Here is a 118577-nt window from a genome sequence, read left to right on the forward strand (position 1 = left end):
AGGCAGCGTGGTAAGGGGGCAGGGAGTGTTGGATAGAGGGCAGGGGAGTGGCGGTCAGAGGGTGGGGAATGGGGGTTTAATGGGGGCAGGGGTCCCGGGGGGGGGCAGTCAGAAAGGACAGAGGGGGTTGGATGCGGCGGTGGGGGGCAGTCAGGGGCAGGGGTTCCAGAGGCAGTCAGGGAGAAGGGGTGGTTGGATGGGGCAGGGGTCACCAGGGGGCAATCAGGAATGAGAGGAGGGGTTGGATGGGGCGGCGGGGGGTGTGTGTGGCGCAGTCAAGGGCAGGGGGTCCGGAGGTGGTCAGGAAGGGGTGGATGGGGCAGAGGTCCCGGGGGGGTGGGGGGGGCAGATAAGGGGCAGGGCCGGGCCACAGCCTCCCCTAACCGGTCCTCCATACAATTTCGGAAACCTGATGTGGCCCTTGGGCCAAAAAGTTTGCCCGCCCCTGCACTAGAGAGACAGATTTTCCAGTTTCTTTAAATTCTGCAAGGCAAATGCCAGTAAGAAAGATCCAACAAAAAAAAATAAAAAAAAATAGAGGATTCAAGAACAGCAATAAAACGTAACAGGATTATGTGCTGGGATGGGGAGTCTTCCCTGAAGTACAACATTAAAAAAACAAATTCTTCGGGGGGGGAGGGGGGAACCCCCATCAGCAGCTGCACTGGCCTAGGTATGACACTGTAGTGCAGCAGGATTCAGCAAGCCAGGAGTTGAGCACATAGTTGAGTGTGAGAGATAGATCTGCATTGGTGAATACAGTAAGCACAAACAACGAGAAGTCCAAATTCAGTGTCTGATTCTGCAGTGACCTTGCACATAGGACTCCTATGGAAGTCAATGGGAGTGATGCACTTGAGTAGCTGCAGAACAGCATCCGTAAAGATGATCTGCAAAGGAAAGATCCTTGTGCCTTTTTTGACTTTGTCTGAGTTGTACCTACACGCCTGAAAGGGTTTTGTTAAAAAAAGCTCCCCTTCTAGTGTCTGACCTTAGAAATTCTAGTTTTCTCTACCCTATTGCAATTGGAGAACTAATCAAATTAACACATCACAAGAGACAAAACACTGAAAGAAGAGTAAGTGTGAGTCAAGATTTATAGTCAGTTTAAAAACTCAGTGTTTGTTAACACCAATGCCTAATTAATTGATGCTTGAAAAGAATGGGAGGATATTAACAATTCAAATTCCCACCCCTTCTACTAAGATGAGAGGTCACAATATTCATCAGAGACCTCCCAATAGTCCTCCAGTAAAACCAAGGAAGACCAGGCTTGATATCCATGATGTAAAGATTTAAAAAAAGCAAGCAGAGAAGTTTTTTTCTAGGATTTTTTCAGACTTTTAAGTATACCATGAGCAAACAAAAAAGGCACAAAGCAAATTTTTAAAAAATCAATTGCAGGTCACCATTAATCCAAGGTAGCTGAGAGAGTACTGCCAGGAAAATAAAAGATCACTCACTTTAAAGCTAACTAGGGGGCATTTCAAGACCTGTACAAAACAGGTTAAAATGGCACACACTGTAGTCCTTTCAAAAGCTCTCTCCATATGAGAAGATACAATTACAAAAAATATATAAAGCAACTTAAAAATTCAAGAGTGAAAAGTTTTGTTTTCCTCTTTAGCAATGGAATTTGTACTAGTAACCACCAAGGTCAATTAATAGTCACATGTGATAGCTTTACATAAAGTGATTTGCATTTGCAGTTTTCCAGCATAGTATATTGTCCTATAAATCTTAAAACTCTTTACAGCATCTGCACTGAAGGCCAACAGAGTTTTTTTAAATCATTTAGATGGCTACCTTGATAAAAAGCAGTTGGCTGCATCTGTACAGTTACTTAATGCTCCACATTATGCAGTCTGTGTTTACTGTTTCATCCATTTTATTAATATTGAGAGATGATGGCCCAGATTCCCAGGTATGGCCAAGAGGAACTAAAGGCATAAGTCAGGAGATGGTGTGCAAAGGTGTCTTTAAAGCTCTGCTTTTGCACTGCTCCAACTCTGGTGCTGAACACTGCGTTATGGCTGCTGTAACATATGCCAGCCTGAAACAGTCACAGGGTCCTGAAAAGTAGCCCAGGCTAGAAGCGCAAGTACATAGCCCAGCCACATACCCCTCTCTGTAGACACTCCCTGCTACATCAGCTCTACAATACTGAAGACCATGGCACATTGGGGTGTTTCTCCCTGGAGCAGTTCAGCCAGCTTGATGACCTTATTACACCAGCCCTGCAGCACAAAGCAGCAGCACCACACCCAACAACTTGGCACAGTCGGTTCATGATTTTCATATTCAGCTTACTTCTTGAAATGTTATTTTCTACCAAATTTGCCCAGCTGGGGCCTTTATCATAATCAACATGAGTATTAAACAGGGTACATCTTTGTCTCAAGTAAAAAAGCCTGGCAGAGTACATGTTTCCATGCAAAAGCAGACAGACATTAACAGGTATGAATCAAGGTACACAAAAAAAAAAAAAAAAAAAAAAAAATCAAGACCCAAGTCCATTGACATGCGGGAGTTGCAGGAATCCCATCTGGGTTAGCCTCACTCGCCTGTCCCACTCAGTGCTCTCTCACTTTGCGGCAGGATTCTTGGGAGGCTGCAGTTTGTATGTGCTGAAGTAGTTTACCACTTGCTGAGGCACTTCTGCCAGGACACACTGAGCCAGAGCTTCTTTGGGAGCCTTATTAAAAAAAGAACATCAAACTTCAGTCTTAACCATTGGTCAGAGGAGACCTTAAAAGTTTAGGTGCCATCTGTTAATTTGTCCAAACAGAATCTACAGCATTTCTCTCAGGAATTTGCTACAGTGCCCTTGGAAAAAAGCTTCCCTGCCCACCTTTACCTTTCCACTCCTACTACTAAGCAGAATGCTGCAAAGCAGCTGAATGCCTCCCTCCTCTGCAGTGGAGGCTGCCTCTGTGTGGCATATGCAGTTTACAAAGTATTTTGGGATCCACCAGGATAAAATACTCTGAGGAAATTTTTAGCCATGTCAATAAAATCTCTGCTATGCAAGGTTAAAGTGACAGAAGTTAAGCACCTGAGATTGGTTAAGTGAGTTTTCATCCACATCCTATTATCCCAACCCTCATCTGCAGTAAATGCATTGCTTGTTCTACATGCAATTCCTTCGAAGTATAGTTAGTTTGTATTTCAAGATCAAACCTGTGATATTAGAAAAAGGAAAGTTTGTGTAACTGAAAAACAGATTTAAGCACATCAATTCTATACCTGAGTAATCATGACGGCACTGCACTAACTGGCAAATTAATCTACAACTTTCTTCTTCTAGTCTCAGTCTGATATACACAGGGTTGGCTTTTTGAGTCCTTATTTCCCGTTCCAGTCGGTCTTCAAGCAGTTCCTTGGAAACTCTACAGCTAATCAAATACTTTCAAATAACATCCAGCCATCTAGTTTGGGTCTTCTAAATGCTTCTCTCACTCTCTACTTCCAAGTTTAACGCACCATTTCCTAGATATTCTTCCAATCTTCTTTTCACATGCCCAAACCATCTAAGCCTGGATTCCTTCAGCTTTTGTATAACTGGTACCACCTTCTCATTTCCCATAATTTGCTCATTCTGAATATGGTCCAACCTTGTAATTCCATACATCTGAACATTTTCATTTCCATTCAAGACATTCTCCTGTCTCTCTCAGTGCCCAGCATTCACAGCCATACAAAAGAGTAGGGCTAATTACTGTCTTGTAGATCTTGCTTTTCAAGTTAATAGGCATCCTCTTATGGCAGGCCACTCCACTTACTTTTCATTTAGTCCACGCCTTTCCTGTTCTGTTTATAAGTTAGTCATGGAGTTTACCATTATTCTGTACTATCTCGCCTAAGTAGTTGAACTTCTATACCTTTGGTATTGGCTGGTCCTCAAGACTTACGTTTCAGGAAGGTGACGAGACTATCATCGAATCTACAGACCATATACTGTTTTATTTCTGCTCATTTTCATGTAATTTCTTTCAAGTATAGTAACTCCTCGCATAAAGTCGTCCCAGTTAAAGTTGTTTCATTGCTGATCAATTAGGGAACATGCTTGTTTAAAGTTGCACAATGCTCCCTAATGTCCTTTGGCAGCTGCCTGCTTTGCCCACTGCTTGCAGGATTCTCTGGAAGAGCAACCCCTCCTTGTGGGGATTAGAACCGGGGGGCTGGCAGTCCTCCCCACCCCCACCCCCCGACAATCAGCTCCCTAAATTCCCTGTAAGGTATGTGGCTCGCCAGCTGCAGTTTAGCTGTGCCTCCCCCCACTGCCCTGCCCTCTGCCTCGGAGCTGCTCCCGGGAACTTCCTGTGTACAATATTAAACTGTTTGTTTAAAACTTACACTTTATATGTATATTGTGTCTTTTGTGTGGTGAAAAAAGTTTTCCTGGAACCTAACCCGCCCCATTTACATTAATTCTTGTGGAGAAATTGGATTCGCTTATCATCATTTCACATAAAGTCGCATTTTTCAGGAACGTAACTACAACATTAAGTGAGGAGTTACTGTATGCATCACTCTAAATCTTTGTCCGCTTCATTTTTGCTCTGCCCTAGGAGCATTACATGACCTGCACAAAGCACACATTACTCTTTGGATGCTTTCTAAAGTGCATTGTGAACAAAAGGCCTTGGTGAACTTTGACTTATTAAAAATTGTTCCGTTTCTTCGACTGGCCTTCTGACTGCGGTAACAGCACCCTTGTACGTGTCCTAGAGGAGTCTGATATGGTCTTCACGTATCTGTTTCATTCTCATACACCACTAGATGACTTCTTTCGGAAGGTGATCATAAGCCTTCTCAAGATCAATGAACACTACGTAAAGGGTTTCTCCTCTTTTCTCTGCATTAAGATTGCGCGTGGAAAAATATAAAGACAGCAAGGTTAACTTGCCTGGCATGAATCCAAACTAATGCTCACTGACTTTTATTTCTCTTCAGTCTCTTATGAATAACAGTCTCCCAGACCTTCATGGCATGGCTCATAAGTTTAACGCTGCAGTTACCAGAGTCTTGTATGTCTCCTTTTTCCTTACATGTTGGTACCAATGTCCTTTCTCCAGACATAGCTGAGTCCTCATAATGAAATTAAACAATTGTATCAATATATTCATGCCTACCTGCCCCAGGTACTTCCATATTTCTCCTGGTATGCCATCGGGACTGAGAGCTCTCTTATTTTTTATGTTGCTCAGTGATTCTACAACTTCTTCTTGGACTGGTACCACCAGAACCCGGTTTGGTTTTTATCATATGGCATGGTTCTCTTGGATGCTCTTCAATCATAAGCCTTTAACAATAATTATGCTACCATTCCGTAATCTGGTCTCATTGGTTAATGTATTTCCACTTTCATCTTCAATTACTTTGATCTCACCAATGTCTTCAGTTCTCTTATCACTGCTCTTTTCCAGTCTATATATTTCTCTCTCATCCTTCTTCATTTCAAGACAGGCATATAACCCTTCCAGGGCTTTAGCCTTAGCAGCTACCACCTCATTTTTGCTTTTTAGCTTTTTTATACTCCTGAAAATCCTCCTGTTAGAGTGTTCCTTGCCAAAGTTTAACACACTTTTTAGTCTCCAACTAAGGATGGCACTTTAAGTAATCTTTGCAGATTACTCCCTTCCCCCACATCAAAATGCCTGAACAAATAGTGGCAATCAAGCAAAACTGGTGCATTATTTTAATATGAGCTTTTTACCATGAGGGGCCAGGGAGATAGAACAGAGCATAAAATGTACAAAAACAAGAATGAGGAAGAGAGCACCTTGGAATCTAAGCTGTTTTATCTGTCAGTTTTACTTTCCCCAAATTATTTATTTGTATACATCTTTGCCAGGGCATGAAATTTAAGAAGACTATATGACCCAACGTCAACAGTATTTATATGCTAGATTCCATCTGCTGGGTTGTACACTAAATAGAGCTTCCCCACCATTTTGTTTGCCTCTCTGTAAAGAGGGTTTTATTTGCTTTAATAAAACTACCTCAGCAAGGGCACCTATATATCAGAAGATGACTCCCTCACCTTCACACACAAAGATTTATTTATCAAATGATACAATGCATGCACACAGAGCTTAATTCTAATCTTAATCCAGATTTACAGCCAGGCAACTACACTGACTAAAATGGAAATAATCTTAGGTGAAGTCAAAATCATGCTCATTTTCTCCTCCGACAGGACACCAGCATTGGTTTGATTATGCTGAACTGCATATCAGTTCTGAAGTAGATATATAAATGACATGTCCTGAAAAGACTGGTGAAAAAAAGAGAGAGATTGATTGATTCCTAAACCAGGAACAGGTCACCTTTTTTTATAGAAATGATTTACTGGGAGTTCCACAGATGAGCTGGTAGGCTTTCATCTCTTCTTAGCCCCTGATATGAAAGCCATACCTCACCGCTAACAGAGAGTGTTTTCAAGAGGCTTTAGACCTCATTCCAGGGCCATTCCATGTATAAACCCCACAGGGGAAGTAGGGCCACTAGTATTTACATGCTATGAAATCTAGTGTACTTCTCTGGTATGTATTCAGTAAGGAATGATACTTACATTTTGGAACTGCCTAAATGGCACAAACTGGACAATGTCTCTGATAGCTGGCTCTCCAGTTGGGGACCTGAGACTTCCATTGTCACCATCAAGAAACTCCATGGCACTGAAATCAGCTCCTCCAACGCCAACAATGATAATGGACATGGGAAGCTTCGCGGCATTAACTATGGCGGATCTGGTTGCATCAAGGTCTGTTATCACACCATCCGTTATGATGAGGAGCACAAAATATTGCTGTCAAACCAATATGTACTTTGTTACAATTGGGAACAGCAGAAGAGGTAATATTGCATACATGCATGCTTTACAGGTTTACAGGGCATAGAATGGTAACTTTTCAATATGAGAGGCTTATTCTTTGCAATCAAGCATCTACATTTGATTCAGGTCTCTTCTGCCTGGTCCAAAAAAACCCAACCCTAACTTTCCCTCCCCAAGAAGCAAAACACATATTCACTGCAAAGCCTACAAGGCCCTTATGTCCAACTGGCAGCAATCTAAAGCAGCCAAGTTGAAAAGCTATCCTCAGATCTCAAGTACAATGTCACTCAAACATAGGACACAGATTTTGTTGGGTTTTGGGCAGGAGCTGAAAGCAAGTTTAACTGAATATTTTCCTTTATGATCTATTTGAAGTAATGTCTTTGAAAAATGTAAATATAAAACCTTGCTCAACACAGCCACGGAAGCCCCAGCACATAAGCCAGAGTGCCAAGAAAAAAAAAAAAAAGGAAGAAACCCTCCTGTATGTACTGTAGTAAGGAGTTTGCAAAACACTGACCAAAACAGAGAGTCTTTGTCCTGAGTGCTGAAAAAACAGACAGTATGCCTGATTTTTTAGGGCAACAAATGCTATAACAGCAATGGAAGGGGTTTTTCTTGTCACTACTTGAGAGGCAGTAGCTAAATTGACAGAATTCCTCTGTAGCTGCATCTATAATTGGGGATGAGGGTGACTTAACTACGTTGCACAGGATGTAAAATTTTTCACAACCTCGAGTAATGCAGCTGGGTCAACCTAGGTTTAGGTGTAGACCAGACCTTAATATCATACCACCACAGCCAGGTAGCGGTTGAAAGGAGTTCTTCTAACATAAGTGTCTAATATGAACAGTTTATCTAGCACCAGTTCTACACTTCAAGGAAGTTTCAGATTTCTAAAGAAAAAAAACTACACTAGATACTGGGTTGGATTATTAGAAAACAGGTGGATTCTTTTTTAAATACATATACTCCCTCTGTTGCTTCAAATTCCTACGTAAAATTTCCTTTACTATACCTGCATGCCAGCTGTTTTCTAGGATTAACTGGCAGAATCTGCAATCTGCTTTTGATGTTTTACGTAAATTAGCTAAATTTCAAATGGGAGCCAATAGCCTACAGTACATATCTATAACAAATAAACCAGGTCTTGACTTCAAATCTCCGTTTAGCTGTTCAGTGACAAACACAGATATTTGTAATAAGCAAAATTAGTGTTCTTCAGTAGAAAAACCCTGAGTACTGAGTTCCAGTAGAGGTTTACAAGTTTGTCAGCTCAAATTCACAAGTATGGAGGCTATTAGCAGGGAAAGGCTTTCAGAACGTGTTGCAGGTACAAACGTAGCAAGGATACCCAATTCTCTCTTTGTCCCCAGATATCTAATATTGAGTCAGTTATGAAACAGTTGTGAGCTGAAGAATATTCTTGGTAACAGCATGCAAAGTAGTAACAGCCTCTTCACTGTGCTTTTAAATCTGTATTTACTATTGCTACCATCAATAGTTTATAAAACCTGGATTAGGTCCGGTTTCTGTATTATGTTGTTTGACGAACCTTAAATGGAAGGATCACATCTCCATTGTTACAAGTAAACTCCATTCAAGTTTCAGTCTCTTTTTCAGAGTCACCATCTCACCACCCCGCTTGCTCTGGGCAGGAATTCAGTTCCAAGGACAAACCACCACAACTAAACTGAGACCTGCATATTTTGCTAAACTTCCATTTTCTCACTTTCATCTGGTTTCTTTTAGGAACTTCAGGAAGCCTGGACTTAAACTATAATTAATTTTCTGATTGTTTTTACCAAGCCATGCTCTCCAATAGCTCCCCCTTGGCTTCCTCCATATCTCTTCTCTACTTTGTCTCTTTGCTCTTTTTCTCCCTCTTCACACAACTACTTGTTCCCCACCACTTTGTCCTTCCTCCTCTATAGCTCCCTCCAGCTCTACTTTCTCCACATCTGCCATGATGTCTACAAAACCCAGCCTGCTGATCATGACTGGACAGTTGATAAGCTGTGCTCATTCCTCTTCCGCCATCTCTTTTCCTAATCCTTCTAACCTCAATTAAAAACAAAACACAAACCAAACATTTCTACAATACGTGTAACTAACGAAGCTGGGCCAATTCTTCACCATGCTCTTTTGCCTATATGTTGTATCCACATCCTCAAATATTCCGTTTGTTTGTCTCATTAGATTGGAAGCACTTCAGAGCAGAGACAGTGTCTTTTCTAAGACAGAAAAATGCCCAACACAATGGGGCCTATTACTATTACAAGAGGTCCAATTTATAGGGTTGCCAACCCTCCCAGGACTCTCCTGGAATCTCCAGGAATTAAAGATTAAACTTTAATTAAATATTATGTCATGTGACGAAACCTCCAGGAATATATCTAACCAGAATTGGCAACTCTATGTCCAAAGTAAAGTGTCATGGTTAGTCATATATCATTTGCATATTAATACTGACAGTTCTTTTCCAGTTTCCAGCTAACTCATAGCAGTGCTGCTGTCTGAGCTCTGAGAACAAAGTGGAAAAGTTTAGAGCAGTGGTTCTTAAGCAGGGATATGCCTACACCTGGGTATGCAGAGGTCTTCAAGGGGGTCATCAACTCATCTAGATATTTGCTTAGTTTTACAACAGGCTACATAAAAAGCACTAGCGAAGTCAGTACAAACTAAAATTTCATACAGACAATGACTTGTTTATACTGGTCTATATGCTATATACTGAAATGCAAGTACAATATTTATATTCCAATTAATTTATTTTAGAATTCTATGGTTTAAAAAAAATGAGAAAGCAAGCAACTTTTCAGTAATGTGCTCTGACACATTTGTATTTTTAGGTCTGATTTTGTAAGCAAGTAGTTTTTAAGTGAGGTGAAATTGGGGGGTAAGCAAGACATATCAGAGTCCTGAAAGGGGTACAGTAGTCTGGAAAGGTTGAGAGCCACTGGTTTAGAAGGTTCCACAGAGTTCCTTCTGTGTGTTACTTGCTGCTTTGGACTGCAGGTCATAACAAGGGACAAAGAGATAAGCGTGTTGCTGTTTGCAACAGCCAAACCACAGCCAGCCAGTTTTAGTCTTACATGACTCTTGTGCAATCCTGTCTTGGTCACGTTAAGTAACGTGTGTCTCAGTTTACCCTCTAAGAAATGAGGATTACGCTTGCCACTCAACTTGAGGCTAAATGCTGCCCTAAAATGTGTGTGTATTCCAGGGCAGAACTAGATCCTGAATGTTTGTAAAGTGCTCTGAATGTTTTGGATGAAAAGTGCTACAAAATGCCAAGTACTTTTTTTTAAATTGACATTCCTATCAGAAAATAAGCTTCATCTGGATGAAAGATTCTTGTTATGTACAATCTGTGAGGAAGCTCTGGCATCCATAAAGCCTAATGGTAACAAATGCAACTTCACAGGATAAGTGGATAACAAATAAGGTTGGTACGCTTCCAAGCACACAGAGGGGAAATGAATAGCGTATAGCATCGAAAAAAAGAAGAAAGAAGGAGGGGAACATCTACACTAAGATAAAGTACTTACTGATGCTGTCTGTTGCTGTGCAGCTGCACCAGCTAATCTAGCCACATGGTTTATTATTGGAGAAAAATTGGTTGGCCCATATAATTTTACTTGAGGAAGGCAGACCCGGTATGCATCAATAACGCCTTGGATTCCTTAAGAAAACAAATGGTTAAGTCTTAATATTTCATGTTAATGTTGCATTGCTGTTCTGAGGCACTCAACTGTCCTGACACCTCCATAGGTGCCAGACATCTAGAGTAGTACAAAGTTATTTAAAATTAAGATAATGACAAAGGAAGTTGTATGCTTTAGGTGAACAGAGGCCTTTTATCAGGCCATAGCCTTCCACAAGAGCTAATCTTGACTTTATGTCAAGGTTAAAAAGGTTGTCTAGGTGGCCAAATATCACTCTCCTGAAATCTGGCTACCTAGTTTATAACAGGTCTGCTCAGTTTAGAACACATGTCCTTGTTAGCAGTCCAAGCAGAGAGGAAAAGACTAAATGGTCAGAGAATGAACCACCTTCTCACTCCCAGGGCCAGTGAGGTTCCCTCCACACCAGCAATGAGGTACCTTGGCATGGCACTCTGGAAGAAGCCTACACTGCTGCTACCCCAAGGTAGATGTGCTGTGAAAGTTCAAAAAAGAAAAAGAACCAAAGGCTCCTTCACACAGGTAAGGATTTATAGCAGGAAATTCTAGCCTGGTTACTGATTGAAGTTCCTTGTCTATTTAACAAAATCAGCCTGCTTAATCAGAAGCCTCACAAATGCTCTGATTAGCAAAGAGCATCTCCTTCCTTCCCATCTCTTCTAGTATTTTGAAGTCCATATTCTGAATAGGTCACACATTTTTTCTAATCAGAGACTTTTCTATACAAAGTAACATCTACTGCCACAACCTTTACTGTTGTTGTATTAATGGTGCCAGATTAAACACAGTACCATGAGGCAGTTAAGTGGTACCTAGTAGAAACAAGACTTTCCAGATATTTGATTCTTTAAGACTCTTGTGATAGTTTCTAAGACTTACCAGTGCAAAATGGATTTGATGGGTTAAAGTTTAACGGAAACTCATGAGATACCTGTCAATACACGAAAGATGTTCAGGTTTTAGACATGCACATGTCCTTGAGTAAGTTGTTTTAGATTGCCTACGTAGCAAATTTACACATTTGGTTACCTGAAAGGAAGGAGGAATCTGTGCACCAAATCCAAAGGCTGGAAACATTTTATCTCTGAAAATGCAATTTAAGAGAAAATGAAGTAGTTGTTTCCCTTTAGACTGTTCACAATGCAAAACAATTTAGCTAATCCTAGTCATAATCATAAAGCTGTTTATTAGAAATCAACAGGAAATTTCCCCTGTGTAAAGGCCAAATCGGGTAGGCAGGGAGAATTTCTTTCTGTCCAAGTCAGCAGGGCACCTAGGGAATTAACATTTAAAATTTTTGCTATGAAAATGTGTTAGGTTGCAAATGCTCTGCTGGTTTTTGTTTAGCATTTGTCATGAGATAATTTGAGCCATGAAAACCGTAGCAGCTATTTATTACCATGCAGACCATGGAGTTTGGAGATATTACTCCTGGGGGAATTCTGCGCCACTGCACATATGGAGAATTCTTGTCCCCCCACAGATTTCTTTGCTTCCCTGCAGAAAAACGACTTTCTGACAGGGAAGCAAAGGAAAGCCATAAGAGCAGTCACACCACTGTCCCCCGCAGTGTGTTTTGGGTGCCAGGGAAGCGGTCAGAGAGGTAAATCACTGTGGGGAGGGGGCAGGACTGGGAAAGCCCCGACTGGCTGGGCTGCTAGTCCCGGTTGGGCTGGGGACGATGGGACTTCCCCTTCCCCTGCACTGCATCCACCCACCCACCCCACTGACCCCCAAACAGCTGCACCTGGATCCCCACCCCAGTGAGCCCCACTCCTCCAGCATCTGGACCCCCCCACTGACCCCACACACCCAGACCCCCCTACCGAGCTCTATCCCCCACACATCCAGACCCCCCCGCTGAGCCCCACCTGGACCCCCCTGCAGAGTCCCATTATCGCTGCACCCATAACCTCCCCAACAAGCCCCTGTGCATCCAGATCCCTCCCACACCCGGATCCCCCACTGAGCCATCCACCCCCAGATTGCTCCCACAGAATTCTCTCAGCCCACACTAGGATCACCCACACTAAGCCCCTCCACACTTGGATCCTGCTGGGCTGAGCCTGCCTGCCCACAACTGGTGCATCTGGCATGGCAGAGCAGGGTCCTGGGGTGTTTCTGGGGCAGGCCCAGTCCTTGCACGGTGTCAGGGCTGGGTTGCAGAATTTTAAAATATTGTGTGCAGAATTTATTTTTTTGGCGCAGAATGCCCCCAAGGGTAAAATACTGACTAAGGAACGGATTGTACTGAGGTTTGTGAATTCTGGGCCCTCTCAAAGGAATATCACCCTAGATCAACAAGGATATACTATTGAACACATCTCCAAGTCCCAGGCCCCCCCCCCCATCATTCAAATTCCTTCTATTATTAATAAATACTGACTTTCCATGATGCCCACAAACTGTACTCATGAAAATCCTCCACGTCACGTTAGAAAAGAGATTCAAAATTAAAAACAAACCATAAACCCCTATGCTTGTTCTCTGGTTCTCCCAATGGGACCTCTCAACTGCATCCCAGACTGTAAGCTCCATGGAGAACAGACTGTCTTCATATCCATGTCCTGTATCCTGAACACATTGTTCGTATTTAAGCAGATATAATCTCTGTGCTGCCACCCTCTGGCTCTGCCAAGGAATGTCAGATAGCTAAACTGACAGATTTGCACCTCCATCCATTTTGAGAAAATGTCACTTGGGTACGACCATTTGTAGTATGCTTGGACCACCTTATGCAGAGTCAAGTGGAATGTAGTTACACACAAGCCAAAATAGACTGTACCCTTTCTCCCCAGCCTCTCCCAGCAAAGGGCGAGAGCTCATTCAAAGAGGAGAGGATAAAATGGAAGGGAAAATGTGAAAAGATTTTTATGCATGTTCTTGTACTTTCAGTACATTCAGCTCTACAGCTTTTATTATGAGCTGTTTATGGACGTCTGCAATACTTACATGCCCCGGTTCTACAACATGCATTTGAAAATGAGATAAGTTAAAACTTACGCATCATAGTCCTGAATGACCATTCCTACAGACCAAATGGCTGTCAGGTATTCGTTAACCCCATTAGGGCTGATATAATGTAGAGAGTCTGGTGAGCGAGGGTCCCCATTGGAGCCTGTAAAATCTATCCCCACCTGTCAAATGTAGCATTTGTATCCGTTAGCAGTGATGGGAACCCGGGTTCCCAATTGCAGGCAAAATTAAACTGACAAAAACAGGAAGAACTATCTACATCACATACTGGTACATGTAATCATCTGTCAGCTGCCATATTTACACCATTTTATTGAACATTAGAACCTTGTTTAAGGAATGTACCCTACTCAAACATCATGAAGCTGTGGTTCACCATGGAGACTGGCTGGCTTTCTGTCTATCAGCTGCTGGCTCATATAGGTCTTAAACAAAAGCATTCACAATATTCTCCATGGTTGTGAAATGAGTCTATAGTCTCAGCCTGCTTCCAAGTGGAAGCTACTCAAAGAATACCACAACAGTTAAAAATTAACAGATACCCTTGCTGATAGACCAGCCAGAGACACTGATCTACTCCGGGTGAGGACTGAGGTACACTGCCAGAGTGGAGAAAACTTACATTGCTACTGCCTGTGTTGTACCAGTTTTGTGAATTAAACCATTTCAGGGTCTGATCCCATGCTAAGGTCTATGCATGTTGCTCAGGCTGTGCATAAGGGCCTTGAAGCCATCCTATATAGGCAGTTGAGGATTATTCTGGCATGGGGAAATCCTTGCCAGGTGTAAACCTACCATAACAAGCTCTACATGACCACCCCCAGGTGTAATGGATGTGTTAGGAGTGAACAGAACGACAGACATTCCCAGATTGCTTGACAGCCGTTAAGCTGATCTGAACTACACTTGTGATAAGATGGTGTAAGACAAACCCAAGCAACAGGGAACTGTAAACTCCTTTGGTCTCTGCCCATACAGTTATATCCAGCTCTGACTGGGCACATCTGAAGATTCAGAACTCATGTCTGATGCTAGCAGTCTATCATATTCCAGAACTTTCCAGGTAACAGTTGACAAAACAGGCCAGAGGGCCTCTGGAAATATGGGCTTATGCTTCATCTGCTACAAAAACAAACATGAGATTAAGAGAATCCATAACACATTACAGCTTACTCTGAAAAAGAAAGCAATTTTGTACACATAATTTACTTACAGTGAAATTCAGCTGACATCCTCCCATGATGTAATCAAGGAACGTGCATTCCACTATAATCTAAAAGGAAACACACTGGTTTCAGCAAAACCCAAAAGACGGAGGCAATTTCTTAATTTCCTTAAGGCCAAGTTTTGCTTCCCGTACTGATGTAAAACAGTACCTTTACTCCATAAGTAGTGCCTCTAGATTTCACTGGGAGTACACAACGAATAAGGTACTATGCACTGTGTGTGCCAGTATTGGGCCCCTTATAATTATATTTAAACAGGATCTGGGTACATGGAGAAAATTCATATCAGATAACTATTTCCTACATTAGCCAGTGTTCAGCTAGTAAGGAAATTGACACTATGGTACCTATTAATTAATTGCTAGGAAGTTTAGTGCTTTTTTGTGTTTAAGACAATGCAAATCACCACTTTCCTTGTCATTCCACGATACATGCAAATAGAATTTCAGAAGGCTGGTTTATTATTTAGGACCTGAACACCCCCACTTCCCCCTCAAGAGGATATTAGATGAGGAATTCTTTACTTTAAGTGGTAAGATCATCCTACTGAGAATAAGGTTATGGGGGTTTGATATTTAGACATCTATTTCTAAACCAAAAGACCTTGTATGAAACAGTAACTTTCACTTGCTTGCAATCTCCTGTATAGAAGACTAAGTCATAAACTCTCTATAGAAAATGCAGGAGTAATATTAATTGTATTCTGATTCTATGTGAAGAAACAATGTTTTACTTTGTCACGGTAATGCTTCTACAACATTCAAAGCATTCTGTATCTATACTATCATCTTCTAGACTCAAATCTTTCTGCAGTTTTCATATATTTTACTGTTACTTACACTTGGGGTAGTTGAGGCATGTTAAATCAGAGATGTTGTACCTGGACATTTGTAAATAAAGAAAAATCAATTGAGTTAAAAAATAAAATCCTTGAGTACCGACCTCACAGTGTTTCACACTCACGACACCAGAATTTTTGTAGCTTTTCTTCTTTTGTCTCTTCTTCTCATTGATGCATTCAAATTCAGCCTAAGGGAATGGAAACAACAAGACTACAATCAGTACAATTTATGCAATACATTTAAGTAGTACCTATCCAGAGCTTTAAGCACCTTTGCTTTACATTGCTTTTGTTTTACAGCCAGTGACTGCACTTTCAAACCCATCCTCCTCAGAACAAGAAAAGAAAAACCCTACAGGCCAGACACAAGTATTTGTACCTTCCCTCTTTGTACCTTCCCTCCCTAAAAGCTTCAGAAGAGAAAGGCTTTGTGCAGCTCTTGGGGATCATCATAGGTAGGGAGTGAATTCCAAAGTTCTGGATCATCTTCAGGTACTAGGCTGGATTAAGCCATAGCCCCAAGTAAAGCACATTGCAGCTATTTTGAAGGCGAGAGAGTCATAAGACATGGTAGCAAGATCTGCATCTGAGAAGAATGGTTGCATCCTCCCTGCCAAACAAATTAAAAAGCCACCCAGTTTTCTTCTGCTATAGGGTTGCTCAAAAGCAGCTGTGGATTCAACAGTAACCCAAGACTGCAAGCTCCAGTAACAAATGGCAGGAGCAGACGCCCTCCTATAAAGTGGCTCACTGATGCGTCCGTCTTCCCAACATCACTTCCATTTTATGGAAATTGGATTTCTGCCAGCTAGTCCTCATCCTTTACTTGTCCCTAGAAAACACCGAGTCAGGTACTCAACAGCACTGGTCATAAGTGTGTGTTTCTGCCATATGTTCTAAGCGTTCAAACGGATTTCTTAAGTGGTTTGGGACTCCATTTTTCCTAAGCCACAGGACAATTTTTTCATTCAACCAGTGAGGTTAAATCCAACAATTCATTGAGTAAAAACAAGCTTAGCAAAAAGAAGCCTCTTGTACATTCTCAAGTAAGTCAGGAAACACTTGAGCTCCAAATCCTTCAAAGTGCTAAGCGCCTTTAGCTTCTACAGTGAGAAAATGGGGGGCTCAGTACCATTCAGGATCAGGCACGTACCAAGGGCTTGCCTGAAAAACATTCCTCCCACTGGAATCAGTGGAGATATGTTGAGGGTAACAATCTGCAAACAGTTTCTGTAATGCAACAAGACATTAAATACAGTATTACAATATTTTATTCTATTAGATTCTTTCCTGTTTGTTGTTGGTTTACAGCATGGATAGAACATAATGGTAAGACATAATTAGAACTGAAACAAATTGTGGTACTTTATCACAGAGGCTAATCTAAACAGCCAGGTAGTTTCCTGATTAAATTTTCCATATTTAACTCTGTCTTAAAATTAAAAAGAAGCCTTCTATGAAAATGTATTAACTCCAACCACCATGTGGATTTTTGTTAAATCTTATAATTTTCATTAGCATGTCCTCCCCCCACAATCCCAATCAAGTAGGCTCTAGCCAGAGAATTCTCTCAGCCTTTTCTTATTTTGTGGAACACAGTCTTCATCTTATTTAACACCAGATTCTTTTCAGTTACACTGGTGTTAAGATCAAGTAAACAAAGTGACTTCATTGAAGTCATTCCAGGATTAACATGGGCGCAACTAAGATGAGAATTGGGGTCTTACTAAATTCTACCTTACAGGGCCTATCACCCAGCTTTATTCACACAGGAAATGCTTCATGTCAGGCATGGTCCTAGTGGAGCCAATAAGTAAAGTTTTGCAGGATTGGGTCCCAGTTCTTTTTAAGCAAGAGATTTCTTGAGCTCTATATTTCCTCTGTGTTGTCTTGTAGCTTTAATTTTCAGCCAGTCTCATTCTGACACACAGATGGCTTTCTTTGACTGGATACAGCCAATGTGTGGTCAAGAAAATACACGTAAGGAAGAGCCTTCTTGAAGCATTTTCAAAAGAAGCATACGCAGATTACATCTTAACATCACACTTTTTTTTTTTTTTTTTTAAAGCAGAAGATCCCAGCCCAGGTTATCAGAGGAAAGATTAGGATGCAGCATTTTGATTCGCATCAAATCGATCAGACAGCGTGCTTCAGTGGCGCAAAGGGAGCTCACTATCTCACAGGATTAGGGTCTTACAGGGTGTGTGCGTGCATGCTTTTTTTTTTTTTTTTTTTTAAACCACACAGAAGTATGCTTCAGTTTTTTTCAGTTTTGGCCCTAATGCAATAATTGGTTCAGTAAAATGGTACCATATTTTATTTAAATAATTAACTTATGAAACAGAAAAATCTTCATATGCTATAGTAAAGGAGTGGACTAAACTGTTTCATCCTTGCCCTTCAGGTGTTTGTGTAGTTTAATTACTATAGCAAGATGCACACTACTTTGCTTGTGGGGAAAAGCTGAATAAATGCCAGCCTACTTTCAAGAATCTAGCAATATGAGAAAAAGCACTAGAAATCTCTAGAAGCAGATTACATATGAGCAGTCACTTGCTGAAATTATTTACCAGTGCTGTAAAAGGAAGTGTTAGATTTCCTGAAACTGAGCAGAGGACAGTCTTCAGAAACAATCATTGAGGGAGCAACATAGCAGGAGCAAGTGAGTAGAAAATATAAACACATTTAAAAAGTTAAATATTTATAATTAGTAGGTTTGAAGAATTCAGTTTACATACAATACTTTAGGACGCTTTTAGGTTCCAAACCTGTATGCAGTGTACCTGATCACTGAACTATTTTTCAAGTTATGTGCAATTAAGGAAAAATATGGTAGAATATTGCTTGAGACACAAGTGTCAGGGTTCCCTCCCCACGCTGAACTCTAGGGTACAGACGTGGGGACCTGCATGAGAGACCCCCTAAGCTTATTTCTACTAGCTTAGGTTAAAAACTCCAAGGCACAAATTCTCCCTTGTACCTTGGACTGGGTAACGCTGCCACAACCAAGTGATTTAGACAAACTCAGGAAAAGGACCACTTGGAGTTCCTACTCCCCGCTAATACCCCCGCAAACCCCACATCCCCTTTCCTGAGGAGGCTTGAGAATAAACAAGATGAGCACAGACCAACCTTGGGTTTTTTTAGGACACTAAAAAAAAAAAATCCGATCAGATTCTAAAAGAAACAGAACTTTATTATAAAGAAAAAAGGTAAAAGCAGCACCTCTGTAAAATCAGAATGGAAGATAATCTTACAGGACAATCAGATTCAAAAACACAGAGGATTTCCCTCTGGACCAAACTTTAGAATTACAAAAAGAAAACCACGAATACACCTTCCTATCAGCACAGAGAAAATCACAAGCCAAAACAAAAATAAGCTAACACATTCCCTTGCTAGTACTTACTAATTCTAAAGGAGTTGGATTGCTTGCTTCCTTGATCTGTGTCCGGCAAGCACCCAGAACAGACCGACCAAAACCTCCCCCCCGGCACCAGATTTGAAAGTATCTTATTCCCTTATTGGTCCTTTTGGTCAGGTGCCAGCCAGGTTGCCTGAGCTTCTTTATCCTTTACAGGTAAAAGGATTTTGTGCCTCTGGCCAGGAGGGATTTTATAGTACTGTATACAAGAAGGTTGTTACCCTTCCCTTTATATTTATGACACAAGTCAATAAAAATAAAGAGATTCTAAGCTAAGGCTGCTGAGTGGCCTTTAATGAAATTTATGAGGATGCAATCTACCATGTTACAAGGTTTACAGCACTGTTAACGTTTCATAGCAAAATATATGGGACAGTGTGGTTTCTGAGTTTTTTTTTTAAGAAAGGAAATAAAGACCCAAACAAATGAAAATGCTAGGTTGATTTCTGTGCACTAGTAGCTAAAATCTTAAAGTCTTCGTTCAGATTTATTCAATTACTTACTCAAGTGAGCAAGAACCAAACCTGAAAATTAAGGATAAAGTAAAATCTGACACAATAAGTTCAGGCTTTGGCCTTTTAACAGCAGTGAAATTTATAGTGTATTCTGCATCTTGACGATTATGGATTGGTGAAATTAATTTGGCCCAACAACTTGGATTTTCAGACACAAGCCGTTACAAAAAACGAACAAAATATTAAAGCCTGTAAAAGTAGATTTATAATGGAAATGCCAACTGAATGTGAACTGAATTGGTGCTACAAGCACTGCCATAAGGCAGTTAAATATTGACAATCAAAGATACTTTGTAGTCTTTGCTCAAAATGAATAAAGCAATTTCACAAAAATGCTCAAGAAACCTAGAGGCTTTGGACTTACCGGTGATGATCGAGAAGCTTCCTTCAGTTTTGACATCGTGGTTAGAAAACTCCCTATGAGATCATGAGACCCATCATTGTCATAATCATAACACTCTACCTAAAATGAAGCATTATCCAGGATTAGCGAGAGCCAACACTCTATCAAAGTGATGTTGCAATGACACTTCTATAACAAAGAAAAAAAGGCAGGTTTTTTTGATACAGTTAGGATTTCAAGTGTGGCAGAAGTTTGCCCTCTGCCATAGACTTAAATTCATGGGGAATATATACAAGTGTCTGAAGGCTAGGCTTTACCAACTGCAGAAAGAAAAGGGAGTCTTACCTACTACTGAACCAGATCCTCCAAGCTGCTGAGCATCCTCATCTTCACGGAAGTCAATGAGCATCAAATGTTCAGCATTTTACAGGATCAGGTCCAATATGGTTGGTTAGGGCGAATGCTACTATTTTATTCTGATCATTTTTATGAAAAGTCACTCCGTGGTGCCTAGTCTGTGCGCCCTTCTGCCGTTATAGACTGGAAGCCTGATTTTCAGAGATACTGACATTCAACTCCTATTGATTTCAGTGGGAGATATGGATGATCAGTACTTCAAGTCAGGCTCCGGGTGGTTAGCAGGAGAGCAAAAGCAAGTGGACTGCATTACTGATCCAGAGAGGGGCTCAGAGACAGAGTTCAGTACCTTTCACCGCTGATAATAGAAGCGAGACTTGAGAGTTCTCTCAAGACCAGCAGTCTTAATTATCTGTAAATTTATAACTTCCTCAGAGATAGTATGTTGGCTAAAATCCCTCTTTGCCTGTATTTACAGCCCAATGGTAAGACTTTACTGATCAAATCAATCCACCTTTAACCTTAATGCCTTTCCTTTCTCACTTACTCTTCCTTTCTTCGGTTATTTTTGCTGTTTAACAGGGTTGGTTGGCAGACTGTCAGTTTATTTAGCCCAGCTCTATTTTTCCATTGTTGTTTTAACTTTTGTGAAGAATCTGCTCACATACATATAAAAAGTAATAAAATGAAAAGGCTATGACTGTTCTCCAGAATGTCTTAATTATAATTCTGAATTAAGTTTGTATATTTAAACTGACATTGCACAAACCACCTTTGTCTATTTAAGAATGATTTTTTGCTCTGAGTATAGGTAAGATGACTTATTAAAATAACAGCTTCCTAGTTCCAAAATTTCCATTGAAGCACTTTTCCATTATTCAGGATAAATATACAGACCCTGGACAAAAATTTTCCTAAACAGATTCAATCTAAGCCATGCTGCTGTTCTCCATGCTTTTCTTTCCTACTCCCCATTAAGACAAAGTATTATACTGTACACTAGCACATTAATAAAGTTATGTTTTCTTTAACGTTTCATTTATGACTGAACAAAAAAAAAAAACCCACTACCTTAATAAAATCTTGGGCTTCTGAGAGAAAACTGCCTGCATAACACATTTCATATTTCTACATTACTGCCTTTTAGATTGAAAGCTCTATAGTGCAGAGACTGTGCTTTCTTCTGTTGGCATAGCTCCTAGATACATTTTGGCTACCACTGTAATATAATACATAATACATGCACATGCATTGAACACCAATTCATACTTCATACAGGCAACAACAGTATCACAGATGGAGAAACAGATTTCAGCACAGGCAGATGTGATGCAGATTATTTAGGCTCTCTTATGTTGAGCCAATCAGATGTTCACCTAACCAAGCAATTGGTGGAATTCTTAATACCAAATATATTTTTTTCATTCAACAGTAATAATAGCTTGTTCCAAGGTTATCATAAGTGTCTTTTTTATTTAAAGACAGAATACATTTCTGGGAGTTTGATATATTAAATACATCTAGCCCAATGTTTCTTTTGAGATCAAAAGGTTGACTGCTCATGCAACAATCTTGGTGGCTCCCTGTAGCAACATAAACATTATCTTTGTTCCCCTCTGCTCTCCTCAGAGCTGATGGATTCAGGCATGCTAGCTCCAAATGAGAGAGACTCACATTTCTGGTACAGAACGATATTACTGACTCACTGCAACACACACACAACTTAGAAATAAATTAATGAGATAGTGTAGCAAGTTGATTTGTGCATTACTGCTGAATACACAAACTGAGCGACTCAGTGTGTGAAGAGGCATTCATACTGAGGAAAGCTAAAAAAGTCATTTTACTTACTATAATAAGATAGCCTGTTATGCATGCCACTGTGTGTATAAAAGCGTTAAAGCATTGTTTAATTCTTCTTCAAAACATTACCACAATTTTACTGTCTCATCTGAAAGTAATTTTAAATCCATAAACTACAATTTCAAAATAAAATGCAGCAGAGATTAGAATCTATCCGGCTTTATTTGTGTAAATCTGGAGCCATGGAAACCCAGTTACTCTGGATATATACCCATGTAACTGAGTTCAGAAACTCCACAGCAGGTTTTATTATACACCTACACAGTGTATTCTATTGGGTGAGAAGATTACATTTTGGATCATCCTGAGCCGAAAACAACCCTATCTTAAAGGATTTATTTGGTCAAGGAACTACAGTTTTAGTGGGGCTATTTAATGGAAATGAAAAATTCATCTATGACATGTGAAGAAGAGCTCTCACTAGCTCTTTCCCTTTTTTCCCCCCAGGTTGTCAGATTCTGGGCTTACTTATAAAGGTAATCATTACTCTGCTTTATAACTGTTTTATTCTGTGCAGGTTTATACCCATAGTAGCTACATATGTTCCAGTTGTGCATTAAGCAATGAAACTAATGTTTGTCGCATGTGATTTATTCTCTCTTGCATCCTCTCCCCAGGATGGAAATAAGTGCTATGGTAAGTGCTATGGTATATCTTGTTTTGATAGGATTTTGTCTAAATGTACACACTGCTCTGACAGATTGGGGAATATGTCTATCAATTTATGAATTCCATTTTGATTTTGTGAATGCCATACTATACTTCAACTGCCACTTTGAATGTAATCTTAGGGCATGTCTACCCAGGGACACTCAGGAAAGTTAAACTGAATTAAATGAAGGTGTGAAAAATTTAAATTTAAAAATTTTCCTTCACACTAAGGCCACCTTACTTCCAAATGAGACTATCCATTTAAGGGTTTAACGTGATTTAACCAGTGCCGTAGAAACTGAGGATCGATGAATTGGTTTACCACCCTGGATTTGGCAGCTTCAGTTGAAGCTGAAATCAGCAAGATGAAATTCAACAAAGAGAAGTTTAAAGTATTATGCTTAGGAGGGAAAAAATCATATGCACAAATACAAAATGGGGAAAAACTGGCTAAGTGGTTCTAGAACTGAAAAGGATCTGGGGGTAATGTAGAGGATCACAAATTCAATATGAGTCAACAATGTGAGGCTGTGATGAAAAAGGCAAATGTCATTCAGAGATACATTAGCAGGAGTGCCATATGTAGACCTGGGAGGTAACTGATACAGTACTAGTGAGGGCTCAGCTACAGTACTGTGCCCAGTTTTGATCATTGCACTTTAAGTAAGATGTGAAAGAGAGTCCAGAGGACAGCAACAAAAAGAGAAAGATATTTAGAAAACATGACCCATCAGGAAAGGCTGAAAGAACTGAGCATGTTTACTCTAAAAAAAGGGAGAGAATTAAAAGGGGGACATGATGAGTCTTCAAATATGTAAAAGGGTGCTGCAAAGAGAATGGTGATCAATTGTTCTTTATGTTCACTGAGGGTAGGACAAGAACTCTTTGGGTTACTTTGAAGCAAGGGAGATTTAAATTAGATATTTGGAAAAACTTTCTAATTATATGGGTAGTTAAGTTATGGAATAGGTTACCTAGGGAAGTCATAAAATCCTCATCACTGGAGGTTTTTAAGAACTAGTTAGACAAAACAGCTGACAGGCACGGTCTAGGTATACTTAATTCTTCCTCAGCATGGTGACTGGGGGAAATCGACTAGATGATCTCTTGAGGTTCCTTCTGGCATTACATTTTTATGATTCTTTGATAGAAAGCTTCTCTTGCTTTGTAATTCAACCAGCATGATTGCTTCTGTAACTTGGAATTTTTGTTTTGCAGGAAATTTTGACACTTACATCTGTTTTTGTTCCAAACTGGAACAAAAAAAACAAAAAAAAACAAAAAAAACATTTTGAAATTTCCCATGCATTGGAAGTTTGAAAAATTTCGGTTTCTGAATTTATTTTTTCATTTTTACATTATTTCACGACATGCCAATGGTATTACTGCATAATATACTCTATTTCATGACAGATCAGTAGTAATGTAAAAACAAATAAAAATGAAAAAAAAAAAAACAAAGTTAAATTCAAAATATAGTTTCAAATTTTCCAAAATAGATTTTTTGTTTCAAAATATTCTCCCTGCAAGAATTCATGCTGAAATAAAAACTTCTGAAGCATTTCAATTTCTACATAAAAACAATTTCCATCAGAAAAAAAAGCATGTAACAGAAAATTTCTGGTTTCAGAGTAACAGCCGTGTTAGTCTGTATTCACAAAAAGAAAAGGAGTACTTGTGGCACCTTAGAGACTAACCAATTTATTTGAGCATAAGCTTTCGTGAGCTACACGATGAATGAATCCGATGAAGTGAGCTGTAGCTCACGAAAGCTTATGCTCAAATAAATTGGTTAGTCTCTAAGGTGCCACAAGTACTCCTTTTCTTTTTGAGAAAATTTCTGACCAGCTTTAAGCCTGAGCATAGGCTTGAAGAAAATTGTTGTGTTTCACCTTCTGTCTTTCGGCCTTAGCTTTTCCATCACTAGTTCTCAAGTTTCCGCCTGTCATTTGATGCAGGGTGTCAAAAAACCAAGAACTTTTGGGTGATGACGACTAAGGGGGTGTTTGGGGGTCAGGGTGTCAATGGTTGCAGATAATGTTCAGTAAGGATTCACTAGACTGACTCCTTGTCCTGTGAGTGGAGCCCACCTTATCCTCCCAGGCTTCTTGAACCATCCTTCTCTACAGAGGAAAAAGGACTGAACCATCACAGATTCAGTTAGGACAAGAAGGCAGGCAACCCTGCATTCATCTTGTCTCCGAACATCAAATCCAAAAGTGGTGCTTAAGATAAGGCATGTTCATTTGAATTCACTCATCTGACAACAGAACCCAGAGCTGAAGCTAACAGATTATGATGCTCCTTTATGGACCAATGACTAAAGGCAGCGAAGGACGTCAATGGCAGCAGAGATCCATTTTCTTGAAATATGCTGCCCGTGTTGTCACAATGTCTCTGCTTTGGGAGCTAGTGGAGTGAGGAAGGGAGATACTACTGAACAGTTAGTAGTGAAATAATTACATTTGTAAAATGTCCTCCTGACTAGAGGATTCCAAATTAAAATATTTCAAATACTAGCTCTATACACAAATCAGTTAATGTTAAAAACAGCTTGGCATCAGAAGGTTTTGTCTGGGTAGATCCAGCGATTCAATGCTAATGCTTTGCTACTGTGCTTTATTCATGGGAATCCCCATGAACATTCATTCTACTCCTCAGGCTAGCAGGAACTGGGACTATTGTGTAGGTAATATCTAAGCAATGGAGAAAAGAACGAAGCAACTGGTCAGCAAAGTCCAGTTGAGCAGGCTGAGAAGAGGACCTGATGGCTGTGACACACATCCAGGAAAGAAAGGGAATTAAACAAGTGTGAAAGACGTATAAGGCGACAGACAGTCATATGCAGGGGAGCAAGAAAGAGTAACAGCCAAAAGGATTCTAACTGACTGTAAATGTGCAAGTAGACAGCCCATACTTTTAACAAGTCTGAGAACTGATGCTGTGTTAACACTAATTCAAAGGAAAAATTGGAGAGAAATACACATTTACGCTAGGTTAATCGGCTTCCCTAACTCTGGAAGTCAATTTGACAAAATTTTTAGGAGATACTGTAACACAAACTATCAGGTCATCATTATCATCATCCCTGTTTTCTGTTACTTATAATAAAAACCTGTATTTTGAATTTAACTTAAAACTAAGAGGATAAACAAGTTAAATGAATATTCATTATATTTGCCAACTGTTCTCTAGATACATTAAGGACAAATGCAATGCATCATTTAAATATTACCTTGATTGTTTTATCCATATCACTGTAACACAGAGAATTGAGAGGTATTTTAAAGGGCTTCCAGACAGGATTCAAGTTGTTTTTTATAACCTGCCAAAAAGATTTGATAAAATAGCATTGTTAGCAAGGCAAGATGGAGAGGGACTATCAGTTTTGCCCTGTTTTTATTCCATAACTATAACAAATATGGAAAGTGTTGACCTGTGAGGCAGTCACAAAAAACATGTACACATGACAAGGATATAACAAGACCCGGATCATCGTAACAGGAGAAAATTTTGTTTTAACACCAACGCCTTGGAGGAAGTTGGATGCTGCTGCTCACTGCTAGGTCAATATTTTCCAAAAGGGAAATTTAATCTATCATGCCATTTAAATCCCAAACTGGAGAGGATGTAACATTCCAGTACCTCTGTACTGGAAGATCCAAAGCATAGGCAGCATTTTGCTATGTACCCCCCCATCTTACCAGTAGAAGCAAGACAATGGGGTAAAATCATCATTTCCAGAAGTTACATTTCACTCCACCAAATGTGTATACTGAAACACCATTTCCAGAAGTATTTCCTCCAGAGATTCAAGGGTTAAGGGAAGGGGGCGGGGCAGAAGAGATGTGCAAGTCAGCAAAGGCCACTTTATAACCTCCTCATGTCTATCAAGCAAAAAGAATCTTAGTGCTGTAAGGGACTGTGCCTTCCTCTAAATTTGTTCATTATTTAAATACTGATTGGGGCTTCAGGCTCTCCTATAAGTATTTAGTAATAAGTTATACACTTATTTTAAGTAGTAAATATCAGACCTAGCTGAAGTTGTCATTCTCCGATATTAATAGTAATATTATAATAGCATCTAGGTGTTCCTACCAAAACTAGACCATTATGCTAGCCATTACATACATCTAAACAATCGCTGCCCACAGGGTTTACAATCTAAACGGACAAGAGTAAGAAAAAGCAGTATTATCCACATTTGAGTGCCAGAGACATTTAATGACTTTCAAGTCACACAGAAAAAAGTTTAACAGGAGATCTGAGTTTTCCCATCTCTGAGACCCAGTTTGGCGCCTTAACCACAAGATCAACTCTCCTGCTCTAAAGGTGCTGTACCTTTAGTGCTATGTTATACATTTAAAATCAGATTAACTCAATAAAACTCTAGTTTCTTGTGAACAACCTCCCCTACCTCAGTTCTGTGAACCATTACCCAGTTCCCTTCCGAGGTCTGCTTGTGGAACTCCAAGTAAGGGTCTGACTTTCCAAAAATATCCTGAGTTTAAAAAATAGGTAGTTATCACATGGCATGAATGTTATCAAACACTAATTAATATACATAGTCCGATAAATGGAAGATAAACAAGAGACTCTTTCCTAAAAACTATTAAACATCTTTCTGATGAAGAATACAAATCACTTTTCAGGTATCATTCTCATTATTGCTTTTTAAAACAGGATAGTTTACATTAGCAAGCCAAAGAATTATACAGCTATGAGTAGATTAGAAATATTCTTTAAGTGTAAGGTGAGATTCTGTGCTCTGTAAACACTGCCAGACAGTTCCATCTCAGGGCAATGGGACCACTAGGTGTATGAAGGGCAGGACCCGAATTCAAAGCTGCCTAATTAGAGCATTATAAAAATGTAAAATAGAAGCATTTCTTCCCTACACACTTATTTTTAACATCTATTTTAGAATTTCATAGAGCAATTAAAGCATTTAGAGATTCTAATGCCAGCCCTGAAGTTGTTTCTTTATTATAATGGATTTGCCCACTCTAACATATACTTTGTCTGAAAGTGAACTTTCTACAGTTATTTATTTTAGTAAATAAAATTAAAATGCAAAAGCATTCACACTAATGAAAAGATACAAAGCTGGGATTAATTTATATGGACAGAGTTAAGTCTTGTTCAAAGAATATTTTGGGCAATATACCTGTCTCATTTTAGAATTAGGTCAAGATTCATTCTAAAAACTTCAATGTAATTCACAAAATGTTCTGTTTCTATAGTTTTCTTCTACTGTAAGCAGTATCTTAGTAGACTTAATTTCTTCAGCAAAGAATCCCAGAATAAATCAAGCCCTGTCATTATTTATTTATAAGAGCATCATTATTTTAATGCTTTGTTATTATAAATACAACTGTTAAGTACCTTATTGTCTAGTTTCCTTGCTTCTATTTCGAACAAGACCACTCTGTTATCCTTTACTTCTTCTGCTGTAATCTAGGTAGATAAAAGAAGGACGAACATTTACTCTGTGTTCAGATACTATATACTTCACTAATATTATTCACAACATACCTAGAAAGGGTAGATGTGAAATATTTTATTTAAATATAGAAGTACTTGAAGATCCTTGGATGAAAAGGTAGGACACAACTCTGAAGTGTTTTAAAAACATCAGGCAAGCCATACAACTCCTATGTTAGTAGGTAAATAGTCTCATTTTACAAATGAATAACCCAAGATACGGATGTTAAGATTCACATTTTCAACAGTGGCCACTAACTTTGGATGGCCCAAGTTGAGACATACAGGTCCTGATTTTCAGAAGCAAGCACCCATAATGCAGCTGAAGTCAACAGATGCTGAGAGCGTTCAATACCTCTGAAAATGGGCACCAGAAGTTGAAACCCCAAAAAAGGGACCACTTTGAAGATTTTGGATTATTTATTTGCCAAATGCCACAGACCCAGTGCCAGAACCAGGTATAGAACCTACGAGTTCCAACACCAAATGTCCCTGCTCAATGAGATAAAAGAGCTTGCTGAACTAACTGTACAGAGGCACATTTTCAGAGCTTCTCTCACATCCACTAGATGGCGAGATCTGTCTTTATGCAGTTCAAGTTCAAGCTTCTAAACGGTTTTCATATTTAAAAAAAAAAAAAAACCACTGTGGTGCACCACACTTGGAAACCTGCTAAACTGTGGTTATAGCTAGAAGGCAGTCAGCATTCTAAAAGGAATTTTACTGCCGTTCTGTCATTTTCAAAGGCAAAAAAGGGATGCTCGGTGAGGTCTTTAACTCTATAGGCAGATCACAGACTGAAGTCAAAGTTTGTCTGTTGGTCTCAACTTTATAACTAGCAAATAATAGTCTGTGGGAGGTATCATCCTCAGACGCAGCGTACTCTGTTCCATTATGTACTTGACCAATTCTGATATAGGAAGAACATGCGGCTAGTAACAATAATGCCATTTGTATCCAGTCCTCTGAACAGCAATATCACCACAAACTTATGGACATCTTTGAACAAAGTATTATAATAGCAGCTAGAAATCGTACATGGATCTTGGGTTGAAAAAAAAATCTCTTATACATGGGAGGTGACCCCTGCAAGTTTGCCAAAGGTCATGCTTTTTGGCTACAAAGTCACTTTCATACACAATTTGGAAAGTCACCAATTTTAGCTGAATAAAGTAGACCAGATTTCTACATTTCACTGTATAGAGTAGAGGTGGTGCAAACTAGGGCACTAACATTGTAGCCTGAAGAAAGTGTACAGGACATATGAAGATAAGATCCTTGTGCCTCTGAATAATGTTTAATTTCCTGGTTGGCAGTATCCCACAATACTTAATTAACAGACTCAGCCTGTTAATTGCTGATCTCAATGGAGCATTTCCATTAGAATTGCATTGCCAAATCTGTCCATCCATTTTGCTAACATCCATCACCACTGTGAAGAATTTGAGAGATCTGTATTAATTTTATGATTCATCTTTCTTTCTCCCAGTGAGTTTGCTGGTTATTTTGATGCTGGCTAAAAGGTAAAGCTAAATCAGCCTTAGTTAGCTCTGGTCTACTCTACAAACTTATGTTGGTATCAACTTCTTCGCTCAGGGGTGTGAATTTTCCATATCCCTGAACAACATAGTTATATTGACCTATCTTCCCATTGTAGACAGTGCTATAATGACAAGAAGGCTTCTCCTGTGAGCATAGCTACTGCCTCTCAGGGAGGTGGAGTACCTATGCGGGAGCTCTCCAATCAACATGGGTAACGTCTTCCCTAAGTGCTACAGCGGTTCAGGGTGCAGCTGCGCTGCTGCAGCACTGTAAGTGCAGACAAGCCCTTAGCTTTGGTCTGCAGGAACCCAGACAATGGCTGTAGACAGCACCAAATGCTGACGCTCAGATGGACAATACACTGAATCCATTGCTGGAAGTCTGCCTCTGTCCCACCTGGGAAGAAGTATAAGCCCAACTGACCAGGTTGTGTTGCTCCAGGACAAACACAGGGACTTTGAAAAGATAAAAGACTACCTGTGAACCTGGGGGGCGGGGCAGGGATGGACAGAGGGAACCACAATAACTGAAGAATCAGACAGAGGGGTAAAGGTTGCACTCCCCAATGCTGGGGGTGGGGGGAGGGATTACTCGGACGGGGGCTACCTAAATTACAAGGAAAGGTTAACGTTTAGGTAAGATCTATATGCATATTATCTTCTGTTTGATTTTTTTTCCCCTCTCCCTTTGTTGTGTCCCTATAAATAAATCACACTGTCTTCAACAAGCTGTTCTGTCACTTCCTGGAAACAAGTTGAAGCAGGAGCCAAAATCCAAGTGGACCTGCCAAGGATACAGTTGATGAACATGGGTGCTGTGATCTGGGAACCCAGCCTAAAAGTGGTGAGAGATATAGGAAAGAAGTACAGGCACAGACCCGTCACTTGCATTAGGGTGCCCACAGAGAGACCGAGTAAGGGAATCAAAGATACAACTTGCCATAAGCCATGACAACCAAGTGATCCAGGAAACTACAGACCTGTTAGTTTGACCTCAATGAATGCAAGATCTTAGAACAAATTTTGAAAGAGAAAGTAGTTAAGGACATAGGGGTAAACAATAATTGGGATAAAAATAAAACATGGTTTTACAAAACGTAGATTGTGCCAGACTAACCAGATTTAAATTTATTTATTTATTTATTTGGAGATGGTAACTCACTTTCTAGACAAAGGAAATGCAGTAGATCTAATCTACCTGGATTTTTAGTAAGGCATTTGATACAGTTCCACCTGGGTAATTAAATTGGAGAAGATGGGGATTAATATGAGAATCGAAATGTGGGTAAGGACTTTGTTAAAGGCGAGACTACAATGGGTCATACTGAAAAGCGAAATGTCAGGCTGGAAGGAGAACTAGTGAAGTTCCTTGGGGATCTGTCTTGTGATCAGTCTAATTTACATTTTCATTAATGACCTTGGCACAAAAAAGCAGTAATGAGATAATAAAATTACGATGTTGGGAGGTATTTACTCATATGGAGGAGGACCAGAATATCAAATATGGGATTAATAGAAATGGGATGAAGTTTAATAGTGCAAAGTGAAAGGTTTTGTTGTTAGTGCTTAAGTGCATGAAATTTTTACTATAAATTGCGGACATATCAGTTGGAAGCAACAGAGAAGGAGAATGACCTGGGTATATTGGTCAATTACAGAATGACTATGAGCCACCAATGTGATATGGCAGGGAAAAAGCTAATGCAACCCTAGGATGCATTAGCCAAGGTATTTTTAGTAGAGACAGGAAAGTGTTATCACCATTCTGAAAGGCACTGGTGAAATCTCAACTGGAATACGGTGTGAAATTTTGATCTTCCATGTTAAAGATTTATTCAAACTGGAACAGGTGCAAAGAAGGGCTATTAGGATGATCAAAGGAATGGAGAACCTACCTTACAAAAGGACCGTGGCTTGTTTAGCTTAATGAAGGCTGAGGGGAGATGACTGCTTTCTATAACTATATCAGACGGATAAACACCAGGGAAGGAGAGAAGTTATTTAAGTTAAGGGCCAAAGCTGGCACTAGAACAAATGGATATAAGCTGGCCATCAATAAGGTTAGGCTTGAAATTAGACGAAGGTTTCTAACCACCAGAGGAGTGAAGTTCTGGAACAGCCTTCCAAGGGGAGTAGTGAGGGCAAAAACCTTGTTTCAAGACTAAAGCTTAATAAGTTTACAGAGAGGATGGTATAATGAGACTGCCTACAATGGCACATAGCACATCTGCGACTGCTATTAGCAAATATCCCCAATGGCTGGAGATGGGACACTAGACAGGGAGGACTGAGTCACTACAGAAAATTCTTTCTAGGTGTCTGGCTTGTGGGCTCACCCATATGCTCAAGATTTAATAGATCACCATATTTGGTGTCAAGAAGAAATTTTCCCCTTGGGCAATTAGAGCTCCTGGGAGGGGTTTGCCTTCCTTTGCAGCATGGTGGGTAACTTGCTGGTTTGAACTACTGTAAATGGTAGATTCTCTGTAACTTGAAGTCTTTAAATCAAGATTTGAGAATTTCAGTAACTCAGCCAGAGGTTAGGGGTCTATTACAGGAGTGGGTGGGTGAGGTTCTGTGGCCTGTGAAGTGCAGGTGGTCAGACTAAATGATCATGAGATTCCCTTCGGGCCTTAGAGTCCATATTAACTGAATATCTCTAGCCACCCTAGTACTGGTTAGAAGCCCCTATTGATGCTGCAAAACTGACCCCAAAATAAAGATCATTAATGGGTTCTCCATCCAGTCAGCTCCCACATCAAGAAATACCCTTCAATGCCAGCATGGTTGTTGCTTATACTCTTATTGGTTGCCAAATCTACAGTTCTACCACTCACTGCTTGACAACCCAATAATTGTATATATGTTAGTGTTTGCTCATTACCAGCTAAAGCAGTAATGAAACTTCAAAGTAGCCCTAAAGATTGGTAACTTTAAATATATCTATTACTACAGAAAAAAAAGTAAAGACCAGGCATTTTAACGCTTGTGTCTCAATTCCATTACCTAGTTACCCTTTTGATGTAACCCCTTGCTGTTCTCTGCCGAAAAGATTATATATTGCTCAGGACACAGACCGCCTTAATTATTTGTAAAGCTCTAGACACGCCTACAGTGGTTACTACTAAATATTAGCCATTTATCTAGTTACCACACTGGTATCATGACACTACATTAGACTTCTATCCTAATTCTGTTTATGTAGGATGCAGCTTGAGATGAAAGTAAAATCATTTGCAAAGAAAATAAAAACTAGTAAGAGTCCACATTTGCTCAGGACCTGAGGGTAAGTAACTGAAAGAAGCAATTTGATTTTTGAGGTTTAAATAAATAAATAATAAATAAAAAGTGTTCACCACTTGAGTTTATTTGAGCCTCTGAAGACTCTTTGATTTTGATAAGTTAGGTCAACACAGAAGTACTGTTTTGTAAATTGACAGCTGCAAACAAACAGCTGTGAAAGAAATATTCCTGTTACTATGATGTGACAGAACACATTTAACTCAGTAAGAGAAACAACTTGTGGGCTATATGCTAGAAGGAAAAAGCCAAGTATCATCCTACCGTAATGCTTCCTTTCCCGGCAGGTTTCCCATTTTTAAACATTAATGGTCTTGTTAGTGTCTTGCAGGAGACTATCTGTCAAAACAAAAGTTAAATTATAATAAATCTTGACAATTAACAGTTTTTCACATTGAAAGAAACAAGTGGTGTTGCATGTTCCATTTTAGGAAACTATTCTACCATGAGAACTCCAGCATTACTTTTATTTCTTATAGCCTTCAATATGTGTGGATAATATTTAAAGATATGAAGCTATATGCAACTTTGACTACATGACAGAAGTAAAAACAAGGTAAGAACAACAAGAAATCCTTTACACACCAATAATTTTAACAGTAGAATAAGGACTTTTCCTGAATAGCTGCTGAAGATGGCTTGTATCTGACATGATACATACATACGTACATTAATATATATCAGGGAGGATGCCTGAAATTGTGAGACTAGACTATCCCTTAATTCTTGACACATTGCATTTGGATTTATACATATGGCAAATAATTTAAGCAATCAGATTGCTGAAAAAGTACATTTTTGTTTTATAGTAGTCTATGTTTTATTTTGTTATTTTACCTACATTCAGAATTTCACGCTTAGCTTCTACTTCTAGCCTCTTTTTTTTTGGGGGGGGGGGGGGGAAGTATCTTTTAAAAAGAATGTGAGGAGACAAGAGAGAGAAACTTATTTCAAAAAGATTCCTTTCATAATTTTATCTCAAATGCAGAACAAACTGCATTGAGTAACAACATTAACAGGAAGACAAGGTCTTTTAGGAAGACAATTTACTTTTCTTTGTATCTCGCTGAAGCAAACAGTAATGACAGCAACAAGAACCTTCATAAATAAACTTTCAGAACTGTGCTGTTAGTTTCCCCATCTTGGAATCTCTAAACTTTCCTTCTAGAAGAGGCTCAAGTAGAAAAGCCAGCAACTTTGAATTCCATAGTTTCACTTTCCCATTAGATGCCAGTTATCTAGGCAAATTAGCAAGTGCAGAGAAGGAGTTCTTGCTGTAGGTAGATAAGATACTTGAATTTTTCTAAAAAATACCTGAAATTATTGTCCTGAAATACCTGAAATTAGCCCAGATGCACTGGAACCTGATGCCTCATTAAAAAACCCTCCAAATTAGCAATTCATATAATTCACTGATGTTTGCAATGTTTTGCAATCATGCCACATGATCTTGTTTTTGATCTTGCAGAAAGGAAGAGTATCATGCTGCTGTTACAATGCTTTAAGGTACTGATTAATAGCTACTATAGGATTTTCTATGGAGCCTGACTTAATAGCTCAAGTGTCATGTCATGACAACAGTAGTTTGGAATCTGCAAGCATTTGGGTATTCTGTATGGCAGTGACTAACTATCATTTCTCATTTATTCCTAGTCCACCTGTTCTCTAAACAGCAATCTGCTTAATTACAGCCAGGGATATGCCAACCTCTTCATGGGCCGCCTTGAAAAAGAATTTCTGGACAAACACAAGCATGAAACCAGTGAGATACCTGAGATACATAGATGATATTTTCATCCCCTGGACAGACACCTAAACTACCTCATAGATTTTCACTACAACTTCAGCAACTACCACCAACACATAAAAGTCTTTCTAAAACACACCCACACCAGCAACAACTTCCTGGACACCAAGATCAATTTCGACAATGGACTCCTACAGACAACAATGTACAAGAAACCCACGGATCACCACACCTACCTTCAGAGGTCCAGTAAGCACCCCAAGCACACCAAGAAATCTGTTATCTACAGCCAGGGACTTAGATACCACAGAATATGCTGACAGGAGAAAGTCTGGGATAAACACACTTAAAACTGCCTTCACCAAACAAGGACACTCCAAATCAGAGAATTAGATCACTTTATGGAATGGGCCACCCAAATAACCCAATAGAACCGGCTTCAATACAGAAATAAAACCTCCTTTGACCACACACACCTAGTTGTCACCTATCACCCCACATAGGTACCAATATGTGATTATCTGATGATAACCCAACACATACTTGATGGGAACCACATTCTGAAAGAAATATTTTCTGAACCCCTACTTCTGGCCTTCAAACAATCCCCCCACCTCTCCAAGTTCATCAGAAGCAAACTCCCCACATACCAGGACACACCAACTAAAAGTGGCACCAGACCCTGCAAGAACAACAGATGCAAAACCTGTAGACATATCTCCACTGCTAGCATTATCGAAACTGTGTGTTGTAGGGGGTGTTAAGATCCATGGATCCTTCACATGCGTATCACAACATGAGGTGTACACTTCTTCCAATGCACTAAATGCCCAAACAACAACAATGTGGGTGAAAACAGACAATCACTATGGTCTTGAATGAACTCACACAGAAAAAATGATAAGACAAAAGTACCTTATCACCGTCAGGTGAACACTTTTCACAAAGCGATCACTCTATATCTGACTTCTCAGTCGTTATTCTCAAGGGAAGTCTGAACAAAACCTTTTACAGTTGGGCCTGGGAGCTTAATTTCATAATTTTGCTAAATACTAAAAATCATGGACTGAATAGAGATACTGGATTTATGACTTCTTAGAACAATCTATAACCCAGTTAAACCTTGCCCCTCAGCCTCTTTTCCCTCTATGACTAGAGAAGTGTTAACAGGTCACCTGAATGATCCCTTGAAATGTGTATTTACTACTCATGCTAAACAATCTGTACCATCTTGTATTTAGCTGTGACTCTGAGTACATTTCCCAGACCTAAAGAAGATCTCAAAAGCTTGTCTCTCTCACCAACAGAAGTTGGTCCAATAAAAGATCTCACCCTCTTGTGATAGAGATAATATTCTCTCTCTCATATTCTACTTCGACTAGCATACATTAGACAAAACCTCAAGACGAGTGCTCACAGAATGATCTTATGTGCTGAACTGAAACAAAAACAAACTCACAGAGACTCTTACTCCTGGTCTACACAAGGAAATTAGTGAAAAATCCACACACTTGAGCAACGCAGTTAAACTGACCTAACTCCCGGTGTAAACAGTGCTAAGTTGATGGAGAATTCTACTGTTGACTTAACTACTACCTCTCAGGGAGGTGGATTACCTACTCCAATGGGAGAACTCTTCCAGTCCACATAAGTAAGTAGCTGCAACATTTTAAGTGTAGACAAATTAGCAGAGACTCTTATTCTTCACTTAAGAGTGCTATTCCCCTCATGAGCATGGTTATAGGTCAATGCATATAAAAGAGGCATAGCTTAAAGTAAGCTTACTATTACACAGTTTTAGTAGAAATCAAAGTGGGTAATAAAATTGACACACTACACCCCATATTCTTCATAGAAATATTATATGATTATAGCATAACTATGATGTTTTGTCCAAGATCAGACATGTAAGATATCATTAGAAAGGTTATGATTTTCTGAATGTGATTATCCTATTTGTATGCCTGTATCATTTTTGTATACAAAGTTAGGAATACAGACTGTACAACTGTAGTACAAAAGTGTTTGCACCTGGGGAATGCCCACCAGATAGAATGCAATTAGTCTGGCTGGCTAGCTGGGGACAAGTCAATGGACCATTAGGGAGAACAATGGGTCTTTAAAGATGCTAATCTCTGGGATGCTACAAACGGCCTTTGACTCATGGCTGCTTTGACACTGAAGGGTCATGTGATTATGAAACCTGGCTCTGGACTCCATGATAGAATACCAATATTTTCCACTGATGGGGGGGAGGAACCACACAGGAAAACAAAGGATTCCTGCCATATGTAAAACCTATTTCAGGCAGGGGAGGGATGTAATCAAGGTTTGTTATTCACTGAATCCCTGCCCAGGATGACAGCTGGAAACATCTAAGAAACAAGGACAAAGGCAGGGGGGAAGGGGAGGGGGCAAGAGGAGGACTAGCCCAGGCTGGAAAAGGTGTCTGGCCTGTGAAAGAAATACCTAGAGTTTAAACTGCAAGCAAGAGCAGTTTACCTTCAGGAACCTCTGCAATCTGCCTAAAACAACATTTAGGGTGAGAAATTACTACTTGTAACGACAGGTTTCAGAGTAGCAGCTGTGTTAGTCTGTATCCGCAAAAAGAAAAGGAGTACTTGTGGCACCTTAGAGACTAACAAATTTATTTGAGCATAAGCTTTCGTGAGCTACAGCATCCGAATGCATCCAATGAAGTGAGCTGTAGCTCACGAAAGCTTATGCTCAAATAAATTTGTTAGTCTCTAAGCTGCCACAAGTACTCCTTTTCTTTTTACTTGTGATGAGTTTCTTTGGTGTATTAAGCTTAGTTTGCATGTTTGTTTTATTTGCTCAATACCATCTGCTTTGATCTGTTTGCTAACCCTTATCACTTAAAATCTATCTTTTGCAGTTAATAAACATGGTTTTTGTTTTCTCTAAAATCAGTTTGTGGAATTCATACATGAGGGGGCAAAAAGCTGTGCATATCTTCCTCCACACTGAGGAAGGGAGCAAATTTCATGAGCTTACACTGTACAGTTCTCTGTGCAGTGCAAGACTATACAATTTTGGGTTTATACTCCAGAGGGGGTGTGAACTTAGTGCTGGGTCATTCCTTAGCTGAAGCCTTCCCATGCAGTGCTGATTTCAGTATCTGTGTCTTTCTGCAGCTGGGTGTGTGCTGGAGGAGGCTTGCAGGCGGGGCTCAGCAGGACAGTATAAGGGAGCCCAGGCTGGTGAAAGAGGTGGGCTCAGTGGTACTGCAGTACATCAGGTGACACCCTGGGAGGCCAGGAGTAACCAGTCACAAACATATTCCCTGTAGTACATGCTCAGGCACTGTTTGAACTCACTTGTCCCAGAGTGCATTCAAATTCTCCCAGGAAGTCATCATCACTTAGATCAATGGTTTTGTTGTCAATGTCATAAATCCCAAATTTAAACTTCTGAACCAGTTCAAAGTAGTAATCAATTAGGAACCTCTTGGCGAACTTTGGGTTCAAGGAATTCTTAACCCTTTCTGTGCGATCAACCTGCAAATAGAAAAGTCACATTACCAAGATGTTCATCAACTGGCTCATACAACTATGCTGGTGGCCAAATCAATTCACATCTCATGCTGGGCTTCCAAGAGCCCTGCTAGGTACAAGTATAATAATATGCACTTCTGAACACCTTTCATCCTAGTACAAAGTACTTTACAAACTAAATTTTACAAAATCCAGGTGTGGTAGACATGGCATGTTTAAGGATCAGTTCTCCCACCAGTGAAATGCAGTCACTTCTGGACATTTCATAAATAAAATGTAACATTTTGTCCAAAGTGAAGGCTGGGAGAGATGAACTCAGAAATATTTGAAAAACCTAGCAGTCCTGATGAAATCACCACACTGGACAAGAACAAAACAATGAGAGAACAGGAAGACATCAAATCATTAGAAAGGGCAACACTGGCAGTTTTGGGGGCAAGCACACACTATTCCATTAGAAGACAGAGCAGTTGCTGCTTCTGTGTTAGCTCCTCCAGTACACCAGAAGGCCTGCTGCCTGCCCGTCTATTCTCTGCAGAGAGCAGGGCCCCCCCAGGAAATTACACTTAAACTATGGGTACACCACAGAGCTTATAACGGTGCAGCTGCACTGCTAGTGCAGACACTCTATGCCAACAGGAGAGAGCTCTCCCATAAACTTAATTACTCCAGCCCCTGCAAGCAGCGGTAGCTGTGCTGGTGGGAGAAGCTCTTCTGCTGACATAGCGCTGTCCACACCGGTGCTTAGGTAGGTTTAACTTCTGTCGCTCAGGGGGTGGCTTATTCACACCTGAGAGACATAATTTATACCGACTTAAGATGTAGTGTAGCCATAGCCTCAGATATTCTAAGAGCCTAGATAAAATAAAATTACCACGCGCACGGTGCAGCTCCGTAGCAGGTTACATGTCCGTGATTGATACACACACACTCTCTGGCCTGAAGTATCTAGTAGAGTTGGTAAATCATAAGAACTATTGAAAGTAACTCAAGTACCTCACTATTTTCATTGTTAGAAATACTCAGCCAGACTGTACTTTAAGAATATTCTAGGAAAAAAGTGTCATACTCTACCTCATACCACTGTTGCCCACTTGTATTATGGAGAAGTACACACAGCGGGTCCGACTTTGAACCAACATCTTTATCCAGGAGATTGTTGCAGGAGATGGTCAGCTCCACCTTTGTTACACATTGTGCCGCCATCTGCTAATCTGGAAATAAGTAGAAGAACTAAATATTAAAAAAAATATAGACTCCAAAAATAAACAGATGCAACCTAAAAGCATCAGGAAGTAGGCATAGTATGAGCCTCTCAAGAGCAAGATTTGGAGCTCTAAGTGCTACCTGGACAAGTCACACTGGCACATATCTGTATATTGTAACAAACTTCTAGCTTCATTTAAATAAAAAAAACTTCATTCCAATCATTAACACACAAAAATTTGTATACAAGATGAAAGATTCAGGCTTCTCAAACCATCTGGGTACCAAAGTAAGAAACTGGAAATAGCACTAGAAAACCATATCAATTAAATAAGGTACTTCTGGCACACCTTTCACCCCGAGTTCTTAAAGCACTTAATAAACATTAAGTGATTAACCTGCAAAACACCCATATGAAGGTCTTCACTGTCACATAATACAAAAACTAATTAAAATTCAATGAAAAGGAAAACTGGCAAATTCAGAGCCGAAATTAATTCCCACACACAATGCATATGTAGTATGCACCTCACTGCAACAGGATACTGAAGCCAAGAACTTAGCAGGATTTTAAAAAGGAATTGGACATTTATATAAAATCCTGGGCTAAAGCCAACCTCTAATTACTAGGGTTAGGAGGAGGAAAACTTTAGCTGGGAGCATATTATCCCGTAAGTGCCTACTGTAAACTTTCTTGGACATCCTCTGAAGCATCCCGAGTCTTTCCTTGAACCCAAAGGAGGCCCACTAGCAAGAAGTGCTGCACAAGCAGTCCATCACCATCTGGTTCCTGGACTGCAGTTCCAGCTCTTACTCTACGACAGTTATAATGTTTTATTTTTAGTTTAATATTAAAGTATAGCTTAACTTTGGTAATACATTTGTTACAAAGTGCAAGCTGGTCTCCATATTAGAAGAGAAGATTGAAGGTCTGGAGCAACAGATAACGACCCTGAGTTGCATACGAGAAACTGAGGATTTCCTGGACAAAAGTCAGGATATGCTTCTATGGGCACAAAGCTCTAAAGATTTAGAGCAGGTTGCACAGCGGAGCCAAGAGGCCAGTGAAGAAGATTGGCAACATGTGACCTCCAGAAGAAGAAGGGGGAACGTCCGGGCTTCAGCAACACGGACACAGGTAACTAACCGCTTTCATGTTCTCTCCACAGGTACTAATGCGGAGAGTGGACCAGATGATACGTCTGAAGGAAGGGAGCAGAAGGAGACTCCGCTGGTTGGAAGGCATGAGATGCACTGTCCTGAGATGGGGGGTTCCATGACCACCACTCCCAAGAGAAGGAGGCGGGTGGTGGTGGTCGGGGACTCTCTCCTCCAGGGGACTGAGTCATCTATCTGCCGCCCTGACCAGGAAAACCGAGAAGTCTGCTGCTTGCCAGGGGCTAAGATTCGCGATGTGACGGAGAGACTGCTGAGACTCATCAAGCCCTCGGATCGCTACCCCTTCCTGCTTCTCCACGTGGGCACCAATGATACTGCCAAGAATGACCTTGAGCGGATCACTGCGGACTACGTGGCTCTGGGAAGAAGGATAAAGGAGATTGAGGCGCAAGTGGTGTTCTCGTCCATCCTCCCCGTGGAAGGAAAAGGCCAGGGGAGGGACCGTCGAATCGTGGAAGTCAACGAATGGCTACACAGGTGGTGTCGGAGAGAAGGCTTTGGATTCTTTGACCATGGGATGGTGTTCCATGAAGGAGGAGTGCTGGGCAGAGACGGGCTCCATCTTACGAAGAGAGGGAAGAGCATCTTTGCGAGCAGGCTGGCTAACCTAGTAAGGAGGGCTTTAAACTAGGTTCACCAGGGGAAGGAGACCAAAGCCCTGAGGTAAGTGGGAAAACGGGATACCGGGAGGAAGCACAGGCAGGAACGTCTGTGAGGGGAGGGCTCCTGCCTCATACTGAGAATGAGGGGCGATCAGCAGGTTATCTCAAGTGCTTATATACGAATGCACAAAGCCTTGGAAACAAGCAGGGAGAACTGGAGGTCCTGGTGATGTCAGGGAATTATGACGTGATTGGAATAACAGAGACTTGGTGGGATAACTCACATGACTGGAGTACTGTCATGGATGGTTATAAACTGTTCAGGAAGGACAGGCAGGGCAGAAAAGGTGGGGGAGTAGCACTGTATGTAAGGGAGCAGTATGACTGCTCAGAGCTCCGGTACGAAACTGCAGAAAAACCTGAGTGTCTATGGATTAAGTTTAGAACTGTGAGCAACAAGAATGATGTAGTGGTGGGAGTCTGCTATAGACCACTGGACCAGGGGGATGAGGTGGATGAGGCTTTCTTCCGGCAACTCGCAGAAGCTACTAGATCGCACGCCCTGGTTCTCATGGGTGACTTTAATTTTCCTGATATTTGCTGGGAGAGCAATACAGCGGTGCATAGACAATCCAGGAAGTTTTTGGAAAGCGTAGGGGACAATTTCCTGGTGCAAGTGCTAGACGAGCCAACTAGGGGGGGAGCTTTTCTTGACCTGCTGCTCACAAACAGGGAAGAATTAGTGGGGGAAGCAAAAGTGGATGGGAATCTGGGAGGCAGTGACCATGAGATGGTCAAGTTCAGGATCCTGACACAGGGAAGAAAGGTAAGCAGCAGGATACGGACCCTGGACTTCAGGAAAGCAGACTTCGACTCCCTCAGGGAGCGGATGGGTAGGATCCCCTGGGGGACTAACATGAAGGGGAAAGGAGTCCAGGAGAGCTGGCTGTATTTCAAGGAATCCCTGTTGAGGTTACAGGGACAAACCATCCCGATGAGTCGAAAGAATAGTAAATATGGCAGGCGACCAGCTTCGCTTAATGGTGAAATCCTAGCGGATCTTAAACATAAAAAAGAAGCTTACAAGAAGTGGAAGGTTGGACATATGACCAGGGAAGAGTATAAAAATATTGCTCGGGCATGTAGGAATGAAATCAGGAGGGCCAAATCGCACCCGGAGCTGCAGCTAGCAAGAGATGTCAAGAGTAACAAGAAGGGTTTCTTCAGGTATGTTGGCAACAAGAAGAAAGCCAAGGAAAGTGTGGGCCCCTTACTGAATGAGGGAGGCAACCTAGTGACAGAGGATGTGGAAAAAGCTAATGTGCTCAATGCTTTTTTTGCCTCTGTCTTCACTAACAAGGACAGCTCCCAGACTGCTGCGCTGGGCATCGCAACATGGGGAGTAGATGGCCAGCCCTCTGTGGAGAAAGAGGTGGTTAGGGACTATTTAGAAAAGCTGGACGTGCACAAGTCCATGGGGCCGGACGAGTTGCATCTGAGAGTGCTAAAGGAATTGGCGGATGTGATTGCAGAGCCATTGGCCATTATCTTTGAAAACTCGTGGCGAACGGGGGAAGTCCCAGATGACTGGAAAAAGGCTAATGTAGTGCCAATCTTTAAAAAAGGGAAGAAGGAGGATCCTGGGAACTACAGGCCAGTCAGCCTCACCTCAGTCCCCGGATAAATCATGGAGCAGGTCCTCAAGGAATCAATCCTGAAGCACTTACACGAAAGGAAAGTGATCAGGAACAGTCAGCATGGATTCACCAAGGGAAGGTCATGCCTGGCTAATCTAAATCGCCTTCTATGACGAGATTACTGATTCTGTGGATGAAGGGAAAGCAGTGGATGTATTGTTTCTTGACTTTAGCAAAGCTTTTGACACGGTCTCCCACAGTATTCTTGTCAGCAAGTTAAAGAAGTATGGGCTGGATGAATGCACTATAAGGTGGGTAGAAAGTTGGCTAGATTGTCGGGCTCAACGGGTAGTGATCAATGGCTCCATGTCTAGTTGGCAGCCGGTGTCAAGTGGAGTGCCCCAGGGGTCGGTCCTGGGGCCGGTTTTGTTCAATATCTTCATAAATGATCTGGAGGATGGTGTGGATTGCACTCTCAGCAAATTTGCGGATGATACTAAACTGGGAGGAGTGGTAGATACGCTGGAGGGCAGAGATAGGATACAGAGGGACCTAGACAAATTGGAGGATTGGGTCAAAAAAAACCTGATGAGGTTCAATACGGATAAGTGCAGGGTCCTGCACTTAGGATGGAAGAACCCAATGCACAGCTACAGACTAGGGACCGAATGGCTAGGCAGCAGTTCTGCGGAAAAGGACCTAGGGGTTACAGTGGACGAGAAGCTGGATATGAGTCAGCAGTGTGCCCTTGTGCCAAGAAGGCCAATGGCATTTTGGGATGTATAAGTAGGGGCATAGCGAGCAGATCGAGGGACGTGATCGTTCCCCTCTATTCGACATTGGTGAGGCCTCATCTGGAGTACTGTGTCCAGTTTTGGGCCCCACACTACAAGGATGTGGATAAATTGGAGAGAGTCCAGCGAAGGGCAACAAAAATGATTAGGGGTCTGGAACACACGAGTTATGAGGAGAGGCTGAGGGAACTGGGATTGTTTAGTCCGCAGAAGAGAAGAATGAGGGGGGATTTGATAGCTGCTTTCAACTACCTGAGAGGTGGTTCCAGAGAGGATGGTTCTAGACTATTCTCAGTGGTAGAAGAGGACAGGACAAGGAGTAATGGTCTCAAGTTGCAGTGGGGGAGGTTTAGGTTGGATATTAGGAAAAACTTTTTCACTAGGAGGGTGGTGAAACACTGGAATGCGTTACCTAGGGAGGTGGTAGAATCTCCTTCCTTAGAAGTTTAAGGTCAGGCTTGACAAAGCCCTGGCTGGGATGATTTGATTGGGGATTGGTCCTGCTTTGAGCAGGGGGTTGGACTAGATGACCTCCTGAGGTCCCTTCCAACCCTGATATTCTATGATTCTATACAGCCCTGGCTGAATCCCCACTTGAACAGTCACAAGTCTGCTGATTTGGGCTCCAAATTTTGGATCCCATGTGCTTCCAAACCAACTGAATGTGAGCAGTGTCCAGTGTTTCTAGTTCTGCCCTCTCAAGCATTCCCATCTGGAACAACTCCTTGGAAAATTGGACCCTGCAGTCAACCTACCCTCAGCTGTCTGCTTAACCCACCAAATTCCTTCAGAAGCCTACGCACACTCTTCCCTGAACTCCACTCTCATGGGTACTCCAGTTTATACCACCTAACAGTTAAAGTAAGGAAAAATGCAGGCTTTGCAAAGGAACTTCTTAAAAAGTCATATGTGTACATACACGTGCGCGCACACACAGAGAAAGCTGAAGAGTTACAGATCTATAGAAAAAATGCAAACACCTAAATGCAATTCCCTCCCTCAGAGTCCTCACCGCTACCAAGACAGTTGGCTGCGTTTTGGTCAGTGTCCTTTAGGGAGAAGGCAAGGCTCTTCTGTGCCCCAGTTCCTTCAGCTGAGTCTTCTCCTGAGGTCCCTTCCAGTCCTATCATTCTGTGGTCATCTAGTCCAGTTCCCTGCACTCATTGCAGGACTTAGTGTTAGGAAGACCAGTGGTCCCCAAAGTGGTGCTCGCAGGTGCCATGGCGCCCACCAGGGCATTTATGTGCACCCACCTATTGACAAGGGAGCGCTTCCGCTGGACAACCTGCTGCCGAAATGCTGCCAAGAAGCGGCAACGCCAAGAAGCGTTGCCACCAGAATGCTGCTGCTTCTTGATGACGCCACTTCTCGGCGGCATTTCAGCGGCTGGTTGTCCAGCACCCGCTACACTCTTCTGGGAACATGAATATGCTATTGCAACAGAAAGGTTGGGGACCACTGATCTAGACCATTCCTGACAGATGTTTGTCTAACTTGCTCTTAATCTCCAATGATGGAGATTCCAAAACCTACCTAGGTATTTGTCCTTACTGAATGAATTTCATCTTATTTACTTCTCCAGTTTGTCCAGATCATATTGAATTTTAATCCTATCCTCCAAAGCACTAGCAACCCCTCCCACGTTGGTATCGTCTGCAAACTTTAAGTGTATTCTCTATGCCATTATCTAAATCATTGATGAAGATATTGAACATTTGTGTATGATTCCTGTTCGTCTAGCATGAACAAGAGACCCACTGGTGCCAGTGGCAAAGGGCTTGTTACTCTGTCAGCAAGTCCAAACAGGCCTGACAAACTCACTATGCTTAACACATTATTTTCATACTGTCTATCTCTAAAGTGTCCTGTAAGATCTTAAATGACAGCCTGGATCATGCTGGTCATTAATATTATGAAATGTATGTACTGATGCTATTTAAAAAGCTGTGTCTATATACTGAAGATATGCTTTTATAGTTTGTATCAAGCTGTTGCTCCCCAGGAGAGGTTTATTTTTAAGATGTGTGGTCCATAACACAGGCAAAGAAGCATGTGCCATTTTGTTCACACACTTGAGGTCATAAAAAACACTACCCTCCCACCAAGTAATGCATTTTTCTTCCACATGTGCAGAGCTCACTACCAGGCACTAGTTTGGAGACAAACCCACTGCCCAAATCCAATAGATTCTCCTCCAAATACAATGGGCTGGAAACAGGAGGACAGAGGTCTGGTGCCTCGGTTCATGCCATTGCCACCAGTACCTGCAGATTGCATGGAGGCAATACTCTGTGGCTGCACAACAGGGTGGAGAAGTCAGCGATGCAGGTGAAGGAGAGCATGAGTTCGTACAGGCACATGCAGATATAGAGAACTGACACCACCTTGTTCCAATGTACCTGATACTTAGTGATTCTTCTTAGCGTGCCTCAGGTGGCACATAACCAGGATTCATCATCAAATTTGGTCCACTGGTTGGATCATTAGCTTCCCCTGCTCAAGCCAGGTACTGACGGGGAGTACCTGCATTACTTGGTGGGGGGTAGTGTTTCTTATGACCACAAGCGTGTGAACAAAATGGCACATGCTTCTTCGCCTGTGTTATGGACCACACATCTTAAAAATAAACGCTTCTGTACTTTTCACCTTCCCCAAGCCATCCAATCCAAGACGTGTTAGAAACTGATGGTGTCACTGGAAAGTGAGGGCTGAGTAAGGTGGAATTGTAGGCATGACCAAGAATTACTTTCTTGCTCTGATCAGGAGTCATTTGGTTGAAATTCTGTCATGATCTCTTGACATGGAGTTCCAGCAAGGGAACCTGGAGCACTTGAGATGGAAGTTGATGCATTTCTGTGACGTAGGTGGCACCCTATCTTGCATATTTTGTGTGGTCATATAGCAAGAAGTATTCATTTGAAGGTGAAGAGAGGCAGCTCCCAATTTCCTTCCCTCTGGGCACTGCTGAACATGTACTACCACCACAACCTGAAGTTCACACTACCTTCACCTTTGCTAGTTGCAAATGCAGAGGTGAGATTTTGAAATCTTTGTGAAGTACAAACTGACAAGAGCTTACCATAAGAATGTGACTGATATGCTTTAACAACATCCCCTTTAATCTCTTGATCATGCATTGCTATTAAGCCCAAGAGTTGTGGATGAAATAGATACCACAATACTTGAAATGTCATATCATGCGTGGACCAGCAGCGCTCCGACATATGACTTGCCATTCATAACTTGCTCCAAAAACTCAACTTTCAATCCAGGCACCTGCTAGCTTTGGCGCCTGTGTGTGCTGGTCTAAGTTTCTGGAAGATATGGAGGCTGCCTAATTATGGAATACGTCACTCTCTGCACTCTGGTATGTCCCATTTTCCTACCACCAGTTTACAGTAGAGAGCTTCAACAATAATTAGAATTACATACTACTGCCCAAACACTGACATGTTTGCATCTCCATACAACAATATTGAGGGTGCCTAGCTTATGGGCAGAGGCTTGAATAATTGGCAAGTATCCAATGGTAGTTATTCCTGGTTCTGTTGTCATGTGCACTGGTTGAAATGTGTCCATCCACACTTTGCATTCTCCTCATTTTGATGTTTAAAGATAAAGGCCATATTAGAAGCTCTTTCCTGCACTGCAGCTTTGCAGTTTTCTTCAGATTCAGAGTACCACTCCTAGCAAACACAGTCTGTCAATACTGGCTTAGCTTCACCATTTCTTATATTGGCTGCTATGATCACATCAATTGCATCAGGAACACTAAGTGCGCTGTTTGAGGGCTTTGATCATTCAAGATCAGATTAGGGGCTGGGCCCTCTTTGCCAAACAGCAACCTGGACTGTATGGATTTTTTTTTTTGCCATCCAGAGAAGCATAATTTATGTCAACATTGTCAGCTGTATATCAAACAAGTTTCCTGGGAACCAGGTTGGGAGGACCAGTAGCAACATTCTCAGCATCTAGCTTGTAGGGTTTTCTACACTAGGGCTGTGTCCATCTTCAGGATTGCTTCTTAACTAATAGAGTGGCCAGCCTGATGGATAAGATTAACAAATTGTCTTGACCTTGTTGCAAGACAAATATGGTTCTGTGTCCATTTCTTTCCACCATATACAACATCTTGAGCTACACTATGCACCTTGAATTTCACTGATTCTTGTTTCTCAAAAGTGTCTTCATCAGAATAGCCCTCAAGAGATTGGTTTCAGAGTAACATAAGGTGCCACAAGTACTCCTCAAGAGATTGGCCTTCATACAGCAGGTGCAGGAACATGTACAGGCTATGTGGAATGCAAGGAGCTGCATCATTCCCACTGACACTGAAAACTTTCTGACCAAGGTGTGACAAAGTATCTCCCCAAATTTTCAATGCAACATGCACCAGTGACAGAAATATGTCCTCCTGGGGATGGTAAATGGGAGTGGCTATCATCTTAAAAAGAATACATCATTTGTGAGATGGATAGATTATTTATACTTGGCTGGAACGAAGAGTGGTCGTCTCTCAGCAGGAGACCATTCAGGCAATGAAATGAACAGAAATAAATCCCCAATATCGGCTTGGAGTTCTTCCTTGAATGAAGATCTACAACTGATGTAAGAGGGTACAGTTTCAATGTCAGTTTCCTTTGCAAGATTGCAGTAACAATGCCAAACATCAGATAGCTCCAAAACATGGCCGTGACTGACAATACACTGAAGCTTATTTTGAAACCAAAGCACGGCTGTGTCAGTAATTTTAGTGCAGTCGCTCTTTTTCCATCACAGACAGACCTCATAAATGGGATGTAACTAGGTAGGTGGGACTTGCCTTCAGCAGCTGAGATCATTTACTCCAACTTAATGAACATTCATTTTGTGGTCAAATACAGCTAGTTTCATTATCACTACATTTGAGATGAGTGAATGAACAGGTGAGTGTTTAAGAGTGCACTTCTTGACAAAAATATGCAGCATCTCAAGTCTGTAGGTGTCACAGAACTGGACTGTCTTGTATTATGGACACTGGCGTCTTCACTGAAATCATTATAGCTTGCCACACATGATATCAGTTGCAAATGCTCTTGCTTTCCATATCCTCTGAATTTTGCCTTTGTCTATGTATCAGAATAGCAATGTCTATGCCACACAACTGATACTGTCTGTTCTGAAAGAAAGATGAACTGAATTCTGCCAATGGCCTCTGTCATAAATATAAAGGGAAGGGTAAACCCCTTTAAAATCCCTCCTGGCCAGAGGAAAACTCCTCTCACCTGTAAAGGGTTAAGAAGCTAAAGGTAACCTCACTGGCACCTGACCAAAATGACCAATGAGGAGACAAGATACTTTCAAAAGCTGGGAGGAGGGAGAGAAACAAAGGGTTTCTGTCTGTCTATATGCTGTTTTTGCCGGGGATAGACCAGGAATGGAGTCTTAGAACTTTTAGTAAGTAATCTAGTTAGGTATGTGTTAGATTATGATTTCTTTAAATGGCTGAGAAAAGAATTGTGCTGAATAGAATAACTATTTCTGTCTGTGTATCTTTTTTGTAACTTAAGGTTTTGCCTAGAGGGATTCTCTATGTTTTGAATCTAATTACCCTGTAAGGTATCTACCATCCTGATTTTACAGAGGGGATTTCGTTACTTCTATTTACTCCTATTTCTATTAAAAGTCTTCTTGTAAGAAAACTGAATGCTTTTTCATTGTTCTCAGATCTAAGGGTTTGGGTCTGTGGTCACCTATGCAAATTGGTGAGGCTTTTTATCCAACATTTCCTGGGAAAGGGGGGGTGCAAGTGTTGGGAGGATTGTTCATTGTTCTTAAGATCCAAGGGTCTGGGTCTGTAGTCACCTAGGCAAATTGGTGAGGCTTTTTACCAAACCTTGTCCAGGAAGTGGGGTGCAAGGTTTTGGGAAGTATTTGGGGGGGAAAGACGTTTCCAAACAGCTCTTCCCCAGTAACCAGTATTTGTTTGGTGGTGGTAGTGGCCAATCCAAGGACAAAGGGTGGAATATTTTGTACCTTGGGGAAGTTTTGACCTAAGCTGGTAAAGATAAGCCTAGGAGGTTTTCATGCAGGTCCCCACATCTGTACCCTAGCATTCAGAGTGGGGGAGGAACCTTGACAGCCTCTGAATTTTGTACCTTTCAAACGATTTCTAATGACTGTTGCCTGCCTTGTTTTATGTAATCCTTGTTCACCTGCTTCACGCACATCTTCTTTATTTGATTCTTGGCAAATAATGCAGAAATTGCAGGAAACTGGGTGGATCTCGATACTTACTACTGGTTCCACGGTTTACCTACAACTAACCAATGGGTATCAAACCACCACCTCTTCTAAACTACTGTTGCTCTAACTAAAAAAATTACTATCCTATGTTAATTCTGCTCTAACTACAAAGCATTATGTACTATAAAACACAGTAAACATGCAAGAATGATTTCACATATTACAGGAAATATAACTTGTGCTATAATTAACTTATTCCTAACATTAGGATATATGAAGGACTATATGCTATACAGAGTGGACTATTAGGGTGCTAGCGGTATTAATGCCATGGTATATGTCTTCTCATTTCTGTTCTGAATAGACTGAAAAGGAATTATGGTAAACAGTTTGATTTGATTTGCTGACAAGTCCATACACACACTGTTGGTATAACATACATTTCTGGTGAATTTTGGCAGCCACATTTATTTGCAAATGTGAGGGTCTAAATGTCAAAATTCAGCTTGGTAACAGCCATTTTTTAAATCAGCAGGTTCAAGTTATGTTAGAAAAAGCTGTTACCAACTTTTAATAAAAAATACCGCTCGATGCCTTAGAGAACGTTGATTCTAAGATTTCCATCTAGTCTATTATTGCTGTTGAAGAGTGCCGGAATAACAGCTGTGGATACTGTCAATGTGTCTTTACAGAGTGGAAAAGATGCTAGCCAATTTGTGCCCTTTCTGTGGAGAGAGGACTTCAGAGATTCCTGTCACCTTTTCATTGCACTAAATCCACTTTACCCCCCCCCCCCAAAAAAAAGCATTAATGGAGAGAAAATAAAAAAAAGATTAGTGATTCAAAACAAAAACAAAATTTGAGTTGCCTACCCTGATGGTTCCCATTAAAATTCCATTAACATTGGCTAAGGCTTGTGAACATTTCTGGAAACTTTAAAAGAATTTCCAAGAACTGTCTTGAGATAAAATTATTACATATCACCTACATTTCTATGAGCCCTGTAAGTGAATGGTCAGTGAGCAAAATTATTGTACACTGGTGTAGTGAAATATTTATTTATACACCTATAACGCTCAAATACAGTAGGGTCTATATAAGAAGGAGACCTTCAGCGTATCTACCTCTCCCCCCAGCCTAATGTCATACACGAACTTGCTGAGGGTGCAATCTGTCCCATCGGGCAGATCATTAATAAAGACGTGGAACAAAACCAGCCCCAGGACCGACCCCATTCGTTTGGTCCCATTCATTTTTTTAATGCTTGTAATTTAACTCTGTCATTGCATATTTCTCTTTTTAAGGTCTCATTCAGTTCCTTCCAAATTTCAACAGTGTCAGCAATAAAACAGCTATTTCCCTGCATGTTGTTCAAGGCTACAGAAACAAGCTTCAGGGTACTCAGCATGTGTTCAGCATTTCGCTTAAGCCCAATATTGAGAACTTCGGCTGTGACAGTGCCATCTATTTTTTCACGATTTTGTTCACAGATGGTCATCAGATTAGGCCAGTTTTGATATAGCACTTAACACAGTCCACTACTGGGTTCCATCACACGTCTTGCAGGAGAGTTAGCTTGGTTCCTCCTGCTTTTTTCAGAGCAGCTACTGCAAAGTGGTTGTTAGGGAAGTATTTTGCAATTTCAACATTAACCTTTATTTCTGGAACACTGAAGTCTTTGGCTAGGAGGTGCAGCAAATGAGCACTGCAACCGTATGTTATTAGCTTGGGACTCTCTTCAAAATTTCTTCTCATCTTGGACACATTTGCAGCAATGTCTGTGACCAAGCTGCATACTAGACATTTGAATTTTTTCCCCACGGTTTGTTATAGCTTTTACTGCTACTTCTTGTAAGTATTCTGCTGTGTGTGCGCGCATTTCCTGATGTATCAATTGTTTCTGTAAGGAAGACATTCCCTTCTTCTGTTGTCACACAAGCACATACAACAGGATCATTGTGGACACTGCTCCACCAATCAAGACTCAGGTTAACAATTTCACCCTCTAGATCTTTTTCACACTGCTCAATTTCTCTTTCATACACTTTATCCAGCAATTTGCCTGCGATATCTGCTCTGTTGTGTGGACTGTGTCCTGGTCTTAATGACTAAACCATGTTAATGAAGTGTGGGTTCTCAATCATATGGAAAGGAGAGTTTGTTGCATAAACAAACTTGGCAATTATTTTTTTGTAATCTGCTAGTTCTTATCACAAACTTATCTATGGCTGTTTCCGGATGATGGAGATTTTTCTTTCCCTTTTTGCTAGAGGTGATGTGACTGAAACACTATCACTGGCAGATAACTCGGAAACTATAGAAAATGATGATGATCTTGAAGGTGGATAGTCTTCAGAATCCTGTATGTTGAAGATGGATTCTCCTAAAAAAAAAAAAAAAAAAGTCAATGCTGTTATTTAATTATTATTACCATACTGCTCATTTAGTATTACTCATTGCATTCACTGATGCTCAGTACTACTTTAAAGGTGAAATTGTAAAAGGAAGATCTGCCTATTTCAGCTATTTATTTTTTAATCACAACTGCATCTAAAATGATAGTACCACAGAACAACTATATTTTTTGCTCAACCATGAGAATTCAAGAATAGTCCAGAAGTAAGACAAGCAGTCCTTAAGAAAGAAGTATGAAATAAAAAAGTTTACCAACCTGAAGATGCAAAGCAGCCTCCTCCTGAGAATGAGCACTTCTCAGCTGTTGTTTCATTCGGGCAACCAGGCCTTGCATTTCTTTTTTGCACTGTTTGCATTTTGCACACATGCCAGTCTTACCCACAAGTAGAGGAAGTTCATTAAAATATTCCCAAACTGGGTCTCTTTTATTGCAAGCTGCCATTATAGGTTTTCCCTTCTAGTGCGAGAATGGTATGCTAGATCTCAAATCAATGAAGGCTACTCTCAGAAAGACCTCAGGAGTTCTGGAATATGCTGCTCCAACAGTTTAACTTCTGTTTCTACTGCCTGTCCTTCCCATCTCCAGACTTTTTCTCCTTGTCCAAATCTATTCTGCCCCCAACAATCTTCTATTCAGTGAACTTTTTGAAACTTTACACTTTTAGACACAGGTAAGGGATTGACTCTGTGTACACAAATTTGCAGAGGGACAATAGGGTTGCGGTCTGTTATTTTTCACCTCTATACATTATTTAATAACATTGTTGCTGTTATCTCTGGAGACACAAATCCACAGTTTGAGAACTGCAAAACTAAGCATCTCTGATGGTATCTGAGCACCCAGTCCCACTGCGTACATAGAAAGATTAACCTAAATCTTTACAGAAGCCCCTGGAGCCCCATAATACTGGGTCCCTAATCTATGACTACTGGAACTCATTAACAAAACTTTTCCTAAAGATTACATGAATATATTGTCTCATGCTGTAGAATTAGAATTTGTAATCCCTATTCCATGATGAGATATCTTTGAGCGATAATGTATCTTTAGATCAGATTTTGTTTGTAAAATGCTTTTTGAGGAAAAAAAGCAGATTTTTAAAAAAAACAATCATTGATTTTTATCCACCCTGCTATAAAATAAGCCCTAGCCCTTTACATATATACTAATCTGAAAAAGGTTCCAAAAATAAGAGCTCTGAAAAAGCCATGTGCACAAGTTACTGCATTATTTTGAGCACACTACAGACTTTGGTTTTGGCAACAGTGAATTTACACAGGAGTTATGAGCTTTAATTTTTATGACTTCCAAGAAAGACGGTTTAGAATTGCACAATGTAACAACAACAGGAAACACCCTTTAGTTCATTTGCATGTACCTGTACATCCTAATAGTTCATATCTAAACTTCTGAGTATCTCTTTGTCTGTTAGAAGATCTGTGCAGTAGAGACCTGTACTACTGCTGACTGAACCAGTGGGATTGCACTGGTGTAAGTAATAGCAGTGCCCAAACTATTTTAAACTATTTTTTTATTTTATTTTTTCTCCAGGGCATAAAGAGAGGTTCCTTAAACAGATCTGATATTGTCTAACAAATACAAATGGACAACCAAGAACATACCAAGGCAGTTTCCATGCACTACTCCTGGGGGAATTCTGCACCACTGCGCATGCGCAGAATTTATGTCCCCTGCAGCTTTCTTTGCTTCCTTGCAGAAAAAGGACTTTCCGACAGGGAAGCCATAAGAGCGGTCATGCAACCATCCCCAGCAGTATATTTTGGGTGCCAGGGCAGCCGTCAGAGAAGTAAATCATTGTGGGGCAGGAAGCGGGACTGGGGAAGACCTGACTGGTGGCTCCTACCCTGCTCCGGGCTCAGCTGCTAGTCCCGGCTGGGCTGGGCAGGATGGGACTACTACTTCCTGAGCACAGCATCCAGGGCCATTTCAGACCCACTCCCATATTTCTTCCCCCACTGTAAGACGCTCTGCAAGCTCTCCCCACCCCTTGTGTTTCCTGCACCCATCGCTCCACAGCTGCAGTGGGAGGGATTCCTGTACAGGGAGCTGCTCCCCCATCCACCCAACCCCTGTACATTCAGACCCCTTCATACCCAGACCCTCCCGCTGAGTCTCACCCCCCCCCCCGCATCCAGAACACCCCCCAACAAGCCCCACTCCCCCTGGACCACTCTGACAAGCCACCTGCACCCGGATCCCCTACCAAGCCCTAACCAACTTCACATAGATTCCCCACCCCACTGAGCCCCATTCCCCAGCATCTGGAACCCCCCACTGAATCCCCCACACCCTCCTGCCAAGCTCTATCCCCCCACACCAAGACACCCCTCCCCTCCCCCCCCCCCCGGCTGAGCGCCACCCACATTACCCCACACAGAACCCTCTCAACCCACAGCTGGATCTCCCCACATTAAGCCCCTCTACACTTGGATACTGCATTCCTGAGCCTGCCTGCCCACACCTAGTGAACCTGGCACAGAGGGACAGGGCAATGGGGTGTTTCTGAGGCAGGCCTGGTCCATGCGCAGTATCAGGGTTGGGTGCAACTTCACCACTGAGTCCATGTCCTGTGGGGGGAGCTGCACAGTGATCTCCCACTTCTGTGCAACCAATGGCCTGTGCTCCCCAATGCCATGCTGGAGTCTCCACATTTATTTAACAAATTTAAAATTCTGCAAATGATAAAATACTGTGTGCAGAATTTTAATTTTTTGGCACATAATGCTCTCAGAAATAATGTACCTTAGGTCACTTTCTTACGTAAAGATCATTGCATTCCTGTAGTTCAAACATTTACTTAAAATACTGGTGGCATAACCTGTATAATAGGTCAGACTATTAATTCGTTATAAATAGATTTATATAAAAGAAGCTGCCCTGAATTATTTTGCCAAGTAGCATTTACTGAGGAACAGTAATACTTACTACAGATAGTTTCTTGACTGCGGCTTTTACTATCAGTTTGACTTTCTGGGTTTGTCTACAAATGGCTTTACCAGGTCCTGTGATTTACTACACCTCATTAGTCTTCCTAAGCTTTTCTATTGAAACATGGGTAAGGCCAATGTACCTACTCCATTACAGCACTTTTAAAGTTAGCTATTTTGCTTAGGGCTGAATACTAAGCAACAGCAATCTCCTGAATTACAGGGCAGTATAAAGTTTATACAACAAATAACCTCTAAACTCATCAAGATGTACAATGAAAATGAACCTGTTAAACAGTATTCCGATAAGCAAAAATATGTTTATCAGAATAAGGTCTATAGTTTACCAAAATACCTTTTAGTGTCAATTACTTTAGAAAAAGATTTCAGTTAAGCAACTTGACGAATGCCCAAGCCATGCCTTTTTTTTTTTTTAATTTATATAACATTTTTACTCTAACTTCAACAAACAGTCAGTAGCTGGCTGTGTGATTAATGCAAAGTGGAAGAAAGGAGGATATTTTCTAGTTAGAACTTGCTTCTATCTGCCAGGCAGGAATGAAATATAAGTGATCACATGTTCTAGTCTAATACTTCACACACCCCTTTTCAGTTTATTAGCATGGCATGACCGAATCTCACTCTACAAACTCCAATTCTTAAAAGTCATTTCTCAGGGGACTGATTTCAGAGGTCTGCCTATGTGCTTCTCAGTGAAAAATCAGAGTCATAGCAGTGATATCCTTGCATTAAAATTTAAAAAAAGAAAGAAACCAAAACCAATAATAAAATAAATTATTTGTATACATCTACCAAACCAAAGTTCCCAAATTCAACTCCAGGACCTTTTAGTCAAAAAGAATGAACAGTTTAACACAGGAAGAATTCACTTGTATTATGCCCCATGACAGCAACACTGTAATGATTTATGAGATACTCAAAATCAAAGTCCTATTTTCAATTACTCAGCTTTCTGGGGAAAAAAATTTACTTTGAGCTAAAAGTCTCCATGCTTATTTTCAAACCAAAGGAATATTTTTGGAATGTTTTGGTAAAGCTTATGGCAGTCATTTCTGGGTAAAGGCTTTCTCTGACTGAAGTAAGAAAGCCAATACTATTTGCACTTCGATAACTCAACAAGTTTGGAGCTTAACATTCTATGTTGTCAGAAGAATATGAGATTAATTGAGCTTTAGTTCAGTGAATATAATATACTGGATTTGTTCAGTAACCAATATAGTTGTAGATGTGTTGGCCCGAGGATATTATACAGACAAGGTGGGTGATGTAATATCATTTATTGGACCAACTTCTGCTGGTGAGAGAGAAAAGCTTTTCAGCCACATACAGCACTTCTTCAGGTCTGGAAAAGGAACTTTGAGCATCACAGCTCAATGCAAGATGGAACAGATTGTTTAGCATAAGTAGTTAACACATATTCTAAAGGGACCATTCAAGGAAGAGTGGCCCATGTCTGCAGCCATAGGACAAAAAGCGGGGTTAGTGGTTTACAGATTGCTGTAATAAGCCATAAATCCAGTGTCTCTATTCAGTCCATGATTTTTAGTATCTAGCAGAGTTAGGAATTCAAGCTCCAGTCTCCTCTTTTGAAAGTGTTGTGCGGGTTTCCTTTGAGGATGAAGACTGATAGGTCAGATAGAGTGTGATTATTAGTGAAAAGTGTTTGCCCACAAGGGACAGGGTGTTTGTGTCTTATGATATTCCTGTGAGTTCATTTGAGAGCACAGAGATGGTCTCGTTTCACCCACATAGCAGTTGTTGAGGCACTTACTGCACTGAATGAGGTACACCACTGTAACAAGGACTCCTAGGGGGCCACACTGGAGTTACTCAATTAAGGTGAACTGCAAAGAATGGGGCAGACAATCCCCAAAGCTGGTGAGCATTCCAATACTTAGAATTATCAAACCAGCACAAAACAGCTTCTTTAATACCTTACTATTTACCCAGAAGCCAACAACACAGTTCCCTTAAAGCAACCCAGTCTTAGGCTCCACCCAGACACCCAAGTCAAATATGATGAGGATTACTGAAAATCTTATTCATCATATAAAAAAGTTCTACCAATCCCCAAGGATCAGACACATTACCACCCAGGTTAATGAATATTTCAGATCTTACCCAAATACACTCTTACAGCCAATTCTTATTAAATAAACTAAAATTTATTTAAAAAAAAGTATTGGTTAAAAGATTAATATACATACAGACATGAGTACAGTTCTGAGGTCAGATTCATAGCAGAGATGGTGAGCTTTGTAGTTGCAAAGAGTTTTCAGAATTAGTCCATAGGTTGTAGTCCAATGTTCATATTCAGGGTGATCCAGATTAGGACTGGAGATCTCAGCCTTATGATTTACGCGTCCTCTGCATGAAGCATCAAGCAGATCTGAGATAAAAAGGATCAGGACCCAAGGGGTTTTTATACAATTCCAGGCCTTCTCTTGACAGGTTGGAGTCCTTAGGCAAACAACAGGCAATCACGGAGACTGAAGTAGACCTATTTCCTAAACATTACCGATAGTTAGCTACACAGATTAACACAAAGCAATTGCCTGTTTTTCCACCATTCGCAGGTGAATTGTTATACATTTTAAAGAGAGATGAATACAGTGATATCACTATGTTTACAGTTCATTTAAATGTTAATATTTCCTTTTGAGCTCTGAATTAACAGAAAACAGCATAGACGGACTGTTTGATTACATTGTTAACCTCTAACAGTATATACGTAAACACACAAAACCGCAAACATTATCTATCAAAACATCTCTAAGGGCTGAATATGGGTCAATTAGCTAGCAAGCTGTGTAACCCTTTCTGGCCATAAGTCACACTTTGTATAAGATTTGTTGCAATTATATAACAGTGGTAGAAACGATGACTTGCATGGTCATACACTGATCAGATAAGGTCACAACCACATGCTGTGATAGGCACGTGTAAGGTCCACTGATCTTGAAAGGTATGTTGTGGGTGAGTGTTGATCAATGTAGCAGTAAATATACATCTGCAGGTTTTGCATCTGTTCTGTTTGCATCTGGTCTGGTGCCATGTTGAATTGGTGTGTCTTGGTCTGTAGGGACATTTGTCTCAAATGACACCACCATTCACAATTACCACATCTCCACTGGCAATCTGACTGAACACCACATAGCAGACGAAACCACACTCAATTACATTGATTGCTTCAGGAAAAAAAATTGACTGAAATCCTTAAACATCACAGCCATCATAATCTCTCCATCAGCAAGAGGCCAGCCATAAAGTCCCTGAAATCTAACCACCAGATATCAAATCAGCAGACTGTGGTGATGCCAGAGTAGTCCTCAACAGCGACAACTACGTTAACAAGCCCAACCGACAACTCTCCAATACCACCTACTATAAAGAACTCAAAGACAGTCCCATATCCTTAATTTCCTGGGTAAATTGTGGTATCATCAAATCCTTCCCCAAACACCACCTAGAGAAACTCTACAAACTCATCCCCCATGAACCCACCACACAGACCTCCTACATGCTTCTCATGATACACAAACGAGGGAACCCAGGCAGACATCATATCTGGCCATTTCACCGATGGAAAATGATATACACAAATCTTTTTATATCAAATGGAGGTTCCCCAACATTTCAATCTAAACACATACTGGTTTAGTTAAAACAAGTTGCAAAAAGATAGATTTTAAGTGACTACAAGCAAAGTCAGAATTGGTTACAAATAAAAATATGAAAACTAACACCTAACTTAGCAAGCTAAATGGATTCAAAGCAAAGGCTTTATCTCACCATATGCTTACAGCAGTCTGTACTGCATGAAAAGCCTCCCTGCCAGGACCCCTCGCCCAGTTCAATGATGCTTCCTTTGACTTTCAAGCACTACGGGGCAGTGAGTAGAGATGGGGGTAGAGAGTTGATTTGAAGGCCATTATTTCTCGTTCTTATACCCGTCTACCCTCTTGGAGGATTATCTCCAGCTGAGGTTCAGGCAACAGCCAGTCTATTTGCATGGAAACTCCCAGCTGTTCCATTGTCAACATGTAAAGTTCTTGCTCACACCCACCTTCCTGCCAAAGAACAGCTGCTTACCTAGGTGATAGTCCATTATAGTTCATCTGATTATGCTGATATCTGGCAGGAGCACCAGTGTTTTTGTCTCTGAAAAACTGGTCTGGGCCTGGTTTTCTTAAACTTGGAGCATATTATAGCAATGTTAAACAGTAGAATCTTATAACTTTACGTACAATGCTGATACACATATTTTAACAGGACAACAACATTCAGTAGATTATGAGTTTTCAAATGATACCTCACAAAGCATACTTTGTACAATATTTATCATCTTGTAAAAATGCTGAACATGGGGTACAGTCCATCACAATCATATTTCTGAGCGTGGATCTATTGTATGAGCTCCTTTTTTTGAAACTCAAGAGACACAGCCGACAGTTAGCATGCCACAAGGCTAACATCTTTTTGACATGGACAGTAAACATTAGAATGGAGTCAAGAAGCATCCTAAAACTCCCTGCCCTGCCCTGGACAATAGAAAGGCATGCGGAAAATGAAGGGATTGCAAATTCAAAGAACTACTTGGCTAAAGAAAGGTTGAACAGACAGGAGGACAAACTAATCCAGAATGAATTTGGGAACAGACTCTGAGAAATACCACTTTGGGGTACATGGGAAGGAGTGCAGTATGATGTCAGGCAGAGGGGCATCCAAAAGGTAAGTTAGGACTGCAAAGGGAAACAGCTGAAGGAAGAGGGATCTGACAATGACAAAATGGAGTACTTGTGGCACCTTAGAGACTAACCAATTTATTTGAGCATAAGCTTTCGTGAGCTACAGCTCACTTATGCTCAAATAAATTGGTTAGTCTCTAAGGTGCCACAAGTACTCCTTTTCTTTTTGCGAATACAGACTAACACGGCTGTTACTCTGAAAAATGACAAAATGGCTGGTCAAAAGAGACAGAGAAGAAAATGCTTTTTAGAAATGTAAAAAGATACCTTTTTTATTCATGGTGACTAAAAATTCATTGCAACTAAAAATAAGGCAAATTTATTTACACAACGTCTTCCAATTTCCGACTAGATATGTTAGCTATACAGTTTCTCTTATCTCCTCAACTAAAAATCCAGTTATATATCAAAACTGTCATAAAAAACCTGGAACTAACAAAATGTGTGCCAAACCTAAACTACTCATATTACATTTTTCTTGTATCATCGCTGATATTTGTCTAAGATTTTGGGAGCAAGGATCATCTTCATTCATAAAGCACCAAGAGCTGGTGTCACTATATAAATTAGTGAGCCAAGACACCTGATTGCTGTCCATAGTCTCTCATACCAATTGGTGACAATTTGTTTAGGAAAGTAATTTTAACAACAAAGTATTTACAATCAATTACTTATATGCTTAATTAAGCAATTATATAGCTCAATTTACATGTATTCAGATTCTTAATTTTTCATTTTGTTAAAAATGTTGAATGATATTTCTTATTAAATAAGAGTTATAATAGATACATTTTTACTTGTGATTTGAGTCAAACTGCTTGGATGGAAAATCAAATTCAATTAAAAAAGGGGCAAAAATTAAACACAACTACCTTAAATGTTCTGGAAACACAAGAAAAAAAGTTTATCAAAAGCTCATCAAAACATGTTTTCCATTTAAAACTAACTGATTTATTAAACAAGAAAAGTATTATCTGCAGTTGGTGAACTGAACTGTTGTTTCTGGGCAGTATCTTTCAAGATTTCAGAACTTCTAAATCTGATCCTCTCAAACTTGATTTTTATTCATAGACTGGAAAAGGAAAACAAGCTTTCCTGCTTTTTCTAATTCCCAATTTAAGTCTGAACTACCCATTGAACTGAGCTAGTTTAATAAACTCAACTGAAAAAAAAATTCCATCTGCACCTGAAGTAGAGGCTACTGCTGCCAAAAGCTAATTTAGCATTTCAACAAATTCTGGTTCCAGGTGACCACCATCAGGTCAGAGTTTTAAGTTTCTTTAAAGGATGGCAGCAAACATATACTAAATACTATGAGTTTAATTTAAATGTTTTCATTAGATTATAAACAGGGCTTAAATTCTCAGAGTATTTCCCAGAACACCCTCCCTGCCCCTACAACATCCTATAAAAACTCTGGAGGGGTTGAAAATATGTACCAGAGCTCTGCTCTGGACAGCTCCAACAAATCTAAGCTCTGATTATAAGTGCAAGTCTTAACATAGGCTGTCAATTTCAAATACGTTTATTTTTAAAAACAAACTGCATTTAATTTTAATTAAAAAAATCTGAATTTTAATTTTTCTAAATCACTGATTTTCATCCACCCTGTACACACAAATACTTGCCTAGTTACCATGGCAGCTAGCCACACATCACCCTTGCCATCAGTGTAGGATGCCACATGGTTGTCTTCCTAGAAAAAGGTGATAACTAGGGCTCCGTGTCTGTCACGGAAGTTGTGAATTCCATGACTTCCTGTGATCTCCATGACTAATACAGCAGTCAGTGTTGCTGACCACAGGGTCGTCCAAGCAGCTGGCCTTGGAGCCAGATGCTCAGGTGGCCCTAGGGACAGCTACACCGGCCACTGCTAGAGCAGCTCTGTAGCCAGCTGCTTGGACAGTCTCACAGCCAGCCGCACCGGCCACTGCTCTGGCGACCCCGGGGACAGCCCGAGGAGCTGCCAACATGGCTGTCCCCGGGGGTTACGCGCCTCCCCCACCCCCAGCAGAGACCAGAGCGGCAGTGGCCTCCCGGGGCTCTCCACACAGCAGACCCCTTGCTTTCCCCTGCAACACCCCTCCTCCCCCTCGTACCCCACAAGATTCGATCATGAGTATTTTTAGTAAAGTAATGGACAGGTCATGGGGCCATGATTTTTTGTTTTTTGCCCGTGACCCATCCATGACTTTTATGAAAAATACTCTTGGATTAAATCGTAGCCTTAGTCATAACGCTTATCTTACTATATAGACAGACCCACCAGCCTGCAAGTGACCTGTGCCCCACGCCTCCGTGACTCTCCAAGATTTATGAGCATCCTCAAATGCATTGCTTCAAGCATTACTAATGCCACTCTCCATAGGAACAGCTGGCCAATTCACCCAGAATTACTGATAAACACAGTTAGGCAGCACGTGAATGCACACATCCAGTTGCTGCAAGGTTCTGTTGTATGAAAATGGTTTACCTGGGGGAAGATTAATTGGGGATTCGAGGATAGTTGAATTTCTTTCATAATTACTCCACAATCAAAGATTTTTGGGATCCGTAAACAGTGTAACATGAAGTGATATGTATACCAAGGCTGCAATAAGACCATGCCATATGCTACATTACTTCTACAAGTCTGTTGCTTACCTATGATTACATTTCAACCTAGACAGCTACACACTGAGTATTTTTCTACTCAGCTGAAACAGAGCGCATCAAAACCAGTGTGAGTTTATGTAATTTTACCTTTTAAAAAAAACCTGAATCAAAACAAAGTTCAGGCAATTTCAACAGTAATCCTAGAAAGATTACATTTTCATTCTCTAAAAACTTGTCACTTTTAGCAATTGTTGTTCTGAACAGTAAGATAAGAACATGATGTTCTGTTTTACTGAAATATCCATTAGATGACAATGTATTGAGCCAGTGTCAGATTCAGCGCGTCAGACTGAGTTTACTGGAAGTCTAAAAACCCAACTTGTTTCAACTAGATCTAGCCAAATATTTGGACACCACCCCTAAATAGTCACCTACTGACAAATGAAGTGAGCTGTAGCTCACGAAAGCTTATGCTCAAATAAATTTGTTAGTCTCTAAGGTGACACAAGTCCTCCTTTTCTTTCTACTGACAAATGTAGCCAGTGCCTGTCCTCAGAGAAATCTGGGAAGTCCCATGCATCCTGACACATGCCCTTAAAATGCTTAATTCAACAGCATCAGAAGCTACTTAGAGCCAAAGATATGGGTTTTTAAAAGATTTTTGTGCCAAGCTAAGTCCGAATCAATTTTGAGAAGTCAATGGATGCTCTGAAAATTTTGACCATAACCGTCTATGCAGCTGGTACAAATCATGGATTCAGAATTGAAGCTTGAAGAGCAAGCTTCAGGATGAGTTTTGGTCATGTTTTATGAATTTTGGCATCTAGATTTTTCCAGATCCTTGTTACTGACTACATTTGATGAGTTTAGATAGTATGATTTTGAAGTCCAAGTACTTCAAAAATTGGTTGGCGTTACAAATATCCAGCTTTTTCCTACACCCTCTGTTGGAAACCTAAAGACTGACAAATGTGTGAACAGAGTTCTGCCTTCAACAGCACCAAGATATGGAGCTGGTCTAAAAACAAACAAACAAACAAACAGAGATTTCCCTCTCCCCCCGCCCCCATCAAAAAGGGATACAGTTTTTCATGAAAGTTATCACAAGGTATTTTGTCCTTCTTCAACCAGCTCTACGGGAACAGTTTTGGAAAAACACATTAGAGGAATAGTATTACATTTCTACATAGGCTAATACTTACAATTTAAGTAAATGAAACCGGTTTTAAGCAACTACCCAAGGAACAAGCATAATGCCAGTTGCCTCCTTAAGGTTCACACAAGTTAGTTCCACACAGCTTCACATTGTAGGTATGTCCTTTAAAAAAGGAAGCTGGTCAAAACCCTTAGTCTATATTTTACAATACAAGCTGGTACACTAATCCAGTTGTTTTCAACCTGTGATCCACAGACCCCACAGGGTCCGCAGAGTATGCGTAACAAGTCCACGAAAGGCTGCTGTTACCATAGAACGGTGGTTTTCAACCTGGGGTCCGCAGACTGTCTAAGATTTCCAAAGGGGTCCACACCTCCATTTGAAATTTTTTTGGGGCCCACAAATGACAACAGGTTAAAACACACTATGCTAATCTGTATTATTCTTGTAACCACTACCTCACATTCCAATTAAAACACACAACAGAGCCATCACTCCTAGGCTTTACTTTTGGTTCTGCAACCCACTTATGGTAAGTCATGTGATCACTTTGTGCTAATCACTTAACGTCTGTGCCTTAGTTTCCCTAACTGTGAAATAACAATAGTATTTACTTACCTGGGATGTGAAAAGACTTAATAAAGCAACTTCTGGAAAATATTTAAGCTGCAGTAGCAGCCACCCTGTGCACTTTACCCGCAGGCAGGCAGGCAGCCCTCCTCTGCAGGAGGTACAGCCTGCAAAGGCTCGGCCTACGCCGTGGGGGAGTAGGGACCCTCCAGGTAACGTAAGCAAGGAGTTAACTCCGTTATTTACACAGGTGGGTCCCGACGCAGCAAAGGGGTTTGCAGTGGGCAGCGCCCTCCCCTCCCCACACCTGCGTCCCCACTCTTCAACTGCCCCGCCCACTTAACTGCCTCCTCCGCTCCCCGCAACCGCCCGCTCTGGCCCCGCCTCACCCGCCGCCGCCCGCCCAGCGCACCCCATCCCCCGGGCCGCGTGCCCTCGATCCGCCCCCTTCCCCATCACCAGACCACGGCGGCCCACTGCCCTAGCCTCGCTCACCGCCGCCCAGCCCGGCGAGGCCCCGCGGGCCGCTGCCTCACTCACCGATCAGCGCTGAGGGTCCAAGCCCCGGAACCAAGGAAGGAAGCGGCTAGAGCCAGAAAGCGGAGCAATAACACAGGCCCCCCTACAGGCTCCCGGCCCTACGCTCCGCCCCCGAGCCCGCCCGCCTACCGCTCCACCCTCAAACGGGCGCAGCGGAGCATGCGCGAGATACGCCCCGGGGCAGCCATGAAATTCCCGAGCGGGGATGTTCGTTTCGACCAGAGGCGGATGAGGCCACGTGATCACAATTCCCCCCACCCCTCCCAACTCTGCTACTTCAGAGGCCCTACTTGAGCCTCGCCCCCAACGACGCTTCCCTCTAAAGAATGGGGGAAAGAACCCAGCGGGCGGAACGGAAAGAGCGAGGTCATGTGTCCTACTCGGACACTATCGGGGCTGACCGCATCCTGTCGAAATAGGGAGCCGCGGCCCCGTATGGCCCGGACATTGTTGCCAGCGGACCGTTTCCGGTCGGACGCTCTCACTGGGTTCCCCAGGATGCGGGCGCGTTGGGTCAAGCACGGGGTGGAGCATCATGGCGACAGCGGTTATTATCCTGAGGCCTTTGCGCCGAGGCGCCGCCTGGGCGGGGAAGCGGCTCCTGTCGGAGGCTGGAGGCCTGAGACGCGGCTGGTGGCGGCAGGCGCAGGTGGGGGGGCAGGCGGGAGAGGTGGAGATTGAGCCCCGCGTGGGAGACGCACTCTGGGGACCCTTTCCCGCCCCTCTCCGCCGAGACAGTCACAGGCCAGCGCCCCGGCCGGGCCGCTGCCCCAGCCTGTCACGCCCGCCGGAGAGAGACTGTTCCAGGGGCCCGTCTCCCTGCCATTGAAGCCTCCTGTCCACCGCCCCGGTCTTTCCCCTCCAGGAGCCCCGCCCCCACCCCTTCCCGGTGTAAACCTGCGGCCCGCGGGGTTGGGCGCACTCGAGCCTCGCACCCTCTCTCATCCCCCTGCCTGGGTGGAGGGGGTCGGGCCGCGCTGCCATTGATCCCTGTCCAGTCGCTGTTCTAGAATGTGCAGGTCAGGTGAAGACCTATTAGCGACAGGGCTGAAGACAAACACTAACCTGCCCCAGGTATCCCTTTCCTCAAACACTGCTAACTGTAGCACTGCAACATGTCAGGACGCCTGCTGCCCAGACGTTGCCCTTACTAGCATCAGCCCGAAACACATCTGTGGAGCTCATGGCTAAAGCAATGCCTGATGTGACCCACTTCTTAGATGCCTTCTGTCCATACAGACAATCCCAAACAGGTTACACATGGCTTGTTTTTTCTGAATTGTACTACACTTGGTTCCTGGTTCACTATGGGTGGGCAGTGAGTGTTTTCTTGATGCCCTTGTTTCCCTTGCCTGAAGCTTCTACTTTTAGTGTCATGGCCGCGGGGGAAAATAATCTGCTTCCCTGTCACTGTTTAAGGTTTCATTTTTTCATGTGTGGCAACTGAATGCTAAATTGATGAGCCATGTAGAAAGGAATGTGAAGAAATAAATAGGAATTATTGGTGCCTACGGATGACATTCTGACTTCTAAAATAGCTGGGTTTATGGTCTACAAAAGTAATAATGTTTTAAGGGTTGCTTGACTTAGGCCATGTGTACACTGCAAAATTATGTCAACCTAACTTACACTGGCATACAGCTGCCGTAGTAATTACATCACTTGTGTGTGTCTGCGCTTCACTCCTTTCATTAACAGTGCATGTCCTAACCAGGAACACTTGTATCGATAGTACTGTCAGTGTGGGGCATTGTGGTATAGCTCCTGAAAGCCAGTAACAGTTGACATAAGCAACACAGTGTCTACACTGCATTGGCGTAACTACATCGACCTTGACTCTATGATGCCTGTGGAAGTGAAGTTATTAAGACAGCGTAGCGGGGCAGTTACGTTGGCGGGAGCGAAATTTAGGTGTAGACACTTTCACAGTTAGGTTGACGTAAGATGCCTTGCGTTGACTTAACTCTAGTGTAGACCAGACCTTGGATTGGTGTATGTTTGTTGTAGCATAAATAGCAAGTCAAGTTCTCACTTAAATTTTTGGTGACTTAAAACACACAAACCATGACATTCTCAAATACAAGTCTGGTAATGAGCAGGTTTTTGCTTTAGCAAATTGACAAAATTAACAAAGAGAGTCTGAATACAATTTGAGCATCAAATCAATTAAGAGATGAAGAGATCCTTCCAAGCCAATTATATTTGTGGGTTTCAGGCAAAAGTATTAGGCTACCTGCAAAGTTTCCAATTACACTTGAAGCAGGAGGAAAATAACTCATAGTTTGACTCAGCCTTTATCGTTATGAAATTAAAACATGACACTTTTTGACTTTTTTCAAAGTTGTTTACTCATCAGAGCATATTCTAAATTCAGTTTTTACCAAACAACTTGTATATTCTTGCTTCTTGTTTTGTCTTGTATTCTTCGCACAATTAAACATAGTCAGTTACTTTTTGTTTTTTAATTCTTTCTTCATGTTAATAGTACTAGGTTCATGTTCCAAAGTGTTATAATGAATCAATTCCCAAAGCCCAGTTTCCTGTTTGCACAGTAAAAACCGAAATCTTGAAGTTGAAACCTTAAAACAGTTCCCATTATTGTTATTCTGTAACTTCTGAGAGCCTCTTGTGCACATAAGGTTGGAAGGTAACGGCTGCTCCAGAGGGTTGCAGAGCAGCTTTGTCAAAAATTATAAACTTGCCTTATTTTTCTTTTCAGGTGTTTGGAAAATTAACTCTTTTCAGAAGAGGGCTTGCACTCTCAGCAGTGTCTTATTTGAGTTATGAAGCTTACCGCTCTATTTCTCACTCTGCTGTGGTTCATGCTAGCCTCAAAGGTAAAGCTCTATGAATTCAAATGTCCTGAGGTCATTCAGATGCAGACTTGGCACTTCTTTACAGTACCAAAACTTTGTGAGAAGCATTTTATGTAAGGCTTTCCAATATCTCCACTATAGGCTATTTTTATACAATCTGTTCAGCTGTAGGCTACCTTTGAACTCAATCAATAGTGAAGTTCTTGTTTAGCATGGCTCACTTCTCAGAAATATCACTAGGAGCATAGCCAAAACTTTGCTGTGTGGATAAGATAAGCTTGTGACACAGATGCTGTTCCTTTGAAGTCTTTGTTGGGAGATAAAGTTGAATTTGGGATTCAGAATACAGCTATTAATCCTTGATTCAGCTGCAGAATTAGAATTTTAGTTTTTATTGGTACTAGTGGAAATCCACATCCTAGCTTATGTCAGCAGCATTGGGCTCATGATTTTAGCTAGAAATGGAGCAAAATGTTTTGGTCTGAAATGTAAGTGCTGGAATCTTTGGAAATATAGTAAAACCTCAAAGATTCAGTCTAAAGCCTCGTTTTAAGTAATGTTTACACATATTATTCTGATAAAAATTAAATCAGTACGATGCTAGCTCTCTAAATGCTTCCCAGGCTGCTGAATTTCTTGGAAATTTTATACATCTTTTTTTTTTTCAAATAAGCTCCAAATGAGGATTCTTGCAGAAGAAATAAACATTGTGCTCACTGCAGTAGAAACAATGATCCTCCCTCTTCATACTCCTTTGTCTTCTCCCAGGTATTGAGGTGAGCGTTTTGCCTAAGTGCTGCGTCCTTTAGTGTAGTGTTTCTCAACCTTTTTGATACCAAAGACCGGCTTGCTGCCTTCCTAAACTGTGTCAGGGAGATCTCAGGGACTGGCACTGGTCCATGGACTGGTTGTTGCTTCAGTAGATTCCACTCTTCAGAGCTTCATTTTCCACAAGGTTTTAGAAATAACTAGAAATATTTGGCATATATTTATTTTTGCCTCCATTTAAGCTATATTTGTGTTAGGCTTCACTCTTTTAATAATTACAGAGTACTGGATTGAAAAAAGTGGCTGATGTCATTTTTAAAGACTATTATAGCTCTGAGCACATTATAAAAGAACCTACTGACAACCTTCTGTACACAACTAAAGCAAAGCAGGAAAAATCAAGTGATCAGAGCTCTTAGGGCAAGTTAGCAGACACCAAGCCAGATGAGAATTGCTCAAAATTCATGAAGGAATAGAAGATGGTGTTTAACAGAGGGAAGAAAAACTTTTTAGAAAAGATTTGACTTGACAGCATCGCTTTTGAAATTTCAATCAACATATTAAATCTGGTAAGCATGTACTGACAGCTGTGGAGATGAAGAGAGAGTTTCCAGCAAACCTAAAATAAGTAGTCATTTACTTCAGTAGTACTGAACTGAGTGGTAAGTATTGAAAACAATGAAATTTGAGAGAAAAATGTCATCACTGTCGGCCTAATGGAAACCTAAAGCTTCTGGAGAAACAACAAGAAACCATGGAAAACGTATCGATTTTTAAACTTGTATGCTTAAGATTGCTTTTGGCTTTGATGCCCTCTTCATTATTACATTTATACCTAAAATACTGGACTTAGATATTCTTTATATGTGGTGAAAATGTCATTGAATTCTGAAGAGAAGTGGCAAGAAAGCAACAGCTAAAGGAACAACAGGAGCTGTATTAAGGGGCCCATGTTACTAGAAGAGGAATCAGAAGGCTGTCTGGCTGAAGCAAGCCATTTCTTATCAAAGAAATCAAAACATTTCCATTAGGTTTTACCCCAGGGCTACCCACGGACACTTAAATAAATATTGTCAAAAATAAACTTTTGCCCAAGAAAGGTACAATCTGCAGTACTTTATTAGGTCATAATCTAGCCCTTCTGCAAGGGTAAGGCAAGTTCTGAGATCCTGAGAGCATCTCAGTACTTTGAAATAGGTAAAGACCATAGTTAATTCAGTCATAATTCCTAACTGCAGTTTTAGTTTAACAAGTTTGTGCTGCATCTGATTCATATTTTATAGAAATATTCTTGTTCTGTAAACCTGTGAACGTCTAACAGTCAAAATTAAGGAGCCAGAATGTTGTATTTGTATCGCGACTAGCCATTTTATTCTCCATATCTCTACAAATTGGGCACAGTAAGTTGTCTTGAATGTTAATATGCAATAAGAGAAATAAACTGGAAAATATTATTTGATAGCCAAAAAAAAAAAGCAATTACAAGCAATCAGTGTATTGTAAAATCCACATAACAGCAAATAACGTTGTAAGGCCTACCTCCTTTGATTTTCTGTTTTAGAAACTAATACATGATTGAAAAACAAACAAGCGTACATTATTAATACCAAGCAAGTATTTCTATGTTACTTAAATGTGTTTTTATTTTATTAAATATTTTCTGTAAAATATTTTATTACTACTGTAGAATCTGACTTCTCCCATCAGAGGGGAAACTAATTTAACACAAATTATTCACAGAAATGTGCTGATATCCCTATAAAAACTCTTGAACAAAAGTCAGTAATCATTTGCTATGTTAACTTATGCCTTCCTTTATTAATAAAAAGTACAAACAATATTTACCAATGGTCAAGGAAGAAACAAAAGAAATGTTATTTTTAAGCATCTAATAAGGGCAGTGCAAACAATGGAAGAATGAAAATAAGCCCTGAAGTTTTTGACAGTGTCTCCTTAAATGAATACTTGTTGCCAGTGAAAGATGTTGGAGAGGATGCTCATCATACAATTTAGTTCATAGCTAGGTCTGAGGTTTGACAGAGTAGACTCTTGACAGCCTTTCTCTCACAGAACAAAAAATTTGAAAAATTTTATAAGTGAATATTCAAAACTCTTCAAAGAGATGAACACCAATGGATCAAATAATAGAATATTCACATAAAAATTGAAAATAAGGAAATGGACATTTAAGTACTAGACAAGAACATAGGTAATTAGCCTTTGAAAAGCCAAAAAAATTAATTTCATAAAGCACATGTATGAATGGAGGTAAAAACAGAAAAGTGCCTTAGTGGCTACATTAAGAGCAGCACTCAAGCTGTAAATACAAACTATGGGATAAATCTGGGAAATTAATAATGGATCCAGATTAAGATACTTCATTATTTTATCAGTTGCTATGGCCATATAAATACTAGGTACCTATAACAGAAATAAAAGCATGTAGCTAAGAAACCTACTTACACTTTACATAGACAAATTGGAGCTGGGGTGGGAGTGGGGGAAACGAAGTCTCCAAAGCTATATAACATGTTCACTTGAGGAAAGCACCTGGAGTGGGTGGTTTTGCACCAAAATATTGTGCATTCTAGACCCAGATGACCCTTTACTTATGAAAGTATTCAGCTACAAAATTGAAAAAGAAAAATCTCCACAGTTTAATTTAGGTACAGGCTGACTGTCTTTCAAACCAAATCAAGATTCAGTGAAGGCTTGACTCTTGTAGATCACAGGTCTCTTGTTAAAACAGGATTATAAAACTTTCATAAACACTGCAGTTTTAAGGATTGAGAAAGTAATTGTGGCTAATCCTGTAAAACACAATGGTTAATTTTGAGTATTTTCATCAACTTCAATAGAGTATTCATATCTTAAAGTTATACATCTATGCAAATGTTTTTGGTAGAATCAAAGGCCCTAAATTTGTATATTTGGATCAGAAGAGGCTTAGTCACATGGAAGACTTTAGTAGAATAATAAGCATAATTGAAGAATTAAGAAGAAGAGAGCTAGGCAGTCTAGATACTGGGAAGGCCTTTGACCAGGGTGAAGTTTCCTTCTAGCAACAATTTAAAAATCCAACAATGGTTGGATGTGGTCATTCTTTTAAAAAAAATGATTAAATCAAAATATAACAAACCTATGGCAAAAATAGAATTATCAGATGGAACACCTTGTTTTTAATTAGGAAGAGGAACCTAGGCAAGCTACTCACATTCTTTCATGTCTTTTATTTATGATCATGGTAGAAACCTGCACCATGTTTGTATCTCAGTTTGTGGAACACAACTATGTTTTATTCGCATAATTATTCTGTGATGTGAATGAGTCTTATCCCACCATTTCCATTATCAGAAATTTAAACTTTGGAAGGTTATGATACAGAATTAATATGGGGAAAAAGAAAAATGTTAAACTTATTATTTGGGATAGCAACACCGTTGAAGAGAAAACACAAATTAAAATTGTCACCTTTTAAGATATTTAGTAAATATTAAACTCCTTAATATTATGAGCAAAATTGAATTAAACAACTCTGGTGGCCAAAATATGGAAAGAATCCTGGAGAATGGTACAGCTCCTAACTTTCCAGGTTGACAATGTGGAAGTATATTCATTTTTAATATATTTATCTTTTTTACTTAAATCGAACCTGTGACACTTTTTGTTCCTGTTTCAAAAACACTAACGTCATGTATTTGCTTTGTGCGGGATGATAAATAATAAGAATGACCAGACAAAGACCTATATCTTCATATATAAGAGCTAGGTATTTATTATGATATAGAATGGGGGACTTGCCGTTACTGGGAATGCAGGCTGTGCTAAACCTATTTAGGAACCTACAAAGTAAACCTGGAAGAGCTCTGTGGGGGGGGGGGGGAAATGTGGTATTAAAACCAAAAATTTAACACTCTAGTTTTAAAAACCAGGTGCTTGTGCAACTGCTAAGGGCTTAATTCAGCAAAACTTCGATAAAGTGGCAAGCTGGGCTGAAAAGCCCAGTTTGGGTTCATTTAATAACATTTTCTCCAGTTTCATTGTCTGTGGCCTCATGCATGTTACAGTGGTACTTTGATTAACTGAACTGTGGAGCCCTTATCTCTGATTGCCAGAACCTACAATATTTTAAAAAGCATTATATCACGGACGTATCTTAATACTTTTGAATTATTTATATGTGCTGCTGGTTTTATACAAGACAATGATTTAAGACTGAAAACATAAGTCACCCTGCAACAAATTATGAAGATAATACATTGAAGGATCAGTCCAATACTAAGTGACCCTTACTGCATTCGTCCACTTTGTCTTGCTGTATTTCAGTCCCTGGCCTCCCACACGCTCCATGTTCCGATCACTTAGGATATGTCTACACTGTGTCTGGACATCCTTGGCTAGCCTGGGTCAACTGATTCAGGCTTGTGAGGCTTGGGCTAACAGGCTGTTTAACTGCGGTGTAGATGTTCGGGTTCCAGAGCTCAAGCTCCAGCCTGAGCCAAATGTCTACACTTCAATTAAGCTGACCCTTGGCCTGAGCCCTGTGAGCCCAAGTCAGCTGACCGAGGCCAGCCGTGGGTTTTTAATTGCACTGTAGACAAGTCCTTATTCGTCACCGGAAATTAAACCAAACACATTCTGTTCTGCCATTGTGAGGTCATCAGACTAACATTCTAAGATCTGTTACACTTCTAACACTGTCTGTTGCTAAGGGCTGTTTTATAGTTTCATAGAGTAATATTTTTTTAATGTTGTTTCTGTTCCCAGAAGTTGTTCATTGAAAATAAACAAAGCTGGTACAATTCTATATCCCATGGCTGCTAAAAGTTAGTATATAGGTAGCCAATTTGAAATTGGAGACACTTGATATTTTTTAGGAAATAGTTGTTTGACCCCGTCTTTAGTGCTGATTTTTTTTGTACTGATTTTTTTGTGTTTCAGGGTACTTTGGCTAACAGCAAGTTGTATTGTTGTACTTTGAAATATATTGTTGCTTATCTGGTAGGCTATCGTATTTATTAATCTTTTTGTCTTCTCTTTCCACCATCCCCACCCCTTTTGAAGTTGAGGAAATCATAGAGCAAGCAGACTACCTGTATGGGAGTGGAGAAACTGAAAAGCTCTATCAATTGCTGACCCAGCACAAAAACAGGTATTTAACTGTATTAAATATCCCCACATTATTGTGACTTAAAATTTATGAAGCGATCCTTTATCAGTTTGTTAACTAATACAGTAAGTATGATAGCACTGAGCACCCAGCTTGCACCTTTTTGCAGTAAGAGAGAAAATCTCCTGAATTTTCTTCCCTTTCAATGTAGAAGGAAGGACCTGATTCGTAGTCGGGCTCAGTTTGGGCAGCAGAGGGTTAGCACTCTGATGGCTTTTTCCATTAGTACACGGTCCCTGAGAATAATGTTCTTATAAGGAAGTTGGTGGACACTCCTCCTGCTTTCCCTAGTATATGTTAGAAGGTTAAATACAGACCCTAATGTGCAAGTATCCTAGTAGAGATGTGGGACAGAGAGCAGTAGTATTGCTTCATCCTAATCCCCCTAGCAACTGAATGGTGTCTCTGTGGGCTTGGAGGGGATGGGGGGAGAGAGGTCACTGTGTTACAGAGCTGACAGTGTGTTTGCTACTGTACAAAACACACAGACAGGGTTTGAATAACCTGCTGGCCATAGACAAATAGAAATTTTGCCAGCATGAGTGGACTGAGTCGGTTCTGGGAGGTTCTGACTCCTTTGCTGGAGGGGAGGGAGGGAGAAAGAAAGAAGAGAACAGAGTGGTGAGTGGTTCAAGCATCCCAGCTCCTGTAACAGAAGTACAGGGAACAGAGCAGCCTTTGAACCTTTTGCTCTTTTTCAGTAAGAGAAGAAAGTGATAGAAAGCAGAGTGGTAGGACCATCTGTTCTTTTGTGCAAGGGTGGGGGAGAAGCGGAGAGGCTGGGACCTGAGAGGAGGTGGAACAAAGTGGCCCATGCAGGGAGAAAGGAGCCATGCAAAGAAAAGAGGTGGGTGGGAGAGGGGGAAGATTTCGCTAATGGGGGAGAGAGGAACACTTAGAATTCGCTAATGGAATCAAGAGGAGTGGGAGAAGACAACCAGTATTTATGTATTATTAAATGAGGGAAAGAGCCCAAACTTCATGTATTGAGACAAAAATTCTCCCAACTCTGTAGGAGCATTCCTGCTCTTTTTCACTGTACTGCTCATCAGCTCTTTTCTTCTTACTTTTATTTCGCTTCTGCCAAGGAAGGGGTTCTTGACCACAGAGAGTATTGCTCCTGCCCATATGTCTTAGTTGGACAAAAAGAAAACAACATTGTGCAGGCTGGGACAAGACTGTTTAAAGGAAAAAGCAGAGAACCCTCTGAGGTTTTTCTTCAGAATGCCCTCCTTCAGGGGAAGGGGTGGCTGGCCAGCCATCTCTTTCTTGTGGATTAGATGTACCCCAGGGGCTTTATGGAGGAACCTTAGGAGCTGGGCTGGGTTGTTTCCACCCCATCAGAAAGGGGAAAGGAGTGGTCACAGAGAAACACCAAGTCATAAGGAAGCTGAAAATTCTCTTAGGGGGAATGCACAAAAAATATAGGAACAGCTTGGAGATTGAGTCACTTAGTCCTAAACTAGGTCAGTACCTAGAGCAGAACTATCCAGTAAACAGATTAGTAATGCCATATTTAATACCTTGCCAGAAAAACATTTTGTATTGAGGTTCTAAACTTAACTATCATTTGTTTGACAATGTGTTAGAAACTGCCTGTTTTTTGACACCCAGCATTCCTATTTCTAGATTCGGCTTCTCTACCCACAGTCTCACAATAATCGCTGACTTTTGAAACGTTCATAAATTGTTATTTAATCTTAGAGTTCAAAATAGAAAACTTCAGGCAGCGTATCAAAACAGAGGAATTGTATTTAACTAACAAACTCATTGATACTGTTATCTTTGTAAAATGCAATCAACACCAATGGCACAACACAAATCTGGGTATATGCAGTCAGGTGACATAGCACTTTAAATTGAAAGTAACTAATAAAGCCTTTCTAACGTTTGTCATTTTGCTGTGCTAGAGAGGATTTTTCCTATTTAGTTATTGGTAATACCTATAAGGGGAATCATTACTCTCCATACTCAGAGTAGCAGAATCGGTGCCAGAATTCTGTTTTTAGAGAGTGATTAAGAAATTTACAAAAATAAAAGGTACACATCTTTTTCTCATTAAAGACATCACCTATACTTTTACATAGTCCCAATTTGATGTTTCACAGAATATGGCTGGCATTCCAGGAAACTATGAAGGTTGCATCAGAGTTGGTTGAATAAGCTGAACAGGACATCTGTCTTGTTCTTAAATTATTGTATGTTCCTTCTCTTATAAATTTTGTTATATTTTCAATCTGTGCTGTTTCCCACCTTTTATATTATCACATGCTCCCATTGTATCCAGTGCTCACTGAAGTTAACTAGGAACCCACTATTAAATGAGCAGGCTCATTGTGAGGTCACATGCTTAAGAAGAGTCTGTTACTGCCTGCAGTGCTGTTCAATTGTAGGGAAATAATGATAGATTTGGAGAGTAGCTGAATAAGAACAATAATAGGTATGAATTATTATTTATTATAATGTAATATGTCTTCAAAGGTTTCTGGTAGGTTTCTTTTGTGTGTTTAAAATATTTCTTCTGGGTATTTATCTACTAGGGTGTCGTCAGGAGGTTGACTTGTAGCAGTTACTAAGATAACTATTAACTCCTTATATGTATAAAAACTGATCTGTAACATTCGCTCTCACTTTGCTTTTGACCTCTTTGACGTGTGCAAGTATCAACATCAGGAAATAAGTGTGAAGTGACCAGTTGTCACTGGGGTTGAAACAGGTTTTTTTCCCATATAATTTTCTAATTTCTTAAAAATGGTCATATTATGTATTGGGGTGGGGGGACTTTAGACCTTTGGAAAACTGGGGCTTCAGAGAAGTCAGGAGCATGCACAACAATGAGCACAATTAGAAAGCGAACAAGAATCACATAATCAGTGTGCACTATTATTTGTATAGTATCACCAGTGAACAGGACACTTCACAATAAGTGCATGGTGTCTAACATAATAGAGTTCTCTTCAAGCAATTTATAGTCTAAAGTCACAGCCTGTACAATGCAACACAGCAATCCAAAGTAATGAGTGATACTAAGTCTGAATGCTTCCTGGAACAGGTTTTTAAGAATCTTTTTAAAGAAAGGGATGAATGGCATGAAGGAGGTGAGGGGAGTGTTATAAGAATTTGAGGCAGCATGAAAGACAGCACAAAGGCTAGTGGGTAAAGGAGATGGAGAACAGTTTGAGATGAAGTGCACAGTGACAGTAGAGAGTAGAAGGGGATGGGTGGGTGGGCATAAGAGAAGACATAGGCAGAGTGGACTTTTGGAAGCTTTTGAAAGCATAGCATCTAATTGCAAAGCTGATACAAAGAACAGCGGAAGCTAGAGTAGATACTCAGGTAGGTGGGGTAATGTGGTCAGAATGGAGGATAATCTTGACAGCTACATTTTGGATGGCCTGAGTTAGGAAAAGGGAAGGCCAGCAAGGAACAGGTTATGTTAGGTTTTAAAGATAATTGTACAGATTGTATATTTGTTTACTTAAACCGTTAAGTACATACTACTGTAATTAAAGTGCATAGGTTGAATCTGAGTAGTTATAAGAAAGGTAAATACTGCTATTCTGAGGTGAGCAGGTTTTAAAGGTTGTATGTGCAGCGCATGGAGCTATATAAGTACCAGGCTCTTAGAATAAAAATGAAAAAAAATCCAACTTTAATTTTCATTCTTTGTATTTGTTGTTTTCACTCTTGGTTTTAGTCAGTTTCACTTGTCCAGGGCTGCAGTGTTTTGAGTTCTAACAAAGTAGGAGACTGTTTATTTGACACAGTCTTTCCACTGAGAGTTTTTAATGAAGCTCTGAAACATTTTTATTTTGAACTTTTGCAAGTGCTTATAGTACAAAACCTATAGCAATATGGTTGATACATAATACTGCATTCGCTGCTGAAACCAACTGAATATTGGAAAATAAATAGTTTAGGTCAGAAGTAAATGTTGGTTTCTTTATTTTCCTTCCTGTCTCTTTAGCTTAAAGGTGGTATATGTGAATTTTGCATCAATTCAAAAAAAAAGAAAAGCTGCTTCCTATGGCACCAATAGGATTATTGCTTCACAGATCAAAAGTGTTGCCAAAGTTTCTTCAGCAAATCTGCTGTGACTGAGATCTCGTATTTGTGACTGAGATCTCAGCTTTTCATTGCATGTGGTTTAGAATTGCACGTAGTACAATATTACCTTAGTGCTAAGCTGAGCGGTGTAGTAAGTGATTGATTTTAGACCTGCACTTGCTTTGTAGACAAGACAAGTTTTAATAATTAATATTTCTGTTATGTTTATAACTAGTGAGGATGCGGAGATACTATGGCGTCTAGCACGGGCCTCACGTGATCTAGCCCAACTCAGTAGCACCTCTGCAGAGGAGAAAAAGCAACTGGTTTATGAAGCTCTTGAATATGCAAAGAAGGCACTGGAGAAAAATGAGTCAAATTTTGCAGTACACAAGGTGAGCCAGTCAAAGTAATTTAATTGAAATGTTGCTATCCACTATCCTGACATCTGTCAGTAGAAACAGGAGTGACTGTGATTTTGCTGTAACCTTTACAGCTATAAGGTTATCTGGCAAACTTGTATGCTGCTTTCTTCAATGCACAATTTGTTAGTTTTTCAGTTGAGACCCAGGAGAATTTGATGACCGCTTTCTAAGAGGACCAGCACTTGGATTCTTGCAGATTAAATCAAACTCTCATATGCAGAAAATGACTGTTGGTTAGCTCTGTCTACAGGACCACAGAGGCAGATGATTGGTCAGAGGTCTTGATGCCTGAACTATTCCCTCTTTTATCAGCCTGGAAAGTGCATCACAGATCCATTCTGTTGCCTCTGTGCCATGGTAGTGACTCTGCTGCAAATTCCAAGGGTTCCTGGGTCTGCCCTCCTTTTCTTCTCCTGTTCCTCTTCTCTCCTCAGTAGCCCAGACCCAGACGTTAGGAGAGGAGTAACTAAGTACAATCAGTGTTGCTGCAGTGCAAATTAGTGATAGTGAGGCCCTGGCTCCTCCCATGACTGTGGTCAGCTGTGATGAGGGAATGTTCTTCACACCATTAAAATTATCCATTATAATTACAGTTCTCATAAGCAACCAATAGTGCTAATTAATCAACACTTTTTAATAAATACTTTTTTTTAAAATGTGAGTAATATTGTTCTGATCACTTGGTGACAATAATTGTATTTTAATTAGCGCTATTAAATATTCTTTTAATGACCTGTTTTGTTTTGAATTTAGTGGTATGCAATCTGCATCAGTGATGTTGGAGATTTTGAAGGAATCAAGACTAAAATTGCAAACGCGTATGTTATCAAGGAACACTTCCAGGTATTGTAAATAAGCATTTTTAGTATGATAGTGTCAATATATTTCATTTTAGAACAATGGTTTTCACATGCTGGGTAACAGCCCCCAGAAGGGTGGGTCACCAGCTGTTTTCTGGGGTGGACAATTGCAATTCTGTGTCTGATCTTCCAGTCATACCAGTTTTCTCAGCAACCTGCAAACTGATCCTCAGGCACCAGAAGTGTCAGTGTGGGTTAAAAAAAATAGATAAATGAGGGCAAAATTAGCCCAGCAATTGAAACTTAATCAACTCCTCTTTTGCCTGCGTCCCCTTAATAACTTTCTCAGTGGCTCATATGCACATGCAATGAGAAGTGATAAAATACAGTCCTGCAGTAAATTGCATCAGAGCCTTGGCACAGAGAATGTTTTCAGTTGGTTAATTAAAGGCTAGTCTTACCTGCTTGTTGCACTTGGGCTAGGAGAGGAGGTAAGGCCATAAGAAGCATCTTTCAATGCCAGCCTGTATGCAGGGAGCAGGCTAAGATCCCTCCTTGTGTTCAGATAGTTGTAAAACCTCCACGCCCAAAGTAGTGTAGTCTGCCAGCTATCTGTATCCTGCTCCCTCAAATCAGTTACTGTGTATGCTGCTGTCAGAAGCATGTGCTAGTACGCCACTTCTTTCTAAAAGTTGCAGCAAGTTCTTACTGTTCATCTTCCAGAGGCACCCAGTGATGTCTGTCACGTTCTGGGATGCAATCCAGACCAGCGAGGGGTTGTGTCACCGCCTTTCCTGTAACTCTGGGTGCCTGAGATGCCCTGGGGCTGTGGGTCATGACCTGAGTGCTAGCAGACAAGTATGCAGGTCACATGAAAAATATATCTTTGTGTAGCTGTGGGTATTGTGTTCTTCAGTTGCTTTCCAGTAAGATAAAAAAATCTCTAAATGGAAGGTGAGGACTGTTGAACCCTATATGAGCTTCTGAAACTAGTAGAGTGTATATATAGGCTTGACCTTTGCTATTGCAAAGTGAGTATATCATCTTAGAATGGTCTTTGGCTGCTGAGTGTCATCATGGGCTCTTTCAGTGGAGATTGTAGCTACTGAAGGACAAATATTGGAGAAAATACAGCACAATAAAGACCTGCTGAGGCATCACATGATTTTACTTGCTGTCAGAAGCTGTATCAAAACCTGAACATACTGACATGATCAAACTCTTGAAAAAAAGGCTTTTTAGACATAAAGATAAGGAGCTCAGATTAGATTGCGAATACCAAATACTGTACCTCCCTGCGGTTGTTTGCATTTCACACCGATGAAATAGAAGGAGACAACTATGGGTGCATTTGTTGGTGTTCTTAAGCCAGATCTGGTGAAACAATCTTTTACATCTCCTCTTTTTTTTTTTTGCTAGAAAGCCATTGAACTGAATCCTAAAGATGCTACCTCAATTCACCTTATGGGCATTTGGTAAGACTGATAATTTCTTCAAACCAGAGTTAGCTTGTGACAAAAAAGAAAAGCCTCTAGCACTTCTATTTGTAGGTGGAATATAAAATGTTTGAGCAATGTTAAATGACTTGCAGAAATGTGTAGAGCAGCTAAATCCACTCATGAAAATCTTTTGAAAGTTGTCCTGAGTTATTTGAAAGACTCTGGCCATCCAAGTTTTAATATAACTCAGAAGGTGAAACTAACTGCTCAGTGACCTTGTTTTAGTTCTAGTTCATTGGAATGCAGAAGAATAAGTTGCAGACTTCAGTTTATTTTCACAGCAGGCACCAGAAATTGAGGACACTATTAATAGAGTGTTTCTGAGTGTCTGCCTCAGAGGTGTTGGGAGTGTCAAACTCATAGTGCCTTTTGCCGTTGACTTCAAAAGAGACAGAATTTAAAATTTAAATGTATGCTATGAATTAAGGTGCTTGCGAAGATTGGTGTGAGGGCAGATAGGACGGATTGATATTCTGAAACAAAAAACGTACATTGTCATGCTATCTAAATATGCTATTACATTTTTAAGTACTCTCTGAATTTTTATTTATTTTAGCATTAATATGAGTCTGAAAATGTAGAAGGAATGAGAATCAATCTGATTGTCACTGCCCATCATTGATGAATGGGAGGTGAAGAGCTGGGAATTTAACTTTAGTACAAACACCACATGTTGTGCAGAAGCACCTTGGCTGGACGCCTGGCACCTTTTCTCTGTCAGTGAGTGTGTGTACACTAGATGCATCAGTCAGAGGAAAGCATATGAGAGAGAAGCTGTGAAGGAGAGAGAGAGAGAGAGAGCTAGCCTGAGAAACACAGGAGACAGAAAAAATCCATTCTACCAGAAAAATCTGGGCCAGCTGTGACCTGTATAGCCACATGGGGGCTCCCTTTCCCCATTCCCATTGTCAGTGCTTTTTCTGAAATGTTCTCACACAATATTGAAAGCTTGTGGCATGTTTTGAGTCCAGATGCAGCGCTTCCTCCTCCTTTTTCTAGATCTGTCAGAGAGCCCAAAGCCACTTCAGCATTGTACAAGAAATCTTTAGAATGCCATAGTATGTCTACAGTGAAAAAACCCACCAGCGACAGTGAGTCACAGCCTGGGTCAGCTGACTTAGGCTCACGCTACTGAACTAAAAATACCAGTATAGACATTTCTGCTGGAGTGGGAGACTGGGATCTGAGATCCACCCCTGTTACAGTGTCTCAAAGTCCAGGCTCCAGCCTGAACAGGAACATCTACAGTGCTATTTTTAGTCCCACCGCATGAGCCCCACAAACCTGAGTCAGTTGACCCAGGCTCCTGAGTCTTGGGTTTGTTTTTTTATTTTTCTGTGTAGACGTACCCACAGAAGATGATGAAAGTGAAGAAGATAAGAAGGGATTTGTAGAATCAGTGCCAAGCCCACCAATTGTTCCTTGCAAAGGCTTATTTCTGGTCTCCCTTGGGAACCTAACAAGCTCCGGCTTTCCATCCTAAGTTTTTTATGATCTTTCCCTGCTTGCCTTTCCTAAGTTACAGCCTGTCTGCACCACTAGCTCCAAAGTAGTGTGACTTCCTGGAGTAGTCTGAGAACTTATTTTTCTGGGAGCGGAGGCAGCAACTGTTGCCACCCAGCACTCTGGGGGAGCCTACAGGCCAGCTCTGAGGCAGCCTCTTGTCATTCAGACATCTAGAAGTGGTAGGGATTGCCCAGCGTGAGCCCCCTGAGCCCGACTCAGCTGACCCAGGAAAACTGTAGGGAAAAGCTGAGAAGAGGGAATTGTGTGTCACTACTTGGGTAGTGAAGTACTGCCGAATTGTATCATTTTTGTTCTGAGAATTGGGAGTCCCTACATTCCTATCTCATTGGGATTAAAAATCTCAGTAAATTATTGAATCAGTTCCTTCCTCTCACTCCCCTTCTCTTTCATCCTGCACTGGCATCACAAATGTTTGCCAACAGCATTCTACCAAGGCTTTGCTACTGTACCCCATTTGGGTGTCTACTTTCCAACACTCAGGCTTAAATAAGTTTCTAGACCTTTAACCACACCTGTTCCCTCCGCCTCCCCCTCCCCCAGAAATCAGGCTGCATGTTCATATGAGGAATTTCAAACATTGTTTTCTTAACAAATCAAGGCTAATCGTGTCAGATGTGTTTCTGGAATATGGTGTTACAAACATTATCAATATTACATATGCTGCACTTTACATGTTTAAAACACTTTACAAATGTTAATTGTTACAACTTCCCCATGGGCAAGTAATGACTATTTCCATTCTGCAAATAGGGAAAGTGAGGTAAGGAACAGGGACTTAATCAACTGGCGGAGCCAGGATTAGAACTCAGGAGTTTGACTCGTAGTCCTGTACTCATGGCTGTAGAACATATAGGCTCTCAAGAGTACTATTGTTTTGGGTTTTTTTTAATTAAGTAATCAAGAGGAGCAAGCTAATGTTTAGGTCAGGCTGACATTCAGTTTTATATGGTTATTACAAAAATTTTCAAATGCACAAATGCATACAGTATATGGTTAAATTACTGTAGTAAAAGCCATAAGTCTGGATCTGGATGGAGTGATAGCTTTAACTACTTGATTTTTCTCAGTAAAATCAAGCTATAGGCTATATTGTAAACTTTGTGCTAAAAGTTGGGTTTTTATCTTTATTATGCAGTAGCGATTAGCAGCAATGGAGGCGCTAAACTTCTTTAGCCGAGTGGTTACGTCTTCTACAACAATTGTTTCAATTTATTTTTAATTTAAGTATCTTATTGTGATTACTCATTCAAAGACCAAATAATATCATTGCAGTTATTCACAATTGTGGGTTCTTGGCAGGATGACAAACTTTGATATTTGGGGGTTCTTCAACTCCCAAAAAGTATGAACCTCAAAATAAAGGAGACATGTGAAATATATAAAACCTTTTTGCTTTTGCTCCAGGTGTTACGCATTTGCTGAAATGCCATGGTACCAAAGCAAAATAGCTGCAATGCTATTTGCAACACCACCAACCTCCACCTATGAAGAGGTACTATATGCAAATACTTGTTCCCCATAGACTTTTCTTAGCAAAAATAAGAAGCCACTAACACAGGGGAGGGCAAATTTTTTGGCCTGAGGGCCACATCGGGGTGGGGAAATTGCTTGCAGGGCCATGAATGTAGGGTTGGGGTTTGGGAGGGGCTGCGGTGTGCAGGAAGGGGCTCAGGGCAAGGGGTTGGGGCATGGAGTGCGGGGGGGGCTCAAGGAAGGGGATTGGGGTGTAGGAGAGGGTGCACAGTGTGGGAGGGGTCTCAGGGAAGTGGTGCAGGGAGTGGTGAGGAGTGCAGGAGGTGGCTCAGGGCAGGAGGTTGGGGTGCAGGGTGTGGCGGGGGCTCGGGGTTGGGGTGCAGGGTGTGGCGGGGGGTTCGGGCAGAGGGTTGGGGTGCAGGAAGGGTACGGCAGGGGGCTCAGGGCAGGGAGTTGGGGTGCAGGAGGGGTTCGGGGTGCGGGCTCCAGCCCGGCACCGCTTACCTGGAGCGGCTCCGGTGTGGCAGCAGCGCGCACCAAGGCCAGGACAGGCTTCCTGCCTGCCTGCTCCTGCCCCGGCCCCCCCGCCGCTCTGGGAAGCGGCCGGCACCATGTCCCTGCAGGCCCTGGGGAGGGGGCGCAGAGGGCTCTGCGCTCCTATGGGTACCTCCCCCGAAACTCCCATTGGCCAACGTTCCCCGTTCCCGGCCAATGGGAGCTTCGGGGGAGGTACCCACAGGCAAGAGCAGTGCGTGGAGTCCTCTGCCCCCCTTTCCCCAGGGGCCGCTTCCCAGAGCAGCATGGGGCCCACGGCAACACGGGGGTGGCAAATTCACAGGCCGGATTCAAAGCCCTAAGGGGCCAGATCTGACCCGCAGGCCATAGTTTGCCCACCCCGGCACTAACATGTACTAGTAATAATTGTACTAATAAAGCTCACCTTCCAGAAGTGCTCAGAATGCTGAACAATACAGATGAAGTCATATACAAAATTGTACTGATGGATTAAATATAGATTTGGAGCTGATGAAGTTGACTTGTTAGAAATATGCAAGATTCCATGTGAAAACAACAAACATTAATTTGTTTCTTCTCAAGTCAGGCCTTTCCTAGAACAGTCACAAAGTGACTAATGACATTATTTTCTAACAAATATCCTTTTGGACTGTGGGGCTCTGAAAGCTTGATATTAGGTCCATAAGAAATACATGCAGAGACTACGGTGAGAGCCTCCAATTTATTTTCCATTGATGACATACAGTAAAAAGGAGTTATCTTAGTTCATTAATCTATTGAACCACCTTCTCTCAAATGTGGATGATTTAATGAGAGATACATACAAGGGGCAGCTGAGAATTAACCCCCAAACCTCCACATAGCACATAAAGTGGTGCATACTCAGAGACACATTACCATTAGGACAGACCACAGATAATTGTCTGGCTAGATTCCAGTGCAGCTCTCTTCACCATGATATCTGAACACCTACATATTATTTGACTTGATACTTAGTATTTTTATTTTTATTTTCATTTCCTTCTATGAAAATGGTTCCCTCTGATTTTGTCATTTTTCATAAGCAAATATTTCCTCTTTAAGTACTTGAGTTTTCCTCCAGATTGAACTTGAGGTATCTTTGTCCTCCACGGTCATGTGATTTTTGTTTTTTATATCATATTTTATTATACACATGTAAAGGTGCCCATCTTAATAAGATCTCAGAACCAGTATTATTTCCCTCCTACCGTTTTTTTTTTTTTTTTTAATATATGAAGAAACTGAGGTCCGGAGAGTTTGTGACTTGCCCGAGGCCACACGGGAAGTCTGTGTCATAACCAGGACTACATCACAGTTCTCCTAACTCCAGGAGCTTTTAAGTACTAGAGCACGTTGCCTGCTGTGTAAGGGCTTGCCCATACAAAGAGTGTGCGACAAGCTGCAATATAAATATACCTTACACTTGCCTGAGATGCACTACGCGTCTGTGTGGAGCGTGCGGCCCTGCAATAGAAGTTGCCTACTTCCATTTCAAAGTGGGGTAGATCAAAGGGAATTTTTCATACACAGCAATAGTGTCCACACAGACAGTATGTGGCAGGTTAGTACAAGGTAGATTTGCTCCCCAGTTTGCTGTGGACTAAGTATTCATATAGACAAGCCCTCTTGTACTTAGTATAGTGGTGGCAGAATTGTTTTCAGCCTAATCCAACCAGAAAGTATCTGTGGCTAGCTTTTTTTTTTCTATTCAACTATATAACTTTGGTCAGAGTTAGCTTAGGGATCCCCAAAAAACTATTAAATCACACAAAATGTATTACATTTTTAGTTGAATAATTTGGTTTTGAAAATCCTATCAGGCCTTGCTCTTAGTGAACAAATCTAAATTCCTGCAGCTGTGTTCAGGTTTTCTGTTGGAACAGGCAGAATTTAGGCCATAACCTCTACTAAATAATGTCTCCTCCTCCCCCCCCCCCCCCAAAAAAAAAGCACTAGGAAAGCAGCTGCAAGAGATTTGCTGCCTTGCAGAAAGCTAATTTTTGTTGCTTGAGTTCTAATTGAAAAAGCAAATAGGCTTTTTTGCAACTGAAAATGAAGCTTATAAAGTGGCCACTAAATCTCACTCCTCAGAAGAATAAATCCAAAATGTTAACCAGGATTTCATAGTATTGCTGAATTCTGCAAAACCAGGCACTGGGTTTTGTAGTGCTTTAAAAATGAATAGAGTGTTAAGTATGTTTCAAAGTCAACCCCACCCTCACTGATGTCATCATGTTGCTGAAAATAGATTTCTGCAACAGCAGCACAAAGAGCGTTTTGTGGATGCTTAGCAGCTTTTTCAAAAATAGTTTTTAGAAGTACTTTCCCTGTAGGTCATTAACAATGAGCAAACATACTTAGTATGTGATGGCTGTTTATTAAATGAGATAGTGGTTCAGTCTAACACAGTAATAACTAGTGCCAACAAAAGTTGTGGTGAGGTGCTAAGCTAAGGAATGAATGGATGTGTAGACAGAATTACTCTCAAACCATTAGGGTTGGAGCACGGGAGTGTGATAGGGTGGAGAAGCTTGTACGGTCACTGTCAGTGTTGATCTTGTTGTATGTGTATGGAGGACTTTGGTCTTCAATGCTGTCAACTTGGTACTTTTAAAAGCATTATTCTGAGCAGTGACTTTAAAAACAAATATACATCTAGAACAGGGGAGGGCCAACTACATCCCGCAGGCCGGATCCGGCCCGTCGGGGTTTTCAGTCCGGCCCACGGGATTGCCAGCCCCGTGGTGCAGAGGGGCTAAGGCAGGCTCCCTGCTTGCCCTGACCCTGTGCCGCTCCTGGAAGCAGCTTGCACCACGTACTTGCGGCCCCTGGGGGAGAGGGTGGCAGTCACTGCACCCCACAGCTCCCATTGGCCAGGAACGGGGAACAGCGGCCAATGGGAGCTTTGGGGGTGGTATCTGCAGGTGCGGGCCGCCTGCGGCGGAGCTGCCTGCCCTGCCCCACCCCACCCCACCTGCAGGAGCCACTGCTGGACATGCTGGCCACTTTTGGGAACGGCTCGGGGCCAGGACAGGCAGGGAGTCTGCCTTAGCCACGCTGCTGCCACCCCAGAGCCCCTTGAGGTAAGCGGCGCTGGGCCAGAGCCCACACCCAGAACCCCTCCTGCACCCCAACCCCTGCCCTGAGCCCCCTGCTCCACCCCTCCTACACCCCAGCCCCTTGCCCTGAGCCTCTTCCTGCATCCTGCACCCCAACCCTTGCCCCAGCCCTACATTCATGGCCCTGCATATAATTTCCTCACCCAGATGTGGCCCTCCTGCCAAAAAGTTTGCCCACCCCGATCTAGAATATATTTCTTCAGATGTCCTGAGATCAGTCATAAGAACATAAGAATGGCCATACTAGGTCAGACCAAAGGTCCATCCAGCCCAGTATCCTGTCTACTGACAGTGGCCAATGCCAGGTGCCCCAGAGGGAGTGAACCTAACAGGTAATGATTAAGTGATCTCCACACTCTGACAACAGAGGCTTGGGACACCATTCCTTACCCATTCTGGCTAATAGCCATTAATGGACTTAATCTCCATGAATTTATACAGTTCTCTTTTAAACCCAGTTCTCTTCACAACCTCCTTAGGCAAGGAGTTCCACAGGCTGACTTGCGCTGTGTGAAGAAGAACTTCCTGCTGTTTGTTTTGAACCTGCTGCCCATTAATTTCATTTGGTGGCTCCTAGTTCTTATATTATGGGAACAAGTAAATAACTTTTCCTTATTCACTTTCTTCACACCACTCATGATTTTATATACCTCTATCATATTCCCTCTTAGTCTCCTCTTTTCCAAGCTGAAAAGTCCTAGCCTCTTTAATCTTTCCTAATATGGTACCTGTTCCAAACCCCTAATCATTTTAGTTGCCCTTTTCTGAACCTTTTCTAATGCCAGTATATTTTTTTTTTGAGATGAGGGGACCACATCCGTACGCAGTATTCAAGATGTGGGCGTACCATGGATTTATATAAGGGCAATAAGATACTCTCCATCTTATTCTCGATCCCTTTTTTGATGATTCCTAACATCCTGTTTGCTTTTTTGATTGCCGCTGCACACTGCGTGGACGTCTTAAGAGAACTATCCATAATGACTCCAAGATCTCTTTCCTGATTAGTTGTAGCTAAATTAGCCCCCATCATATTGTATGTATAGTTGGGGTTATTTTTTCCAATGTGCATTACTTTACATTTATCCACATTAAATTTCATTTGCCATTTTGTTGCCCAATCACTTAGTTTTGTGAGATCTTTTTGAAGTTCTTCACAGTCTGCTTTGGTCTTAACTATCTTGAGCAGTTTAGTATCATCTGCAAACTTTGCCACTTAACTGTTTACCCCTTTCTCCAGATCATTTGTGAATAAGTTGAATAGGATTGGTCCTAGGACTGATCATTGGGGAACACCACTAGTTATCCCTCTCCATTCTGAAAATTTACCATCTATTCCTACTCTTTGTTCCCTGTCTTTTAACCAGTTCTCAATCCATGAAAGGATCTTCCCTCTTATCCCATGACAACTTAATTTACATAAGAGCCTTTGGTGAGGGACCTTGTCAAAGGCTTTCTGGAAATCTAAGTATACTATGTCCACTGGATCCCCCTTGTCCACATGTTTGTTGACCCCTTCAAAGAACTCTTAACAGATTAGTAAGACATGATTTCCCTTTACAGAAACTATGTTGACTTTTGCGCAACTGTTTATGTTTTTCTGTGTGTCTGACAATTTTATTCTTTACTATGGTTTCAACTAATTTGCCCGGTACTGACGTTAGACTTACTGGTCTGTAATTGTCAGGATCCCCTCTAGAGCCCTTTTTAAATATTGGCATTACATTAGCTACAGTCCAACTTTGTGGTAGTTAAATATATATTATAAGGCTGTTTGTCTCTGTGTTCTGTTGACAATAGATAACCTACAGTTATCTGTAGCTATCTCAATTTAAAAAAAAAAACCAGTCTTCTTGTACAGGTGGGTGTTCTCAGGAATAAATTGATTCTGTGGATTTAAAGTCATTCAACATTGCAATACTAACTTAGACCCTTATCTTTTCCAGGCCCTAAGTTACTTTCACAAGGCTGAAGAAGGTAATTTTTGTATAGTTTGTTTGTAGTAGAATGAGTCTCTTGCCCTTGGTGATCCAAAACAAGCAAGCAAATTCCCAGGGGTTAAAGATGTAGTAGCATATGTACTGTTGAAACATAGGTTCAAGGTCCCTGGCCACACCACTCAGCTCATTAGACCTAAGTTATATGGCAAGCTCTTCCCTCTCCCCCCCCTTATGCAGCAGAGCTGTGGTGAATTATGATGTGATGATTTTAACCAATTGCAAAGTTATTCAGTAGCCTTCAATTTGATTGAACTGTTTCTAAAAATGAACTATATAGTGAAATGTGTGCTTACCACTTGTAGCAATGCAGTATTTCCAGTTCTATACGGCCTTTCCAGTGGGCAACATTTGAAAAAGCAAAGAACCAGTTCAGACAATTTTTCTTTCTTACTCATGAGTAGAGCTGCTTGGGGGGAAAAAATCAGTAAAAAGTCGTCTTTTTTGACCAGCTCTACTTGTGCATGAAGTGAATTAGGAATTGCATTGCTGAATTACCAGAAGCTGAATGAAAACTTTTCCTTTCCTTGCTTAAGGGTCAGCTTAAATACAACTGGGAACAAAGAGAGTCTCGTGACAAAAGGAAATCTTTTTGAATTCCCCCCACACCTGACGTGGAGAAACAGTGGCTGGGCCCCGAGAGGGAATGATTTACCCAGTACAACCTGACTAGCAGCTGCTGAATTGTAGCTTGCCCAGCTGCAGCTAATTTAATCTGGGGCTTCTTTGAAAACGTCTTTCCACCACAGCTAGCATGACAGGACACTGACACCCCCATTTAACTAAAATACCCCCCCTCAGAATTAAAAATATCCCTGAGAAGAATCAGTCAACCAACTTAAACAAAACGAAAATATCCCACAGAGGCTTTTTACCCCCAAAAGAGAGGCAAGCCAGAACCACTAGGGACTCCACTATTGCTATCTTACGTAGAACACATTAATACTACAGTGATGGGCAGCAGCAGAAACCCCTAAAATAGATTATAGATAAAGCACTGAATTAGAAACCTGTGAGAGAGATAGTACAGGCGGGAGAATGTGATGGTGGATGCACAATTTTAGCAAGAAAATACCAAGAGCTGGCTATAAAGAGAATTTGGTTGTTTTTAAGTAATTGAGGGAAACTCTGTCCTGTGTTAAGGTTGGTGCCTGTTAGAATGCTTAAAAGATAAGCTTTATCTTCTGTTTCTCTACTGTTTGACCTGCCATTTTAGCCAGTTAGCCTGTAACTTGTCTCCCCTCTCCAGGGGTCTGTCTGCACTGCAATGTAAGCTCAGGGTTAGTAGAACTCGGTGTCAGACCTTGGCTTTGTTAACCTAGGGCTTGAGTGTCTATACTGATTTATAACCCCAGGCTAGGAATTGTTGATCCCTGGGTCCTAACCTGTGTGGGCCGGAGTCCAGCTGCCCATATTCCAGCTTTCCTAGCACCATCCCAAAATGTGGCCACTCTGGCCCTTTGTTCATGGTCCAGTGTGGGAAAACTTGACTGTCCAGAGGACAAAGAAAGTGAGCTCATGGGATTGCGGGATACTGTTGGCAGACTCCCAAACCAGGAGTCCAGTGGGGCTGCATCCACGTAGCAAAGCAATAGGGTTGGCTTGAACCCTGAGTCCTGGCTTGACTCAGGTTTGGACCCTCACCCCCATGGGTTCTTGGGACCCTCGATCCAAGCATTGGGTTAGCGCGATCTGTGTGTAGACAGAAGGTGGGTTAGGTTTAAGCCTGAGTTTAACCCTGGATTTATATTGCAGTATAGAGGTACCCTAGCTGGCTATTCGGTTTAACTTTGTGTGCAGATGCTAAGACCTGCAGGAGGGAAGGTACTTAGAAGTTGCTGAGTTGTGTGTCTCACCCTCACCTTACCACAGCTGAAGTCCAACTCCAGCTCTGAGAGAAGATCTGAGTAGTCTTGTGATCATTCTTGTTGTTATGCTGTCCTCGTTCTGGATAAATCTCCCTGTTACTGCCTCCTGGCTCTTGTCCATTTAAAAGACCAAGCACAGGAAACTGACTGAATTCCCCTTAGTGCAGAAACAGAACAGAGAGACAGGACGAAGACAAAAAAGAGGATGTAGAGAAGCTGAAATGCAGAATGTGAGCGTGTTTTTTTGGATTTGCATGACACAAACAAGGATTTATGTAGTAGTCTGACAAAGTTAAATTACATGCCCATGTAATTTACTGTGTGTGGGTCCCTATGATATGTTTATAATCAGTAGGAAGAAGCATATCATTCAGTACTGCATGTTTGATACATGGCATCTTAGGTTTTTCCCTTTGAGTTGCTTTTTATTAATTCAAGCTCACGGAAAGGCTTATTGTCTGAAAAAGGTATAGGTATGTCAGCAAACATCATTGACCTCAAATAAGCAAAACTTGTACTTGCAGCTATGGAGTTCAGTTTTGAAATTTGGGCCTTGTCAAAGAAAAATAAGAATGAGGAGAATTTTTAAACTTTTAAAAAGGAAGCCTGACAAATATGAAGTGACTTTTTGATGGAAGTAAGAATAAGGCAGGCAGCAGGTCTGGTAGTTAGAACAGGGAACTGAAGAAGAACATCCTGGTTTTATTACAAAGCCTGCTGCTGACTTGCTGTGCGATCTTAGACAAGCTAACCCTTTCTACCTATTTCCCCATTTTATAAGGTGATGTTTGCTCGTTAGAGGAAAGGTGCCTACAGTGGATGCCTCTTAATAGCAATCCCGATATTAATAATATCTGGTTAATAGCAACATTTGGCTGAGAACCAATCCTGTCCCACTGATGTTAATTTTGATAGGATTTGGATATTGGTCACAGGGATGCCTCTTATTAACAACTTGTTGGCATGCCTTCCCTGGAGGCAGCCCCACAAACATGCCTGCAACTGGGAGGGAAGGAGGGCTGCGGCCCTCTTGCTGGGGCTTTCCATGAGGAGCGGGAGCACCAGGGGCCCACAGGGCTGCACTCTGCCTCTCTGTGCTCTGCAGTCTGCGCCCTGACATGGCAGTGGGACCATGGGCTCAGCAATTCCTTCCCAGGCTGCAGCCTTACAAACCCTGCCCTCAGCCTCCCCTCCCAGCCACAGGCAAGTGTGCAGGGCTGCAGGGAGAGGTACCATGCATGTCTTGGTGCTTCCTACCGCGGCTGCAGCCCAGCCGGCAGGTTTGTGGGGCTCCAGCCAGAGAAGCAAGTCCCAGTACTCCTTGCTCTGGCTGCAGCCCTGCAAACCTGCCTTCCATTTATTGACAGCCTCTGGATAATAGAGACTTTTTGCTGAGAACCAAGAAGTTATGAATCAGCAGAATCTACTGTAATTTGTTGAATGTCATTATTATTCCCTCCCTGTATGATACTTGGAGAAAACACTTTCTGCCCAGAAAGCTTATGTTGTAAAGTCTATGGCCCAAATAGACACTGCACAGACATTAATTTGCATATCAATGACAGTTAACTGAAATGGCTGCAGAATTTGGGTCTGTTGGGCACCAGAGTACGCAGGGCCCAGCACAGCAAATGAAAACTTTACATTTGTCCCAGTGTCAACGGTTCGCTCCTCTTTGAGCCAAAAATATAACTGCATTAAGTAGTTTGAAAGTGTAAATGTTTCAGCAATTCACAATATGTAGTGGTCTGGATTGTATGCCATGCTCACTACAGTTCTCATTTAAAGCGAGAAAGAATGTCTCAAACCAGTGCACAATTGCTTTTTGTCTAAAATCAATATAATGAGGCAAAAATATCTTTCACTCTTCTGTCACTTTATACAGCTGATCCAAACTTCTACAGCAAAAACTTGCTGCTTTTGGGGAAGACATACTTGAAGTTAAAAAACAAAAAGATGGCCCTCTTGTGGCTAACAAAAACCAGGGATTATCCGGCACATACAGAGGAGGATAAACAGGTAGGAAAAGTAATATAAGAACTGTCAATGTAAGTATGTGGAAACCAGCATGCATGGCACTTTGGTGGCTGAACATCTGTAAAAATAATTTGACTAAATCGTAGTTCTGGAACTACTTTTGGATCCCATTCAGGCACCAATGAATCGTAATGCGTTAATAACCACATTTCTCTGAATCTTTGCCTCTCCGACCCAGTAATCTATTAAAATGAAAAAAATGAGATTTTATGGTATTAAAACTTGTCCAACCTTACTGTCCTATGCTTATGCTCAAATAAATTGGTTAGTCTCTAAGGTGCCACAGGTACTCCTTTTCTTTTTGCGAATACAGACTAACACGGCTGTTACTCTGAAACCTGTTCTATTATAAATACCCAAGTTTTTGTTGGAGCTGAAGAGACACTAGGATTCAAGAGTTTGTCAGAGAATGTACCACCAGTAGGTATACATAAGTGTTGTATGTTCAGCTGCTAAAGATAATTCTGATAACAGGATTATCTCCTCAGGGCTCCAGGCAGTGTCTTATCTAGCAAACTCGTCTTTAAAAATAGACGTATCCTTCCTGCACTCCCCTCCTCCCACCCAAAAACCCACGACAGCTACCGAGAACTGTAAAGCTACATTCACTTAACTGTGCAAACAGGATTCATCACAGAACAACCAAGTAGTGGGGCATTTTGAACAGGGAGCCTCTTGCAGAAATCTAATTTACAAGCAAAAAACAAATTTCCTTTTCTACTGGAGGCTCTCTCAGTCTCTGATATATAATGAGTCTTGTTTAGCACTTAGCTGGTATCTGCAGGGAGAGCCTACTGTGACTAGATAAGCTTATTTGTCTCTAACTTGAGTCACGGCACTCAGGACCTGTTGTCCCTGTGTCATCTGAGGAAGCACTGACATTTCAGTAAAAAGAACAGGAGTACTTGTGGCACCTTAGAGACTAACATTTATTTGAGCATAAGCTTTCGTGGGCTACAGCCCACTTCATCAGATGCATAGAATGGAGCATATAGTAAGAAGATGTATATACATACAGAGAACATGAAAAGATGGAAGTTGCCATACCAACTCTAAGAGGCTAATTAATTAAGATGAGCTATTATCAGCAGGAGAAAAAAAACTTTTGTAGATAATCAAGATGGCCCATTTCAGACAGTTGACAAGAAGGTGTGAAGATACTTAACATGGGGAAATAGATTCAATTTGTGTAATGACCCAGTCTCTATTCAAGCCCAAGTTAAGAATAAATGGACACACATCTGATATCAGGAATCCTAACATTCAAAAACCAGTGGGAGAACACTTCAACCTCTCTGGTCACTCAGTAGCAGACTTAAAGGTGGCAGTTTTGCAACAGAAAAGCTTCAAAAACAGACTCCAACAAGAAACTGCTGAACTGGAATTAATTTGCAAACTAGATACCATTAACTTAGGCGTGAATAGAGACTGGGAGAAATGTCAGACTCAGAAGTTAAAAGTTGTGAACACAGTTTATTCCACAGTGCGCAACAAATTGCCACATGACCATGTATATGCTGCAAGCAACTACTAGTGTAAGTCTAGCTTCTTATAGCCAGGGTTACTAAAATATTGAATGATGGAGTGGCAGGCCCTGAGTCCTAGAAACACAGCTGACCTCACAAACTTGCACGTTAGCTGTTCGTTGGCTCTGAAACATCTGACTTAGTTACTGTCAGTGATGGGATAACAGATCCACCTGGTGCTGTTTTATTATGGCAGTTCCTATAAGTAAGTGCTAATTGTTTCTGCTATTGTGCATTTGACTTAAATACAATGAAGAGAGTTAGTGTATAGTAAGTGAATGTTTAGAGAGGAAGTACTGCAGGTAAGGGACTAGGCTGGGAATCAGCAGAGGTCGAAGTTCCATTCATGGTTGTGCTATGAGGGGGTCCAGTATGATACTGAGTAAATCACTCAACTTCTATACCCTGGTTTCTACATCTTTAAGATAACACTTGTCTTACAGGGGAATTGTGAGGCACTTGGATACTATGGGCATAAGTGCTATAGGAAAGCCTGTAAATAATAGTATTGTTTTGTTCACCATCACATTTTTTTAAAATGTAGGTACAAAAAGAAGCTGTGGAACTACTCAATTCTATATGACAAGAACTAAACTATTAAGAAGAAACTACATTAAATGTGACTAACGCACAGGACAAAATACCCAGCGCTTGTTCTACTGTGGCTGTTATTAAAATTAAACTTAATGTCACCTTACCACTGTATATCTTTAGTAAAAAGCTGTTGTCAACTACTAGATACATGTGATGTAAACTGTAGAAGAATGTAATTTCTATAAAAAGATATACTGAACAGCAAGAGTTCTCAAACTGTGCTCTGCAGAATGACTCATTGTTCTCAGAATATAGTGGGGAAATCTCATTTAATATTTGGCTAGGTGCTTCATGGACAGACATAGATGTTATCTCTGCTGATGCATGTGGGCACACAGGCCTAAGAAAACCTACAGTATATGAAGTATGGAAGAGAAACAATCAGATATAAAATGTGTATAAAATTGAGTAAATACTAATTTTCCCACAGCTCTGTCATCACATGGTAGCTTACTGTCCGTGGCCCTCTAAAAGTGAGGGGAGGGAAGAAACTAATACTTACATGCATCAGTTCAGGAAGGACATTTCTAGGCATGGTGTGGAAGAAAGCATTAAGCATGAGCCTCTCATGACCTTGGTGCTTGAGAGGAGGAAGGAGCTGGAAGAAGCACAATGATGAAGAGGCAAAAATGGATAATGAAGAGAACAGAATTGTGAAGGGCTTTGAGAATGGTCCACTGAATAAAAGAACTGGAGAAGCACTGACAAAAGCTTGTACATGTCTCAGGGGGACCTTAGATTTAACCTATTTGATTACGTTCCCCACTGTACGCCTCCGCTTTTGGGCATCATGCCCATCCAGTACAAAAATCCTGGTTTTGACTCAAAATTCAGTGTATCATATGTTTAGGTTTTTTGTACTAAAAAAAATATGACTAACATTTGTCTGGGACCTTTTGTACCCAGTGAGGTGTGAGAAAGGGTTTTGGTTTTTGAGAATCAGGCAGTTGAAGCATTTGGTCCTGGGAAGGGAAAGTATCACACCATCCGCTTACTCAGCCCTGTGTCCCACTCACACCAAGTGGTGGGACTTGCTGCCACCTAACGAAGGCGCTGAATTCTGGTCACCAGTCTGACAGTTCCAGAGGCTGCTGGCTTGCTCTCCCTGGAAGGGGTGGAGTGGGGGTAGGGCCAGGGGCAGCGGGGTGTCAGTGATGCAGCCCTCAGGCCAATGTACTAGTCCTCGTGTGGCCCTCCTGGTGATTTGAGTTTGAGATCCCTGGTCTAGTCCCTCACTTCAGGGGCAAGTTGCAGTCTATATTGACTATGCACCTCCACAGCCAGGTGCAGTGCAAGGGGGCGGACCGAGGCCCTCCCACCCGCTCCTCTGGGTCCCAACCCTGGGACCCTCTAGCGCCAGTCTCTCTGCCCTCCTTCTCTCCCCTTGTCTGCCTATAATCCCTGGGCCACTTCCCTGTGGCCCTTTCTGGCAGGGGCCTGCAGCCTAGCAGGTAACAGGCCAGAGATCCCCCTCCACTCCCCTGAGCCTGCCCAGCACCACTCTATCTCAGGTGCTATCCCAGGGAGCCAGTCCTTCTCCCTTGCTTGTCAGGGAGAGACTCCCCTCTACTCTGTTGGGCAGCTCCTTAGATCTGGGCTGTCCCACCAGCTGGCTCCTAACAAGCCTCACCCTAATTAGCTGCAGGTTTCCACAGCCTCCCTGGCTGCTTCTACCCCACCCCCTGCTGGAGTGGGCCACCTGCACCACTACGGTCCCCCTCTGCATCCTGGACTTTTTAAACCTTTAACTTTCATTCCTCTCCCTGGTTTTTTCATTTATTGTGTCCAGCACTCCCTTGCACCTGGGTTCAGTGACTTCTCCCCTTCGGCTGAGGTGGTGGGCCTTATTACCACAAATGGTACACGGTCCCCCACCTGCAAAAGTGACATCAGACTCCAACAACCTCACACTACACCACCACAAACATTGAATGAGGCAGAAGTCCTGTGGAAAAAATAGTATGTGATCACGTAATTAAAGCCTATCATAGTGAATACGCCCAGAGGGTCCAAATTAAAATTGCACAGGCTTTCCAGTGGTTGCCTAATGTTTTCATGTTCTAAAAAAATTCATCACAGGAAATATATTGACCCCCAGCTTGGGTGAGCAACATTTGAAACTTTAGATCCACAACACAGAACTCTACCACTTGAGCTAACAAAGTGAATGGTTGGTTGAGTATTTAGATAAGGCATAAGAAGGGGATAACGCTCTGCCACTGGGTTTCACAACTATTTGCTAACAGCAGAGGAATGCAGAGACTTGGACTCCTGAGTTCCGTTCCAGATTCTAGAGCGGGGGAGGGAGTGTAATCTACTGATTAGCCTTCTGCCCATCCTCCAACCCAAAGCCTGTCTTTTTCCCCACACCACCCCAGCCAAGCTCCTGTCCTCCCCCATCCACACCTGTATGCCCCCAGACCTTTTCCCAAACCACCCCCCACTGTCTCCAACTGCTTCCAGCATGTCTCATTTCACTCCTTTGCATTCTAAATCAGGCACCTTCCTCCTCCTTGCTGCTTGGGTACCAGCAGGTGCAGCACTGAGACCACAAGAGAGTCTCTTCGCTAATTTCTGGTGCCCAGCATCACAGAGGCCCGAAACAGTCACTGCAGCCCCAGGATACAGCATGCAAAGTCCAGTCACACACACACTGTGAGGGAAAGGAACATGCTCAGTACAGACCGAATCTTCAGGCAGTTAAACTGCCAAATTTTTAACAAGTGTCTACTGAGTATGTGCAAACAGATTTTTCAGAGGCTCATAATCTGGCCAAAATAGAGAAGATTTTCACAGGTATCTCAAAAGGCACATATCTCTGACACCAGGGTGACCCCCGCTCCCCAGCCAAATTCCAACTTCCAGCTCTGAAGTATGTCAGTGCTAGAGTTTCTGACAGCCAATTCATTAACATGAGCAAAACAACACATTTTCCCCTTAATCTCATTCTCTGAAACAGTTGAACATTTTTGCTGAAATTTTCCAAAAAATTCAAAGGCAGACATCCAGCATGGAAAATTGCAGCCTGAACACCTGAAGTTTGACAAAGTTATAAGCAGCTGCAACATCAGTAACATGGGAGTAGGTGGGAGGCAGTTAATACCTTGCTTCTGATTATTATAAAATATCTAGTGCTTTACAAAGAAGGTAAACGAAAGTTCTTCTTCGAGTGCTTGCTCATATCGATTTCAATTAGGTGTGTGCGCACGCCACATGCACGATTGTAGGAGAATTTTTACCCTAGCAACACCCAGTGGGTCAGCTGTAGAGCACCCTGGAGTGGCACCTTCATAGCGCTGGATATATGCCCCAGCCGACCCAGTGCCTCCTCTGTTCCTTCTTACCGCCAGTGATGGTCGTTGGCACTCTGGAGCGCGGCATAGCTGTCCTCCACTTTCCCTGGCTTTTTGCTTCCCGTTTTTAGATTGTTGTTATAGTTTAGTGTAGTTGTTATAGAGATAGTGATAAGTTTAGACTTAATTTAGTGGGTTGGAAGGGGTCCTTCCTCTCCTCCCTGCCTGCCGCTTGGGCTCATGCCCAAGGCTCCGGGTTTCAAACCTTGCTCAGCCTGCTCAAAGTCTATGCCAACAGGAGACCCCCATAACTCCTCTTTGAAGTTGTCAAGGTTCCTTCCCCACTCTGAACTCTAGGGTACAGATGTGGGGACCTGCATGAAAACCTCCTAAGCTTATTTTTACCAGCTTAGGTTAAAACTTCCCCAAGGTACAAACTATTTTCCTTTTTCCCTTGGACTTTATTGCTGCCACCACCAAACGTCTAACAGATATGTAACCAGGAAAGAGCCCACTTGAAAACATCTTTCCCCAAAAAATTCTCCCCAAACCCTACACCCCCTTTCCTGGGGAAGGCTTGATAAAAATCCTCACCAATTTGCATAGGTGAACACAGACCCAAACCCTTGGATCTTAAGAACAATGAAAAAGCAATCAGGTTCTTAAAAGAAGAATTTTAATAGAAGAAAAAGTAAAAGAATCACCTCTGTAAAATCAGGATGGTAAATACCTTACAGGGTAATCAGATTCAAAACAGAGAATCCCTCTAGGCAAAACCTTAAGTTACAAAAAGACACAAAAGCAGGAATATTGATTCCATTCAGCATAGCTTATTTTCTCAGCCATTTAAACAAACAGAATCTAATGCATATCTAGCTAGATTACTTACTAAGTTCTAAGACTCCATTCCTTTCTGTTCCCAGCAAAAGCATCTCTCACACACACACACACACACCCTTTGTTTCTTCCCCCCCCCCCCCTCCAGCTTTGAAAGTATCTTGTCTCCTCATTGGTCATTTTGGTCAGGTGCCAGTGAGGTTCTCCTAGCTTCTTAACCCTTTACAGGTGAAAGCGTTTTTCCTCTGGCCAGGAGGGATTTTTAAAGGTGTTTAACCTTCCCTTTATATTTATGACACGCCCCCCAAATCACAGGTAGGGTGAAACGCTGGCTGTGATTTCTTCCTGGAGCTCTAGGGGAAAACAGAGTTAATAAGACACATGCACCTCTAAATATACTACCAAGTACATAAAGACTAACAATATTTTCCACATCTCAAGGACGATTTTAACCAGTTGATTCTGGGAAACTTTCACGGGAGAGTGCATCAGCCACTTCGTTAGAAGCTCCTGAGATGTGTTGGATGTCGAAATCAAAATCTTGGAGAGCTAAACTCCACCGAAGAAGTTTTTTGTTATTTCCCGTGGCGGTATGAAGCCACTGTAGCGCAGCATGGTCGGTTTGCAGGTGGAAACGCCATCCCCAAATATATGGGCGTACCTTTTCCAGAGCGTAGACAATGGCGTAACATTCTTTTTCACTGACTGACCAGTTGCTTTCCCTCTCAGACAGCTTCTTGCTGAGAAACACTACAGGGTGGAATTCTTGATCCGGTCCTTCCTGCATTAAAACTGCTCCCACACCACGCTCGGACGCATCTGTGGTTACTAGGAACGGTTTGTCAAAGTCTGGGGCCCTTAATACAGGGTCAGACATGAGTGTCGCTTTAAGCTTGTTAAAGGCCTTCTGACACTCTTCGGTCCACTGAACGGCATTTGGCTGTTTCTTTTTAGTTAGGTCTGTCAGTGGGGCGGCAATTTGGCTGTATTGCGGTACAAATCGCCTGTAATAACCGGCCAAGCCTAAGAAGGATTGGACCTGTTTGACTTTGGGACAGGCCACTTTTGGATAGCATCCACTTTGGCCTGTAGGGGGCTGATAGTTCCTTGACCCACCTGGTGTCCAAGGTAAGTCACTTTGTTTAGGCCTATTTGACACTTCTTAGCCTTAACAGTTAGTCCTGCCTCCCTTATGCGCTCGAAGACCTTTTGTAGATTTTCCAGGTGTTCTGCCCAGGAATCCGAAAATATGGCCATATCGTCAAGGTAGGCGACTGCATATTCTCCTAATCCCACTAGGAGACCATCTACCAATCTTTGGAAGGTGGCCGGTGCATTCCGCAGCCTGAAAGGGAGTACATTTAATTCATACAGCCCGAGATGTGTGGTGAAGGCTGACCTTTCCTTGGCAGATTCATCTAGCGGTACCTGCCAGTATCCCTTGGTTAAGTCCAAGGTAGAGATGAACTGGGCCCGTCCCCGTTTCTCTAATAGTTCATCTGTGCGTGGCATTGGATAGTTGTCTGGGCAAGTTACAGCATTTACCTTATGGTAGTCCACGCAAAAACGTATCTCCCAATCTGGTTTGGGAACTAGAACCACTGGAGATGCCCATGCACTGCCAGAGGGGCAGATTACACCCATCTGTAACATATCCTGAATCTCCCATTCTATAGCATTTTTAGCTTGAGGAGACACCCGGTAAGGTTGGACTTTAATTGGGTGAGCATTACCTGTGTCAGTGGAGTGGTATGCCCCTTCAGTCAGTCCTGGGATGGCTGAGAACGTTGGCGCGTAGCTAGTGCACAGCTCCTAGATCGGCTGTTGCTGCATACACCCAAGGGTCATGGAGAGGTTCACCTCTTCCGTGCCACCAGCACATTTCCCTTCGTAGTAGACACCTTCAGGCCACTCAGCGTCATCTCCTCCCTGGGTTGTAAACTGAAAACCCTTTAATTCTCTGGAATAAAAGGGCTTTAGAGAATTAATATGGTATACCTTAGGCTTTCAGTTGGAGGTGGGGAATGCTATGAGATAATTAACAGCTCCCAGGTGCTCCTGGACCATGAATGGCCCTTCCCACGACGCTTCCATTTTATGGCCCTGGAGCACCTTTAAGACCATGACCTGGTCCCCTACTTTGAAGGAACGCTCTCTGGCATGTTTATCATGCCTGGCTTTTTGCTCTTTTTGAGCATCCTGTAGGTTTTCTTTAGCAAGGGCTAGAGAGGTTTGGAGGGTGTTTTGTAGGTTGGTTACAAAGTCCAGAATGTTAGTTCCTGGAGAAGGTGTAAATCCCTCCCATTGCTGCTTCACCAACTGTAATGGCCCCTTAACCTCGCGGCCATATACAAGTTCAAATGGTGAAAACCCTACACTGGGGTGTGGTACAGCTCTGTAGGCAAAGAGCAACTGCTGCAACACTAGGTCCCAATCATTGGAGTGCTCATTTACGAATTTACGTATCATGGCCCCCAAAGTTCCATTAAACTTCTCCACCATGCCATTTGTTTGATGGTGGTAAGGAGTGGCAATCAAGTGATTTATCCCATAAGCTTCCCAAAGGCTTTCCATAGTTCCTACCAGGAAATTAGTTCCTGCATCTGTGAGGATGTCGGAGAGCCAACCTACCCTGGCAAAAATGTCTGCTAGTGCCTGGCACACACTTTTAGCCCTGGTGTTGCTTAGAGCTACTGCTTCCGGCCATCGGGTGGCAAAATCCATGAAAGTCAGTATGTACTGCTTTCCTCTGGGTGTCTTTTTCGGAAAAGGACCCAGAATATCCACAGCTACTCGCTGAAATGGAACTTCAATGATGGGGATTGGCTGGAGAGGGGCTTTGACCTGGTCTTGGGGTTTTCCCACTTTTTGGCATACCTCACAAGACCGGACATAGGTAGAAACATCCTTGCCCATTCCCTCCCAGTGGAATGACCTCCCCAAACGGTCTTTGGTCCTGTTCCCCCCAGCATGGCCACTAGGATGATCGTGGGCTAAGCCCAAGAGCTTGACCCAGTACTTAGTTGGAACTACCAACTGTCTCTGAGGATGCCAGTCTTCCTGGTGTCCACCAGAAAGAGTTTCCTTGTATACAAGTCCTCTTTCTACAACAAACCTGGATCGATTAGAAGAGCTGAGAGGTGGTGGGTTGCTCCGTGCCACCGTCTAAGCTCTCTGGAGGCTTTCATCTGCTTCCTGTTCGGTCTGGAACTGTTCCCTTGGTGCTGGAGACATCAGTTCCTCATTGGATTGTGGACCTACGCTTGGTCCCTCTGGAAGCGATGTAGGGGATGGGGCTGTTTCTGTTGACTGTGAACCTCTCTCCGCTGGTGCACTATGTTGGGGTTCAGGCTCTGGCTGAGCCTCTTGTGTAGGGTTATGGGCTGCTGTTGGTTCAGGTTCGGTGGAGCCCTCTGGTGTTGAGGTTGCAAGTACTGGATTCAGTGCTGGCAATGGGTCTGGTGATAGTTGTTCTGCCGGTTCCGGTTCTGGGACTAGCTCTGTCTGGGTCTCTGGGACTGGATCCACTACTGCTGTTGCAGACATTGGCCTGGGGTTCGGGTCCATCACCTCTGATCGGGTCCTGGCAGAAGTTTCCGGAACAGAGCTAGGCATGACGGCTTGTTTAGCCTGGCTGTGGGTGACCAATTCCTACCCTCTTGGCTAGCTTCACATGATTGGCCAAGTCTTCCCCCAACAGCATAGGGATGGGATAATCATCATAGACTACAAAAGTCCACGTTTCTGACCAGCCCTTGTACTGGACAGGCAACTTGGCTGTAGGAAAATTGAAAGAGTTTGACTTGAAGGGTTGAATCATCACTTGGATCTCTGGGTTGATTAAATTGGGGTCTGCTAAGGAAGCATGGATAGCCGACACTTGTGCTCCGGTGTCCCTCCACTCGGTTACTTTCTTTCTGCCCACACTCACAGTTTCCCTCTGCTCCAAGGGTATCTGGGAGGTATCTGGGCCTGAGGACCTCTGGTGTGATTCCGATGCAATGAACTGTAATCTGTTGGGGTTCTTGGGGCAGTTGGCCTTTACATGCCCCGGCTCGTTACATTTAAAACATTGTCCAGCTGACGGGTCACTGGGGCGAGGTGGATTGCTGGAGAATGGTGTGGCGGGACGATAAGGTGTGTGGAGGGTTCCTTGGGGGGTAGTTGGGGCCTTGGGCTGCCCCCGGTAGTAGGGTGTGGTCTGAGGTTGTCCCTTCTGGTATCCGCTCCAACTGCGACCAGTTTTTTTCTTTTCTGCCACTTCCACCCATTTGGCTCCAATCTCCCCTGCCTCGATTACAGTTTTGGGCTTCCCATCTAGGATCTATCTTTCTATTTCCTCAGGAACACCCTCTAAGAACTGCTCCATTTGCATTAGGAAGGGCAAATCTTCTGGAGATTTAACACTTGCTCCTGATATCCAGGCATCCCAATGTTTCACAATGTGGTAAGCATGTCAGGTAAATGATACATCTGGTTTCCACCTTAGGGCTCTGAACCGCCGACGGGAATGCTCAGGTGTTAGCCCCATTCTGACTCTCGCCTTGGTTTTAAACAGTTCATACTGGTTCATGTGTTCCTTAGGCATTTCAGCCGCCACCTCAGCTAAGGGTCCTGAGTTGCAGCCTCAGCTCTACCATGTATTGGTCTGTAGAGATGCTGTACCCAAGGCAGGCCCTTTTGAAGTTTTCTAAGAAGGCCTCGGTATCATCGCCTGCCTTGTAGGTGGGGAACTTTCTGGGATGGGAAGTGGTACCTGGAGAAGGATTGCTAGGATTTGTTGGTATATTCTGCTGAGCCTTTGCCTTCTCCATCTCCAGTGCATGCTTCCTCTCTTTTTCCTTCTCCTCCAGTTCTTTGTCCCTTGCCTCCAGTTCTCTCCTGTGAGAAGCCGCCATTTCTTTTTGTTTGGCTGCTTGTGCATCCATCTCCATCTGTCTGAGTTCTACCCGTCTTTCATGTTCCTTTTGTCTTTCCTCAGCCTCAAATCTGGCTAATTCCAGCTTCTGATGAACAGTGCAGTCTGTCATCCTAACCTCTCTGTTTTTAACTAACTTTACACCCGAGAGTTAGAAAGAAAACAAAAAAAAAAACTTGGCTTGTAAAATTTTGCTGTGCTGTCCGGATACCTATGTTCTCTGATAGTGATTGTCAGCCTACAGAAAAATCCTTTAAAAAAAAACAACCTAACATCTTTGTCTCCAGATAAATAGGCAGAAAACCCCTCTAGTTGCTCTTAGAAAAAAAAAAACTTCTTCAGGTCTGTGAAGACTTGTGAATTTCCCTGCAGGAGGTTAACTACCCTGCCTTTAGGTAGAGAAAACTCCAGCTCACAAAAGACAATCCCCTTTTGTCTCTGCTCTGGCCCCCAAGCAGAGAAAAAAAAACTATAACTGCTTTCAGCTGAAAACCTGCTTTGCAGCAGCCCAAAGGAAAAAAAAATTCCTTTTAAAATCTGTGCTTCTGGTTCAAAAAATCTCAAATTGATCTCAAAATGATTTCAAGTTAATCCCACCGCTCTGCCACCATGTCAAGGTTCCTTCCCCACTCTGAACTCTAGGGTACAGATGTGGTGACCTGCATGAAAACCTCCTAAGCTTGTTTTAACCAGCTTAGGTTAAAACTTCCCCAAGGTACAAACTATTTTCCTTTTTCCCTTAGCTTTTATTGCTGCCACCACCAAGTGTCTAACATATATAACCGGAAAAGAGCCTGCTTGGAAACGTCTTTCCCCCCAAAATCCTCCCCAAACCCTACACTCCCTTTCCTGGGGAAGGCTTGATAAAAATCCTCACCAACTTGCATAGGTGAACACAGACCCAAACCCTTGGATCTTAAGAACAATGAAAAAGCAATCAGGTTCTTAAAAGAAGAATTTTAATAGAAGAAAAAGTAAAAGAATCACCTCTATAAAATCTGGTTGTAAATACCTTACAGGGTAATCAGATTCAAAACAGAGTATCCCTCTAGGCAAAACCTTAAGTTACAAAAAGACACAAAAGCAGGAATATCGATTCCATTCAGCATAGCTTATTTTCTCAGCCATTTAAACAAACAGAATCTAATGCATATTTAGCTAGATTACTTATTAAGTTCTAAGACTCCATTCCTTTCTGTTCCCGGAAAAAGCATCTCTCTCTCTCTCTCACTCACACACACACAGAGCCCTGGTCTACACTAGGACTTTAGGTCGAATTTAGCAGCATTAAATCGATGTAAACCTGCACCCGTCCACACGATGAAGCCCTTTATTTTGACTTAAAGGGCTCTTAAAATCGATTTCCTTACTCCACCCCTGACAAGTGGATTAGCGCTTAAATCGGCCTTGCCGGGTCGAATTTGGGGTACTGTGGACACAATTCGACGGTATTGGCCTCCGGGAGCTATCCCAGAGTGCTCCATTTTGACCGCTCTGGACAGCACTCTCAACTCAGATGCACTGGCTAGGTAGACAGGAAAAGAACCGCGAACTTTTGAATCTCATTTCCTGTTTGGCCAGCGTGGCAAGCTGCAGGTGACCATGCAGAGCTCATCAGCAGAGGTGACCATGATGGAGTCTCAGAATCGCAAAAGAGCTCCAGCATGGACCGAACGGGAGGTACGGGATCTGATCGCTGTATGGGGAGAGGAATCCGTGCTATCAGAACTCCGTTCCACTTTTCGAAATGCCAAAACCTTTGTCAAAATCTCCCAGGGCATGAAGGACAGAGGCCATAACAGGGACCCGAAGCAGTGCCGCGTGAAACAGAAGGAGCTGAGGCAAGCCTACCAGAAAACCAGAGAGGCGAACAGCCGCTCCGGGTCACAGCCCCAAACATGCCGCTTCTATGATGAGCTGCATGCCATTTTAGGGGGTTCAGCCACTACTACCCCAGCCGTGTTGTTTGACTTCTTCAATGGAGATGGAGGCAATACGGAAGCAGGTTTTGGGGACGAAGAAGATGATGATGATGACGAGGTTGTAGATAGCTCACAGCAAGCAAGCGGAGAAACCGGTTTTCCCGACAGCCAGGAACTGTTTCTCACCCTGGACCTGGAGCCAGTACCCCCTGAACCCACCCAAGGCTGCCTCCTGGACCCAGCAGGCGGAGAAGGGACCTCCGGTGAGTGTACCTTTTAAAATACTATACATGGTTTAAAAGCAAGCATGTGAAAGGATTACTTTGCCCTGGCATTCGCGGCTCTCCTGGATATGCTCCCAAAGCCTTTGCAAAAGGTTTCTGGGGAAGGCAGACTTATTGCGTCCTTCATGGTAGGACACTTTACCACTCCAGGCCAGTAACACGTACTCGGGAATCATTGTACAACAAAGCATTGCAGTGTATGTTTGCTGGCGTTCAAGCAACATCCGTTCTTTATCTCTCTGTGTTATCCTCAGGAGAGTGAGATATAATCCATGGTCACCTGGTTGAAATAGGGTGCTTTTCTTCAGGGGACACTCAGAGGAGCCCATTCCTGCTGGGCTGTTTGCCTGCGGCGGAACAGAAATGTTCCCCGCTGTTAGCCACAGGGAGGGGGGAGGGTTGAGGGGGTAGCCACGCGGTGGGGGGAGGCAAAATGCTACCTTGTAACGAAAGCACATGTGCTATGTATGTAATGTTAACAGCAAGGTTTACCCTGAAAGAGTGTAGCCAGTGTTTTATAAAATGTGTCTTTTTAAATACCGCTGTCCCTTTTCTTTTCTCCACCAGCTGCATGTGTTTCAGTGATCACAGGATCTTCTCCTTCCCAGAGGCTAGTGAAGATTAGAAAGAAAAAAAAACGCACTCGAGATGAAATGTTCTCCGAGCTCATGCTGTCCTCCCACACTGACAGAGCACAGACGAATGCATGGAGGCAAATAATGTCAGACTGCAGGAAAGCACAAAATGACCAGGAGGAGAGGTGGCGGGCTGAAGAGAGGGCTGAAGCTCGAATGTGGCAGCAGCGTGATGAGAGGAGGCAGGATTCAATGCTGAGGCTGCTGGAGGACCAAACCAGTATGCTCCAGTGTATGGTTGAGCTGCAGCAAAGGCAGCTGGAGCACAGACTGCCACTACAGCCCCTGTGTAACCAACCGCCCTCCTCCCCAAGTTCCATAGCCTCCACACCCAGACGCCCAAGAACGCGGTGGGGGGCCTCCGGCCAACCAGCCACTCCACCACAGAGGATTGCCCAAAAAAAAGAAGGCTGTCATTCAATAAATTTTAAAGTTGTAAACTTTTAAAGTGCTGTGTGGCATTTTCCTTCCTTCCTCCACCACCCCTCCTGGGCTACCTTGGTAGTCATCCCCCTATTTGTGTGATGAATGAATAAAGAATGCATGAATGTGAAGCAACAATGACTTTATTGCCTCTGCAAGCGGTGATCGAAGGGAGGAGGAGAGGGTGGTTAGCTTACAGGGAAGTAGAGTGAACCAAGGGGTGGGGGGGTTCATCAAGGAGAAACAAACAGAACTTTCACACCGTAGCCTGGCCAGTCATGAAACTGGTTTTCAAAGCCTCTCTGATGCGTACCGCACCCTCCTGTGCTCTTCTAACCGCCCTGGTGTCTGGCTGCGCGTAACCAGCAGCCAGGCGATTTGCCTCAACCTCCCACCCCGCCATAAACGTCTCCCCCTTACTCTCACAGATATTGTGGAGCACACAGCAAGCAGTAATAACAGTGGGAATATTGGTTTCGCTGAGGTCTAAGCGAGTCAGTAAACTGCGCCAGCGCACCTTTAAACGTCCAAATGCACATTCTACCACCATTCTGCACTTGCTCAGCCTGTAGTTGAACAGCTCCTGACTACTGTCCAGGCTGCCTGTGTACGGCTTCATGAGCCATGGCATTAAGGGGTAGGCTGGGTCCCCAAGGATACATATAGGCATTTCAACATCACCAACAGTTATTTTCTGGTCTGGGAATAAAGTCCCTTCTTGAAGCTTTTGAAACAGACCAGAGTTCCTGAAGATGTGAGCGTCATGTACCTTTCCCGGCCATCCCACGTTGATGTTGGTGAAACGTCCCTTGTGATCCACCAGAGCTTGCAGCACTATTGAAAAGTACCCCTTGCGGTTTATGTACTCGCCAGCTTGGTGCTCCGGTGCCAAGATAGGGATATGGGTTCCGTCTATGGCCCCACCACAGTTAGGGAATCCCATTGCAGCAAAGCCATCCACTATGACCTGCACATTTCCCAGGGTCACTACCCTTGATATCAGCAGATCTTTGATTGCGTGGGCTACTTGCATCACAGCAGCCCCAACAGTAGATTTGCCCACTCCAAAATGATTCCCAACTGACCGGTAGCTGTCTGACGTTGCAAGCTTCCACAGGGCTATTGCCACTCGCTTCTCAACTGTGAGGGCTGCTCTCATCTTGGTATTCATGCGCTTCAGAGCAGGGGAAAGCAAGTCACAAAGTTCCATGAAAGTGCCTTTACGCATGCGAAAGTTTCGCAGCCACTGGGAATCGTCCCAGACCTGCAACACTATGCGGTCCCACCAGTCTGTGCTTGTTTCCCGAGCCCAGAATCGGCGTTCCACAGCATGAACCTGCCCCATTAGCCCCATGATGCATGCATTGGCAGGGCCCATGCTTTCAGAGAAATCTGTGTCCATGTCCTGATCACTCACGTGACCGTGCTGATGTCGCCTCCTCGCCCGGTAGCGCTTTGCCAGGTTCTGGTGCTGCATATACTGCTGGATAATGCGTGTGGTGTTTAATGTGCTCCTAATTGCCAAAGTGAGCTGAGCGGACTCCATGCTTGCCTTGGTATGGCGTCCGCACAGAAAAAAGGCGCGGAATGATTGTCTGCCGTTGCTCTGACGGAGGAAGGGGCGACTGACGACATGGCTTACAGGGTTGGCTTCAGGGGGCTAAAATCCACAAAGGGGGTGGCTTTACATCAAGGAGTAGTTCAGGCAGGACTTCACGGAGGGTTCCAATAAGAAATGGTGCACCTAAGTTATTGTTCTTATTGGAACAAGGAGGTTAGCCTGGCCTCTGATTGATACATGGCTAGATTTACCTCGCTGCACCTTCTCTGTGAGTGACTGCAGTGTGACCTAGAGGAATGAGTCCCCTAGACAGGGGAGGAGGCAAATGAGTACAAAACAAATCTGGTCTATTTCTTGTTTTGATCCACTCCATCTATCTTTTACATCTTTGGCTGGCAGCAGACGGTGCAGAAGGACTGCAAGCCATCCACATCTCATGGCTGCTCGGCAGAAGATGGCACAGTACGACTGCTAGCCATCCTCATCTCTTGCCTGCCTGGCAGAAGATGGTGCAATATGACTGCTAGCCATCCTCATCTCCTGCCTGCCCGGCAGAAGATGGTACAATACGATTGCTAGCCATCGTCATCTCTTACCTGCCCAGCAGAAGATGGTACAATACGACTGCTAGCAATCCATATTGCCTGCCTGCTCACCATTAGACGGTTCAATACGACTGACTGCAGGACTAAAGAGAATGACCTGGTCAAGTCACTAAAAATTTAGTCCCTGCGCCCATGTCTGCCCAGGCGCTCCTGATCGACCTCACACAGGCGACCAGGAGTACCTCGGACATGACGAGGACGGCTACCAGTCGTATTGTACCGTCTGCTGCCACAAGGCAATGGGTTGCTGCTACAGTGTAGCAATGCCGTACCGCGTCTGCCAGCACCCAGGAGACATACGGTGACGGTTACCTGAGCGGGCTCCATGCTTGCGGTGGTATGGCGTCCGCACAGGTAACTCAGGAAAAAAGGCGCGAAACGATTGTCTGCCCTTGCTTTCACGGAGGGAGGGAGGGAGGGAAGGGGGGACTGACGATATGTACCCAGAACCACCCGCGACAATGTTTCAGCCCCATCAGGCATTGGGAACTCAACCCAGAATTCCAATGGGCAGCGGAGACTGCGGGAACTGTGGGATAGCTACCCACAGTGCAACGCTCTGGAAGTCGACTCTAGCCTCGGTACTGTGGAAGCACTCCGCCGAGTTAATGCACTTAATGCACTTCTGTGGGGACACACACATTCGAATATATAAAACCGATTTCTAAAAAACCGACTTCTATAAATTCGACCTTATTCCGTAGTGTAGACATACCCAGAAAGCCTTTGTTTTTCCCCCCCTCCAGTTTTGAAAGTATCTTGTCTCCTCATTGGTCATTTTGGTCAGGTTCCAGTGAGGTTCTCCTAGCTTCTTAACCCTTCACAGGTGAAAGGGTTTTTCCTCTGGCCAGGAGGGATTTTAAAAGGTGTTTACCCTTCCCTTTATATTTATGACAGAAGTGCCACAGGGAGTCTCACCAGGCTGACAAGTGTAGTTTCTGTAAGGCGTTCAGACCTCGGACCAAAAAGGAGTGGGACTTTAGACTCAAGCAGCTCCTTATGGAGGCAGCCCTTAATCTGGACCCTTCGGTGCACAGCGCCCCGGAGGCAGCATCAGGTACTGCACCGCAGTTGGACTCTGATACAGACCCGCAGCACCAGCCCTCTCCGGCACCACATCCAGTACAAGTGACCTGGTGCCGTTCTCGATCTCTGGGCCAGAAGAGACAGTGCAAGCTGGAGACGACTGTCCCACCTCAACAGTCGCCGGCACCTCCTATACCAGCCTCGGAGTCACGTCCAGCACCAGAGCAACCGAGGGTACAAGCACCGATATTGGCGCCATTGACTCCGGCACCAAGAGAGGAGCCATTGAGTCCGGTGCGCACAGGCTCCCCGACCTGGACTGTGGTTGAGTCCCAGCTTCCGTCAACACCAGAGACGTTTGCAGCGGCATGAGACCTCGTCACCCTCACAGAGCTGGCATCATCGCAGACTGCGGCACCACCTCCAACTCGTACAGTACCGTCTAGGGGCAAGCCAACCCTAATGCATCTGCCATCTCCGCGCATGCAAACACGGCACTGCTCCTGGATCCAGTCCCGACACCGTTCGCAGCCCCGACGCTGCTCACAGTCCCGATGCCGCTTCCTCTTGTGGCGCCGGTCATACTTGCACCATTGGTCATACTCGCAGCACCGATCTGGCTCTCGGCATGGCTCTGGACAACAGTACCGTTCAGGCTCCCGACATTGCTCCTGGCACCGATCAGAGCACCGATCTCCTTCCCGGAGCCGATCCTGGTACCGCTCCCACAGGTGGTCGTCGTCACAGTCCAGATCTGGATCCCGGTACCGACCCTGTCATTGGCACCGATTTCAATCCCAGTACTGCTCCCCAGCGCCTCGCCCACACCTCTCTCCAGTGACCTGGTACTGAACACCACCACAAACCGGAGAGTCGACCCAGGCACACTCCACACCACCTTGGCCCTCGCACTCTGCCTTACGGTCGTCACAGTCCGAAGGCGGCTTGCGTTCAGCCTACCCCATTCCAAGCTACAGCGAGGGTGATGTGGGTCACTGGCAAGAGGAAGGCCAAGACCCTAATCAGGAGCCTTCACAATGGTCCTTCTGTGGGCATACCACCAAGCCCAAGGGGTTCCATCAGGGGCCTCTTGCTCAGCCCACTCAGAACCCCGGGTGCCAGAGCCACCATAAGTCGTCCTGCTCCGGGGGGTATGGAAGCGACTGCACCTACCCCAGCGCAGGTCCCAGACCCCAGCGTAGCGGATCCTGGATGACAGGACCCTTCTCAGCAGGTTCTGCCACAGAATCCCCTGGCCCTTGTGGCATCCTCCTCGTCCTCTCCAGACGAGGCAGTGGCAGGGACAACAATCTCAAGTCCCCGCCCGATAGACCTTCGTGCCCACCAAGACCTTTTACATAGGGTGGCACGTAAGATGAACCTCCAAGCTGAGGAGGCAGTGGAGTTGGAGGACCCAGTGGTGGACATCCTTTCAGCGGAGGCCCTGTCCCGAGTAGCTTTATCCATTATCTGCACCATCCAGACAAATGCCAAGACAATCTGGCAAACCCCCATCTCCATCCCACCAACAGCCAGAGGAGTAGAGAGGAAATACTTTGTCCCCTCCAAGGACTATGAGTACCTTTCTACTCACCCTCAGCTGTGTTCACTAGTGGTGGCCTCGGTGAACGAAAGGGAGCAGCATGGTCAACAGGCTCCGGCGCCCAAATCGAAAGACGCCAGGCGTCTTGATTTGTTTGGGCGCAAGATTTACTCCTCAGGGGGAGGCTCCAGCTCAGGGTTGTGAACCAACAGGCGCTCCTGAGCTGTTATGACTGTAGTTCATGGTGCTCCATGTTGAAATTTAAGGAGTTAATTCCTCAGGAGTCCAGGGATGAGTTTGAGGCCTTAGTGGAAGAGGGAAAAAAGGTGGCTAGGTCCTCCTTGAGGCCTCCTTAGATGTGGCAGACTCTGCGGCTAGGACCCTTGCATCAGGCATAGCCATGCGACGCATCTCGTTGCTGCAGGTATCTGGCCTGCAATCAGAGCTACAACAGACCCTGCAGGACCTTCCATTTGATGGGCAAGGCCTGTTTTCGGACAAAACGGACTCTGGACTACAGAGTCTGAAAGATTCCAGGGCTATCATGCGCTCCCTGGGAATGCACACCTCAGTTACCCAGCACAGGCCCTATAAGCCGCAGCCTCAATGATCCTACCCCTCTCCTTGACAGAGGCAGGACTTTTATAGAAGGCGCGGGTGAAGTGATAGGAAGAGATCTAACGGCCACCAACCCGGACAGAATCAAGGCCCTCCCAAACCACCAGCGAGGCCTAAGCAAAACTTCTGAAGGTGCACCTGAGATCGGCATGCCAGGCACCATCCAGGATCCTTCCCCTCCATTTCGAAATCGTCTCTCCCATTTCCACCATGCGTGATCCCATATAACTTTAGACCATTGGGTTCTTCACACAGGGGAAAAGGGTTATTCTCTTCAGTTTTCTTTCTCCCCTCTCTCCCATCCTCCCTCCCTGTCCCTCTTCAGGGACTCTTCTCATGAGCAACTCCTTACACAGGAGGTCCAAACGCTCCTGACCATGGGAGTGATCGAGGAGGTTCCAAGGGAGCTAAGGGGCAGAGGTTTTTACTCCCGTTACTTCCTAATCCCCAAGGCCAAGGGCAGGCTTTGACCCATCCTAGATCTTTGCGGACTCAACAAATTCATGGTAAAGTTGAAGTTCCGCATGGTTTCACTGGAGATCATTATTCCTTCCCTGAATCCTGGAGACTGGTACACCACCCTCAACATGAAGGACGCGTACTTCCACAAAGCAATTCATCCATCACACAGACATTTCCTTCGCTTTGTGGTCAATCCCAAACACTACCAATTTACCGTCCTTCCCTTCAGCCTGTCCATGGCTCCAAGGGTGTTCACCAAGTGTATGGCCATCGTGGCAGCCTCCCTTCCTTGACAATGGATCCAAGTGTTTCTGTATCTCAACAACTGGCTTATTTGAGTCCGAGCCAGGGACCAAGTAAAATCCCATGTTCGACTCACCATAGACATGTTCCGCCAGCTGGGCCTCCTACTCAACACTGAAAAGTCGACTCTGGAACCAACACAGAGAATAGAGTTTATCGGGGCAGTCTTAGACTCCAGACTCGCCCGAGCTCTCCTACCGGACGCCCTCTTTCAGTCGCTGGCGAACATCATCCGCAGCCTTCAAAACTTCCCAACTTCAATCGTAAAGACATACCTGCACTTTCTAGGGCACATGGCTTCGTGCATGTACATATCCAGGCATGCCAGACTTCGGCTTCGCCCGCTTCAGGCCTGGCTGTCAACAGTATATCGACCAGGTCAAGACAGCCTGAGCACAGTGATTGCTGTCCCAGAAGTGGTTTTAACCTCCCTCTGCTGGTGGTTGGACCCCACATCGGTGTGCGAAGGGGTACCATTTCAGGCCCCACAACCCTCCTTGTCCCTAGTCACAGACGCGACATCTCTGGGATGGGGCGCCCACCTCAGGGACCTCCGAACACAGGGTTTATGGACTGCATCCGAGCTATCTCTTCACATCAATGCGTGAGAGCTGATGGCAATGCACCTGGCATGTCAGGCATTTCGCGGGCACCTACACGGCCGTTGTGTGGTGGTCCTCCCAGACAACACCACGGCCATGTTCTACATCAACAAGCAAGGGGGATCCTGGTCATCCCCCCTCTGTCAGGAAGCCATTCACTTGTGGGAGTTATGCATAGCCCACTCGATCCATCTGGTGGTGTCGTTTCTCCCGGGGGTCCAGAGCACGGTGGCGGATCGCCTCAGCAGGTCCTTCCAGTCTCATGAGTGGACGATTCACCCAGATGTCATCCACTCCACCTTCCTGAGGTGGGGGTTTCTCCAGGTCGACCTGTTCACCTCGCGCAACAATTGGAAGTGCCAAGTGTTCTGCTCTCTCCAGGGACATTTCCTGGGTTCCCTACCAGATTTCTTCCTACTTCCGTGGAAAGACCAGCTGTTCTACACCTTCCCTCCGTTCCCACTAGTTCACAGGGTCCTGTTCAAGTTACGCAGGGACAGAGCACATCTTATTCTGGTTGCCCAGGCCGCACTGGTATACCACACTCCTGGAGTTATCGGTAGACGCTCCGATCACACTCCCACTGTGGCCAAACCACGGACGCCTCTGTCACCCCGACCTGCAATCATTCCACCTCACAGCGTGGATGTTGCATGGCTAACTTGGTCAGAGCTGCTCTGCTCGGTAGCACCCAAGCCACATATTTGGCCAAATGGAAACGGTTTTCCTGCTGGTTGCTCAGAATGGCATGCCTCCCCCCACCCTGCAGACTTTGATGCTTTTCATCCTGGATTACTTCCTGTCCTTAAAACAACAAGGTTTGGCTGTATCGTCTATCAGGGAGCACCTGGCAGCCATTTCGGCTTTCCACCCAGGTCGCTCAGTCTTCTCCAACCCTATGGTCGGCATATTCCTTAAGGGACTGGACCATCTATACCCGCAGGTGCAACAACCAGTTCCCGCATGGGACCTTAACTTGGTCCTCTCCAGGCTTATGGGGGCCCCATTTGAGCCAATGGCCACCTGCTCGCTCCTGTACCTCTCCTGGAAGACATCCTTCCTTGTGGCTATCATCTCTGTGAGGCGTGTATCCGAGCTCAGAGCCCTCACGTCGGAATCACCATATACGGTGTTCCATAAAGACAAGGAACAGCTGTGACCCCACCCGGCCTTCCTTCCTAAGGTAGTGTCAGCCTTTCACATCAACCTGGACATCTTCCTTCCGATCTTCTACCCGAAACTACACGCTACTTGACGGGAACAACAGCTGCACTCCCTCGATGTTCCTAGGGCTCTCTCCTTCTATATTGAGGACACGAAGCCGTTTAGAAAAACAACCCACTTCTTCGTTGCCATGGCCAACCGGATGAAAGGCCTCCCAGTCTCCTCACAGCACATCTCTTCCTGGATCACGGCCTGTATCCATGCTTGCTATGACTTGGGCAGTGTCCCAACCATGCACCTCACTGCCCACTCCACAAGGACTCAAGCCTCATTGGCCACTTTCCTGGCCCAGGTTCCAATACAGGAGATCTGTAGAGCTGCCACTTGGTCATCGGTACATACCTTTGCAGCTCACTACATGATAATTCAGCAGTCCAGGGGCGATGCCACATTTGGTTCAGCAGTTCTGCACTCTGCGGTATCTCACTCCGACCCCAACACCTAGGTAAGGCTTGGAAGTCACCTAACTGGAATCAATATTGTTATGTAAAGCCTCTGCTCAAATGCAGTTGTAAGGTCTGTAACTTGTATCATTAAGTTCTGCAACCTTTTTGCAGACTTTGTAACTTCAGTTATTGTTAGCATCACCTTTTAAGTTTTGTAACCTTTTCAGTTACACTCTCCCCCCCTTTTTGTCTCCTCTCCCTCTTTGAATACCTGTTGTCAAGGTTCCTTCCCCACTCTGAACTCTAGGGTACAGATAAGGGGACCTGCATGAAAACTTCCTAAGCTTACTTCTACCAGTTTAGGTTAAAACTTCCCCAAGGTACAAATTAATTTTACCCTTTGCCCTTGGAATTTCCACTGCCACCACCAAACTCTAACTGGGTTTACTGGGAAAATGTAATTTGGACACGTCTTTCCCCCCAAAATCCTCCCAACCATTGCACCCCACTTCCTGGGGAAGGTTTGGTAAAAATCCTCACCAATTTGCATAGGTGACCACAGACCCAAACCCTTGGATCTTAGAACAATGAAAAAGCATTCCGTTTTCTTACAAGAAGACTTTTAATAGAAGTAAAGGAATCACCTCTGTAAAATCAGGATGGTAGATACCTTACAGTGTAATTAGATTCAAAACATAGAGAATCCCTCTAGGCAAAACCTTAAGTTACAAAAAAGACACACAGACAGGAATAGTCATTCTATTCAGCACAACTCTTTTCTCAGCCATTTAAAGAAATCATAATCTAACACATACCTAGCTAGATTACTTACTAAAAGTTCTAAGACTCCATTCCTGTTCTATCCCCGGCAAAAGCAGCATACAGACAGACACAGACCCTTTGTTTTTCTCCCTCCTCCCAGCTTTTGAAAGTATCTTGTCTCCTCATTGGTCATTTTGGTCAGGTGCCAGCGAGGTTACCTTTAGCTTCTTAACCCTTTACAGGTGAGAGGATTTTTCCTCTGGCCAGGAGGGATTTTAAAGGGGTTTACCTTCCCTTTATATTTATGACACCTGTGAAGTGACTTTTCCCCTCCCCCTCCCTCCTGGAATGCTTGTGGGATGAATGGGCTGGTTGAACAGCTGGAAGATCAGAAGAGCTTCCAGGTAGACAAGGTGTCTGGGACTCTAATTAGGCAGCAGTCACACACCCAATGCATAGACACTGTCTGAGGTGGAGTGTGACCAACAAGATGCAGCCAAGTCATCTCTAGTCACAGACCATGAGGAGCAGGTCCTTAAAAGGGGAAGGGGCCATGTGCTCAGGAGTGCACTCACAAGTTTGTACCTCCCGTGAAGGCCCTTTGCCCGGACTGCCTAGCCAGTGGCTTGCTGTGTTGCATTCCATCATGCCTTGGGAAGACTTACCTTCATCACACTGTCCATCGCTGTGCTGTGGAACGCTTACCTTGAAGAATCCTGACATCTTCAGTGCTGTGCCTGTCCTGGGAGTGTGAGTATGCAAGTGTGAGTGTGACCCCCGTATCTCCCCCCAACAGTGGCATCGTAATAAAACAATATAAGTGTAACCCTGGATTGGTTACTAGGGAAATTGAGGTGACATTAGTGGTGGAGAATGCAGGCAACCACTGATAGGGTACACTACTGGAAAGGGGCAACACGGAGTAGAGAGCACATGCGGCGCCTGCACCCCCTTCCAGGTAGACTAGAGGAAAGGGGTGACATGGAGTAGAGAGCGGGTGCGGCGCTTGCTCACCATTCCTGATTTTTGGACATGATGCCACTGTTTGGAAAGGGAAAGAGCCCCCCTGAATCCACAATGGAGGGAAAGGTGGCAAAATCCCCCCCCCCCCGGGTACACTCCAAGGGTTTTGACCCATGGGTGCCAGGGGTGGTTTCTTCAGAGGACACCATGGTAGACATAGAAGCCACGTACCAGAAATATTGTGAGCTTTACCATCCAAACTCAAAGAGTAAGGATCGGGCAGAGGCAGTGCCCGTTCACCTTGGTTCGTAATTTGGCTCAAGGGGAGGCACTCTAGGAGGTTAGCCGCCAATATGCAGCAGGCTCCCCTGCTCTGGGGGAGGCCCCTGACGTTTTTGTGGAAAGAATGGTATTAGTGGGATTGTTAACTGGGTGGTATCTGGCCCACGCCCAGGGGAAGCGATCCCCAGGACCCTGTCTGAGATTGTGGTTCAAAAAGCCGAATTAAGGCTTATTGCAGCAATGTTGCCCAAAGATGTCCAAATGGCTATGGGAGTGTGGAGGCAGGGAGAGCCCCTAGACATATCACACCTTAAGGAAGTGGTGTGCCAGGCCACCAGAGTGTGGTCAGTCAGCCTGGATCACTGAGGCCGCAGCCCCAGTGCCTCGATACAGATGCTCCTGATCAGACACCGATCGGCTCCGCATACAGTTGTGGATGGCCTTAAAGGACCAGGGGGAACCCATGGGGCAATGAGATGGGAAGTCCACGGAGTTCCTAGCACTCCACATTATTCAGCTGGGGTTGAAGCTCCCAGAGTAGGGGGGCAATACCGGGACCAGGAAAGCAACCTCAGATCAGGGGGGCCCTGACTCCCCGAGTCCACTGGGCAAGGAAGGTACCCAGGAATGGGCCTGGGTGGGACCTCTCCAGGTGGATTTGGGAGAAAGGTTGTGGGTGTGCCTTCCGGGGGGGGGGGGAGAGAACATGAGCGCCCTGAGACATCTGAACTAGATTTTGTGGCATTGGTGGACACTGGCACAGCTCTCTCACTGCTTC

General features: G+C 42.9%; 3 protein-coding genes across 6 annotated transcripts; 2 read left to right on the plus strand and 1 right to left on the minus strand.

The window, feature by feature from the left end:
• Positions 1 to 343: 343 nt before the first annotated feature.
• On the minus strand, positions 344 to 65066 carry CPNE3 (copine 3). 3 transcript variants are annotated; one of them, XM_074944145.1, is made up of 17 exons: positions 64948 to 65054; positions 51607 to 52336; positions 39385 to 39524; positions 38134 to 38313; positions 33313 to 33387; positions 28109 to 28180; positions 27141 to 27224; positions 25959 to 26048; positions 19874 to 19972; positions 15672 to 15758; positions 14717 to 14776; positions 13531 to 13664; positions 11557 to 11611; positions 11407 to 11458; positions 10393 to 10526; positions 6578 to 6814; positions 344 to 2695 (listed from the first exon to the last, which is right to left on the minus strand). In XM_074944145.1, exons 3-17 carry the CDS (start codon positions 39514 to 39516, stop codon positions 2585 to 2587), a joined length of 1602 nt encoding a protein of 533 aa, XP_074800246.1. In that variant the 5' UTR covers positions 39517 to 39524; positions 51607 to 52336; positions 64948 to 65054; the 3' UTR covers positions 344 to 2584. The 3 variants fall into 3 exon arrangements, with proteins under 3 accessions (XP_074800246.1, XP_074800247.1, XP_074800248.1); XM_074944146.1 differs by lacking the exon at positions 51607 to 52336 and having other exon boundaries at positions 64948 to 65066; XM_074944147.1 differs by lacking the exons at positions 51607 to 52336; positions 64948 to 65054 and adding an exon at positions 64456 to 64618.
• A 344-nt stretch (positions 65067 to 65410) lies between these two features.
• RMDN1 (regulator of microtubule dynamics 1) lies at positions 65411 to 95912 on the plus strand. Of its 2 annotated transcripts, XM_074943010.1 has the most exons (10): positions 65412 to 65596; positions 67667 to 67784; positions 73596 to 73683; positions 77984 to 78143; positions 78927 to 79016; positions 80393 to 80448; positions 83404 to 83491; positions 89075 to 89105; positions 92879 to 93012; positions 95101 to 95912. In XM_074943010.1, exons 1-10 carry the CDS (start codon positions 65483 to 65485, stop codon positions 95137 to 95139), a joined length of 918 nt encoding a protein of 305 aa, XP_074799111.1. In that variant the 5' UTR covers positions 65412 to 65482; the 3' UTR covers positions 95140 to 95912. The 2 variants fall into 2 exon arrangements, with proteins under 2 accessions (XP_074799112.1, XP_074799111.1); XM_074943011.1 differs by lacking the exon at positions 67667 to 67784 and having other exon boundaries at positions 65411 to 65596.
• Positions 95913 to 103781: 7869 nt separating this feature from the next.
• Positions 103782 to 111026, plus strand: LOC141981224 (uncharacterized). Its single transcript, XM_074942901.1, has 3 exons — positions 103782 to 106383; positions 106972 to 107474; positions 110526 to 111026. The coding sequence occupies exons 1-3, from the start codon at positions 105801 to 105803 to the stop codon at positions 111024 to 111026; spliced, it is 1587 nt and encodes a 528-aa protein (XP_074799002.1). The 5' UTR covers positions 103782 to 105800.
• Positions 111027 to 118577: the final 7551 nt, after the last annotated feature.

Source organism: Natator depressus, chromosome 2 (assembly GCF_965152275.1).
Source record: "Natator depressus isolate rNatDep1 chromosome 2, rNatDep2.hap1, whole genome shotgun sequence".
Classification (NCBI taxonomy): Eukaryota; Metazoa; Chordata; order Testudines; family Cheloniidae; genus Natator; species Natator depressus.

Coding starts and splice junctions, on each gene's coding strand:
- CPNE3 (XM_074944146.1), bottom strand. CDS start 39,516: ATGGCGGCACAATGTGTAACAAAGGTGGAGCTGACCATCTCCTGCAAC. Junction 14,777..15,671: donor TGAGTGTGAAACACTGTGAG/GTCGGTACTCAA, acceptor GTTTCCTTTTAG/ATTATAGTGGAATGCACGTT. Junction 2,696..6,577: donor CATTTAGGCAGTTCCAAAAT/GTAAGTATCATT, acceptor TTTTTTAATAAG/GCTCCCAAAGAAGCTCTGGC.
- RMDN1 (XM_074943010.1), top strand. CDS start 65,483: ATGGCGACAGCGGTTATTATCCTGAGGCCTTTGCGCCGAGGCGCCGCC. Junction 65,597..67,666: donor GCTGGTGGCGGCAGGCGCAG/GTGGGGGGGCAG, acceptor TTTTCTTTTCAG/GTGTTTGGAAAATTAACTCT. Junction 93,013..95,100: donor ATACAGAGGAGGATAAACAG/GTAGGAAAAGTA, acceptor TTTAAAATGTAG/GTACAAAAAGAAGCTGTGGA.
- LOC141981224 (XM_074942901.1), top strand. CDS start 105,801: ATGCAGAGCTCATCAGCAGAGGTGACCATGATGGAGTCTCAGAATCGC. Junction 106,384..106,971: donor AGGCGGAGAAGGGACCTCCG/GTGAGTGTACCT, acceptor TTTCTCCACCAG/CTGCATGTGTTTCAGTGATC. Junction 107,475..110,525: donor ATTCAATAAATTTTAAAGTT/GTAAACTTTTAA, acceptor TATTTATGACAG/AAGTGCCACAGGGAGTCTCA.